The sequence below is a fragment of the Musca autumnalis genome, unplaced genomic scaffold, assembly GCF_047663935.1.
Source record: "Musca autumnalis isolate F117 unplaced genomic scaffold, ASM4766393v1 scaffold_1, whole genome shotgun sequence".
In the NCBI taxonomy this organism is placed as follows: Eukaryota; Metazoa; Arthropoda; class Insecta; order Diptera; family Muscidae; genus Musca; species Musca autumnalis.
The window spans coordinates 327295378-327418594 of record NW_027411644.1 but is presented as its reverse complement, the minus strand read 5'-3'; the positions used below and the strand labels follow the sequence as shown (position 1 = coordinate 327418594).

Genomic DNA, 123217 nt, shown 5'->3' with positions numbered 1-123217 from the left:
AACAATAGACCGTTTTATTTTATATTTTCTTTTACTTTTATGTCAAAATTTCAGTGAAATTGCTGTTAGTGTGGACCGAGGCTAAAAAGTATTCTCTTTAGAAACCTTTAACACGAAAAATTTGTGCAACATGTTTGCCGGCTTCTGATTGGTTGACACGCCGACTTTGGCATTTGTTCCAGTTTTCTTGACGTTTCTGTCATTTTCCGTTCCTGAACTAAAGCTGGCAAAAAATCGATGGCAGTATCGATAATATCGATTATTATTTAAAAATTCAATATCAATAGATAGTTTTGCCTATCGATATTATCGGAATAAAAACCCCTAAACTGGAATCCATTGAAATAAATAGAAATTTCGCTGCTTTTCGGTTATGTGTGTGTTAGAAGTAAAGGCCTCGACACATAAGCGGCTGGCTTTCTGGCTGAAGACATTTCTGAAAAAAGACTAAAGACCAATGTCCAATTAACATTAGCAACTTTTTCGTCATTTAGAGCTGTTTCGTCATTTATTTGCTAAATTTTGCGTCATTTACCATACAAAATTAAATGACGATAGCTGCGTCATTTATTCTAAACAACGCACGAAAACACCATACTATTATACGCAACACTGCTTTTTCGTCATAAACTACCAAAAAAATGCAACTGTTTTATGATGTCTTTGTTTGTTTGTGTGTGTTGTAAAGGGTGTTTTTTTAAGCCCGATAGAACTTGAAATTGTAAAAAATAACACAAAAAATTAAATTGTAATCAAAATTTTTTTTTATTCGAAAGATCAATGCGTGACATTAACATTTGAAAATGATTTCGGGCATATGGGCACCGCGGCTGTTCTTGACGAAGTGCATTCTGGACGTCCAATTTTTGGCCACTTTTTCGAGCACTGCTGGCCGTATGTCACGAATAACACGAACAATGCTAGCCTCCAAGGCATCAATTGTTGCTGGTTTATCAGCATAAACCAGTGACTTCACGTAGCCCCACAGGAAACAATCGAGAGGTGTCAAATCGCACGACCTTGGAGGCCAATTGACAGGTCCACTTCTCGAAATCAACTTATCGCCAAATTTTGATTTCAATAAGTCGATGGTTGCGTTCGCCGTATGGCACGTAGCGCCATCCTGTTGAAACCACATCTCCTCCGGATCAATGTCATCCATATTTTTAACGATCTCCATTGACCGTAACGCGAGCTCCGGTCTCATTTTTGAAGAAATAAGGTCCGATGATGCCACCAGCGTGAAAACCGCACCATACGGTGCATTTTTCTGGATGTAATGGAGTCTATAGGGTCTCTTGTGGATTGGTCTCACTCCATATGCGGCAATTTTGCTTATTAACAAACGATTATGTACGCCATGGATGGACGATTATGTACGCCATACAAATGACGAAGTCGTCTATAAGTTGCGCGAATCGACGACTGATTTTCAAAGTAAATTTGGATAATTTCGTAGCGTTGTTCAAGCGTGAGTCTATTCATGATGATTTGTCAGAGTATACTGAAACAAATAAAAAAAAGTTTCATCAAAATTTAATTTTTTGTGTTACTTTTTACAATTTAAAGTTCTATCCAGCTTAAAAAAAAACACCCTTTAGAAAAACAAAAATACTCAAACGATGACAAAAGTGTAAATAAATTTTTAAAAAACTTGAAAAATTACATTTTTTCAATTTTGAATTAAGTCAAGTTATTTGGTAAACATTAGTGTTGTGAAATTTTTTATTTTTCGGAATTAAAATTATTGTTTGCGTGTGTATGTGTTATTGTATCCATGTGTATGTGCGATTGTGTGCGTAAGCAAATGACGCAAAAACACAGATGTAAATACACTTCATTTGTTTCTAGGATTTCGTAAAACGAAATTATTTAATGTGCATATGTAAATTGGACTCAAGTTCGAACTAATTCAAATGTGTTTTGGTACATGAATAGTACATTTTTGTTCACAAAGTACGTTTGTTACAAAAATACTGTTATACCGCGGTTACACTTAACCAGATTAACCCAGTCGGTTTGGATTTAAAATGTCAATTCCATAGGGCAAACGTCAAATAAATCCTCTCGAAGTGGGTTAACCCGGCAAATAACTCTAGTGTAACCGTACTATTAAACATAAGAAAAACAATTAAAACGGAATTGTATAATTGCATCAACTGTTGCGTATGTTTGAACCATGAGTATCTCGTTAATTGTGATACGAAAAAGTGTTGCAACTTTTGGTACCTTTTTAGGCAAAAACAGGGTTGTATATCATTAGTACTGTGATTTCGATGTTGATTTCGCTGAAATCACGAAATGAGATGATTACGTTTTTGTATGCGAAATCGTGATAAATTTTGCTTGATTCTGGGCGAAACCACGAAACGCCTCCGAAATCAGGAAACGATGCCATATGGATGGTTTATACTTGTGCTCCGAAATCCACTGGATTTTACGAAATCCTGAAATACACCCCGTAGTTTACACTTATTTTTTGTTGATTTCAAACACATCACAATAATAAAGGTTATTCATCTACACATCACAATAATCAAGGTTATTCATCATGCAAAACAAGTTTTAGCAAATTTAAATTGTCGTTAAAAATATATGACAATATATAAATTTACTGCTTTATTTTGAAAATCATGGTAAAATTGTGTATATGTACATATGTCATAATTACTGTGTATAATACTAATGCTAGGTTTACATTTGCGAAATCCACTCGATTTCAACTGTCAATTCCATTGCTCAAACGTCAAACGAAATCTCATCTGAAATCCATTGGATTTTATTTGACATTTAACCAATGGAATTGATAGTTGAAATCGAGTGGATTTCGTAAATGTAAACCACGCATAACACATGTAGAAATAAAAAGTATTTAATCGTTGAATTAGAATCATAATTAGAAATTTTGATTGATAAAGATGTTTTCCAGAACCTCCAAAATTGTACTACTGTCACTATTTTTCCCCGTTTTGTTCTAGAAATGCGTTCCCGTACTAATCTCGCACTTTTCTTTTAACAAAAATGGAGCAGAATAACATGTTCTGCTATACAAATTTGGCCGAGTAGAAACTAGCTGCTTGTTTGCTAGCATCTGATTGCCTGATACATTGATTTTGACATTTCTACTGGAGTTTTTGCAATTTCTGCCATATTTACGTAACCGCACTGTTTGAACAAAAAAAAATCGTTGCAGCAATTCGCCATCTATCTTGTTTATTGTGATACGTGAAAAGTGTTGCAACTTTTGGTACTTTTTTAGACAAAACCACGGTTGCATATCATGAGTACAGTCATGGTAGAATAAACTGAAGGTAGGCCACAGCTAACAGCTGATTACAATTTTTTTTTTTATGGCCTAATCTGTCAAAAGCAGGGTTGACATTTTGTACTGTTTTTGACATTATGCAATCATAAAGGTAGATGTATCGCTGAATTGTTCCAACGAAAAACTTCTGCTGTAACACTATATCTTAAAATTGAAAACAAAAAAATAAAATTGTTGATGTTTTTAGCAAAACTTAAGCTGGGTACACATTGTCAGTTTTGAGTGACAGCTTTGTTGTTGCTTGCTAGTGTGGCCGTTCATTTTTGTCATTCATCATGGAAGGAAGGAAGGTTTGACAGTTATCGATAATTGCGAAATATCTTAATATAATTAATATATATAATTGCGAAATAATAATATATCTTAATAACATTAATTTAATATTATAGGGGGTATCTATTTTTTATTTGAAATGAACGATTTATCAAATATTATTGATATTAATTTAAATTTGTTCCAAAAGTACGGGAATGTAAAAATTTTTGTAAAAATTCTGCTGACATTCATCTGCAAATCGGATGCCAGCAATCACAATGTCAGATTAGCCAAACTTGTCAATTAGAAAATAAGTGAATGCCATTTTTTTACTGTCATAAGTTTGGGAAGAACTTTTGCTATTTTTGGAACACTTTTCCAACAAGAATATTCTGGAGACTAGCTAAAGAAATGTTTTTACACTATACGGCACTTTTAACATGTAAAAAGTGATGCTCTAAGTTCCATATGTTTTTGTAATACGGGATAGCTATGAAAGTACATCTACCATTATTATTGTGCCATGCCATTTGACGTTTTAAGCCATGGCTGCAGGGTGGCATTCTCAGTGATTTTCATACCTGGCCTACCTCCACTTTATTGTACCATGAGTACAGTGATTTCGATGTTGATTTCGCTGAAATTACGAACTGATTGATTTCATTTTTGTATGCGAAATCATGGTAAATTTTGTCTGATTTCACGCGAAATCACGAAACGCCTACGAAATCATGAAACTATGCCGAATGTAAACTAAGCAATTGGTTTACATTTACGAAACCCACTCGATTTCAACTGTAAATTCCATTGCTTAAACGTCAAATGAAATCCAATGGATTTCGGATGAGTTCTTATTTGACGTATACGCAAAGGAATTGACAGTTGAAATCGAGTGGATTTCGTAAATGTAAACCAAAGATAACATTTATGATTAAACTTTTATCGCATATTTAAAAGCTCTGTTCCAGAACTAAAAAGGTTTTACAATTTTACCACTTCTACACATTTTCCGTTCCCGTACACAAAAGTCGTTTTCCTTTACGTGCCTGAGGTTACCAGTTTTTACCACTTTTTACCCGCAAAGTGTTCCCTTACTTTCAAAAGCATAGAATTTATATGATAGCAGTTCACCACTTTTACCATTTCTTGCCACTGTTACCACTTTTAAAAGTAAAGGAACAGACCAAAAATTTATATGAAAATCGTTTACGACTTTTACCACTTTATAAAGTACGGTAACAGGCCAAAAGTTTTCATCAAAAGTAGAAAATTACAAAAAGTCGTTTATTTGAATAGCTTGGGTTTTAGGTCAAATGAAGCTCTATAAGCGTGAAATGACAGATAACAGACAATACTACAACAAAATGCAAAAAACCGCACAAAAATGTGCGAAAATAGGTCTGTTCGATAACTCAAAAGTTTGCACAAATTTGTACAAAATTTTACAAAATGCTGTTGATAACAAACTGGTTCAGTAAATGACTAATGAGAAGTAGTTGCAAGTACTTGCAAATACTTTTTACTTGCGAAGTCATCGAACAGACCCTCCCATCAAAAATTTTGGAACTTGTGCATGTGGAGTTATGATTTTACTACATCCTTCGATTCAGTCCACACGGAGTTATGAAAAATGCACTACGTTGGATACATTTTATAGCACTTGCTTAAATATCCCTACAAACAAACCAGTTTGTTAATCCCTACCCGCCGCTGACAAAACAAAAAAGACTGTATAAATTTGTAATAGCCCGTTTCCACAGTACGCCGTTCGTTCTCTATTCGTTGTTCGACCCTGAAATACGAATAAATTACTTGATTCCCAATACAAAATTCTGAGAACGAACGACAATTTTTCAACGTTGTTCAAGTGGAAATACTCTCCGAACAACGATAAAATATGTCCCATCTCTAACAAAATTTAAAAATGTAGGGTTTTTTTCATGGTAGAATTATTAAAGGTAGTCGCATCTGTCAAATGTATGCAAAAGCAACTCTGTATGCCCGTACTTCAACGTGTCAAATACAGAACAACAATAATACGGCATGACATTTCATAACAAAACAATATTTGCACATTTCTTTATGATTAGGTTTTGTGTGTTGTGAAAAAAGAAATATAGAATATTTCAACTAATACTCTGACTGGTAAGACTTCCTTATAAAAACCACTTCCAGACAACATCTAGTCTCAACAATCCCACACTTATAGATGATGATGAACAACGATATTTCGAACATCTACCACAACAACAATAGGACCTACAGACAAGAGCTTCGAATGTATTCACAACAAATGCGTCCCTTTGCTGAAGTCATTGATGGTGGAAGCAGAATTAACTTTTGAACAGCAGCAGCAGCCTGTGATCAACAACAGTCATAGTTTTAAAGCAAATACCTACACAAACATTCAAGGCCCCTTTCACAATGGGCAAGTCAAATGTATCCCAAGCTGCTGGATCTTGTATCTCAACCAAGCCACGTAGTTCCTGGCGAAGTTTATAGATTTGCTCTAACCGAAGTCACAAATGTATAGATTTGATGAAAATAATACGTCACATCAAGTTTTGTTTTGTTTTGTGATACACCAATTGAAAAGTATTCCCAAAACAGACAATTCCCAACATCATTAGCTTTGTTATAGATAAAAAGATATTGTTAATTTGTTGTGATTTATTAATAACTACTTAGAACATAATCTGTTATATATACGGTTTAGTATATTTTTGACAATAACATCATCAACTCAACCTCATTAAAGAACACACTATTAAAACACATCTTATCCGCTTTCTTAACGTCATCCAAACTTGGGATTCTTCGTCGAAATTCTCTATGACAACAGCACAAACGAAACGTTCACCAGATTTGATTTTATGAACCAACTTGGATTTAAAGTCTTTCTTGTTGCAGATGGCTGTAACGAGCATCTTGTAGTTAGGTTCGTCAATATTTCAGCAAGACCACCCAAAACAGTTATGTTTCTCCGAATCTTTCCATAAATGCTGGGTAAATACCTGACCATCAGCAATAGGGGATTTCTTCAAGATAACTGCACATACCGCGGGAACAGTAGAGTTCACATTAACCATTTTTAATTTGTTTATGGTTTGAACTTTTTATTAACAGCAAAATCTAATTTTTAAACAAGAATTTTTTGTTTTGTTTTTGCTTCAATTTCAAAAGTCAAATGAATATTTTATTTGTACACGCACACACATGTACATTCTGTGTCAAATTCAGTTTGACAATGAATGTACTTCAAATTCAAAATTTAAAAAAAATTGAAATCAGTTGTTAGCATGAAACTACCTTTCTTGTTGTATCATGGGTTTTTTTTATAAAAACCATGGTTTAATAATAAAGGTTAGCTAAAGCTTCCTGTCAATTTAATTTTTTTTCTTTCGACTGTTCCTAAAACATCAAAACAATATACACAATCTTTGTATGTGTGTGTGATGTTTGCCAACAATTTTAAAAACAATCGAATTCAATGATTTTCAAAATTGTTTTTAGAACATTTGTATAGAAGAAATCCTTCAGCTTATTATGGAAACAAAAATTTTATCATATCCACAACTCGATTATGTGGAGAAACCTTGACCCTTCATTCATTTTTCGCGTTTTTTATAAAATGCTCAAAATTGGTATTTTGTAGACAAACCCACTTGTGGCCTTTTGCCTTTTTGTTTACTGATTTTGAAGCTTTATGAATTCAGGAAAAACAAGGGTTCTATAGATTTGTTTTCATTTAAATCTACCTCTTTACTTATACCATGATAAAAACTGCAAAACATGCATGAAAAGTAAACGGGTCAACGATTAGTATACATTCAAAGCATAGCAAATTTTCATTGCAGTTACATTTTTTGCCCACTATTTCAAATTCGCGTACAAATCTAGAAACAAAAGTCAAATACCTGCCTGAAAGTCTGTATACACAAATATTGTTTTGACATGTCTCTCTCTCATTAATTTTAAAAATAGAAACATATAAAAATGTACAGAAAATACCAAAATTTTCAGAAATAACGGAAAATATGAATGAAATTGCGCAATTAAATGTAAAATATACATTCTACTGCTCATTTAAAATATGTTACACGTGTTATGTGTTCAAATTCGCATGAAAACGATGAAGCGAGGAAGTTTGTAACAGTACACAACATAAACAAATTGTGTATTTTGTTTTGAATCAGCCTGCCCGACAGCATTTATTAGTATGTGTAAATTTTTGAAAATTTGAGAATATGTGTGTTCGTTTACTCAAAATTTGTACAAACTGTTACTGGATGTTGTTCGTTTACTCTGCAGTACAATGCAAAAGTCCTTAGTCGATTACAAGAAGTTACTGGACTTGTACAAATTTGTACAAATTGTTAAGTAAACGAACACACCTAATGTATGTGTGAGTTTTTCAAGACTGATGAAAATCAAAATAGTTTTGATTTCAAAATGAACCCCCATCAGTCTGGGTGAATTGTGTTTATTTTCAAATTGTCAATATACAATTTTCTAAAACAAATAATAATGTTTGTAAAAATAATACACAGACGAATATACCCATTATGCTAGATGCATATGGGTAACACACAATTTGGATTCAGAGAAGGCATGGGTACCCGAGAAGCATTGCTTGGAGTTCACGTTCTAGTACAAAAATGCCGCGAAGTTCAAAAGGACGTCTTTCTTTGTTTTGTGGACTACGAGAAGGCGTTTGATACCGTAAAACACGATAAGTTGATGGATATTTTAACCGATATTGGACTAGAAGAATGTGATAAAAGATGTATTCAAAATCTATACTGGAAACAAGTATCAAATATTAAAGTGGATGGTGAATTATCTGACAATATCCCAATTTCGAAAGGTGTACGGCAAGGATGTATTTTGTCACCTCTTCTCTTTAATATATATTCTGAAAAAAATTTTCAAGAATCAATAGCTTCCAAAAACATTGGCATTAGCATAAATAACATCCTCATCAATAACATTCGTTACGCTGATGACACCACATTACTGGCAAGCAGCTTAGCAGGGCTACAAAGACTAATAGATGCACTCATGGAGACCAGTGAAAAATATGGATTATCAATAAACATAAGAAAAACTAAATATATGATTGTCAGCAGAAAACAGGTGGAAAATAATGTACCTATGATAATTAATAACATAGAAATAGAACGTGTAAGAACATATACATATCTAGGAGTCCAGATAAATGACCGTTGGGATATGTCAAGTGAAATTAAGTGCCGAATCGAAATGGCAATAAATTCATTTTCCAAATATAAGAAAACGCTAACCAGCCATGACATAAGCCTTTCAACGAAAATACGTTTTGTCAGATGCTAAATATGGTCAGTATTATTATACTCTGCAGAAACTTGGACGATAAAATTAACCGACGAAAAACGACTAAATTCTTTTGAAATGTGGATTTATCGTCGTATTCTAAAAATTCGCTGGACTGACCACGTTTCAAATGAAGAAGTACTACGACGGATGAAAGTGGAACGACAAATAACACGCGATGTAAAAAGCCGAAAAACATCTTATCTGGGTCATATAATGCGCAATGAAAAATATAAGCTCCTCCAAGCCATTATCCAAACCACAATAGATGGAAGAAGACCAAGAGGCAGAAAAGAAACATCATGGATAAGAAATATTCAAGAATGGACGGGACTGCAAGACGAAAGAAACCTACTGAATGCTGCCAAGAATCGAAACCTATCTATAATGGAATAAAAAATATAATTAAATTGTTAACAATGTAAAACATAATTGTATGATCGCTAACACCCGAATACGGGTTGGCAAATAAAGAAGAAGAAGAAGGAACTAAGAAAAATTTAAAATTTTATTTTAAAAAATCAATACATAGAAAGCTTCCTAGCATGGTACAACAAGAAAGGTAGTTTCATGCTAACAGCTGTTTAAAATTTTTTTCAAATTTTAAATTTGAAGTACGTTCATTGTCAAAAAGAAATTGACACTGAATGCTTATATGTATGTGTGTTTATTTACATTTGTATGTATGTAAAAATGTCAGTTTAAATATAATTTCCATTTTTAAATTAAAACGAAAAATGTTTGTTTAAAAATTAAATTTTCTCCGGTCGCCAAAAACAATCGACAAATACATACATTAAAAAGTACTGTTGACCATTGGTGGCGCTATGGATATTTATCAAGATCTGCAAGAAATCTTAAAGAAAAAAGTCCTATTGAGCAATGCCGATTCCCACAACAAATTTGGTGAATGTTTGCTTGTTGAAAATCGGCAAGGAAGGAAAGCACCTTAAGGGCTACGGCTGTTAAAATCGATCATTATTGCGAAGAAATCTAAGCGTTGAAATCAAACCAGAGTAGTTTTGGCTCTACTGCGCTCGGTATGGTCCAGCCGTCTGAATTCCTATATTGCATGGATCGATGACACCGCGCAAAACGTATGCTCAAATGACTAGTAGATTCCATCGAAACAGCCACATTCCTTGAACTGGAGATTGACCCAGAGCCAGATTATGCAGGATAGGAACTTACAAACATATAATAACATTGTTACAACAACAACAGACTTTGGATTCTTTCAGGGAACACCACATATAAAACGGTTAAACTGTTCATGATCAAATCCACCAACAACGACCGGACTACAATTATATATTCTGATTTATTATAACAGATTTAATCAAGCGAAACTACATGTATGTTATATTTTAAGGCGTTTTTATTAATAAAATGTTGCATAACTTTAAATCAATACAAATGTCGGGAATTATTTGCCACTACCATAGGGAAAGAAACAGCTACATAGAATATTTATCAGCTGTCAGAAATTACGTGGCCTGGTTGTAATACTAGAACCTTGGAATATTGTAGATTTGCCTCGCCAATTGTTGGAATGACCGTGAATATTGTCCTTGTATACATATAAGTTTTTTGTTACAGGTACGATTGTAGTACGATTCTTACGAATCTGACTGATTCCATGCAATATTAATCACGGATAATTGTTGCTGTTGTTGTAGTAGAGATGTTGGTTGCGACCTAATTTTCATATATTGAGAACTCTGTTTTCACTGATGATTATTGCTGCTTCTGAAGAAATAAAATCCTCACTCAATCCCGTGTGTTTCAATGGCGCAACATTTGTTGTTCCTGGGGTTGATCCTTTGATCCAGGAACGCATTTGTTGTAATTTCTTTGTTCCATTAGATTTTGTTGTTATTGTGGTGTATGTTTCAAGAATCGTTGTTCCATAGCATCTATAATGTGGGATTGTTTAAATTCGGTGCTGTCAAAAGTGTTTTTTAGCGCCTTACCAGTCAGAGTACGAATATTTGTTGAAATGTCCAATGTTTTTTTTTCGAAACACAAAAAGTAATGGTAAACAAATATACATACATATGTATTTTATTTATATTATGAAATGTCATGTACTATTGTGTTTTGTATTTGACACGCTCCCGTACGGACATACAGGGCTGTATTTTCCTAAATTTGACAGATGCGACTACCTTTTATCATTCTACCATGGCTTCCTAGCCAATTGGTATTGTATTGCATGGTACAATAATACAGGTAGCATTATCATGCCAGCTGATGGTAACATAATGTGTCAACTGCATTGAATTGATGTCAAATTTTGACACCTTATGTTACCAACAATTGCCGATGCGGCTACCTGTGTATTTGTACCATGTTGTATTGTATCATGGTACAATAATACAGGTAGCATTATCATGCCAGCTGATGGTAACATAATGTGTCAAGTGCATTGAATTGATGTCAAATTTTGACACCTTATGTTACCAACAATTGCCGATGCGGCTACCTGTGTATTTGTACCATGTATTGTATGTATTGGAGATTACAATAAAAAAGCTAACACTATGGTAGTAACAATTATAATTCAAAAGTTAATAATAATATTTATAGATAATTGCATAGATAAAACGATAAACGGCTCCCCAGCCATATGAATACTGCATGTTACTAATGTATAAAGATAAAAAACATAGTTATATTTTTTTTTATGGTCCCATAGAACAGATGTCTTTTTTATTATTCTCTTTATTTACAATCTATCCTCATGGAAAATAAGCAAATGATATGGTTATATTACAAGTGACAGAAATTATATACATCCAGTGACATACATAATCAAAATTATAAAATATTGTTACGGAATTAGATTTAACTAATCTCCGTGTAGACGTTGTTTTATTCCCCGATACGATTTGTACCAAATAAAACAGGGTTCGTTTTAGATTACGTTTCTACAATGCTTTATTTACTTTATTACACTTATTCGGAACCGACTTTAATTACTAGCACACAGCTTGTATCTAGTTAGCACGCAGCACTTCTTTTACCGATCTGTTCAGTTCAACGCTTAAAACACAACTCAACTCAATGTTGCCATTCGTAGCTCTATTTATACCCAAAATCTCCTTGGTCTAGAAATATCTAGAAATATGGCAACAACTCGAATCTGTGCAGCGAACACACAGACTCACATTCGCACTAAGCGAACAACCATACTCACATACATACAAGTAGACAAGCACAGTAATGACGTAATTACAACAACAAACAACTACACGAAATACAAGAAGTAGGAACTAAACGATAATTACATTATTATGGCAAAACAAACAAAAGAACATTAACAAAAGGTAATGTAACGACTAGAATGATGAAGAGAGTTCTACATGGTAGTTGTTGTTGCTTAAATAAAGTAACTGCGTAATACAAACTTTACGTTATAATTCAAATTTTTAAATTAACGGAAATAAAACTAAACTAACTTAAACCTATCAGTTACATTCGTAACATTGCCTCCCGCTTAAGCCTGTTCGTCCCGAATAGGCACAGTTCCCTCTCTGTGGTATGGGCATTGGTAACACTGCCTCCCGCTTAAGCCTGTTCCTCTTGACTAGACGCAGTTCTCGTTCCGTAGTGGTGGCAACTGATTTAGATGTACCCTCTACTGCGTCAGCTTTGGACTCTTGCTCTTCTGGACGACGTTGCTTTCTCTCCAGGAATCGCGATGCTATACCTTCTCTCTTCGTGGTCACCTTCCTAAGTGCCACCTGGTCTTCCTCGGACTTGCCCTTCCTTGTTGTACGGCCGCTTTTCGATAGACCTTTCCTCGACGTACATCTTCTCTTTTTCCTCCTCGTCTCGAGATTTTTCCACTTTCCTACGGGCCAATTGTCAGCGGCTTCCACCTTCAGCGTACGGACATCTACAGCGATCTCGTCGGATTCTGCACTTTGGCGATGCTTGCTTTTCTCGTTGTAGCCCACATTTATCGGTATTTCCACATTGGACCAAGTCATCACACGGCGCTTTATGTCCAGGTTGATGTCGAAGGCAATCATAAAGTCCACGCCAAGTATAACTTCGTCCACAATATCGGCCACTATAAAATCGAAATTTACCGATTTCCTACCCATACTTAGCCTTTGGTAGGCCTTTCCATGCACCGGGGTCTTCTCGCCTGTGGCCGTCCGCAATTTGACTCCATTTAACGGCAATACCTTCCCTTTTACCAAATCCGGTCTAATAATGGACTTTGTTGCACCGGTGTCCAATGTCAAGGTACGCAATACACCATTGACGAAGCCTTTAACCGTTAAGTTGTGATTCTTCTGCTGGACTATGGCTATAGAAATTGTGGGACCATCGTTTTCATCCTCTGCCAGCGGCGCCTCGTGATTGACGGAATTCACTTTATTTGATTCACCTGATGTCTCCCTTTGCAGAGTCTTGGCCACCGGTTGGTCGTTGCTTTTTGAAGGCGGTGAGGTGGATCTGAGCCTTGGTCGTTGCAATATGCATTCTCGTGCAATGTGTCCAGCTTTACGACAGTTGTAGCAAGTCTTTCTCGTTTTACCAGCCCCTCGTTTCACACGCATTAGTGCATCCTTTAGCGGATCGACAACGGTCTGGGAATTGTTGTCCTCAACTTGCAGCCTCCTCACGTTGTAGGCTTTAGGTTTCACCAGCATCCTCGCGGTTTCTTGGGCCAGGGCAAATGACACGGTTTCTGCAAATGTTCCTATCGGTGCCGCATACGTCGCAAATTTTATCTCTGGATCACGAATACCACTTGCAAATGTCTCAATCTTTATGCGGTCCACCAATGGATGTGTCTCTCCTGGATATGCCAACTGCGCCAACCGCTCTATATCAGCCGCAAAGTCTTGTAAGGTCTCATTTGGCTTCTGGACTCTTCCCCTCAGTTCCATTCGGTAGATCTCTTGCTTGTGTTCACTACCGTACTTACGTTCAAGAGCAGCCATTATATCTCCATAGTTGTTCCTAGAAGCGGCGGGAATACTCTGTAATACGTCAGCAGCATCACCCTTCAATGCCATAAGGAGTGATACCGCCTTGTCGTTGTCGTTCCAAGAATCTCTAGCAGCCAATGTCTCGAACTGTAATTTGAACACATTTAAAGAGGTTGAGCCGTCGAACACTGGAGGCTTGATTTTTAACGTGTTATGAATAGCTCTCACTGGGCCACCTTTGATTTCCAGTTCCGACATTTTCTTCTCTATGCCCAGAATCTTCTCATCTTGAGCCAGAAATTTCTCGTCAACAGACAAAATCTTTTTATCCAACTCTTTAATTTGTACCTCCACGTTTTCTACTCTCTTTTCAATCACCATCGTGATGTTCTCGAGTTTCTCGTTAATTGTTCTAGAATTTATCTCTAGTTTCTCTTCCATGCCCTTAGCGATTTTTCTAGAGTTCTCTTCTAACTTTTCCGCTAAGTTGTCGTCGAATTTGGCAAATCTTTCCTCCAATTTTCTGGAATATTCTTCACTCTTTCTAGAATTTTCTTCGCTCATTCGACAATTTTCTGCTTTCATTTCCATCATAAGTCTGGAAGTTTCTTCGCTCTTTCTGGAATTTTCTTCCATTTTAGCATCTAATTTCTCCATCATCATAGCATTGATTTCAAATCGTCACCCCTGGCAGCTACCGACGAAACTTCCTCAACGCTGGATTCGCCCTTTGCCGATAACTCGACTTCCTCCTTCTCAAACTCATATTCATCGATGTTCATTCCACGGCGCTCGAACTCTTCCAACAAGCGTTTTTGTAGTTCGGCCTTGTTGCCAGTAGAACACAACTCCAACTTACTTAGCTCCTTCTTCAAGTCTTCCACTCGTAGATCCTTAAACTTCATTGTAGGATGATCGTAATCTCACTGCTGACACCAATTGTTACGGAATTAGATTTAACTAATCTCCGTGTAGACGTTGTTTTATTCCCCAGTACGATTTGTACCAAATAAAACAGGGTTCGTTTTAGATTACGTTTCTACAATGCTTTATTTACTTTATTACACTTATTCGGAACCGACTTTAATTACTAAGCACACAGCAAGTCTCTAGTTAGCACGCAGCTCTTATTTAACCGATCTGTTCAGTTCAACGCTTAAAACACAACTCAACTCGTCATTGCCAGTTCCCCTGTATTTATACCCCAAAGTCTCCTTGGTCTAGAATTATCCAGAAAGTCTGGCAACACCTCGAATCTGTGCAACGAACACACAGACGCACATTCGCACTAAGCGAACAACCATACTCACATACATACATGGGGGAATACAGGCGGACGACAAGCACAGTAATGACGTAATTACAACAACAAACAAATGCAAGAAAAGAAGTAACAAACTAAACGATAATTACATGATTTTGGCAAAACAAACAAAAGAACATTAACAAAAGGTAATGTAACGACTAGAATAATGAAGAGAGTTCTACATGGTAGTTGTTGTTGCTTAAATAAAGTAACTGCGTAATAAAAACTTTACGTTACAATTCAAATTTTTAAATTAACGGAAATTAAACTAAATTAACTTAAACCTATCAGTTACATTCGTAACAATATGTTACACGTGTTATATGTTCAAATTCGCATGAAAACGAGGAAGCGAGGAAGTTTGTAACAGTACACAACATAAACAAATTGTGTATTTTGTTTTGAATCAGCCTGCCCGACAGCATTTATTAGTATGTGTAAATTTTTGAAAATTTGAGAATATGTGTGTTCGTTTACTCAAAATTTGTACAAACTGTTACTGGATGTTCGTTTACTCTGCAGTACAATGCAAAAGACCTTAGTCGATTACAAGAAGTTACTGGACTTGTACAAATTTGTACAAATTGTTGAGTAAACGAACACACCTAATGTATGTGTGAGTTTTTCAAGACTGATGAAAATCAAAATAGTTTTGATTTCAAAATGAACCCCCATCAGTCTGGGTGAATTGTGTTTATTTTCAAATTGTCAATATACAATTTTCTAAAACAAATAATAATGTTTGTAAAGGAGCAAAGAAAAATTTAAAATTTTATTTTAAAAAAATCAATACATAGAAAGCTTCAATATACAATTTTCTAAAACAAATAATAATGTTTGTAAAGGAACTAAGAAAAATTTAAAATTTTATTTTAAAAAATCAATACATAGAAAGCTTCCTAGCCAATTGGTATTGTATTGTATGTATTGGAGATTACAATAAAAAAGCTAATACTATGGTAGTAACAATTATAATTCAAAAGTTAATAATAATATTTATAGATAATTGCATAGATAAAACGATAAACGGCTCCCCAGCCATATGAATACTGCATGTTACTAAATGTATAAAGATAAAAAACATAGTTATATTTTCTTTTATGGTCCCATAGAACAGATGTCTTTTTGAAATAACAAAAAAATATTAAGATTTTTTTTATTATTCTCTTTATTTACCATCTATCCTCATGGAAAATAATCAAATGATATGGTTATATTACAAGTGACAGAAATTAGCTCTGTTCCTTTACGTGCAAGAATCTTCAAGTTTTACCACTTTTTACTCGAAAAGCGTTCCTTTACTTCTGACACCATACAATTCATATGGGAGCAGTTTACAACTTTTACTACTTTTGCCGGTTTTACCATTTTCAAAAGTAAAGAAACAGACCAATTATATACATCCAGTGACATACATAATTAAAATTATAAAATATGCATATATGTACATATATCGGTTAATGGTTATTTACAAATGGTTACAAATCTATTAATTAATGCAGTATTATGTATTTTACAAATGTTTTGACTTATTTAATAGCTATTTACAAAAAAAAATAATTTTAATTTTTTAGTAATTAATAGTACTTTATTTTAAGTTTTTTTCTCTTCATTATGTTACTATTGTATTTATTTTGGACGTTTGTCCTTTTGTTGGAGTAGTGAGTCACTGGTTTAAGCATTTTGTATTTCATTAAGGGTTGTTTACACCATCTATCAATGTCGTATGAGATGCCAAATTTTCTACCTGCGAATGTTGTACACATAGTGTAACCACTATGAAAATTTTCATCTATCAAAATGATTTGGTAACTCATATGTAAATTTTTCATTTAGGGAGCGTTCTATTTGATACGGCATTCTCGTATGTAAACATACATTTATCAGCTGTTTTCTGACATTCTCGAACAAAAAATGAAAAACAAAATCTTTTAAGAAAGAAAATGGAAAGGTATGTATATTTAAATATTCAGTAAAGTAAATAAATGGCGTTTATAATGTTATTTTCAGATCGATTGGTCGAAAGAAGCAGTCTTTGAAATGATTGTTTGGTGGCAAAAACATGAATGCCTCTATAACTCCAAACACCAATTCTACCAATTCAGTTTCCTTCAACCAAAATTAAAATTTGCGCAAAATTTCTACTCAACTATAAATGTAAATAATGACAAAAACAGCTGTTTTTATAATTTTAGGTTATGTCATACGAAAATAACACTTCAGGTATGAACGCACAAATTGAAAGTTGTATGGATGACGTCAATTTTGACAAACATAGAGAATGTCGAATGGGTGAAAGAAATAGCAGCTCATATGACATTGATAGATGGTGTAAACAGCCCTTTAATTGGCCTGTTGGCTTTGTTATACATGTTAAATTGAATAAATAAATAAATAAGTAAATAAATAAATAAAATCTATGAACGGAATGGGAGATCCAATACGTGATACCTTTTAAGTCTTCGAGTTTCATCCGATGTATCGAGTAAAGATATTGCTAAAATATGAACATAATGGCTAATGCTATGTTTACATTTACGAAATCCACTCAATTTCATCTGTCAAATCCATAGGTTAAACGTCAAATGAAATCCAATGGATTTCAGATGAGATTTCATTTGATGTTTGAGCTATGGAATTGACAGATGAAATCGAGTGGATTTCGTAAATGGAAACTTAGCATAAGTCGTTGAACATATTTTTCGCTTTAATTTTTTATTTCCTCTCGAACCTTTAAAATTGATAAATCTCTCCGAATGGAATCATTTCTGATATGCCCCATGGAGAGGAAATACAAAATTATAGCGAAAAATATGTTCAACGACTTAGCCATCATGTTAATATTTTAGCAATATCTTTACTCGATACATCGGATGAAACACAAAGACTTAAAAGGTATCACGTATTGGATCTCCCATTCCGTTCATAGATTTTAAATCATCCACATTTTTTTGTAAATAGCCATTAAATAAGTAAGTCGAAGTAATTAGACGAAGTGTCTTTGACTGGTATCTTTCAAGAATTGCTACGTTTGAATTACTTGCAGTGCCCCACAATTGGATACCGTAAGTCCAGATAGGCTTTAGAATACATTTATATAATCTAAGTTTGTTTTCAAGGTTAAGTTTTGGTGATGGACCAATGAGCCAATTTACTTTACGCGTTTTGATTTTAAGTTGATTGGACTTATTCTTTATGTGGTCTTTCCAAGTTAGTCGCCTATCTAATACCCTTCCAAGGTTACCTCCTATAGAAACGGGAGCACAGTTACCATGTCTCAAGGCAAATGTTACCTGTTTTGATTTGAAGATTTTTGTTGAGAAATGAAAAATACTATCAGCAGGGGTGAGCAAGCCTGTGTGCTAGCACACAGACAAATTGTGAAAACGTACTATTAGTTTTTTGTGAACCATAAACAATTTAAAGTTTATGCAATTTTTTATTTATATTTTTTAATAATTTGCATTGTATACGATTTTAGACAACATTAATGTATAAAAAATTCTGAAATAAGTAGTGAAACATCAAGAAAGATTAAATATTAATTCTCTCTTACATTTTCCTCTCTCACGATTCTGCTCAGCTCTGCTATTAGCTTCCTCTTAAATGTGATGTTAGAATATGAGAACATTTTCAAGGGACTCGGTAAATAATTCCAAACTCTATAAACCCGAACCTAAAACGAATGCTCAATTTCAGAATTTCTCACCAAAGGAACTTCAATTTGCATGTTTCGTGTTGAGTGTATAAACGAAAACTGATTTACCAATAATTCAGGCTGTTGATATTTAATAATTTTATAAAAATGTGCGATATTCCTTGTTTTAATATAGACCTTAAAGCTGCAACCAAGAAGTACTTCCAATAACTCGAACTTTCAATTTTATCCAGATTAATTAATTTTTGGAAGAAAATTTAAGATTTCGAGAATTGACTGAAGACTTTGCCACACACTTGTCATGCACATGCATATAAAAAAGTGTTCATCGGCTCGACACCACGACTGATATGTGAATGGAGGAATATACATTTCTAGTTCTACTATGATGTAAACGTACTATTAGCGAAGACAACTACTGAAAATGATCGGTTCGTGTGAAATCCCTTAATTTTTATTGGGTACCCGTTAACCACTAATAAATCATAGGTAGGTAGAAGCGAAAGAGAAGAATAAAAATAAAAATGGCGTGTCAAAATAATAGCGTCTGTATTGTATTTTTGTGAAATTATTTGTGATAACTTCTTAATAAAACGTTAAAAAACAATTCAAGTCAATAGTCATATGCAAAAACTAATCAATTGTCAAATCAATGTGTGTTTCAAGTAGTGCATTAAACAAATAACCTGGAAAGACGGCATAACCTCTAATTTTTGTGACATAAATATTGGTAATATGAAAGAAAGTAAAAAATTGCCGCCTAAAATGATGGGTGGTGTTGGCGGCAGTGCATCGACAACAACAATGATCCAGTGTTCACCAACGATTTCATCGACCTCGTCCAGAGGAGCATCTGCGACACAATCCAGTCCGGTTTCCTCGTCTACGCCAAGCAAGCAACCCAGTGACGAAATACTTTCCTCATTGTTGAGGATGAATAATTTTGACTCAATATCAAGCATTAAAGACGAGTCTTTGGACATCGACTTGTCAGCATGTGTAACTATAAGTGCCGATCCATCTGGCATGATAGGAGGCAATAGTCTATCATCTTCGGATTTTTGGAAAGCCCTAGATGAAAGTGCCCAGACATCGCAGTTAGATGTGAGTGGTAGCGGCAGTGGCAATACGAGCGGAGGCGGTGTCGTTGGCTGTAGTAGATCGCCACCATCTCCATCGCCATCAAGTAACAACAGCATTTTGAACTCCAGCGAGAAGAATGATCTGGGGATTGTATTGAAGAAGGAACAAACTGACTTTAGTGGCACCTTCCTGAAACCCTCTTGTGGTATTTCATTTTCACCACTAAAGCGTTGTAGCAAACCTTTGGGCTCCGATCAGCTACATTTGCTGAAGGATAAATCGCCGACTAGATTTACGAAGTTGGAGACACAAACTAACTGTGGTCCACCATCATTATCACCGATAATACGTATAAATCAGTTTCCCAAGCCACCAGTAGACTTGCCCAGATTGAATGGAACTTCAATATCTAACACGACAACGTCTGCTGGGACGGCAGTAACTATTAAAAAGGAATCTATAACAACAAATGAACATTTGTCAGCTCAGCCTCCGCCATTGGCAGCTTTGGATTGCACCGTAAATAAAAATGAAACAGCTCCACCTAAAATCATATTGGAACCCATGTACAAATGTTTGGATTGTGATGTTATATTTCAGGGCAGTCAAGATTTGGCAAATCATAACAATCATCGTATGATATATAAATGTATGGAATGCGATCGTGAATTCGATGCAGAACCATCGTTGAAGAAGCACTTGAAAACCCATCGACCAATTGATGCACGTAAAGATGCTTGGAAAAAGTGTCCAGACTGTGGAAAGTGGTATGTTGAGCTAGAATTCTAATTATTTTATCTTATGTACAACCACTAGAGATCTATCAGATTTGCAAAAGATAAATAGGATAGATTGGATCATTAGTTATTGAAGAATATAGGTGGCCTTCGGAGAGCAAGTTGAATGTAGTGGTTGGATTTGAAATTTTTTCCGCAGAAAGTTTTCAAAAATTAAACTTTTGTCGAAAATAGCCTGCCTTCGGTCTGGATTTAAGAATTTCACCTACAGACAGATGCTAAACAGGGCTAACGCGATCATCGTAATCAGGATTCCAAGATCTACCTCTGGACAAAATTTCAAAATTTTCTGAGTCCAGCCACTACATTCATCTTGACCCAACACATGAACATACGAATTTGCTTATTTAATTGAATTTATTTCCATAAATGAGAAGCTAGTCCATAGGGACAAACCATAAATTAATTATACATTTTTTGTAGGTATTATGAAGTTGTGTCTGTAGTGTTCTTGCAGCAAAATAGATTTTTTCGATTTAAGACTCTTATATGCTTAATGTTTATATGATTAGACCGTATATTATGGGAAGAGTACTTTGTTTATAATTCTCCAAAACAGAACAGTCTCAAATTACCCGTAAAGGTAATCACTGGTCCCAAGGATTTGTAAATACATAGGTATAAATTGGTTTAGTAACAACGACCATAACGTATATATTTTAGTTGCAACAAAAAGATACCGTAAGTAGAATGTGATGTTCCGGTGACGGAATTATGTGTCCTTTAAGACTTGGTTACCAAGTATCAAATAAAATAAATTTAAAAAAAACGGAAAGACTATACCCAGCAAAAAATTTGTAGCCAATGGAGTAGATGAATCATGAGTGCCAGTGATTCGGACTACAGTTTTTATGTGAAAGAAGTCATGATTTTTGCAAGGGCATGGTGCAGCGGGGATGCTGTCCACTTGGCTTCCACAGGAAACGTCTAGGATGCACTCCATTTTCGATCAACGGAACATCTTTTGATTTAGTGCTTTGGATTGAATTTAGATACATTCTTAGGAATGTGTTTTAATCATTTTAAATATGCAATAAAAATGCTAGCCATTGATAATATCCCAGAAAAAATAAAATCAATTTATTATTTGTGTAAAAAGAGTATTAAGAACTGTTTTATAATAACACAAATAAAAAAAGTGTTTACTTCCTCTGCTCTGCGTCATCATGTTCCCCCATCCAAAATATTTTATATAATATTGTCTTCTTATCACCAGTTTAGCTTTCGGCAAGGACTCCAAATCCACTCCATTCATTCTTCATTCAGAAATGAAGAAATAAAAATAAAGTCGTTATTTGTAGGGTTCGAAAAACTGGTAGGGATCTCTATGTAATTGCTTCTAAAATCTAATAAATGGAGCGATTTCCACGACTAGGCAAGGATTGCTTCAAAAAAAAAAAAAAAAAAAAAAAAAAAAGAGGTGCAATCACTATTTCACATATAGCAACTTCAAATAAATTCATCTGGGTATATATATGTAACTATGGTTCTACTACTGATATACTTGATATACTATACATATCTGCCTGTGGCAGGATTGGTAACGATGACCACACTTTCTCAGGCAAAACGAATTATTATTCAATTCTTGATTTTTGTCTGCTTTTATATTATTAGTTTAAAGTTCACATACAGGTGACTATCTTTAAGAAATTCCCTTAAAATGTATGTTTAACTTTTTGATGAAAATTTTATTTTTAATATTTCACTTTTTCTTCTATTATAGCCTTAAACTGGGTAGCATGTGGATGCATCGAAAAATACACACAGAAAATAAAAAATACGGCTGTGAAATATGTGGTCAGAAATTTGTGCAGAAAATCAATTTAACACACCATCAACGTATCCATACCTCAGAGAAACCATACGAATGTTCCGAGTGTCAGAAACGTTTTCAAGAACGTAGCCACCTGCAACGCCATCAGAAATACCATGCCCAGACCCGGTCCTATCGTTGTGAGAAATGTGGTAAAATGTATAAAACCGAACGATGTCTCAAAGTCCACAATTTGGTACATTTGGAGCAACGACCATTCGCTTGTACCGTGTGCGACAAATCATTTATATCGAATTCAAAACTAAAGCAGCACTCTAATATACACACCGGAGAACGGCCGTTCAAATGCAATTATTGCCCTCGTGATTTTACAAATTTCCCTAATTGGTTGAAACATACTAGGCGCCGTCACAAGGTCGACCACAAGACGGGCGAAATGTTAGAAAACATTCCTTCATATTGTTCCAAGAAATCGACACGTACACCAAAGGAAAAGAAACCCACAGGAACAGACATTAAAAATCCCCCAAATGCAACATCAGCAACACTACAAAACTCGGCAACTGCGACCAATCAAAATAATGGCATTGATCTCAATAAAATGGACACATCATGTGATTCCGGTACCAATACGGCAACTTCATTAGTTGCATCTGTTGTTCCTTTAGGTACTACAGCTGTTACAGTAACCTCAACGACATCTGGCAGTACTATCATGGCTAATGCCGGTGTTGTTAATAACGTAGGTCCACCGCCACTGGCAAAAGTTCCAGCAAAGCGTAAGAAGAAAATTCAACCTGTTGCAATCAATGCAGCAATAAAAACCGAGAAGGATATAGTAGTGACAACAGCAAACTACATTGTCACAGCTACTCAGAACTCGCATATTGTGAATATGACAACGTCAAATGGAATTGGTCCACCACCGCTGGCATTGGTCTTTAGTACAAAGGCCATGAATGTTTCAAGCATCTCGTCGTCTAATACAAATGCGACAGCCTCTTCCACCTCCATCAATAATTCGCCTCTTATGCAGCCGAACATTAAAGTTGAGAAAGTTAAAAGAGAGCGCAAGCAGTCGATGCCAAAGCAAGTACAACAAGTCCCTCCTCCAATAATCATCAAGAAGGAGTTTATCGAACCCAAAGCTGAAATGCATGCAGTGCACAATGAGCCACAGCAAACACAACAGCAACACGAGACACAACAGACCAAAGCACCATTTCCCGATCTTCACTGTCTCAGTATAACATCTGCCGAGGAGTTAATTATGGAACAGGCATTGGAAATGGAGGAATGTGGTCTATATAAACCCACCTCAGCAGCAGCCACCACAGTTATGCCAACTTTTGCCGAAACTGATAATGCCATATCCTCTGAATCTGTGGCGAATATGCATTTTAAGATAAAAGAAGAGCATCATGATATGGATTTGAAAAGCGATGACTATGGTAAGTTTTCTTTTTTGTCTTACCATCATTTTTCTTTATGTTTATAACACATACCCCCATTATCATAAGTCTTCTTTTGTTTTAAACCCATTTTGCATTTAACATGTTTTCTAAAACATGCAAAATTTAAGATGTCAATTCCATACAATATCTGTCAAATAAATGACATAAACTCCCAAAACACTTGTTTTAAGTGCAAAAATTAAATTTCAAGTAGGACTTTCTTGGCATATACTTTTAATGTGAAAAGTATCCTTTTGATGCCTCCAAATTTGTTTATTTTGCTTTCAAAACTCCATCCAATAGTAAAAGAAAACATGCAATAATGGCCCATAAAGTTTGCATCACTATTTAATCAATGTTAGAATTATTTTTAATTTAATTTATTCACCTTAGAAGAAAAGAATCGCATTGGTTTCATTCATATACTGAAATGACAACTATGATTTAATCCTATGATCATAGATATACAGCAATTTGATTTCCTACGTCACTGTTGTGTTCTCGCCATCATTTCAATGCTCTATTGACAAAAATTAATAATGTTTTTTATTTGGTTTTTCAGATTCCCTTAAGAAAAGTATATCATCTTTGGAATCATCGCCATTTTCATCACCAGCTTCCATGGAATTTGCCCCTTCATCAACAGTTGTTACAGATTTTAATCCAACAAATACATTTTACTTGCCCCAATTCACAATTACCAATAATCAAATAATCACTACTAACTCTCCAACAATTGTTGGTTCCATGAAAGTCGAAGATTCTCATAGTACAACAACAGGAACGCGACAAGTGCGACAACTGGTGGCAACAAACATTAACGGTGTTCCCGAACTCATACAAATAACAAATAGCGGTGGCAATTCAAGATTTGTAAAGGCCAATATGACGACCACAAATGGTAACAGCACGACTGGCAACAACAACATTGACAACACATCATCCTTTATCAATCAGTTGTATTTACCGCTCACTGTAAATGCCGGACCAGTGTTGATGAAGTCTCATCAAGCTCTACCTTCGGTCGATACGCTTCTGTTCTCACACTCTAAGCTCGCGTTATTTAACAACCGTAATTTACCAAAACAAGCAACGACAGCTCAACACAATTTGTCCTAATCCAAAGTTGAAAGAACTTTTCCATAGTTGTAAATCCACAGCATAACTGTTTGATATAGGGGTTTAGTTGTAATTTTGTTTAATCTTGAAACACATTCACTTTTACTATGTTGGGTTTTGTCCCATTTCTACTTAAGTCTACAATTAAACGGTAGCCGATTATTTGTCAACAAAATAAATCATCGGATAATCGTCGTTTAAAATTTAGCGTCTAACAATTACAAGTAAATATGTATATTTTAAGGCTCCTTATTTCATAATATCACGAAAATTTCCTTTCTTTCCAAAACTAAATATGTGGTAGTCTTGTTTTAATTAGATTGTAGTAAAACGTAAGCGAACGAATCGAATGTTATATATAAATATATATTGCAAACCAATGTCCTTTAAACATAAGATAACTTTTTTTAGTCTTTGGTAGTTTGTACAAACAATTTTGTAAGAAAAATAAAACAATACATAAATAAAAATATGTTTTTCTCAAATTCATTAAATCATCGTTAGTTTTTCTGATGACTTCTTCTAATAATATACACAAATAAGCGATTTTTATATAATAATTGTGGGTTTGAAGATCACTTAAATCAAGATCACTGAAGTAAAGATGTTGAAATAAATTCTTCCTAAGTTCTATCGAACATTTTATACACCATAAATTATAAGGGTGATTATGGATGTAAACTCCCCCCGAGTTTTGTCTTTCTGCCGTTGCAACTTAAAGGAGAAAGTGATAAAACTCAGTAAATTTGCAGTAGTAACTACTTACAAATTGACGGTAAAAGCCAATATTTTTACATGGTGATGTCATAGGAGGGAAGTACTTCCTTAAATATGTTTTTAAGTACATACCTATTTAACCGAGACATATTTAATCGAAAGTACCATACCTATATACGTCCGTATACCCAGGGCGTGTGTGGTGAAAAAAGTAAACACATGTATTCTTATGAGAACTACCGAAATACGTGGAGCGTATACTTTTTGTAAGTTGAACAAATTCAACTATGACAGAACGTTTTGTATGCATGTATGTGTGTGTTTTGTATTTTGAAAACAAAAGCCCAACAAAACCTGGGGCCTAATTATGTGAGTCGATTCGATCGAGAAATTACTCGTGAATTTGTTTTCGACACGATAAAGAAACGGCATTATAAGTCTCGATCGAAAACGTTTAAGCATTGTTATCGATTTTTTCGATAGTAACCGGTAATCGAACTATGAAAACCGGTAATCGAACTGTGAAAGCCTAAATTTTCTTTAAGGAACATAATTATAGGTAGATGCCGAAAAAGTATTTATTTTAAAACAAAAACGAAAAAAGCATTATTATGAATGAAAAAATGTAAATTTTTGTGAAATTTTTTGAAAAATACTTTGAATAATAATTTCGGAATAAAGTTGTGGTAAGAAAATAAGAACATTATTAATGTTTGGAAATCCTTTTTTAAATTGTTTTGACATATTGATAATGCATCTACCTTAATAAACGTACGGTTGTTTTGGCAGAATTATTAGAAACATTCTTGATTGGCGCAATTTTTATAAGAAATGAACATAAAATAATAAAATGGATCCATCTGTGTTATTCTTGTTATCTTCCTCTGACGAAGAAGATGACGACATTAATTTAATTCGTAAACAAATTCGTTCACACAGTGAACCTTTATCTTTACCGGAAGCTGCGTATGTGTTTTAAAGTATAAATCATAAATTGATCAATTTAAAATGTATATTATATTTCTTCGCAGATTTCTACAGAGATTCAGGCTGACAAAAGAGGCTTTCCGTTATGTACTTTCTTGTTTGGAATTTTCGTGCCAAAGTTCAAAATCTGTCCCCCCAATTTGCAGTTGGCAGCAACGTTGTCCCTTTTGGGAAGTGGCGGTTTCCAATATACTATAGGGAATGATTTAATTTTAGGTCTGTGTCAGAGTGTTACATCAAAAATTGTTAAACATGTTGTAAATGAACTGGAGCGAAAACTATGCCCACAACATATACGATTTTCTCCAGAGCAATCTACTATATGTAAGGAATCATTTTATACCAAATATGGAATTCCTGGAGGTTCGTATATAATATTTAATATATCATGCAATAATTAACAAAATTATATTAGTAATTGGATGTGTTGGCGGAACCCATTTTGGCCTACAAAAACCAACGGAAAATGAGCATATGTTCTTTAACAGAAAAGGCTATCACAACCTTAACTCTATGATAGTAAGTTTTGTTTATAGAAAATGTTATTTTCATCAAATTTTATTTACATGACTATAGATTTGCGATCATTAATATACAATTTTGGCTATATGTTCCAAATATGGCGGTGCGGCGCACGACTTATTATTATTCTTACTTTGTTCAGAAATCTTCACATTTATTAACTAATTTATCTGTATTTTGCATAAACGAAAGCAAGATTCAATTTGCACATTACTTTTCTTGCATTTTCTTTCATTTTTCTTGTTTACGATTGGTAATGTAGCAACGAGAAATGTCTCGCAGAAAATTGATCGATAACTCGATAATTTTACTCGATACCGAATGTTATCATACCAACTTTGGGTACTCGGTTCGAAAAAACTCGATATCGACTCACATAATTAGGCCCCTGAAATCCAATTTATGGCAAAGGAAAATTATTTATTTTACGAATGAAAACATTTAAATAAGTTTTGGTAGCGGATTTGGTGTTTTAAGTGTGATTTTGTACTCAACGTATTTGGGTAATACGGTGAATAATTTTTTTTACGTAGCGCTGAGAGTTAGGTATAGCTGTTTAGAACAATTGAAATAACATAATTTAACTTTTTTGGGACAGCGCGTGTCACAAAGTATCACTCAACGGACTGTATGTGCTGAGGCCTTTACTATTAAAAAATTCAACAATTTGATTTTACCATGCGAATAAAATGTGGGCATTCCTTCAATCCATATTCCAAAAATGATAAATTTTGCTCCAAAACGGACTTTTAGTTACAGTTTTTAAAATTTTTTAATTTCGTCACAAATAATATTTGTAATTTTCAAAAACTGTTTCTTGATTACTTCGAAAATAAACAAAATTCATCGGACTGAAAGAGTTTCATTTCCAAAATCAATAAAAATATAAACATTGACCTGAAGCTCAATTATCTTGGTTTTTATTAAAATCAAAATTGTTTTGATTTCTATCCTGCATAAAATACTCACACATACATTGACGAAACCCAATAGAAAATCGAGTCTTCGATGACATTTTCGTCGACGATTCGTTGACGAATGTTCCGAACATGATACAATAAGAAGGTAGCAGCAACTGCCGTTTTTGGTAACATAAGATGTCAAAATTTGACATAAATTCAATGCAATTGACACATTAGGTGTGTCTTTTTACGTGATAATTTGTAATAATTATTACGAAATGTTACTAAATGCTGTCTTTTTACACAAAAGTTCAGTAAAAGAGAGCGAAGTGAGAGAACAATTTTGACAGTTGTTTGCTGAGAAATTGCTAAAAGTTGCTAAAAGAATTTTTCCCAGCAACATTTAGCAAGTTCGATCAGCTGTTTTTTAATCATCTGCTAATGGTCAGCTGCTCAATGTTTATCTTATTTTTGTGGAAAATATTATAAATATTACGATTCAGCTATATTTATTGATTGTTTTATTAATATATTAATTATTTTTTATTTATTTTGCTTAAAATTGAAGAACTTTTTCATTGATTTGGACTTAGTTTTTCTTTCATGCATTTGCGCCAATGTTTTTGTTTTTGGTTATTAACTGTTATCTTGCTAAAGTTTACTAAATGCTGTCTTTTTACTTTTTTCTCTACTTTCGTATCAAAGAGTAAAATCTCTCTTACTCTCTGAAAAGAAGTTACTGAATAATTATTACTGAAAAAGTAAAAAGACACAACTATTATGTTACCATCAGCTGGGCTGATAATGCTACCTTCTTATTGTATCATGGTTCCGAAATTGTCATGTGCCTTGGCAACAAACCGAAAAATGCTCTAATGTGTGCTTTGAAACAATTGTATACATATTGTTACGGAATTAGGTTTAATTAATCTCCGTGTAGACGTCGTTTTATTCCCCGATACGATTTGTACCAAATAAAACAGGGTTCGTTTTAGATTGCGCTTGTACAATGCTTTATTCACTCATTACACTTATTCGGAACTGACTGTTATAGCTAAGTACACAGTTTTACTTTACTTCTTTAGTCGATGTTTACACTTCGCGATAAAATTCATAACTGATCACTGTTTGCTCGTCATCTGATATTTATATGCCCACAGGTATCGTTTGGAAGTATCTAGAGCATGCATCTGGCAACCTCGAGAAACCAACTAACAACAAACACACAGACGCACACTCGCACCAAACGAACAACAACAACAACACATATATACGGGATACAAACACAGAAGATAGACATGACGTAATGGACTATTATACAAGAAAGTACAACAAAAACAAATACTGGGCGATAATTGAATGATTATGGCAAAACAAATGGAAACAAAGGCACATCAGTAATGGGTACTTTACACGATATGTTTTTTACATATGAGTTGTCACTTTGCATATACATTTTGTATGGGAGAAGTGACAACTCATATGCAAAATACATATCGTGTAAAGTACCCATAACATGTAAGGTACAACTAGAATGACGAAGATGATTCTACATGGTTGTTGCTTAAATAAAGTAACTGCGTAATAAAACTGTACGTTACAATTCAAATTTTTAAATAAACGGAAATTAAACTAAATTAACTTAAACCTATCAGTTACATTCGTAACATTGCCTCCCGCTTAAGCCTGTTCGTCCCGAATAGGCACAGTTCCCTCTCTGTGGTATGGGCATTGGTAACACTGCCTCCCGCTTAAGCCTGTTCCTCATGACCTGGCACAGTTCTCGTTCCATAGCGGATCTAGGGCTGTCGCTCTTCTGTATGCGATACACGACGTCATTTATTTTCGTGACTACCTTGTAGGGGCCTTCCCAGTAACTTGGGGCATAGTCCTTTCTTCCGTTGTGGGTTGACCAATAGTACTAGTTGCCCTTCTTGGAACCCGTCAGTATTTGCCGCTCGATCGTACCTCGCGGTTGCTGACCATTATTATCCCATGTCGTACTGCATCGTGGACTTCACTGAAAGAGTTTTGACTGTTTTCATCGTTATCAATTTCAAGTCACCAGGCAGCTTCAATTCATTCCCGAACAAAATTCTGGCTGGGGTTCGAGATGTGGAGTCATGAATGGCCGACTTATAGGCTGGTAGGAATTTTGGAATATGCTCATCCCAGTCTCTTTGGCCGCTATTTACCACCTTTCACACATATCTCACACATATCTCATATAAATTCATAACTGATCACTGTTTACCCGTCATCTGATATTTATATGCCCACAGGTATCGTTTGGAAGTATCTAGAGCATGCATCTGGCAACCTCGGGAAGCCAACTAACAACAAACACACAGACGCACACTCGCACCAAACGAACAACAACAATACACATATACGGCAATGGAAAGCATTCCCGCTTGCGACGAAAATTCCAATTGTCGCAATTTAAGTAGTCCAGAACTAGTTCTAATCAATACTAGTACAAATATTGGCCAATTGTCACCTTTTTATCCCCAAGTAAACGACGAGGCGTCAGTTGCGACTTAATTAAATTAACTTAAACGACAAGTTGTATAATACCCTAGACATACGGCAGAGCTAATTTGCATTAAAAATGTCCTAATTTGAATTAATTTTTCACCCTGCACAGACGATAGTATCTGCATTTATGAAACAGCTGTTTGTGTTGTTTGTTTGTACCCAGCAGACCATTTCATAAAGATTTACAAAAGTTCGCGAAAATATGCGAAACAAATACACTTTCTACCTTTGATATTTTCACCACGATGAAGCAACAATAAATTTAATTTATTCGCGATATTTTTGAGTCTCTTTAATATTATAAAAATATTGCAAAACGTTAAAAAACATTTGAGGAAGATATAACTTTCGATAGAATTGGTATGGTGGGTATGAAATTTTTTGTGAAAATAAAAATTTGAAAAAGAGATTTGTTAGAAGGCTTGAAAAACGATTAGCTGCTATTCTATTCGCGAAAGACCACTACTTATTTTGAAGAAACGCGAAATTGCTGATTTGCTTTCCCTTTTTATTTTCTTAAAAATGGAAATTTGACAAAAGACAATTGATTTTTAACAGCATTGCCATATTGAAATTGCTAAATTCATTTTAAATTTCCTTTTATTTTGTGCATTAAGAATGTGGATAATGCACGAATTAATTTGAATTAAGGCAGTTAATGCAAATTAACGCTGCCGTCTGTCTAGGGTATAAATAATTCACATTTACATTTTCTTCATAACTTTAATATAAATGAAGCATCCAATAACAGAAGCTAGTGTTGATGGAGTGAATATCTTCGTACATATTATTAATATTGTTCTGGTATAAAAAGGAATACGAAGGAAATATGCAAATCGCCATTTTCTTCCCTCTACCCGCTAGCAATTCCAATTGTCGCAATTTAAATAGTCCTAAACTAGAGGTAAGTGGTACTAGTTCACAATTGACCCATAGGTAATGCGAAGGGAACCAATTGACACCTATATATCCCCAAGTAAACCACGAAGCGTCAGTTGTGACTATTTCCCACCACTTTTTTTATAAATAAACTGGTATATGACTGTAAACCTGGAACTAGTACAATACCACCTACAGGTAATGCATAGAGTGTCAATTGGTTACCTCCTATGACATCCCCATGTTAAAGTTTACAGTTGATTGCACTGTGAGGGGTCAGAAGTGGAACTAGTTACTGTAACGCTGAGAATCGACGAGTTTCCGATGCCGAACTAGACCATCGCGCAAGCGATATATAGGTGTCAATTGGTTCCCTTCGCATTACATATGGGTCTATTGTGAACTAGTACCACTTACCTCTAGTTTAGGACTATTTAAATTTCGACAATTGGAATTACTAGCGGGTAGAGAGAAGAAAAGGGCGATTTGCATATTTCCTTCGTATTCCTTTTTTATACCAGAACAATATTGTTACGAATGTAACTGATAGGTTTAAGTTAATTTAGTTTAATTTCCGTTAATTTAAAAATATGAATTGTAACGTAAAGTTTTTATTACGCAGTTACTTTATTTAAGCAACAACAACTACCATGTAGAACTCTCTTCATTATTCTAGATGTTACTTTACCTTTCATTAATGTGTTTTTATTTTGTTTTGCCATAGTCATGTAATTATTGTTTAGTTTGTTACTTCTTTTCTTGCATTTATTTGTTGTTGTAATTACGTCATTGATCATCCCCCATGTATGTGAGTCTGGTTGTTCGATTAGTGCGAATGTGCGTCTGTGTGTTCGTTGTACATATTCGAGGAGTTGCCAGACATTTTCTAGAGGACTCTCGAACAGGGAGACTTTGGGATATAAATACAGGGGAACTGGCAATGACGGGTGAGTTGTGTTTTAAGCGTTGAACTGAACAGATCGGTTAAATAAGAGCTGCGTGCTAACTAGAGACTTGCTGTGTGCTTTGTAATTAAAGTCGGTTCTGAATAAGTGTAATAAAGTAAATAAAGCATTGTAGAAACGTAATCTGTTTTATTTGGTACAAATCGTACTGGGGAATAAAACAACGTCTACACGGAGATTAGTTAAATCTAATTCCGTAACAATATTAATAATATGTACGAAGATATTCACTCCATCAACACTAGCTTCTGTTATTGGATGCTTCATTTATATTAAAGTTATGAAGAAAATGTAAATGTGAATTATTTATACCCTAGACAGACGGCGGAGTTAATTTGCATTAACTGCCTTAATTCAAATTAATTCGTGCATTATCCACATTCTTAATGCACAAAATCAAAGGAAATTTAAAATGAATTTAGCAATTTCAATACGTCAATGCTGTTAGAAATCAATTGTCTTTTGTCAAATTTCCATTTTTAAGAAAATAAAAAGGGAAAGCAAATCAGCAATTTTCGCGTTTCTTCAAAATAAGTAGTGGTCTTTCGCGAATAGAATAGCAGCTAATCGTTTTTCAAGCCTTCTAACAAATCTCTTTTTCAAATTTTTATTTTCACAAAAAATTTCATTACCCACCATACCAATTCTATCGAAAATTATATCTTCCTCAAATGTTTTTTAAAGTTTTGCAATATTTTTATAATATTAAAAAGACTCAAAAATATCGCGAATAAATTAAATTTATTTTTGTTTCATCGTGGTGAAAAGATCAAAGGTAGAAAGTGTATTTGTTTCGCATATTTTCGTGAACTTTTGTAAAGCTTTATGAAATGGTCTGCTGGGTACAAACAAACAACACAAACAGCTGTTTCATAAATGCAGATACTATCGTCTGGCAGGGTGAAAAATTAATTCAAATTAGGACATTTTTAATGCAAATTAGCTCTGCCGTATGTCTAGGGTATTATACAACTTGTCGTTTAAGTTAATTTAATTAAGTCGCAACTGACGCCTCGTCGTTTACTTGGGGATAAAAAGGTTACAATTGGCCAATATTTGTACTAGTACTGATTAGAACTAGTTCTGGACTACTTAAATTGCGACAATTGGAATTTTCGTCGCAAGCGGGACGTTGTGAACAACAACAAATTTACGCTCATTGAGAGAACAAGGGAGACCCAAAAATGTTCTCTGCCTTCCTCTGATATACGGGATACAAACACAGAAGACAGACATGACGTAATGGACTATTATACAAGAAAGTGCAACAAAAACAAATACTGGGCGATAATTGAATGATTATGGCAAAACAAATGCACATTAATGAAAGGTAAAGAACTAGAATGATGAAGATAATTCAACATGGTAGTTGTTGTTTCTTAAATAAAGTAACTGCGTAATAAAACTTTACGTTACAATTCAAATTTTTAAATTAACGGAAATTAAACTAAATTAACTTAAACCTATCAGTTACATTCGTAACAATATTATAGCCTTTTGCAGGGTTATGCACTCGATTTCAACTGTCAATTCCTTTGCGTATACGTCAAATGAAAAGTCGTCTGAAATCGACTGGATTTCATTTGACGTTTAAGCAAAGGAGTTAACAGTTGAAATCGAGTGGTTTGATTTGACGTATACGCAAAGGCATTGACATTTGAAATCGAGTGCATAACCCTGCAAAAGGCTATAATATTGTTACGAATGTAACTGATAGGTTTAAGTTAATTTAGTTTAATTTCCGGTAATTTAAAAATTTGAATTGTAACGTAAAGTTTTATTACGCAGTTACTTTATTTAAGCAACAACAACAACTACCATGTAGAAAACTCTTCATCATTCTAGTTATTTACCTTTCATTAATGTGCTTTTGTTTTGTCATAATCATGTAATTATCGTTTATGGACACTTTACACGATATGTTTTTTACATATGAGTTGTCACTTCTCCCGTACAAAATTTATATGCAAAGTGACAACTCATATGTAAAAAACATATCGTGTAAAGTACCCATTAGTTTGTTACTCCTTTATTTCGTGCATTTGTTTGTTGTTGTAATTACGTCATATGGTTGTTCGCTTAGTATCTTCTTTTTACACAACGGATTTCTAGTGATCCTTCTTCCTTTTAAAGGGGTGAATAATATCTTTAGAACAAGTTATTATTATTTAAATCGGTTAACAAATGGCTAAGTTATACTGGTTTAAGTCTGAAAACCCCCTCAAAAAAACTATAACTGAATTTCTCATAATTTTCAAAAATATAATGTTTTTTGTCTTGTTCAATAATTATTTTCAAAATTATGAGAAGTTCCAACATCAGCAACTTCAATATGAAGCAAGCTCTCCAACATTGCGTCGTCTGTAAAACTACCGCAAAAGAGAGCGCCGAAATACTTAAGTAAATGAGGACGACCTTCAAACATTATTAAATAAACGGATTCAAGACACTCCGGAAGATTTCGCACCAGAATATGACATCAACGACACCCTCAGTCAAATCGACTGTTTTCATCAGAAACAGCGAATAGCGCGGGAAGATATAGAAAGGCAATTAAATGAAAAACTGAAGTCGAAACCATTGCGTAGTCTTAACAAAGAAAAGTTAATAGATGCAATGACTTATTGCATAACAAGAGGCGCAACAATTACCAAAGCTGCTATTATGCTAAGTTTACATTTACGAAATCCACTCGATTTCAACTGTCAATTCCATAGCTCAAACGTCAAATGAAATCTCATCTGGATTTCTTTTGACGTTTAACCTATGGATTTGACAGTTGAAATCGAGTGGATTTCGTAAATGTAAACCAAGCATTAAGTTTAATATGAAGGTACGAAATTTGAGTAATGTCAATTCCTGACGTTTAATCAACGAGTGGATTTCGTAAATGTAAACGAAGCATAAGCACCTCAATGAAACGCCTGCCTATTTAGAAATTAAAAAGGTCCGCAAAGAAAACAGAGGGCTGAGTATATAAGCTGCCTCGCCTACTTAGGGGTAGTTTACACTATCTATCAATGTCATATGACACGAAAAAAAAACATTCCATATCTACCCACGGAGGCTATGTGGAGACGTAGTTTTTTTTTACATTTTCGCTGGTGTGGGCCCACAGAGTAAATGGCGTAAGGAAAATCTCCAATATTGCACATATTAGCGAATATATAACGATGGAAAATTTTATGTTATATGACATTTACATATAGTGTAAACTGCCCCTTACCTTGCTTGCTTCCGATAAAAGAAGAAAGGGGTGAGTACACAAGCTGCCTGGCCTGCTTACCTTGCTTGCTTCTGATAAAAGAATAAAAAGAAAAGGGCAACATAGTTCGAAATTGGCTCGGCCTTCTTTATTCTTTTATTTTTGATATGTCAGAAATGAAGCAGGAAAGCAAGGTAAGCAGGCGAGGCAGCTTATATGCCCAGGCCTTTAGCTGTGGCCTACCTGTAATTATTCTACCGCCTGGGTAGATAAGCTGCCTCGCTTGGTTGCATTGCTTAGCTGCTTCATTTCTGACATAATAAAAATAAAGGAATAAAGAAGGCCGAGCAAATTTCGAACTGAGTTGCCCGTTTCTTTTTTATTCTTTTATCTGAAGGATGCAAGGCAAGTAGGCAAGGCAGCTTATGTACCTAGGCCTTAATGTTGTGAATATCGATTGTTTGCCAGATCTACAATGTATACTAGAGCTGGCAAACCATCGATATTCCCAACATTAAGCGCCCCATACACTATCAAATTTTGATGTTAACATTTGTAGTAGTATATGCACATTTTTCAAAATATGAGAATGTGTGTGTGTATTTTACGGATTGAGGAAAATCAAACTAGGTTTGATTTTCAAAATGAAACCCAATTAATCCGATGAATATGGTTTATTTTCAAAATTGTCAAAAAGAAATTTGGAAAAAAGAAAACATTGTGTTTGGAAAGAAATAAAAAAAATAAGTTCATTCGTTTTTTAGAGGAAAATTTGAAGATTTTGGTTGCAGATTGAATGCTTTGCTACACACTTATCAAGCACACACCTACAGAAGGAGTTCATCGGATGGACAAGCCAATTTGATAGTGTATGGTAGAGCTGGCAAACCATCGATATTCCCAACATTAGATATTTTCGATATAATGTTTTCAAATATCGATTGCTATCGATATTATCGTTAAGTTGTCATCGCCAATATGCTAGAGCTGGCAAACCATCGATATTAGATATTTTCGATACAATGTTTTAAAATATCGATTGCTATCGATATTATCGTTAAGTTGTCATCGCCATTAGTTTGGGGATGAAAATGGCGGAAATGTCAATGATTTTCTTGAAGTTATGCAAAAGTAGTTCACAGAAATGTAAAGGAGAATAAACAACTGCTTTTATTTTATAAAAAATTTAAAAAATACATTTTTGCTCTGTTCCAGAACCTGCAAGAAGCTACTATTTTTTACTACGAAAAAATTTTTCTTTTATATTATCGGAAAAAAATAGTAAAAATTAGTAGATTCTTACAGTACTGGAATAGACTATTTATTTTACCGAAAAATGTCATGGTAGAACAAATACAAGGTAAAGTTAATACTACAACAAATACAACTCGAACAACAACCACAAAGGAATTTGTTTTTGTTTGTAAACCTTAGTGTCAACGTAAATGTAAACAAAACAAGGAAATGTCTATAAATTATTGGAATTTAAAAAACTAATAATTTTTCACATTTGATTGAATATTTTGGAAAACATGAATGAAAACTCGTTAGATTTTCAATTTGAATGTTTCCATATCATTCCACTAAATGCATAATTTCTCGCAGAAAGTAGAATACTTGCAAAAATGTTTCGGGTCGCTGGTAATTCATTGAAAAAAGAGAAGCTGTTTCAATCATTTGCTTTTAAAAACAAAAAAGCACATATTTATTAGGGCTTTATTCTTTTCAAGTTTAACAAAATACCACACATATTAACAAATATTGTACCGCCTCTATAAGCGGTGTTTTAGTGTGCGGCATGTCGTTCGGACCTGGAGGAGGTTACATGTCAATGATATGAAGCCGTCTTTATGGGAAATAGTTTTTTTTTCTGATGAATAAATTTGTTCTTCAAAAATATATATCCCTAATATACATCGAACATAGAAATAAATACATAAAATGTCGAATGGAATTTGACACTAACACTACAACCCAGTTCAGTCAGCTGGGTATTGCTGCTACCTTTTCTTGTTCTACCATGGAAAAATGTGTACGTGTGACTACGGACTTACTTTCTTACACACACATAACTAGGCGTTTACACCAGACAGTTTGTCTTCAAATACAACTCTGATTTACTAACACATACATACATTTGTCGTTTGTCTCCCAGCTGTCCATCATTTTTTCCCAGACAGTAAGGAAGACAAATTTTTTGCATTTTTGTAAAAATAAGTGAGATAATGATTGAAATGTGTTAAAAACAAAAGAACATGAACAAAAACAAAATATGTGAATGGAAAACAAAAAGAAGTCGATGATTTTCATTAAAAATTTTACAACTGTTTTTGCAGTTGTCGGGACGCCTACGTCACACAGGCAAGTTGTGGGATTTTGACAATCAATACATGAAGTCAACTGTCCTGTCATTTGTAAACGCAGGGTAACCGAAAAGCAGCGAAATTTCTATTTATATCAATGTATTTCAGGTTAGTGGTTTTTATTCCGATAATATCGATAGGCAAAACTATCAATCGATATTGAATTTTTAAATAATAATCGATATTATCGATAGTGCCATCGATTTTTTGCTAGCTCTAGTGTATGGCCCGCTTTATTAGAGCTGGCAAACCATCGATATTCCCAACATTAGATATTTTCGATATAATATTTTAAAATATCGGTTGCTATCGATATTATCGTTAAGTTGTCAACGCCATTAATTTGGAGATGTAAATGGCGGAAATGTCAATCCTTTTCTGGACATTTCGCACAAGTAGTTCACAGAAATGTAAAGGAGAATAAACAATTGCTTTTATTTTATAAAAATATTAAAAAATGTATTTTACTTTTCCGAAAAATGTGTACGTATGACTACAGACTTACTTTCTCACACACACAAAACCGAAAAGCAGCGAAATTTCTATTTATTTCAATGAATTTTAGGTTGCGGATTTTTGTTCCGATAAAATCGATAGGCAAAACTATCTATCGATATTTAATTTTTAAAAAATAATCGATTTTATCGATAGTGCCATCGATTTTTTGCCAGCTCTACGCTTTATAGAGCTGGTAAACCATCGATATTCCCAACATTAGATATTTTCGATATAATGTTTTAAAATATTGATTGCTATCGATATTATCGTTAAGTTGTCATCGCCATTAGTTTGGGGATGAAAATGGCGGAAATGTCAATGATTTTCTTGAAATTATGCAAAAGTAGTTCACAGAAATGTAAAGGAGAATAAACAAGTACTTTTGTTTTATAAAAAATGTAAAAAAATACATTTTATTTTACCGAAAAGTGTGTACGTGTGTACACACATAACCGAAAAGCAGCGAAATTTCTATTTATTGCAATGGATTTCAGGTTAGGGGTTTTTATTCCGATAATATCGATAGGCAAAACTATCTATCGATATTGAATTTTTAAATAACAATCGATAGTATCGATAGTGCCATCGATTTTTTGCCAGCTCTAGTGTATACCCAGCTGAAATTTTTTTTGCAAGATTTCGATATTTTTTGTAATATCGGATTACAAAAATTATCGATACTATCGATAAAATTACCGATTGTTTGCCAGTTCCCTACTCGAATTATTACAAAATAAATTTTGGGTGAACAATTATTTATTGCGTACAATTTAAAACGTGGATATTCCAAAGGAAAATTTACAATCATGATGATAACAATTAAAGAAAATTATTTGTGAATAAGCTGGACAAAAGTTACACAAAAGTAATAGTGATAAAATCGAAGCCAGCACACAAGGAAAAAGCAAAGAAAATGAAAAATATTGGATGTGGCTTTTGATAGTCTTGCAAAGAAGAAGAGAAGTGTGTGGGGCAAAAAATACGCTACGCTAATACAACAAACAACGAGAAGAAGTTAAGTCGTATCGGTCGGTCGGGTCGGGGACACACAAACTCACTCGCATGCATTGGATTTCGAAGCGAGCAAATGTTTTAATGTGTTTCAGTTGAAAAACGCTTGCTCTCGTGAATCATTTCGTCCAGCAATTTTTTCCGTTTCGTTTAATTTCATTGAAATCACAGTTTCTTGTGGGCCTGTGAGACATATTGGAAGAAGAAAAATTGAAAATATTAACTGGTGGTTTTTTCGTGGTGAAAATTGCGCAAATTAACACAAAGAAAGCAGGTTGTTGAGCAAAATAAAAAACAAAAACGGATTTCAAGTTGTTACGGACGACACAAGTCGATCTCAAGGTTTTGTTACAATTTTTCGTGAGTTCTCAATGCTATTGTGCTGCTATTGTGTGTAAATGCATTTGTTGTGATGTGATTGCGAGCAGTGGGTGGCATCAGAGGAGGTATCGGGTGTGTTTTCCTCGTTGTTTTTCTGGTGAATTGGGCGACACACGGAAAGAAAGAAGTGTAAAATTAAGCCACTTCTTTTTCATCATCCATCTTCTGTAACCTCATTGCCTCTATTTGTTGGTGTAGTACAGAGCACACACCACGAGACGACGAGTGTTTGCAATTCCAACTTTCAATACAATATAATGGATACAATACTTAAATGGTTAAACAAGCCGAAGGTAAGGTTGTTGTTAAGACAAGTCAAACTCAAGACTTTATTAAAAAAATAAAAAAAAACATTTTGTGGCTATTTTTTGTTTCATTTTGTTTTTGCCTTTGTGTTGGGGCTTTGTAAATAAGTGTGGATGTATGTATGTGTGTTGGTAGTATCTGTGTGTTATTAACTCGAACGACGATGGCTGGCAATATCAACAAAAAAAAACAATAACAACAACGCAATGGTTGAACAAAACAGTAATCATCATGTTTTTTATACGTGTTTCATATTATTTTTCTATATTTTTCTTTGGATTTCTTCGTGATTTTACTCATTACGGCGTTTATTGGAGATTTGCTTTGTCTCTTTGTTTGCACTTTTGAATAATTTCCCGTTTCTGTCTGAAACAAGTACAACAAAACGCCAAAACATCATCACAACAAAATACGAGATTCAGAGAGACAACAATCAACAATCTCCATTAACATTACAAAACGTCATAATGAGTAAAAACACAAGGTAACAAAGACAGTAATGCAACAACAACAATACAACGACAATAAGCATTGTAATCAAACCATATGCTGCGCTGGCGATGTCGTTTTACTTAATGCAAAGCAAAAGCAAGCAAAAAAAAAAACAGTGTCGGACGTATCTCCTCCACTTGAAAAATTGCGTTGTCGCGTCATTTGGTTACTATTGTTGTTGTTTTTTTTCTATCCGCCTGTCTTTGAGCGAAGTTTGTAGCCATTTAAGTCAGTCGTATTTAGGTGGTAACGCAATTAAAAAAGAGGGCAAGTTGATGTTTGTTTTATTTTCCATATTGTTGTGCATAAATTCATTGTAATTGTTGTTAAGTACGACTTCAAAACATTGTTGTATTTTTATTCAATTTCCTTATTTCTTGAGGCCTAAAACAACAGGTTTTCGTCTATTTTTTACGTTAAAACCATCTCTAATTGAAGCAGAAAAAAATGTAATGCGTATTGGGCTTTAACAGAAATGGGGTCATTGTTTGGCAATTGTTTGTTTAGCCTTCAGTACATACTTACACACTTACATATGTATGCATTATGACTAAAATACGAGTCAAATCACTTTGTCAAATGTAATCGTTTTTCATTTCAGTTTGTTTAAAACGTATTCAATTGAACTGAATTGCACTTATCGTTGCGGGGGTTAGTGGGTGTTAATAGGTGATAGCAGCGGTAGGCCCTGTGAATGACGATTCATCCAGAAGTAGTGGTGACTCATGTCAATATTAATCAGATGTTTTGTTATTAAATAGGGGACTGCTGAATTTTACTTCGTTTTAATTTGTACTGTTTAAGCAGAACAGATTTGTTTGGTTGGGACATTACAACAGACAGTTTTGTAAGTCTACGTCATCAGAGAAATTATATTTAGTCATCCATTTAATCTCTCTCATTCAAACATTCCAGATATTTGGAGAATATTAATGAAACACGAAATTGTGGCGAAATTTGGCAGGGACACTTGTTTTATCATCTGCTGGATTTGTCAAATGTCAAACTTTTATAATGAGAAAACTCTAATTGTTGACTTCAATATAACAAAGTCGAGGTCTCATTGCGTCCGACCTTTTGTCTAACTGACCTTACTGTGAAGAGATCACTGGAATGTGATTAGGTGCAAAAGTAAAAGTCGACGTCGAAAATCGTCACCAAATTTGTCACCAAAATAAAGCTCTGGCTAAATCTTTTGACAAATTTTGTGGAGTTTACTGGATTCCGTCCTACACAGGTGTATTTTTAGGGCTGAGCATGAACTATGCAGTTCAATATCGGTTACAAGAGTAAACGGATCGGAATACTACATATTGTCATTTTTATTCCATAAGCCTTTAGGCTAACGAGGTTTTTCTACAGACAATTTGGAGTAGATTTAGGTATAAGCATCCGTTTGTCTGGCTAAAGTGCGCGATAACTCTCGAATGAATCAATTTGGTCTTTGTATTATTTTGTATAAACTTGGATGCAGTTCGAAGATAGACTATATCAGTCCACTCTTACCCGTACCTTCCCCACAAAAGTTCAAACATTTTCGTTAAACTAGTTCGGACGATAAACTTCCAACGAATGTGGTATAAAATTTGTTCCTCGTAATATTTCTTCCAGACATATGCGAACCTTATATAGACCTGCCAGAATCTTCTTCATGAGGAGGCCGCTGTATCAACACAACAGGATGTTGTCGATGTAGTACCTGTTTGGGTATTATCGCAGTGAGCATGCCTGTCGCGATTTAATCGACAGGCGTCCTCAACCCAGGTTGTATGAAGTGGTTGACATAATTTCGGAACGAAATGTCAAAGCGAAATCGGTTCAATTTCGGTCAGAATTCGGAACGAAATCGGAAGAAAATAGAAAGGTGAATTTTTCCTTCAGAATTTTCGTAAAGATTTCTGAACGATTTCGGAATGTCGTATGAAAATCGAAGGTTCCTTCCGTATCTTCGTAAAGATTTCTGGACGGTTTTGGAATAATGTCGTATGAATATCGAAGGAAACAATTTTGCTATGACGCCTCTTTTTATTGATCAATTTTTCTTTGTTATGTTTTTTATTGGAAGATTGTAATTTCAAACGTTTCTAACGATTTTTACTGTTTTGTAGTTATAGTAGAACAATTGGTCTGTTCCAGAACTGCAAGAATCTACTAGTTGCTACATACTATTTTTTCCGATAACATAAAGGAAAAAATGTTATCGTAGTAAACAATAGTAGCTTCTTGTAGGTTCTAAAACAGAGCATAAGTACACTTTGTGTATGTTGAGTCTATCAGCACTAAGTCCATATTTACATTAAGCAATTTTCCTTGTTGCAATTGCCAGTTTGTAGGTGAGAAAGGGTGTTGAGAGGCAGAGGGTTCCCATATACCTCACCTCCCTCTACATTGAACTGACAATTGACGCAAGGAAAATATGGACTAACTTGAATTTTTATATGTTGCATTTATATTTAAAATATTTAAAAATTGTATTTGCGAATTTTATAACCAACCATTTGGTTTGCTGGGGAGATACAGTGTGAATGCCGTACTTGGCCACTACCCACACCCATCGCAGCAGAAGAACGCCAGCTGCCAATGCAAACACGAGCCGTTTTAACCCAGTTAAGATCCGGACGATCCAGTCCGCTTCAATTCCTGTCGGCCCCGAATTAATGCCACAAGCACGGCGCATTTGTTTAGCTGCCGAGCTAACCCCACTCTCCTGTCTCCGGATTCTTTATGAACGCAACCAGTCCAAGTTACAGAATTTGTGAGTATGGACAGAGAGGAACCAGAACCTTGTAACGGAAATAATACACGATCAAATATATTTGCGTTGCCACAACAAAAGCATCATCTCTTGAGCACTATTACTTACAAATTGAGGATCCAATTTGGCCGGAACATTGCACATTATAAAATTATTTCTAAATGAGTATAAAGTTCCAAGAAGGCCTCATACGAAAACAACCCGTAAAAGTTCTAAACTTTGCGCATGTGCATTGTAAGGGTAGTCCATGTATTTATCAAAAAATTGGCCAACAAACTGACTGTTTGGCATGTTAAGTGTCAAAAGCAATGAATTTCAAAATTAGATCACGTTCCAAGACTGTCTATGGAGTGTGGAAATTTTAATAGCGTTTTGTTACTGTAATCATATCCGTAACATTAAAATTTTGCTAAAATGTTTATAAATAGCATAGATGGATTTGCCCCACCATATTGTTGTTGTTCAAAAGCAAAGCTCTACGTCCTATTTATGTATCAAAAGAATGCATATTACACATTTTGATGATTTCAAAAATATACCAACTTTTTATTAAGAATATCCATATTCTATTTTTTAGTTAGTGGACAGTTATTGTGTAAACATATTACCAATCCCTGACAATAGTTTGTTGTCAGTGCATTTGCTTTTTCCCCACACAGAGGAACCTGACTTATAGTCGTATATCGGTCCGATGACCAACAATTCTTGGAAATCTAAGTGCAAAGAACAACGTTCTATTTGATTTTCAATATCAAATCAATTCTATCAAAAGACACAATTACTTACTCATCTATTTAGTGATATGTCGAGTATCTAGCAGATAATTATTGTGTTTACTTTTTGTGTCTTCGTATTTGAGAGATATGATAAGAATACCAATAAAAGCAATAACAAACATTAAAAGCAATGAAAATTGTATATAGTACATTTATACAAACAAACATACATACATACGAACATGTGTATATTTGTTATCCGATAATTGAATATTTATATTTTTTATTGTTGATGGCACATATCAAGCGTTTGTTCGATTTTCGGACAGTAGAATTAGTGTCTGTTTGTGTGTGTGTTGACAAACAATTCTCATAATGCGTGTATTTTAAAAATAATGTACATTTGTGTTTAATAGGAAGGAGAATACTAAAAACACATCCTTCTTCTAATATGTGCTTGTATGTAGCTATGTGTGTGTTGATGTATCGAAGGTTATTGTCGTATACGTACGCGTTTATAGGGGGTGTTGCTTTTATTAAAATTTTTCAAGTTTATTTATAATCCTTACGACTATGACGTCAGCATTTGTCATTTATACTTTATGATGATGACCTCAAAACAGAAAAAAATGTAGATTCCTGCGTTAAAACGAGAAGAACATTCGCAATGAATATTAATACGTAGTAGGTACACACTTTTACATATTACATATTACAATGTAATAGAATCAGATCAATCTGTCTTTTGTCAAAAATTGCAGTTTTAATGTAACATTAAAGCTGAACTTAAATGATATTAATAATTTCAATTGGATTTTCAAATCTAAACAAATCAATAGAAAAAATTATTCTCGTTTTTGCACTTGCCACATTAAAGTGTTTTATCTACTTATTTCAAACGTGTAACCAAGCCTATAAAGCCGTCATTGTTACAAAAGCAAATTTATCCTAAACTACACCTATGTCTCAAAATAAATCCTTAAAACTCCTTATTTTAGAAATAAAACTATTTGAGCTTTAGGTCAATGTGTTCTTTTTTCCACCCCTTTTTGACAAATTGCTATTGGCGGTAAACAATGTTGAACTAAATTAAAGTTGTTTTAATAAAATATTAAAACAATGACTATGGCATTAAGCCTGACTTTTTGAAAAGCAAAATAGAAGTAGTAAGCCCAAATAAAAACGCCAACACTCCTAAGCAATACAAACAAATTAGTTATGTGTTTTTCGTTGAGACTCAACGAACGCATAGCAGTGGGAAGGATTTGGTTTTGTTTGCAAGTGAAATTGTTCGGGTTTAGGTAGTGCCAAATCAGAGTGTTTCTTTGGACACGTATCTATTTGAGCGAACAATTGACACTTGGGTACAATGGAAGTGTGGCGAGATCCGAAACTATAGTTTTCCCTGCCTTACCCCTTGGTAAACATCGCCAATTTTTCCACAAATAAATTAAAGTTGTTTTAATAATATATTTAATATTTTGAAAAGCATAGTTTTTACAATTTTAACCTCTCACTTTTGCACATTTTCCCTAAAACGCCTTCCCGTACACCAAAATGTTGCAAATTGTTCACTTCTCTTTGGACAAAAATGCCGTTGAATAGCTTTCTCTTTCGCCTGCTTTTGATTGGCTAGCATACCGACTTTGACATCTGTTCCAGTGTTTTTGACGTTTCTGCCATTTTTCCGTTCCCGTACATTTTGATAAATATGTGTGTGGGGAACTCATTTTCGACAGTTTGCTCTTTTGACTACAAAAAAAAAAAAATAATAATTTAAATTGTTGTAAACTAAGCAATGAGTAAAATAAAATGTTCTGTTACAGAACCTGCAAAAATCTACTTTTTGAAATTTTTGACAAGTTTATTAGGAAAAAAATGTCAAAATCTTGAAAATAGTATATTCTTGCTTTTGCCATTTCACAAAGTGCGGCAACAGTCCATGTGTCATGGTTGGGGAGGTACCCTTAGGGAGGGCCGACATGGACCATTTTAGAAGTTAAACTAAAGAGATCCAAAGTTTGGACCAAATTGAATGCACCATTCAGTCATATCGTCCTAACATTTTAGTGACATTTTTTAAATATTGGGGAGAAGTACCGGAAGTTGGGGACCGGTATTGCCCCACGAAACTAAGTTTGGACAAAATATGACGAAGACCAAATGTTGCACCAAATCGGTAGAACAGTTCGAGAGCCACATATGGTGACATAGGGCTTTTTACACCTTTCGGGATGTTTTCCCAAGAAATATGGACCCGCTCCTAAAAAAAATGTTACCGTCGCACAGTGTCACGAACGTGGACAAAAATGGTAAAAACTAAATACTTCGTTGAACAAATTTATTGATGGAGAGTGATAGAAAACATATTAATTAAGAAGAATCTGAATATTTGGTACTGATATGTGAAGTAGTTTTTGTTATATGAGGATTTAAATCCGACAATTTTAGTTAATACCTATTTTTGTGTGTTTTTTTCTAAAATTAATAAATTATATTATGCGTTAATATTTAAAAGTAGCGGTCACTGCAAAAATGGTTCCTAAGTTCTCTTGGGATGTAATAAACTTGGCTACACCTTTGTTTGCATGTAAATATTAATCATATGGTGTTTACATTTACCCAAACGTGTATTACTAAGTTTATTAATTTTCTGTAGCAAATTTTAAATTGAGTGGAGTGGGAAAAAAATTGTATAAAAGTGTATATCGATATTTTTTGATGTATGAGTAGTAAAAAGTGAGTACTTCAAATATATAAAGGTCCCAGCTGCAGAGGTTTGCAGACGAATGTGTCACTTCTCTTTTTCAGCGACCACCTCACTGAGAGGATACCCTTTTTTGTAACAAATCGTTTTGCGGTGTTGGCTATAGCCCGAAAACGAATGAACCGATCATCATATATTTTTGTGGGCTTATTAAGTACCTAATAGTCTTGCTTTAAAACGAGAGAATTTTTAAAAATATAAATTTTTAAAAAAATTGTGAACAGCGAAAATCAAAATTCGATTTTTTACAAAAAATTGACCGTTTTTTGACCACTAATCGGTCAAAAATTTTTTTAAAGGAAATTTCTCATATATAAAGACAAGAGTTTGATATATTCAATATGCTCCCAAACAATATGAAGACTAAACACCAAATTTCAGTCATATCGGGTGGATATTGAGGCCACAACACTCAAAACACCGAAAATGAGGACGCACGGTTCTATGGGGGCTATAGGAACACGAGGACCTACACCGACATATTTCTGGTGGAAGGTTATAAGTCCCCCAACGGAGACTTAATACCAATTTTTAGCCCTTTCGGTGTGATAATCAGGCTAAAACCTCCAAAATACCGAAAATCGGTAGGTACCGTCCTGTGGGGGCTATATGAAGGCGTGGACCTATGCAGACAAATTTCATGGTGAAGGTATAATGCCCCCTGCGAAGACTAAATACCAAATTTCAGCAATTTCGGTGTAATAATGAGGCTAAAATCTTCAAAATACCGATAATCGGGAGGTACCGTTATATGGGAGCTATATCAAAACGTGGACCTAAGCCCACAATTCTCTGTTGGAATGTTTGATACCTCTGCCGAAGACTAACCACAAAATTTGAATACTTTCGGTTGGTCATTGTGTCTTAAACACTCAAAATACCGAAAATCGGGAGGTACGGTTCTATGGGGGCTATATCAAAACGTGGACCGACCAACCCAAATTTTTGTCCTGAAGATTGTAAGTCAATAATAGGTACGTGTACCAAAATTGATGCACCTACGACAACTTCTTATATGTTTGGCCACAGTTAATATGAACTCGCGACGTAGTGCGTCGTAATGGAGGTAGCGAATGCAAATCACTTCAACAAAAATCAAAGTGATTCGAGGGCATGTCTTAAAGTGAACTTATCCGAAATTTTGTGTGGGAGGTACAAATATAGTCCATATTCGAACCTGATCTATATCTGGTAGATATGGTAGATATCAGTCACTCCCTTCAAGAGTTATCGTGCGCATATTTTTTCCGAAGATTTTTGAATTTTTGTGAGGGAGGTACCTGAAGGAGTGGACCGACATGGTTTATCTTCAAACTTAAACAATGTTTGGACAAAATATTAAGAAGGTCAAATTTTGAACCGAATTGGCAGATCCGTTCGATATTTATCTTGCGCTCCAACCACTACACACCACGGTGTCATATGGGTTTTTTTTCGCACCTTTCGGGCTATTTTCTCAGGAAGTATGGACGTGTCCTTTATGAAACTTGTACCGTCGTATGGGGGACAGCGAATACAAGTTGCTACAACAAAAATCAAAGCGATTCAAGAGCAGGTCATAAACTGAACTTTCCCGAAATTTTGTGTGGGAGGTACCCGAAGCAGTGGACCGATTGGGTCCATATTTAAACTTCATCTAAGACTGCTAGAACTTTCACGATGTACAAAGTGTGGGTCAAATCGGTTACTCTCATCAAGAGTTATCGTTCCCACAAATTTTCCGAACATTTTCGAACTTCTGTTGTGGAGGTACCGGAAGGAGTGGACCGATATAACCCATCTTCGAACTTAAACTAAGTTTGGACAAAATATTACGAAAGCCAAATTTTTAACCGAATCGGTTGCTCCGTTCGAGAGTTATCGTGCGCACCAGCCAGCCAGACAGATGGACGGACATGGCTAAATCAACTCCAAATTGTCTGAAACACATTTCGTCCAAACATACTTGGGGTCTAAAACCATTATTTCGATGAGGCACATTTTGCCCGTATGAAAGTGTATATGGTAAATTTCAAATTTCCTTTACAATTACATAGAAAAAAAATTAAAAACTTTTTTGGCGAGCACATCCGCCATTTTTGGTACATGGGTTACGAAAAAAATCGTGCTTTCAAATCTGTTCGCGTTCACAAAATTGGATGCTGCACTGGAAAGTTATATGCGGTTTTACTCTCTTGTAAAGAAAAAGTATTTAAAAATTCCTATTGTGTTGTAATAAGAACATGTTATCATGTTAGAACATGAATCGTTAGCAGCATTTGATATCTATCCGTAGATGCTAAAATAGTTGCTAAATTTATTTTTATTTTCGCGGAAAATCAAAAATATTGAAGAAATCTTGGAAAAAATTTTATTTATTCTAAATTAGAGTCCAAAATATCTCTAAAAAAATAATTTAAAAATACGTACAGAATCTAGACAACGCGTAGAAAAATGTGAGACCAAAATTATAAAGATGTTGTTGCATATTACAGCAACAACAAAGAACGGAAACTTATTGTTGGAAATTATTTCAAAAATATATTTTTGGTTAAACACGAAAAATTTGAAAAATAAATGTTGGGAGTTATTCTACTATTTCGCTAATTTTCCATACAAAACCTGAAGTATTTTGCTAAAACTATTACAAGGAAAATAATTTGTCATCGTGAAAGTATATTAGCTTTTTGCGATAAGCAATAGAAATAAGTAGTAGAGCGTAATAATGAAATTACAACCAAAGAAAAAACACAAAAATTAAAAAGCGTGTAATTCGCGAATCCGTTTAGATCAGTTGAGGTCCATGTGCTTTTCGGATACAGGGAGTCCATGTCTATCAATATGCATGGATTTTCCTATGTTTCATTCAGCGGCCAAAGTGTGCCATCAGTTGCATCTTACTATTCAAAAAAACCTTCAAGTGGGTAAAAATTACGCGATGTGCATATGATTATAAGGTGCATCCGATTTCAATGGCCGCCTATTAAAAATACGTCAATATAAATTATTTTAGACAGATTCGTCAAGAACTGCGGATGTGCCACCACATTCTATTTTGGGATAAATAGGGATATTACTCCCGAATCTTTATAATTTGTGACACACCTTTTTGGCAAATATAATAATCGCGTATAAAGGATTACATTTATGTAAAAATAATCAAAGAAAATCGCGGTTCAATTCGCGGAATTGTCAAAATATATTTTTGCAGATTTTCCTACTTTCTATATATTATGTCACATTTTTGTTAATACTATTTATTGGCCTTGGAGGCTTTAGTATTAAAAATGAATTGAATAAATAAATATATTATGTCTGATGAGCTCCTGAACCAGTGGAGCTGCCGGAACTTTACTAGGGGAGTTATTCTGAAGGAAAATTCCCCGCGAATTTTTGTCTTTCCGCCGTTTCAACTTAAGGGAGAAAGTGAAAAAACTCACGGGGATTTTTCGTACAGAATAAACCCATATATCTCTTTTGAATAAAAAATCATAGATAATTAATTTTTTGACCATTTTGGTGATACATTTTATTGCATTCTATTGCAATAGAAGACAAAAATTCATCAAGGACAAAATAAATAAAAATAAAAACTGAATAAAACTAAGAATATTTATAAAAACTGAATATATAAAAACTTAGCAAATTACTAGCATATAGTTATCTTTTAACACGCTACTGTATATAAGGGAGTTTGGTATTCATAGGTTACAGTTACATTCCTCTTATGACCATGAAATGTTGCAAATTTATAAATTTTCAACCAAAAAAAGAAAAACACAATTTTTTGGGTTGCCTAGGGTTTCTATAGTAATGAAAATATTTATCCATCAAGTTTCTAATCCAGACAATGTCAAACGAAAGTTAATGCTAAAATTAAATGAAAGCATTTGTTCGACCTTAAACACACTGCTCAAGTACATAACATAATGTTTTTCACCTTTTTTTGTTACCACAGAAAAGTAATTACTTTTGAAATTTGCCACACTTCTTCTAATGAAAAGATTATTATTAAGTAAAAGTGAAATAAATCTAAGTAAAGCGCACAGACAGGTTAAGGTTTTATCGTCATTGTTAGTACAAAGAGAAAATTCAACAACAAACAAAAAACAAACAACAAACGCTTTTTTTTTGTTTTTGTATTTTTGGTTGAGTGGCTTTTACAAAGGAAACCTTAATATAATAAAACCAAACTCCACGGGTTCATTAACTTTAATATTTTTTGGCAATGCGGATTTCGTTGTTGTTGTTGTTGTGTACATTGTTGGGGCAATGATTGCAATGAATTGCTAATTACCTTTTATTCCGTCTTTAAATTAATGAATTACATTACATTTTTTTTTGCAAATACAAAACTAAACCAAGTAAATACGAACAATAAATACATTGAGAACAAAGCAAACACATACTTTCGCACAATAACAATTAATTCCAATAATAGATTTATAATACCTACCAGTTCTTAGAATATATTTACATTTCTAAATGTCTTTTGTTTATTTTCCATAATATAACAGCACTAAAATGATTCGAACGTTTTTATTGTCAAGATAAAACACATATGACATTTTTTATCTTTGTGAAATAGAACGCATATGTATTCCTTTTTTGTTTTAAAACAAAAACATTGACGAACTATTTACAACATATTTGGCTACGAGAGTTTTTAAGAATTCACCGTTCAAAAGAATTCACCAAATTACAAATACTTAGTTAGGTAATTTGGTAGAAAGTCAAATGAAATGGATGTCGTCTTAGAGAAACGGGGCATTATTCTCCAGCTCGTATCGATAAACAATTGGATAAGATTTCTTTTGTGTCTAAACAAAAAAATTAAGAACACCGATCAGGATATGTAACGATAACGTTTTCTCTGCCTTTTACGAAAGCAAATTAATTTAAACAACCTTTCAAAAGAACGTTTTTAATATTTGGCAAAACATACAGAACTTTCTGTTTCACCTGATTGTCCCCAATTAACTAAAATTAGATCCTGGGTTATTTGTATATTAATTCTTTAATTATTTGTGTATACAACGCTCCAAAAGTCTTATATCGTATCAAAAAATGAAAGCTGTGTTCCTCCACTTCGTCCATCTGTCTGTAATAGATTTAAATTCTTAAATTGTCGTATTCTCATAACATATCAAGTGAACAAAACAGCTACATTACATACATATATACATATCCAGTTCTTTTCCTCTGCCTAAACTTGCTTTATATTGTTTTATAAACAAACTTAATTTACAAACTAATTATTGTCACGAACCATTTAATTATCACATTTCCCTTTTCTACCTTATAGGCAGATGATAAGTCGTTATTGGCTCGATTTTTTCACGCTGATCGTGCTCTTGCAGCAGTGGCCAGTGAACTTGATAGCTTCGACGGTAGAGCTGAACCAGATCGATGTTCCCGTTTGGTTTCCAGGCTACGACAAGGTCAAGTACGTATTAACATACCATTTATCTTTATTAGTTTTCTCTAACTTTCACTCTTTTCTCTTTTGTTTCAAGGATAAAGTTTTGGCCATTACAAACTTAATCATTGAGGAATTATTGGGCGATGAACGTGATCAACGGTCATTTCGAGCCAAATTTCCCGAAGAAGTTTTACAAGAAAATTTAGCCGGCCAATTATGGTTTGGTGCCGAATGTCTTGCCGCCGGTTCATCAATTATGAATCGCGAACAAGAAAGCAAGGAAATGCGTCCTTTGGCCGAGGCTGTTACTCGCAGCCTGAACAATGTACGTTACTTGTTGCGTGACCAATGTCTGCGCAACAATGTTCCAAATAGTGAACGTTTAAATTTGGATAAAAATGATGCTGCCACCGAACAATTGTACGAAAGTTTAAAACGTTTCGATCGTCTATTTGCCGAGTTCGAATGGCGTTATGTTAGCGCCATGGTCCAGGTGAAATCGAAGGAGGAATATGAAATGCAAGAATTGATATGTGTTCTATGCTCGGAAACCCTACAGAGAGCTTTAAAATTGGGTCTTTTGGAACAGGATCAAGTCGATGCATTTGATCCGGCATTAATGTTTTCTATACCACGTTTGGCAATTGTTGCCGGTTTGGTGATATATCCTGATGGTCCTCTGAATATGGATATGCCAGCTGAGGAGTTGTCGGAAATGTTTCGACCATTTCGTAGCTTATTGATCAAAGTTCGAGAGTATTTAAGAAATCTCAATGAAACTGAGCTCTTCTATTTGGAACGTTTGCTTTGTACCAATGAAGAGATAAGTTTGAAGGTAATATCTGTTCTGTACTTATGTTATGTACCGGGTTAATTGTAGTGTTATTTTCTAGGAAACATTAAAAGCAAAACAAACAACATTAGTAGACAATAACAATGATACCAAAAGTAGCAGCAACTACGGTGGAGTAGCAAGTGGCGAACGAGCTGACAAAGACGAAACAACATCTTTACAACATAACAATACTACCTCCAAAGCTCAACAGCAACAACAACAAAAGTCATGTAAAACATTTAAGACAAAAAATCGCAGTACCACCAGCAGAAGGGCAGACAGTCCTTCACCAGCACCGTCCACAAGTAGTTCATCGGATGATTGTTCTCCATACACAACTCCCATTTCATCCACACCTTCATCGCCAAGGTCTACACATTCGATGGCGTCCACCACCACCGCCGAGGAAACAAACGGTGGTACCACATCGCCAGATAGTTGGATAGCTGATGAAGATATTGCTCTCCAAGAAAACATTGAAGTCGATGAAGACGAGGACGACGATGATGATGATATAGATGCACACTATGCAGATGATGATGATTCGGATCTAAATTGCGATGACGATGATTGTGATGATGACGATGAGGAACATGGCGACGACAATGACCACCTGTATGATTTAAACAATGTGGTGGAGCAAATAATAAATTTAGAAATTGCTTCAGCTGATTGTGCCACTGGCTATTTAATATCCAATACCACATTGGGTAATCTTTTACAACCCCAAGAGGTGCCTTTAACGGATAATTTTGTAGTTAGCGATTCGGATTTGCCTAATCAAGACGATGACGATGATAACCAGGATGTTGAAATGCCCACAACAAGTGCCAAGGCTTTTCCACCCTCACAACAGACTGAACGACAAGAACAACACCATGTTAACATTGAACAAGCTAATGAAGACAACAACAATTCAATTGCCGCCGTCAATAGCACTAGTTTAAGTTTACAGGATTCGGAAATCTCCTTATCTCTACAAAGTTCGCTAGATCCATCCAATTCGTCGGCAGCCCAACAGCTACGCCGCAGACGTTATAGTGATTTACCACAGACTTGTAGCAAAGATAATAATCAACAACGACACAATCATCGTCACCACCACCACCATCATCATATGCACCATCATCACCAGCATCGTCATCATCAGCATAATAATTCAACAACGACATCATCGGCAACCCAAATATCATCAACAAATAACACTCGTAAACATCACTCAAACCAAAGTCATCAACAGCAGCAACATCATTCATCGACGACGACATCAGTATCTTCGTCTACTCACTGTCGTCGTCACACTCATCACTCGCATCACCAGCGTCGTTCACACCGACATGGTGGCGACAAACATGAGCAGCAAACTGCCGGCCCACTACAATGCGAAGAATGTTCGAGCAATAGCAGCAGTAGTAAACCCAAAGATGATATTACTATGTCGAATAGTAAAGCTGCAAATTCTTTGGGTTTGGATATTGAGACACCGTCTTCATCATCCTCACTGCTGGATGACAATAAAACTGTAATACGAAATGGAGGACGTATAAAATTTAAGTAAGTGTTTTTATTCCTATAGTAAATAATTCTTTAAGACGGATTGTTTTATAAATCAAAATTGTGATTTTTCACACAAACGAGTGGCTACTGAACAACGTTTCTCTTAACCTTATTAATTTTTCCCCATCAAAAAAACATAAGTTTAATTGTAATTCGAACGAAGTAAAAAGATATTTACCTTCCACTAAAGACTTAAAACAATTAAAAATAGATTTGTGATATTTGCAACCTTTATTGATGATTTCGTAACAAAATCGATAGTAGTTCCAGGAATAGTCGACTTTTAGGCTTTGTCCTTAATTAAAAATTAACCTCCACTTTTAAACCTTTTCATACGACCAAAATGTGCTTCATCGAAATAATGGTTTTAGACCTCAAGTATTCTTGGATGAAATCTGTTTCAGACAAATTGAAGTCGATTTAGCCATGTCACTCCGTCTGTGTGGCTGGAGCGCACCATAACTCTTGAACGGATCAACCGATTGGGTCTAAAATAACATTCGCAATATTTTGCCCAAACTTAGATCAAGTTCAAAAATGGCAAATATCGGTCCACTTCCTAGGGTACCGCACCCACAAAAGTTCAAAAATTGTTGCTATAAAGGTGCGTATGATAACTCTACTAGAGAGTAACCGATTTGATCCTTATTTTGCACATCTTGATATAACTACCAGACAAAAGTGTAGTTTAATAACTCCCCTCGAATCGTTTTGATTTTTTTGCATCAGGTTGTATTCCGAGGCCCCTATTACGATGGTAAAAGTTTATTGAGGGGCAAATCCATACTTCCTGAGAAAATGACCCGAAAGCTGTAAAAAAACCCCTACGGCCACCAGAGCTAGTGGCTGGTGCGCACAACACCTATATAACCGTTCGAAAATGGTACGCGCGATATCTCTTAAAGGGAGCAACCGATTTAGTCTCAACTTTGGATGTCCAAACGAGCCATATTGGTTCACTGCTTAGGGTACCTCCCTCACAAAAGTTCAACATCTTTCTTTATCTGCAGTTTAATGTATTTTCGATTATCCTTTGCAAATTTTCACCGAAGGTACATCTTGTGGTCCTGTTTATAGCGATGTTATGTTTTTCGCGGGCAAGTCCATGTTTCCTGATATAATAATCCAAAAGCTGCAAATTATAAGGCGACCGACTGTAATGACTGGTTGTTGTTATTGTAACAGTGTTTTTTATTATGTTTGTATGTTCGTTCCTCTGTTTAATCTGGGTCTATCTCTGGGTCTGTCTCCACTTCCAGAAAAATGGCTGCTTCGATGGGATGTAGCCACAGATCCACTGGAGTTAGATGGGTAAGTTTGGCGGGGCAGTTGAAAAGGTGTTCTGTGTCGTGCGGGCCCATGCCGCATACTGGGCAGATGTCTTGCACGGCGCGATCGATTTCCGCCCAATAAGAATTTAGGCGACTGCAATATCCCGAGCGTAGTTGAGCCAAAACTACTCTGGTTTTTCGTGGCAGCTGAGGAGCTCAGCTGCGATAGAGGGAAATGTACTCCGAGTACTTTATTCACACTATAATTGCTTAAGACCGTGGCAACTGCGTCCGTGTGAATGCTATTCAAACCTACTTGATATGCTGTTGATCTAGGGGTGCTCTCCTGTATCTCCCTCTAGAGCATGGATATCCTTCCTGATCTGCCTGAATGTGTCGGGCCTAACCACAAGATGGTGATTGGGATGGCTCACTCGGTAACATCCAAGTAGGTACTGCAACGAAAGCATCTCATTGTGTTGCTTTACTGGAAGAATCTTTGCCTCCTCATGTAGATGGTCCACTAAAGATTTGAGGAGGCACCCTGTTGCTGTTCTCAGGGCGGAATTCTGGCAAGTTTGAATCTTTTTCCAATTCGTATCACATAATCTCGGGGATCAGACTGGACCCGCATAGCTTACCACAGACCGTCCTATCGCGTTATATGTGGTCAACAAGGTTTCTTTATCTGCACCCCAAGTGCTGCCGACTAGGGACTTGAGGACCTTGTTCCTACTTTTCAGCTTGTCGCAGATAGCTGTGGCGTGTGCGCACGACGTGAATGTAGTTTTGAATGTGACCCCAAAAATGTTAGGGCAGTTTGTGGTCGGAATTTTGCTACCGTCTACCACGACATTCAACTCACGTCCAAACTGCGCTGTCCATGTGGTGAACAGAGTTGCTGTAGATTTTGTGGCGGAAATCTGCATATTCCTCGAATGGAAAAGGGTGGTAATATCGGTTAAATAGTTGTTCAGTCTCTCACAGATGTCATCAGGATATATACCCGACGCCAGGATCGTGCAATCATCCGTATACGTTACGATCTCGATGCCGTCTGGAGGGGGCTGAATACAGTAGAGGTAGAGGTTAAACAGTTCCGGATATATCACCCCACCTTGGGAGACTCCCTGTTTCACTCTACGGACTTCTTATTCCTGAATTCCACGTACGACTGGCGTCCACACTTATAGTTGACTATTCAACGTTTCAAGCTTTTCCGGAGGGTTGTCTGCTCAATGTTTTCAAACAGCGTGGAGTGCCTGACTGTATCAAAGGCTTTTGATAAATCAAGCGCCACCATCACTGTTCTATCGCACGGTCGTCTCTGGTTGAGTCGTTGACAGATATATGTGGTAATGGCGTGAAGCGTTGTAAGCCCTCAAGTGTCTTTGCTACGGGCGACAAAAGAGAAATCGGCCTGTACGATTCACTTTTGCTGGCTTCCGTAGTGGGACCACCCTGCCCATTTTCCAGACTTCGGGAACAACGAGGTGGCTAGCGACAAGTTGAGAACTTTAGTGAGATACTCCACTCCCGGCTCATCCAGCTGCTTCAGCATTACCATGGAGATTCCATCAGGGCCCAACGCTTTGGATGATTTAGCGTTTATGATGCATTGGCAACATCACCCATTGTAAATTGTGGTGGTTCATCCTCGGCAGGAAGACATCTGATGTGACGTAATACTCTTCTCTTCGCCCTGTTTGTTGCGTAATGACTGGTGGTCGCGTTATCTATCGAAAAGAATGACTCCCTAAATAAGATCCTCCTCTAATATAGACAATCTGTTTCATTCCCTCAGGTACGACCTTCGCAACACTTTTGTGTTTTAATCCAAATCCATATTTTTGTTGCCAAGTTCATATGTCCAGCAGACTGTATTTTAAGAGGAACCGATATAAAATAATCTTTAATATGCTGAAATTGGAATAAAATCAAATCAATTCTAAAAAGTACGAAGACTTTTGTGGGATCAATAAGGGCGCATTATTTCACAGTATTTCGTTAATAACTTTTGCACGTATCCCCAAAAAGTCGCCAGTTCTTTTTAATAAGATAGAAGAAATGTATAAGAAGGACAACTACAGTGAAATATGTTGTAAAACTATTTTTCAAACTTCTGATTATCTCTATCCTACAAGGAGTACAAAGATATTTGTGGTACACTGAATCTAGCACGGATTACTGAAACTATGAGTTTGGTTCCGATCAGAACCAAATAAATTAGATTTTGAAAATCTGAAAATATTTCAATTAATACGACAAAAACCTTTAGGTTTTCTTTTTCCAAGCGGTAATTTTTTTTTTTATTTGTTTGTATTTCTTATTACAGTCTACAATAAACATTAATGAGATAACATTTATTGGCCAAAATTATACCAATCCCCAAATGCTAATGTTTATTAATTCATTCCTCAATACTAAATGCCAATACTAGTATTAACAATATATGTATACCATATTCCCATAGCTACAATAATATTGAAGGCCATGATAGTTATTAATATATAATTTTTTTTTCTATATTTTCAGGAATACTGAAAACTTATTGCACCGTTTGTTTGTGTCGATTGCCGGCGTTGCTGATCAATTACAAACTAATTTTGCATTTGATTTACGCCAAATATTGCGTAGTGTATTCCTAATCAATATGTCACCGGCACAAGAAGAACTTGACATACCAGAGAAACCGAAAGAAAATGAGCTATTCGAATTTCGGGCTTCAGAAAATGATGTGATACAGGAGAGTGCTGGCTCCAGTCAGAGTATTTACTCAGCGGAAGAGGTTAATCCCGAGGGGGATAATCACAGTCAGAATAGTAACAGTAGTAGCAGTAGTAGCGGCAACAGCAGTAGTGGCGGTGACAACAATCGAGTGTACCGACATTCGACAGGAAGTACTGTTGTTTCACCTCCACAGCTCAACGCTTCTGCATCAGCAGAAAATGCTGCACTGCAACGTCAGCAAATCGAACGTAGTCGAAGTTTAGATAATCAGGAGACACAACCGACCACACATCATATTCAAAGCATAGTTGCACCGCCACCACAACATTCACGCAACAGTAATCAGTTATTTAGAAATCGTCATAACTCCACGGGTAGCACAACAACACCATCATCATCGGAAAATAATTCACCTGTTTGTGAACGGTCCACAACGACCGCAAATGGTGGTGGCGGCGGCGGCACTCGTCGTGTATCCGAATCAAATGCAAGTACATCACCACCGACGTCAAGGTCGGTTCATTTGTCACCACCTGCTTGGATACCGGATCAAAAGGCGCCACGTTGTATGTCTTGTAACACTCCATTTACTGCATTTAGACGTCGTCATCACTGCCGTAATTGTGGTGGGGTATTTTGTGGGGTTTGTTCAAATACATCGGCCCCATTGCCCAAATATGGTCTAACCAAGGCAGTGCGTGTGTGCCGTGCCTGTTATGTCCATGAATTGGGTCCCAATTCAAATGGTAATCCCCAAAACCAATCGCCACAACACAATCACCACCACAACCAACACCATCATCATCAGTCACACCAACCCCACCATCAGTTAGTTAGTCAAACAACAACAGCAACCAACAACGAACCTTCCCGTTTGCGTCGTCCTGTTACAACTACTCGAGCTTTTGATTAGTAGAGAATTTTATTTGTTTTATGTTATTAATTATGTACTGAAGTATTGTTTTATTTTGTTTTTTTTGTTAGTTAATTTGCTTATAATGTTGTAAAGGAAGTGTTAATGTCAAAGGAACAACAAAGAAGAACATGAAGTTGGTTTAAATTATGAATGGAATAAATTATTATTTATATTGTATTAATAATGCAACTTTATTTCACTTAATATTTGGCATTACCAGCATATGCTTTTATGAGCTTTACCAATCCAATGTGGTGACTGTATGCTTTATATCTTAAAGAAACGATGAACATGCAGACATTTCTCATATTTGAAAAAAATATTTGTCATATTGTCTTTCCTTCCACTTTTACCATTTTTTAAGTGAGAAATGTTTTTGAATATTGGACTTATATGGAACTATTTATACACAACTTCCTCATCTAATTGTTTAAATTAGGATATAATTTATTTGGAGATGTATCAGTCGGCATATTTATGTTTTTTTTTTATATCTCTCTTGGAAACATTGTGAAGAAATATGTTTGAGTTTATGTTTATACTGCTGTATGTTATATGTTTGAATTCAAAAATAATATTCTTAATTTTGTATTGTATATAATATATTGATTTATTTCTCTCGTTCCTTTGGCAGAGTACAACACTTTCTGAACTGTAAAAAAGCAACAAAAAGAAAAAAAAAACATATTTTTGGGTTTGGGATTAAATAACTATTTTGTTTAGCTTTACTCTATTATGTGTTATAACTTCTTCAATATTAAAATTATGTTTGTGTTATCATTGTGAAATCCATTACTCAACGTAATCTACCATGCGAACTCGCTGATATGTGCGCATATCTTCATCCATGTTTGTCGTCTGCACATTTTTGATTTTTGGTAGACTTTACCAATGCCCAAACTATCTATGATCTGTTTCAGTTTTTCCATAACCCCCGTTTTTTTCAAGCAACAAATGTAGAAATTCGTTTTTGTTCTCGTTTTTTTTATTATACATATTTACAAATATATATTTTTTATTTAATTATAGGACATACACAATATGATAATGTGTAGTAAAATGTTTAGTGTATATTAATAGATTCAAATGAGTATATAATCATAATTCAATGTGAATAAATTTACTTTTTTTACATAAGACAATTAGACAATAACAAATTTCAATTTGTTGTAAAACGTATTCAATAATAAAAACTTAAAAAAGTACTAAAATGGTTTGTTTTTTTTTATTGTTAGTTACTTTATAAGATGTGAAATATAAAGTTTTTCTAAAGGAGAAATCGACTTGAAATTGTAGCAAGTGTCGATTGGGTAGGCGTATATAAACAGTAATTTTAATAAAACCCCAAACCCAAACGGCAGAGAGACAAAAATGACGGGAAATTTACGTTCATAATAAGGCTGAGAGAAGTTGTGATGCAAGGATGGGGACATTCATACACTGTGTTACAATTCAGAGTGTGAGGAAATCGAAGTGGACCTTCAGAATGCCAGTGTTTCTATATTTATGTTATATGTATGCTATATAAAAAATATAACACACCCGGTAAGGTCGTTAACAATCTTTGGCGAGTATATAGGAAAACCTTGTTGATCTCTTGTAAGTTGTTGCTGTTGTAGCAACGCAAATATGTTCGTATATTATTTCAGTTATTAAATGGAATTGTAATGGAAATTTGTTTTTTTACCACATCGTGTGGTACCAGTCCACATGCGTGCCATATGTTGGGTACCGTGGCATCAATTCGCGCCCAATACGAATGGAGGTGGCTGCGATGGATGGGGGCGGTCTCCGAGAACGGCATTCACACTGTATCTCTGTAATGCCTGCGCGACTGCATCAGTGTGAATGCTACCCAAGACTGCCTGTAGGCTCGTTGCTCTATATATTCTCGTTTATACCTTTGGACCTCTCTCTAGATTATGAAGATCTCTCCTAACGTGCCTAGGTGGGGTAAGCCTGTCCATTATATCGTGACAGGAATGTTCAATGCGGTAAAAACCAACATCAACTGTACCGACAACATCCTGTTGTGCTGATTCACCGGTAAAATCTTCGCCTCCTAATGAAGTGGGCCACAGGTGTCATGAGGAGGCATCCTGCTGCAGTCCTTAAATATGAATATTCTTCCACTGTGTAGCGCTAACTTGCATACAACACTGGCGCCGCATAGTTTACCACAGCCAGGCCTATTGCTTTGTAAGAGGTCAACAAGATGACAAACATGTCAGCACCCCAGGTGCTGCCGGACAGCGACTTGAGGACCTTGGTCCTACTTCTGATCATATCGGAAATAGCTTGCGCGGACGACTTAAACATGCTATCGAAGGTTACACATAATCAGGGCGATTATCAATGTCAACTCCCCGTGAGTTTTGCCTTTCTGTCGTTTCAATTTAAAGGAGCAAGTGAGAAAACTCACGGGGAGTTGACATTCATAATTGGGCTGAATATTTTGGGGTAGTTAGTAGTCGGAATCACTACATCATCGACGAATATGTTCAGTTGTAGTAGCCCCATTTCTGCCGTTCAAGTGGTGATTAGCTGCAGTGGATTTAGCGGCGGATATTTTCATATTCCTCAGATGGAAGAAATGCAATAAGAAAGCTATACAGAGTTAAACAGTTCCGGAGATATGACCCTGCCTTGGGGAACTCCCTGTTTCACTCTACGGATTTTGGACTTCTTGTTTCTGAATTCCACGTATCGAAAGCTTTCGATAGGTCAAGAGCCACCATGACTGTTCGGTCGCACGACCTGTTCTGGTTCAGTACTCGACTGATATGTGTTAATGTTGGGCGATTGGAGAACATCTTCTCATCGTGGGGATGAGTAGTGCCTCTAGAATCTTTGGTACTGACGACAGGGAGATGGCTTCAGTAGCGGGACCTTCCGACCAACGTTCTAGTTTCCAATATGGGTTACAAATAATAGCTTGAGGACACTTGTTAAATACTCTACTCCGGCTTAAGCATTACCATTGATATTCCATGTGGGCCCAACGCTTTGGATGATTTCGCGTTTCGTAAACTGTGGTGGTCCTCGGCTGGGAGGGCTCTTCTTATACGGCGTAGCACACTGCTATTATAAAATGCCGGTTAAAATAACATGCGGATCGCATGTTACTTTAACCGTTATTTTGGTTCAGTTACTATCACGCCGTGCAAAGTAACAGCTGTTCTATCATTCTTCTTTCTCGGATTCGAGGGTGATTTAACCGTTGAGCACAATTTAGTTAGCCCTGTACCAATGTTGTACATCCAGAAGCCTATGAGGCAGGAATGACTTACACAGATGCATAAACAATTATCGCGTCAATGTCGTTCGGAGTAGAACAAATCGACACTGCATAATTTCACTGCCAAGCTAAACCTATTCAACTAATCCGGAACTATACCCCGGAAATGGATATAGAACCAAAGTTGGACTAAATAGGAAAACGAATACATGATTATTGCTCTGTTCCACAACCTGCAAGGAGCTACTACTTTTTACTACGATAACATTTTTTCCTTTATGTTATCGGAGAAAATAGTAAATAGTAGTTCGGAAACGGACCATATATCTCAATTTTTTTTCTTAGTGTATTTCTTTATTTGAATATAACTTTTTATTACAATTTATTTTTATTTTAATTCATAACAAAGGAAGAAATTGCCTCCAATTGAAATGCCACCAAAAGTAAAACTTCCCCTTGCTAAAGCTGGAGCTGGTGGTGGCGATGGCAAAAAAGGAAAGAAAGGTAAAAAGAAACAAAAGATTGAACCGGAACCAGAACCAGTCTTGCAAGATTCGGATACTTCGTTCTTGGAAAGGGATGTGGATTTGATAACGGATCTCAATGATGATTTCTTCAATCGGGCCAATAAGGTATTGAGTACGGTGGTCGATAATGTTGCATTTTATGTGATGTGATTATTCTTTTGTAGACCATACAAATGCTAATGGAAAAAGGTCGTACCTTTGAAGCATCCAGAATTAAAAAGTACACCGATATAATTTACAATTTACATCGACGCTATGTGGAGCAGCTTAAGGAAAATGATGAGTTAAGGCCTCAGGTTATTAGGGCGGAACATAAATTTCGCCTAGCCTTGGAATTGACAGCTACATCGGAGGAATCAATGCTGTATCTAAAAGAAGCATTGGGTAAATATAAGGAATTGGCTTATTGTCTTCGGATTATGTTTCACATAAAAGGGATGATCAAACGGAGGACTCCGTTGTGAATTGATTTTAATGTTAAATGCAAATTTTCAATGCATCCAAAAGATATCTTATAATAATGGTCCATTGTATTCGTTTTGGTATTTTCCTTATATGTGAATTATGCAATTTTACTTGAGCCAATTCTCGTTGTTTAAGTGAGAGATTTTAATTCTCGTCACCTCTCACGCCTACCAAATGTTTATTGGTGCATTTTTTAAAACACATCTTACTAAACAAATTTAAACATTTATTAATTTCAATTCACGTTTACTTTTTTGCTAATTTTCTCACCTGAATCTCATTAATAGCTTCATCTATTTTATATAATTTTTCCCACACTTATACTATGTTTACATTTACGAAATCCACTCGATTTCATCTGTCAAGTCCTTTGTGTATACGTCAAATGAAAACTCATCTGAAATCGATTGGATTTCATTTGACGTTTGAGCAATGGAATTGACAGTTGAAATCGAGTGGATTTCGTAAATGTAAACATAGTATTAGCGAATTTTCACATTATGATTCAGAATAAGCCAAATGAGAGAGATTTAAAAAAAATCACAATAAATTTTTATTTGAAACAGATCAAATAATTTAATAAGATTGATTAAGAGAAGCCCGAGTAAATTTGTTCTAATATATTTTCTCTATAAGGCAACGCATGGAAGGAATCCGATGCATCTCTGACACGAGAACAAGAAATTCAAGAAAAATTTCAAGAAATTCTTATGAAGTGTGAAAATTTTGAAAGCAAGCAAACGGAGAAACAAGATGACAGCGCTGAGTATTTACTACTATGAATTTGAGCTATTTGAGGATTCTGAAACAAAATATTGTCTCTCCTTTCCTTTTTAGATTTGGTCACTTATCAAAATATAAGAACATAATTTTACGCGAACGTGATCGCATCAATGGTGAAGTAATCGATTTGGAGAAACGTTTACAAGTTCAACGTTACTACTCGGAATCATTGGAATATATAATACACACTCATGAGGATACACTGAACAAAATGGGTGTACGCATGAAAGTCTTAGCTTCGGAGAAACAAAATATGGATACGAAAATACGAACGCTAATGAATAATTTGGAAGATCAAAAGGATATAAATCACAAGACATTGGATAAGTTAAATGCCACCACAAAGGAGGTAATATTTTGCGTTACTTATCATGTATGTAGGTGTTTAAAGAGTTTTCAAGCGCGTCAATCTTTAAGCTGTTTTTTATACACTGCACCATACGGAGGGTATGTTATGTTTATCATTCCGTTTGTAAGTCTTCGTAGTGTATATCCCGTAGTAGTATATTTTTGATCAGCTCGAAATTCTACATCTATAAAACAATGTACGTCCGCCTGTGAAAATCACACTAGCGCTCGAACGAAATATATTGTAGGTCCGTAGAAAATGGCATTGAAAATGGGCTATATCGGTCCATATACAGGTATAAAACCTTTATAACACATCGGGTCCCTTTAAGGAATATTGATTTTATTAGTCCTATTTGCCCGCCGAATTGATTGTAATTTGGGATTTTGTGTGTTTCAGAGGTTAAAAACATTTCCCTCCTTACATAAATCAAAAATGTTCGCTAAGTCTTAGGACATGTCTGAGATTGTTGTGAACTTGTTTGCAGCAGGATGTTCTAACAAGTCCACACTTCCTGAGAACATTACCGAAACTCACTTTAAAATCTTGCTGGTACCAACTGAAATGACTGATGAATACGATTACTTACGAATTGAGTATACGATTTGACTGAAATTTTGCACATAATAACATTTCTTCTAAACGTATGTCAAGTTCCAACACCAGTTTAAGGTTTGTTCGTTGTGCAAAGATATGTGTTTCACGGCAAGCCCATCCTTCATGACATAATGACCCAAAAGCTCAAAAATCCTACGATGTCCATCTAAAAATTACTGTTTGACACGAAAGGAATGACTCGCAAAATTAGATCCAGTTAGGTAAACTATGGCAGGTGCGTGTACTCGTTGTAAACGTGACTGAACGTTATATATATTTTTTGCTAGGGAAAGACAATACTTCTTCAGATATGGGATCCGAAATGACCCAATATCCTGCAAGCATCTCTCACACCAATATTTTTATTAGTCTTTGTTATATATAATTCTTCCCACAGACATCCCAAAATAGAGAATGGATGCCACCTATTAGCTTAAGGATATGAGATCTACTTCTTATCACAATGGTTTGAATGTTGAAGAGAGCCGAGTCTTTACACCGTTCCGCTTCATTGTTTCGCCTGTTCATGTGATTCGTATCTATCCAATTTATCTCTACTGGGCAATTCACTGTCCACAATCTGTGGACTCATCTGGTAACACCGATAGCCCTCACTCACTAATGTATCTTCGAAGACCAGAAGCCTAGGAAGTTCCTTCTAGTGCCGAATCATCAGAACATCAAAGATATTTGCCTAATTTGGCACCTATTTAGCCCTTAAGAATCCCCTTCTTCGTGAACCTAAGAATTTTATTGCGCTTCTAAAAGATAGATCTTGTCTAACCATTTCATGAAGGTGTTTTCTACATGGGCGTTGTTGTTGTAGCAAAAATATTCGTTCGCATTTTTATTCATTTTTCTGGATCCGGTTCCTCTGTGTCCAGATTAAAAATGTGTGCAACTTGGACTGGCTGCGTCTAAAAAGAATCATTAGACAGGTGCTGCGATGGATGCGAGTAGGGCATTCAAGCTGTATCCTTGTACTACCTGGTTCTCTTTCATACCTTTGGACTTCTCTCTCTAGATCATGATGATCTCTCCTGACGTCCACGTCCGCCTATCCACTAGATCGTGGCAGGGATGCTCACGTCAGTACACCCAAGCAGGTACTATATCGACAACATATTGTGTTAATGTACTGGACAGGGTCTTGCAGCTACCAGGGCGGTATTCTGGCAAGTTTGAATATACATTCACTGCGTAGCACCAAAATACCACACTGCATAGCTTACCTCCGACAAGGTCGCATAATCATACGCATACATTACGTGTGGATTGTGTGGAATATTAGACAGGTAGTTGATAAACAGTTCCCGAGATAATACCCCGCTTTGGGGAATTTATAGCTTCAAATTTTGCATAGCGAACGAAGACCCTGCAACGAGGATAAGTTTCAGAGAGTTCACCAATCACCGCTTCAGAGAATTGCCCAATCCTTCTGATATTCGGGTAGCGGAAAGGACGTTCCGAGACATTATCACTGCTGCAGCCGCTCACCATATCCCTGCTGGTTGAATACCCGAAGTAATACCGAACTTTCCAGCAGAGGCGACGGGATTAGCAAATGAGCGTCGTGCCAATCCCAATGACCCCAGAGTCACACTGGAAGTTAACAGGCTGGTCGGCGAGCATAAGCGGAACCAATGGTTAAATCATCTGAAGAGCTGCAATATTGGAGCCTGTATAGGTGAATTGTGGGCAACGGTTAAGTCACTCTCGAACCCTGGAAGAAAGGAAGATAGGACCTCAGTCACGTTTGGCGACGTTACGTTGACTGACCCGAAGAGGTGCGCAAGTAATTTCAATCGACAGTTTGTCGAGCACCCCTAGAATAACAGGGCGAAGAGAAGAGTATTACGTCGCATCAGATCTCTTCCTGCCGTAGATGATGTTGCCAATTCCATCAGAAACGCTAAATCATCCAAAGCGTTGGGCCCTGATGGAATCTCCATGGTAATGCTGAAGCAGCTTGTCAACTTGTCTCTAGCCACGTTGGATAATCAACTATATGTGTGGTCGCCAGTCATATGTGGAATTCAGGAACAGGAAATCCAAGTCCCGTAGAGTGAATGAGGGAGTTCCACAAGGAGGGGTGATATCTCCGGAACTGTTTAACTTCTACCTTTCCTGTATTCCGGCCACACCAGACGTCATTGAGATCGTAACGTATGCGGATGATTGTACGATCCTGGCGTCAGGTACCTACACTGTTGTCACCTGTGAGAGACTGAACTCCTATTTAACCGATCTTACTACCTTTTTCCACGCGAGGAATATGCAGATATCCGCCACTAAATCGACGGTCACTCTGTTCACCACATGGACGGCGCAGTATAGAAGAGAGTTGAATATCAGGGTCGATGGTAGCAGAATTCTGACCACAAACTGCCCCAAAATTCTAGGGGTCACATTCGACACCACTTTCACGTCGTCCTCGCATGCCACAGCTATCTGCGATAAACTGAAATGTAGGAACAAGGTCCTCAAGTCCCTAGCCGGCAGCACTTGGGGTGAAGATAAAGAAACCTTGTTGACCACGTATAAAGCGATAGGGTGGTCTGTGGTAAGCCGTCATCTGTCCAGTATTCGGCATGGGCCCGCACGATACTAAGCACCTATTCAACTGCCCCGCCAAACCTACTCATCTAACACCAGAGGATCTGTGGTTACATCCCATCAAAGTAGCCACTTTCCTGGAACTGGAGATAGATTGAACAGGCAGATTGAACAGGAGAACGAACATAATAATAAAACACTGTTACAACAACAACGAAACAAAGCGGTTCTATCCATCGCGGTACGGTCCAAAAGAGCTCTGAGCAGGACCCCCGGGATATATTGGCGCTCCCATGGTGAAACAAATATTCGAACGCAAATACATAGTTGTTGAGGATTGTCGTTGACTGAGGTTTTTCAATCATTATTTAGCATCAGCGACGCCCAAATAATTCCATCAATACCAACACATGCGTGTAAGTATCATTTGTATTTCATCAAATGCAAAAAAGAACTTATTGGGTGCCCGCTGCAATGTGGGTCCCACCTTAGCGAACACCGATGATGAAACTGGACTAACTTCGACTTTTGTTCTATAGACTCTCTGGACATAGCGGCGTATAATAATTGTACATTGCTTTATATTTATATTACTCATACGCAAACCAGAAAAAATGCAATTACCATCCTGTGTTATTGTTTCCCATCTCAAGCTCAATGATACAATTGCTGCTCTGAACAAAAAATCCGGAGAATATGATCGTCTGAAAATCGCTTCTGATAAATTGAAGAATGACAACGCCCTACAAGCGAAGCAGTTGACAAAGTATGAAGATGAAATTGCCGAATTACATCGGGAACAAAAGGAGGCAGACGACACGATAAGGGCGCTACGCCTGGAGGATAAAGTCAAAGGACATACCATAAATCAATTGACAAACAAATACAAAAAGGCCGTGCAAGATCATAGCTCAGTGTCATCAAAGTTATATAAAATAAATCGAATCAACAATGGCCTAAATGAGGATATCATAAGGATGAAGTAAGTTGATAATGGGGAAGTGATGGTTTTTGAATATCGTCTGCATGTTCGTTTTTATCATTTTAGAAATCAAGCAAACTCCCTGGAAAAAGATCTTTTAAATTCCGCTCAAAAATACGATGAGTTACGCCGTTTGAAGGACAACATCCAAAGAGAACGTGACAATCTGAGAAGTGATGTTACCAAGTTGAATAACCAAATTGCCGATCTGCGGCATACCATAATGATGCAAAGTAATACCATTGACAGCTTGCGTTTGGACATCAATAAGCTAAACATTAAAGTGGATGAGGCAAAGATCAACATAGCCAAGGCAGAAAAGGAACGTGATGAAATGGCCCAAGAAGTTGAAATGTTGCATGAAAAAATCGAATACTATCAAGGTGGGTTAGGACTTGAAACCTATTCCAAGTTTAATTTTTTGCACATCTAATGAAAAAATTGGCCTTTATTTGGAAACTAAGGCATTTTTTATTTATTGCGATGATTTTTTTATTACTTCTCTCTCTCTTTATCTCTGCAATAGAACAAATACAACTGAAAACTGCCCAGATAACTGATCTTAGTGAAAAACTCCAACAAAAGCAACGCGATTTGATCAATTTGAAGAAACAATTGGAGTCGGTGCATTCGGAGAAAATGATGCTGCAAAGATCTCTGGAGACCTGTACACAAGAAAGAGACAATTTCAGACTTTTACAAACGGTATGAGGGAATGTTGTTTCAAAACTGGTTTTTAATATGTTTAATTTTGATTCCAGAAAACGTCTCACCAAATCACCCAATTGACGAACGAAATTGCAGCTAATCAAAATAAAATCAACTCCCTCAATTTACGCATCGAACATTTGAATACGGACAAGAAGGAGTTACAGTCTGAAGTGAGAAACAAAGAAAATCTCTTGAGCGGTGTTCGCAAAGATTTGAAGGAGATGAAATTGAAAAATGAACATCTAATGAAAATCATATCAGATGATGAATTGAAATTTATGAAAATATCGCAGGAATTGGAGGAGACGCGTAAAGAGAAGAATCTTATTGGACTTCAGATGGTTAGACGAAATGATGAGATTGTACTGTTAAAGGAGAAATTGTGTATAACACAAACGGCATTGGATCAAGGTAAGGATTGTCACACTTTTTAGTAGGTGATAAGGCACAGAAGCAACGCTTTCTACCGAAAAATCTGAAAATTCTAATAGAATGATTCCTTATCTGACTTCATTAAAGCTACATTAGGGTGTCCAAAAAACTGTTTATACCCTATACCACAATGTGGAAAAGGGTATAATAAGTTTGTTTTCCCAAAAATTCATGTAACGCCGCGAAATATTCGTCGTAGACCCCTCATGTGGTATACCAAACTTCATATCTCGACGAGATAAAGCGATTTAGCGATGTGTGTCCGTCCGTCCGTCCGTCCGTCTGTCCGTCCATTAAAAATTGTAATCAAGCTAGAGGCCGCAATTATGGACCGATTGTCACGAAATTTAGTATGGAGGTCGGGTTTGGACCAGAATAGAACTGATTAGTTTTTGGCGATGATCGTGAAATGTTAAAGGGATGAAATGGACCAAAAACAAAATTTTTGCTCGATTTTGTAGCCGCTCTGTAGGTCGCAATAATAGTCCGATCGGCGCGAAATTTTAAACGTAGTTTTGGTTTGAGATGAAGAAGTAGCGTGCAAGTCAACGGTATGATCGGATAATATTTAGCGGGTTAAATTGATCAAAACTTTTGTGTGAAAATTGGTAAAATTTCTAATGCACATCTTATAACAGCTAGCCCGGAAAGCTAGTGCACAGGGATAGTGGTATAGGGTATCACATGGTCGGCCCCGTCCGACTATAGTCTGTTCTTACTTGTTTTTATTCTGTTTTAATATTTTATAACAACCAATTTATTAGTGTTCGCCAAGGGATAAGGCAGAGAAGATCCGTTTGATTGAAAATATTTCCTAATTGTCCTTTATTTTATAATTTTCTAGGACAGACTCAATACAATCAACGTGTCGAAGATATTCGTCTGCTGAAAATGGAAATAACGAATTTGCAAACCGAACGGGAATGTCTGTCACGAGCTATTAAAAGTACAGCCGATATGCGTGAAGAAATTATTCGTTTACAACGCTCTCTAAATCAGGAACGAATACGTGTTCGGGCCTTAACCGAGGATGCTAAAACACCAACCGGTGTACATCGTTGGCGTATTCTCAAGGGTGAAGATCCTGCGAAATTCCAATTACTTACAAAGGTGCAAATGCTGCAAAGGTTTGTTGATGGAATTTCTTCCTGCTACTCTATCTGAGAATTAGACAACAGTTGAGGATTGTACAACAGTTCTAAACAAAACAAACAGTTTTAGAGGACTAAAAGTTGTTTTCAATAAATCAGGGAAAAAGAGGTTACTGTTAAAAACCAGGAATATTGAATGTAAATGAACACACTATGTATCCAAAAAGCGATTTGTATAAAATCCTTCTTCCTTCATTATACTTACATCACCTTTATCCTGGAAAATAACTTCCGAACCATAGTATATGTAATTGGATCCACAAGATCTAAGAGCGGTTAAATAGTTCGAAATGATCTAAGACATTTTTAAGCATAAGACCACATTTTAGGCGGGAAGTGTCAGGAAGAGTTGATCTAATTGTTCCACAGACATATTGGAAAAACAAAATTTTACTTATTTCGCCCATTATCCATGGAAGTCTGAACTTCCCCAAAAACAAAAATATATCATTGTAATATGGAGCACAAGGACTACATGTGACATAAAATTCGAAACTATCCGAGACTTTGCCTATAACTACAACAATTTTGACCTTTTGTGCGCTAGGTATCAGAGGGAATGTCCCTAAATATTCGATTAACTTATCAAATGCGAATAAAATCCTTATATAAAACACGCAATATTCAGGGCCCATATCAAGAGAAAACTTTTTTCTCCTAAGCGTCTTAAAAAACGCGTTTTCCTTATCAGCACAGTTTTCCCACATGGTACTGGGGTGGTGTTTTTTTGTTTATATCCTAATGGACACGTTCACATATGTAGTTGTAATCAGGACCACGAGAACTACATTCGGAAATTTTTTCAAAACTTATCGAATTTCAAACTATACAAACACGCATGTTTTAGTACTGATCGAGTTATTTTGGCGCCCCTGAGACAAACAATGAGTGAACAATCTCAGTCAACGACAATCCATCATTAATCGCACGGCTGCCGATTCTATGCACCGGAATGACTCGGAGGAATCTTCGACCAGGAGCCGTCGCCTCAACAATTATGTGAATGTGTGTGAATACTTTTTTACCATAGTAGCGGAAATATATCCGGGAATGCCTGCTCCGAGCTCTGTTAGTCCTTGCCGGGACACAGATGGATCCAATCCGTTTACTACATCCGCATCCATCATATCCCAGATTGCGTCCAATTTTGAATACTAGACACCCCGCAGACTCCTCAACAATAACAAACGCACCCCAAGTTGTGGTTCAGGGCCCCGTAAATGCATAATTTTTGCAATTCAATTGTAACGGTATCAGCAACAAAGTCAGTGAAATCGTAGACTTTATGAGTCGGAGGAACATCATGGAGGTCGCGATCCAGGAAACAAAGCTCATCACCACCTGCGGCTTGCAACGTTGCAATGTCTACAATGTTTTGCGAAAGGATCGTACAAGAATGGCAATAACTGTCTGGTGCTATGGAACTTCAATGCCATTCATGAGCTTTGGCATTTCGTTCTAGGTAATGACCAGATGGGTAACACGCTGGCGGAGCAAATTGTTTGCTACACGTTTTGCACGGCGAATGTAGACGCTCCTACGAGGTTAAGAGGAGATTGCCACAGCTGGCAACCCGTAATTTCTCTTGGCTCAGACTATTTGGTACATATTGGTACAGGATTAAGTCAACTGTAGGGAACGGTTTACCCTCGAATACGGGAAAGAGCGATGACAGAATGGTTGTTGTTGTAACAGTGTTTTATTATTATGTTTGTATGTTCGTTCTCCAGTTCAATCTGGCTCTGGGTCTATCTCCAGTTCCAGGAAGTTGGCTACTTCGATGGGATGTAACCACAGATCCACTGGAGTCAGATGAGTAGGCTTGGCGGGGCAGTTGAATAGGTGCTTAGTATCGTGAGGGCCCATGCCACATACTGGGCAGATGTCTTGCACGGTGCGATCGATTCCCGCCCAATAGGAATTTAGGCGACTGCAATATCACGTGCGTAATTGAGCCAAAACTACTCTGGTTTGTCGTGGCAGCTGACGCTCTTCAGCTGCGATAGATGGGGGATGTGCTCCGATGACTGCATTCACACAATAATTGCTTATGGTCTTGGCAACTGTGTCCGTGTTAATGCTGCTCAAACCAGCCTGATATGCCTGTTGATCTAGAGGTTCTCTCCTATATTGCTGGACCTCCGTCTCTAGAGCATGAATATCCTTCCTGATATGTCTGGGTGTATCGGTGGCCAGCAGATTGTGATTGGAATGGCTCTCACGGTAACACCCGAGCAAGTACTGCAACGATAGCATCTCATTATGTTGTCGTACTGGAAGAATCTTTGCCTCTTCATGTAGATGGTATACTGTAGATTTGATGAGGCTGTTCTCAGGGCGGCGTTCTAACAAATTTGAATCTTATCCCACTGCGTGTCACATAAATTCGGGGACCAAACTGGCGCCGCATAGCTTACCACAGACCGACCTATCGCTTCATACGTGGTCGTGGGACTTGAGGACATTGTTTCTACATTTCAGTTTATCGCAGACAGCTGTGGCATGCGCGGACGACGTGAAAGTGGTGTCGAATGTGACCCCTAGAATTTTGGGGCAGTTTGTGGTCGGAATTCTGCTACCATCGACCCCCCTGATATTCAACTCTCTTCTATATACGTCCATGTGGTGAACAGAGTGGCCGTCGATTTAGTGGCGGATATCTGCATATTCCTCGCGTAGAAAAAGTTGGTAAGATCGGTTAAATAGGAGTTCAGTCTCTCACTGACGTCATCAGGGTAGGTACCTGACGCTAGGATCGTACAATCATCCGCATACGTTACGATCACAATGCCGTCTGGAGCGGGAGGAATACAGGAAAGGTAGAGGTTAAACAGTTCCGGAGATATCACCCTTCCTTGGGGAACTCCCTGTTTCACTCCACGGGGCTTGGATTTCTTGTTCCTGAACTCCACATACGACTGGCGACCACACATATAGTTGATTATCCAACGTTTCAGACTTGGCCGGAGGGTTGTCTGCTCGATGTCCTCGAACAGAGTGCTTGACAGTATCAAAGGCTCATCACGCTCATTTGCTAATCCCGTCGCCTCTGCTGGGAAGTTTGGTCTTACTTCGGGTATTCGACCAGCAGGGATATGGCGAACGGCTGCAGCAGTGATGATATCTCGGAACGTCCTTTCCGCTACCCGAACATCAGAAGGATTGGGCAGTTCTCTGAAGCGGTGATTGGTGAACTCTCTGAAACCCGGCCAATCAGCTTTCTTATGATTGACGAATGTGCGGCGTTCAGAGGTAATGAAATCGGGTGGTCTGCTAATGGAGACAATTATGGGGAGATGGTCTGATCCAAGGGAAATGACGGGTTGCCGGGTAAAGTCATTTGTCAGACCAGGTGACACGATGGTTATGTCTGGCGAGCTGTGACACTCTTCTCTAATTCTGGTAGGGGCGTCCTCATTGACCGTGCAAAACGTAGAGCTGTCAATCTGCTCAGCCAGCGCTGTACCTTTCTGGTCGTTTTCGAGGGCCGAATGCCACATCTCATGATGCGCATTAAAGTCCCCCAGTACCCGACGATTATGACCTTCCAAAAGCGGGCTAATGTTAGGCACGTAATCTGAGATACAGCTATTTCTCGGCGGGATGTATACGTTCAGCAACTGTATCTCGGCAGTTCCACACCTGACTGCTACCCCCATACTTTCAATGTACGGGTCATTACAGACAGGATCAAGCGGGATAGGTCGGTATTGGACAGACTGGTGCAATAGGAAAGCTAATCCCCCACCTCCACTTCTGGTGCGATCCTTCCTTATTACGTTGTAACTATCACAAAGTATTGACATGTGGTCGTTCAGCATGGTTTCCTGCATCGCCGCGACCTTGGTGTTCTTCCGACTCATGAAATCCACTATTTCCTCGATCTTACCTCGGAGTCCATTGCAATTAAATTGCAAAAAGGATGCATTCTCTGGGATTGGGATAACAACGGCTGGTGTTAAAGGCTGCGTGTGGGGTTGTTGTCGAGGGGACTGCGGGGGAGTTTCGTAGTCAGACGACGAGGGAGTTTCGTAATCCGACGACGACTTACTGGGGACTGTGTTCACACAGCATGCAGCAACATAGTCCATGTCGTAGTCCCTCACGTGGACAAGTCCAGAGTAACCCCTTAGATGCACCCACTCCTGACATCTATTGCATCTCACCGAAGGTTGGATGTGGGTGAAGATGCGGATGTGACAAACTGAGCACAGATAAATTGATCCTGGGGTTTCCTCCGTCCCGGCACTGACCAAAAGAATTCGGAGCAGGCATTCCGGGATATGCTGCTCCCAACACAGAATAACGAAAGAAATACAACATATGTACACTGAGGTGGCAGCCGCTGGCCGGAACGATGATTTTGTGTTGTTCCGGTTCAATCCGGTACGAAAGAATCCGCTGCCGTGGGAATGTATTACTCGTTATTTAGATGTCGGCAAAGCCGACTGATTCTTTTCTACTTTTTTTAATCCAAGTTGTTATTGTTTTTATGTGTGAACGCGGCACATGTTAGCTCACTACCTTTACCTTTTACCTCCTCTTTACCTCCCCTACTAATTTTCTTAATAACGCTGTTTAAACATTTTTCCAGACGCATTTTAAAACAAGAAACTGAGAAATCGAACCTACAAAAGCAATTACAGGAATCTCAAAAAGTCAGCGAGTCGCTGAAACGAATTTTGGAGAATTTGCCGACAACAAAAGTAAAACAGAAGTTAGTGGAGACACAGGTAAGCTTGTGAATTTCCTTCTTAACAAATGTTAAAAGTTCCATTTCTTGCTCTAAAGCGCATCAACACAAAACAGTTGAAGAAATTAAAAGCACTTAGTGCTGAATTGGCCATCGATGCCATTGAGCTGAAGGCCCGCGAATGTATTATTGATGAATTCAAAGCAACCTTAAAACTAACCAAAGCTCAGTTGTGCGCCACCGAGGATAACCTTAATTCCCTTTCAAGTTTATTGGAACCAACCGAATACTCAAGTCAAGAGAATTATGTTGATTGTGTGTTCACAACTACGGATCCGTCAGTGCAAAATAGCGATTCAAATGAAAAATCAAATGACAAATTTTAGTAGATTTTAAATGGATTTTCCGGATAACTTTTTTATTTTGTAAGAATTTCCTTAAATTTACAATGAGTTATTTTATATGAAGAAAAATTTGAAGCAGCTTCGAAGACACAAAAAATAATTGAAGTTTTGCAAAATACCCTGAGTAAGTCCTTTATGCTGCCCGCCTATATGCCGTTTGGGTGCTTAAGCGAGGGTGTAAAACTTGTCTGTAGATGTGGCGGTGCCGACATACACTGCATCTGCATTTGCATTATTGTTTGTCTTTCTTGTAACAGCTTTTCTTTGGTTTTCCTTTCGTTTAGTAGTTGATTTTTTACCTTTGTCAAATCGCTTTTCAATTCTTCCAATTCAACAATGTGCGATTTTTCTTCGATGTTTTTAACTGAAATTTCTGCTTTCAAAGCTTTTAGTTTTCGAGTTTTAAGTGACAAAGCAGACTAAGCGGGGGTGGGAGGAGAAACATCACACATTATTAAGTGCCATATGAAAGGTGTTTACGAACTTACCTTAACTTCGTTAAGTTCTTCTTTGATTTTAATACTCGGCAGCTTCACAATGAACTCCTTTAGGGTGGTGTATAGCCGTTGGGATTCTTTTAAAGCTCGTTCTTGTTCTAAATTTGTGACATTATAGTGTAAAAGTTGCCTGGGAAGAGGAGGGGGAAAGAAAATATGTAGATTTTTCAAAAAGTATACTATTTGATGCAATATATTGTTGCGGAATTAGATTTAACTTAATCCAGTGTAGACGTTATTTTATTCCTCTACGTGATTTGTACAAAATGAAACTAGGGTTTATTTAGGTTGCGATTCTACAATACTTCAATGACTTTACTTTAAATATTCGCCACTGACTTAAATTACTAAGCACACAGCTTTCCTTTACTTCTTTTCTAACTGACGTTTTCATTTCGCGGTCTGAATTACAACTGACTGACAGCATCACAATTCCCCAGTATTAATGCCCAATCGCATCTCGCTCCCGACGGAAGATCTGCCAGCATATCTAAGCGAAAAATCACACATACATGAGCGAAAGGGTGACAAATACAAGAGAATTGAAAGAACAACAATGACGTCACTGAATGATGAATTAATTACAACAAAAACAATAGCAAACAAACAGGGGGAAATGAGACTAGTTATAACATGACGGTGACAAAACGAATATCAAAGTAAACATGCAAAGAAAGACTGGAAGGATTGAGAACAATCTATACAGTATTTGTTGTTGTAAAACTAATTTAAATAAAGTAACTACTTAATAAAAATCTACGCTACAATTCAAATTTTTAAGTTAACGGAAATTCATCTAAACTTTCGTGACAATATAACGAATCATTAATGATGAGTAAGACCTTAGTAATTCACCATTCATCATATCTTCGCATCCACACATACATATGCTCCCAAAAAAATTTCCGAAGGAACATTACGTAAAATATTTGAGAAGTCCCAAGATAAGCAGATTAATCCTTACTACTTTCGAACTCCACAAACGGCAACATAGAGGACTGAACCAGAACAGGCCGTGGGACTACAGCTATGGTGGCACTTGACCTATCGAAGGCTTTCGATACCGTCAATAATGCCAAACTGTTCGAGGATATAGAGAAGACTACTCTCCAACCGTGTTTGAAACGTTGGATAATCAACTATATGTGTGGACGTCCGTCGTTTGTAGAATTTAGAAACAAGAAGTCCAAAACCCGTAGAGTGAAACAGGGAGTTCCCTTAAACGGTGAAATTCCACAGCCTTCGCCCACCCAAGCACATCAGGAGAGATCTTCACGATCTTCATGAGAGAGGTCCAAAGGTATAAACGAGAACCTCTAGACCAACGAGCCTATCAGGCAGGATTGGATTGTATTCAAACTGATGCAGCCGCGCAGGCAGTACATAGATACAGTGTGAATGCCATAATTGAGGAACACCCCTTCAGAGCAGAAGAACGCCACCTGCCCAGGGAAACACGAGTGGTTTTAGATTAGTTAAGATCCGGATGCTACGTTACCCAACACATGCCATACGAAAAGCTGTATTTTGTTAATAAAGCAAAGTTCTTTAATATTTAAGCCTATGCCACTGCCGAAGAGCGAATAACAAGGATATTCTACGAACGCCTAGAGAGAGCATATGACCGCAGTCCTGGCCATGATTTTAAGATAGTTCTAGAAGATTTTAATGAATAATACCTTTGTCCCCACGGTCGGCAAGTTCAGCCTTATGGGGTAACATCCGACAATGGAATAAGGCTGATCGATTTTGCAGCGACAAAAACATGGTAGTGGGCAGCACCAGGCTTCAACGCCTCCACCTACACAAGGCCAAGTGGATGTCCCCAAATGGCATAACCAGAAACTAGATCAATCATGTTGCGATAGACGGTAGACACTCTTCCAGTATTCCGATCGATTCGAGGAGGGAACATTTCCATTTCATTGTAGCAGCGAACGTACGAACTGGTCTTAAAAAATGCGATGTAACGCAGGACGGAAACTGGATGTCGTGAAGATAGCCCAATTTACCCTCATGCTGCAGGACGGCACTGCTTGCCTCGATAACGTGGAAGTGCAGTAGCAAAGAATAGCCAACTCTCTTCAAACTGGAGAAGAGGAGAGAGGAGATCCGTATTTTCAGAAGAAAGAAGATAAAGCGGTTCGTCCCGCGGTTCGTCCTGTGAGCGTGAGAAACTCGAAATGTTTAGGAGTCAGAATGAAGTCCGAAAATTTTACCTGAGTGTAAAACACCAGCCTCAAGGGTATGGTGCAGGTACATTCTCATGCAAAGGGAATAATGAAGGGAACCTGGTAGGTGATACAGATAGCATACTGAGGATCTGGAAGTCCAGGGCCAAACTAAGAGCAATTTCACTGAAATTTTGACATGAAAGTAAAAGAAAATGTAAAATAAAACGGTATGTTTGTTTCATACGAATATTGCAACAAAGCAAAATTGCAGAACAAATGAAACCGAAAAATGCAAAGTTTCATGTCGAAATTTCATAGAAATTACTCCACACAAAATTTCGGAAAAGTTCAGTATTGCTCTCGAATCGTTTTGATTTTTTATTGTAACAACTTGTATTCGCTTCCCCCATTATGACGGTACACGCTTTATCATGGGCAAGTCCGTATTTCCTGAGAAAATAGCCCGAAAGGTGTAAAAATCACCTATGGCACTACGGTAGTGGTTGGAGCGCACGATAACTCTCGAACGGATAACGATTTGGTCCAAAAATTTGGCATTCGTAATATTGGGTCCAAACTTAGTTTAAGTCCGAAGATGAGCCATATCGGTCCATTTCTTTAGGTACCTCCTCTATAAAGTTTCAAAATATTGCGCAAGATAACTATCGAAGGTAGTAACCGATTTGGTCCATACTTTGACCATCGCAATATTTCTATGAGTGTCAACTCCTTCAGTTACTTCCCACACAAAGTCTGGGAAAAATGCAGTTTTAGATCTGCTTTTTAATCGCTTTGATCTTTGTTGCAACAACTTGTATTCGCTGCCCCCATTACGACGGTACAATTTTTTCAGGGACAGGTGTAACGTGACCGTTTCATATGTGTATTTCTACATGCATTCATTACCATCAACCACCACTACACAGTCAGCATAGTGGACAAATATAACTTCGGTGTAATTAACGATAATCACTGCTGCACAATAATTCTCATTCTCTTCGTATTACCACCCGAATGTATATTTCAGTTTTATTCACCGAAGTCGTCGATCACCAGCCGAACAAAGTACGAATAGACGTGTGGCTCGTCCGCAGTCTACCGTACTAGTTGGCCACGATTCGATCCAGCTCATAGCAAGCTCTCAGCTCTTAGCAAGCTCCCAGCTCATAGCAAGCTCTCAGCTCATAGCAAGCTCTCAGCGCTTAGCACGCTCTCAGCTCTTAGCAAGCTCCTAGCTCATAGCAAGCTCTCAGCTCATAGCAAGCTCTCAGCGCTTAGCACGCTCCCAGCTCTTAGCAAGCTCTCAGCTCTTAGCAAACTCCCAGCTCTTAGCAAGCTCCCAGCTCTTAGCAAGCTCACAGCTCTTAGCAAGCTCCCAGCTCATAGCACGCCCCCAGCTCATAGCAAGCTCTCAGCTCTTAGAAAACTCCCAGCTCACAGTCAGCTCAGGTCGACCCTGGCAGCGACTGAGCTTACCTCAGCCCTAGAGAAAACCACTCGTTATACAAATTCATCACCCTTAACAAATTCATCACAAGTCCATACTCCCTGAGAAAATAGTCCGAAAGCTGTAAAAACCCCTATAGCCCCATGTGTAGTGGATGGAGTGAACGATAACTCTCGAACGGATCAGCAGATTCTATCCAACATTAGGTTTTCGTAATATTTTGTCCAAACTTAGTTTAAGTTTGAAGATTGGCACTGTAGGTGCGCACCTTCTGAAGAAAACGTCCAAACTTTGGATCTCCTAATATTTTACCCAAATGTCGTTTTACTTCAGAAATGGTCCATATCGGTCCTCTTTTTAGGGTACTTAGGGTAGGGTAAAGTTCAACGTGTTTGTTTAAGTGCACTTTAGCATATGTTCGAAGATCCTTTGGAAAATTATACCAATGCTACTCTTTTTGGTGCTGTTTAAGCGATATTATGTTGTTCGTGGACAAGTCCATTCTTCCTGGCATAGTGGTCCAAAACCTCTAAGTTATACGGTGGCCAACTGAAATGACTGGTGGACACAATATCTATCGAAAGGAATGACTGACTCCCAAAATAAGATCCACTTCCAAAATGGACTAAGTCGGTCTATTCCTTTAAGTGCAACATCGCAACACTTTTGAGCCTCAAACCAAATATATATTATTGCCATACTTCCAAAAAGGGCCACTAAATCTACGTATTAGATTCGATATTGTCAATAGACGAAACTTTCAATTCACACATGCTGAGGGTATATTTCTGTCTGATACTTTTTTACTTGTTTTCATTCTCAAAATTGAAATAGAGAAAACAAAACAATAACACTTACTTACCTCCTCAGAAATTGTATCTTCTGTATCAAATCACACTTGTGCGGATCTTTGCCCTTCAAATTACGCCAACGATGAACATTCATGGGTGTCATCATTTCTTCTTGTAGGGCGCGGGCCTTTACTCGCTGCTGATTGAGAACACGATGCATTTGCAGTAATTCATGCCTCAGATTTGCAGCACTTTCACGGTCTTTACGCAAAACATTACGTTCGGTGAGTAAATTCTTAATTTCCACACGCATCAGTTTCATGTCATCGCAATTTTTCGAAAATTCCGTTTGTAACAAATCATGGCTACGTTGAAGATTTTCCAGTTCCGTTTTCAAATTGTTGAATTCTTCTTCCTTACGTGTTAGCGCAGCACAAATTGAATTCTTTTCATCAATCATATTGTCCAAATCTCTTTGAAGACGTGTTAATTTCTTTATTTCTTCCTGTTGGGATTTTAAAAATTTATCATTCTCCTTTTTCTTTTCATACAGTTCGGCTCGGGTGTGTTGATGATTAAGTTGTGAGGTACGCAAGTCATTTTTAAGCATACGACGTTCCTTTTCCATTTTATCAATTTGCAATTGTAGTTTACCAATTTCACCATCCCGATACGCGACTTTGCCCTTTAAGGTTTCAATGGTGTTTTGTAAATTTTCAATATTGCCGCGTAATTTCGTTTTCTCATCGTTTAGATTTTGTATTGTCCGCAAATTGGAATTGTTGTCATTGACCAGAACATCATATTGGGTTTTCATGCGAGAATATTGCGTTTCAGCATCACTGACGGTTCTTTTCAATTCGAGTTCATAGGATTCCTTTAAGTGGATTTTATCTAAAAAAAGAGTTATTAAGATTTTAAGAAGTTTTAAGAATTTTATTTGTATTTTACTTACTTTGCAATGCATCCATTTTATCTAAAAGGCTTTGGATCTCATCCGTCTTCTTGGATTTCTCATTATTCAAGAGAACAATCTCTTCATTGAGTTTTTTATTTTTTCTTTCTTGTAAAAGTAGAGAGTCTTTCAGTGCCCGAATTTCGTGTTGAGTCTCTTGCACAGTTTGTTGAGCTTCTTCGGCAGTTTTTTGTTCCGCCAATAGATCTCTTTTCAGAGTATCTCTTTCCTTCGTAAGATTGTTGTTATTCCGTTCGAATTGTTGCACAAGCCGTCGCAGGGCTTCGAATTCTTTGTCTTGGGTATTGAATTGGGTTCTTCAAAAAAGGGTATTAAAAAATTATTAGGCTTTCTGCAAAAGTATTATTCTACCTACTTCAGCCTTAGATTTTCATCTTCTATTTCCTTGCGAGACTCCTCCAGAGTGCAATACTTCCGCGAAGCATTATCTTGAAGTTTGGCCAATTTTGCATTCTCTTGCTTCCATTTGATTATTTCATCCTCTCTTATCTAGAAGACAAGAAGAAATTAAATTAGCTCTCAATGCAAGTATGATGTGCTTCACTTCTCACCTTCAATAGGTTTGTCTTTTGGGCCAGATCCCGTTTATTCTTATCCCTTTCCTGTATGGCATATTCCAAATCTACAGTAATTTTAGCCAATTTGTTACATGCCACATTGTGTTGGGTATTCAAATGTTCCAAATTGGTTTTCAACGACAGTATCTGAAGATTTTGACGCACCTTCATTTTTGTAAGTTTCTCCAGTTGTAGCTTTGACGCGGCAATTTGTTCGGTATATTTCAGTTCGTCGCTTTTCATTTGACTCAGATCTTTAGTGAGGGCATCAATGCGTTTTTTACTATTAAAAGCTTCCGTTGATGTTTCCTGTTTTTGTGAATAATAGTACGAGCACAGTTAGTAAATATTGTATTAAAGTATCAGTCGGCTTTGCCGCCAGAGTTATACCATCTGCCTGTTATATAATGAAAAGAAATGATAATTTCGGTAAAAACGTCTAAACAGCCCTTTTAACTGCAGTTAAGTGAGCATTTTGAACTTTTGTGAGGAAAGTAGCCGAAGAAGTTTTCCAATTTAGACCTTCTTAAATCCTGATGTACGTTTTAAAGAAATTTTACGATTTGGAAATGTTTAGCCGAATCGCACCCAGCAAAAAAAAAAATATTACCAAATGATGGGTTTTAAGAGTATTTTTGGTAGTCGTAACTACTTACAAAATTTCTACTAACCCATTATTTTAAAAAGGTCATGTTGCACTGATTAATTAATTATTCTATAACAACTAGAATGACTAGTTATTCTATGTCCACTAGAAGTTGAAAATCCATTTTTAGAACACCAGTAATTCATCCCAATCTTGTCAAATTGTGGTAGCCTATCTCATTTTCCCATTTACTTACATCTAAAACTTTAATCAAATTCTTGTTCTTCTCCTCCAGTGTGTGATTTAATGCCTCCAATTCGGTGGTGTAATTTCGTTGCATTTGCAGACGTTTGTTCAGATCTTTTATTTCACTTTTTAGGTTTTCCTTTTCCTTATTATCATCGCGACGACTGCAAAGAAACTCATTTTAGAATACAGGATCATTATGGAGGAAATAATAATTCACTTACTGTTTTAAATTGGCTCTACTGTCACTTAGATTTTTTATTGTCTCCGCCTGATCATCGACGATTTCTTTCAACTTCGTCAATTCATCTTGGGCGGTTTGTTCACGCAGTATGGCTGCATCCTTTTGACGCCAGGCACTTTCTAGAACACAAACAAACACATGCGAATTCCTTAAGTGTTGCTGTAAAACAACAATATCAAATTCTCTTACCAATAACTTCTCTCAATTGAGCTATGGTCTCTTGATCCAATTCTGACATTTTACGTGCATCATCCAACTGGCCATTGAGCCGCTTGACCTCCTCATCTAAATCTTGGCATTTTGTCTGCTCCAAAAACCAATTGCATTTGTAGCGATTGCTGCAAATCATAAGGCGTTGTACATTATCCGCATTGTCCTGGGTATCCTTTTGACGTAAAGCCTTGGTGGCCTTAAATGGAAAAAAGAAATTTTTAAAGTTTCGTTTTGCTTAATAAATTCACAAAAAATATTCCTAAATACCTCTGGGATTTTACTTAGTAAATCCTTGTAGAATTGATCATCAAATTCATCGGGCACCAATGGTTCTTCTGAACCGGAGCCTTTTTCACTAGCCATATTTTTCACAACAAATTTTTATCCCTTTTATTAAAATTTTAACTTATAAATATGCCACCATCGAAGTAATGCTCCACAAGTCTCAAGGAAATGTTTTACTTTCTTCGGTTGGTTGTTATCAAACAAAGTTGTTGTCACCTCACACATAATTTACCAAAGCAACCAACGAACCAACAGACCAGCCTGCCAACCGACCCAACCAACCAAACAATTCAAACACAAAGACTGCAAAAGAGTCATTAAGGAAATATTAGTATTTGTATTTTAAGTGAAAAGAGTACTATAGATAGTGAGAACATTTTGTGGAAATTACGAGAGAAATTGAGAAAAATATGAGAAGTGAATGATTTATGGACTTGACTGTTGCTGTACATAGGTGGCAACATAATCCCCAGTATGGTGATTTGTACAGCAACAGTCAAGTCCATATATCAACACCTAAAGTGTTGCACTATTTGTACCGGAATATGTAAATATTTTAGGGACAGACAATTCACCCGAGGGTGATTACTAGACATCGGATTTTGCATATTTGTATATTTTTTAATAATAAAGATACGAAGGTTCTGATTGGACCAACATTCGTTTCAAAGAAATCTAAATTCAATGGCAGGATCATATTTTGTATTTATTTTGCATATTTTGCATATGCACAAAATATGCAAAATATGCAAAATATGCAGAATATGCAAAATATGCAAACAGCTTTTGACCAAAAATCGTCATAAAACTCGTAAAATTGGCAATTAAAGTTGGAAAAAATCATCAAAACAACTTCAAAGTGTCCTAAATTAGGATTGTTGGCCGTTTAACGTTGCTTTTTTAGCAGATTATTTTGCTATTGAGACCCCTTACCACAGTGTGGATATAAAAATATTGTTATATGTATATTGTAATACCATTTTTTTATTATTAACCTATTAAAAAAATATAAAATTTGTTAAATTGTCAAATATTTTATGTAAAATTCAATATTTTCTTTGTCTTAATTTGTTGCATTAGTCTGGTTCTAACTCAAAGGGAAAATATCGATGTCGGATTTTTTATGCGGCACTCCCCTAAAGTTGTTAGTTTGGTTAGATTTTAAGATTGTTAATGTTTGAGCACCATTGGAATATATTAACACATGCCACATGCCTCGTAATTATCAAAATCTTGATTTTTTGGCTATTTGACGACTTCAGCGACTCATATCTATGAAACGGTTAAAGCTATTTGCCCGTGTTATGCATTAAATTAAATGCAATACTTTTCTTGATATTTCTTGTCGAACAACAAAATACCTACGTAGTACTGAATTCAAGATAGTAAAGTCAATGTCCCGAACACGCCTTAGGGTGAAAATGGAGTCTATTGTGAAAAATAACCCTTTTTACAGTATTTTATTTAACTTGTCTGTTTAGTTCAAATCTAGTAACTTATTTTCCACACAGTTGTAGTTGACCAATCGAACTAAAACTTTGCACACTTCTCAGACTTGGATGACAATACATGAATATGAAACCAAAACCAATATGGATCCATTTGTTCTTAGAGCCCCCCATATAGCGGTACCAACCTATTTAAAGTATTTTAAGGATTCTGCTTTAATTTTTAGGCCGAATTGGCTATAGCTTGGCAATTGGGGTTCCCAATGGTACAGAGACTTCCTCACCAAAAATGTTGGACTCAGGCCAAAGTTTTGCTATAGCCCCTATGTAACGGTACAACACGATTTCAAGTATTTTAAAGTTTTTATCTACATTGCGGCCTAAATTGTCCATAAATTTGTTATGAGGTTCTCAGTGGTCAAAAAAATTAAATGCTGAAAAGTTGAAAATAAAAAATTGTTAACAAAATAAGTTACAGTGTTTTATTTAAAACTAGAATCTATCATTAAAAATAATTTTTTAGTTTTAAGTGCTTTTATAAATAAAACATTGTAACTTATTTTTTTATTTCTTCCCATATTATCAATTTTTTGGAATGAAAACAAATGCCTTTTACATTTTGTTCATATTTAAATTTATTTAAGGGACTGGCATAATGTGATTTTGGAGCCATCTGGGTAAAGATAACTACTTGGTGATGAATTCGACTCTTTGCTCTGCTATGTCGTTCACAAGTTGTTTACCATCCTTCCTGGTAATTGATGTTCTGTGGTCAAGTTGCAGGGTCTTTTTCAAGAAATTCGGAGTTAATGCATAATCTCTTGAACAACAAGTAAGTACGAGTATACCCTGTAAATACGTCTGGAAGACTTTTTCTGGGAATTTCGGCAGTTGTTCTTTTGTTAGTTTGGTTTTTTCCATTTTCTTCTGCTTGATTTGTTAAGATATTTGTCGCATTTGGCTCTTTACGGTGGTTTGAACTATCAGATCAAACAATGCCAGACCAACAAGTTCAGGACTAAGATACCACAGATGATTTATCATTTTGTTATTTCTTTTATCTGATACTTGTTTCGTATATCAATAAATCTTCAATGCGGTTTAGGTCTTACTTTGGACCTAAAAAATATTTCTGAATTTCGTTTTCACTATTTTTTGTATTAAACTAAATATATTGCCTCTAATCCTTTTCAAACTATTGATTATGTTTACCCAATACATCCTATATTATATCTATATAAACATTATCTTGTTAATTATACGTTTTGTAAAATCAATAACCCACACTCTCATTTATAACACTCAGTAGTTGTCGTTTAATACAAAATAAATAAACAAAATAAAAAACCTTCTGGGCGCATTAAACCAGGCTCGAAAGATGAAAACACAAAGTGCTTCTACGACCTCTTGTTCTTGGGAAGTCAGCTGGGAAGTAGTTTTAAAACATTCTCTTCTACATCGAACTTGGATTTGTCAATCGCAAACTATTTTTTTTATAGAAATCGCGTTAATTTATTTGGTTGATGTTCGGATGTGCTGCCAAACTTGCAGTCAAAAATCCCTCTCAACAATACTTCTAATAAGTCTAACGCAGGTACAGAAGCTCTCGACCTAACATCTGCTCAAGCTGGTAAGACCCCATTATTCTAGGCATTCGTACACTGCTAAGTCTTGTTTCTCCCCTGAGCTACTGTCAGTTTCAGGAACGCCCAGGAGTTGTTCTTTGCCCCCATACCAGATGATACCAGAACAGCAACACGTTCTTTCTGCACTGTTTTGGGAATACCTGGTAATAGTTTTCCATACCAGATCACGCAAATAGCATTGTTTTTGTGTATCTTAACCCTTCCTTGATGCTGTTGCGAGTATTTTTCACTGTTTATTCTCTGAAATAAACGGATAAAGCTTTTAAAGATCTTATATATGTTGGGGTCCTCTCCGAGAGCTTCTACTGTAGATAAAATGATACGACTAACGTTCCTATAGGACACTTTGCAGGGGTCCAGCAGCAGTGACAATTTCATGGTTAAGAGTTTTTGTTGAAGCCGCGCTTGATTATTTTCGGCACAGGTGGTCCTTCAGATTCAACGAAGCGTTTAGCATCAAAAAAAGACCTAGACCTCATTGAAAATCTATTGAAATACGAAAACATAGACAGAAAAAGAAATAACAAAATAATAAATCACTTGTGGCATCTTAGTCCTGAACTTGTTGGCTTGGCATTGGCTGATCCGACAGTGCGAAATACCGTAAAGAGTCAAATGGCGACAAAAATCTTGACAACGTGAAGATGGAAACTTCTCCGGAAATATTCGACCCAAACTTACAAGAGAACAACTGTTCGAAATTCATAAAAAAAGTCACATTAACTCCGAGTCGAGCTCACCACAGATTACAACCAAGTAGTTCGCTGTACCAAGTAGTCGGCTGTACCCAGATAGTCTCCATTTTCGCCCTAAGGCGTACGTAGTCACGTTAATCGGGACACTGGCTTTCTATGTCGAATTCAGTAATACTTACGAATTTTGTTTTTGAACATTAAATGAACAGAATGGCCTTTAAGTTAATGCATAATACAGGCAAATAGCTTTAACTGTTCCACAGATATGGGCTCCCGAGAGAGACGAGATGTTCATAACTTCGAGGCCCCAGTAGCACGTGTTAACTTATTCCAATGGTACTCAATTGCCAATCTTATTCTTTAATCTATCTAAAATCTAATCTAAGTAAACAGTTCAGACGGCAACCCCCGCCTAAAAAATCCGACATCGATTTCTTCCCTTTGAGTTGAAACCAGCCTAAAGCTACAAATTAAGACAAAGAAAATATTGAATTTACATAAAATTACATAAAATGATTGATGTTTTATCAAATTTTTTATTTTTGCATAGTTTAACCATAAAAATAGTATTAAAATATCATATACCCTACATCACACTGTCGTAAGAGGTATCAATAACATAATAATCTGCTAAAAATCGACGTTAAATGGCCAACAGTCTTAATTTAGGACACTTAAAAGTTTTTTTTTTGATGATTTTTCCAACTTTAATTGTAAATTTTACGACTTTTATGGCGATTTTCGCCCAAAAACTGTTTGCATATTTTGCATATTTTCTGCATATTCTGCATATTTTTTGCATATTTTGCATATTTTTTTGCATATTTTTGCATATTTTTTGCATATTTTTTGGCATATTTTTTGCATATTTTTGATATGACCCCAAATACCGAAAAATTTATCCTTAAAACGCCTAGATCCAAAATTTGAGTCCAATCGGATAAGAAATAAAAAAAACATGCAAAAATCCGATGTCTAGTGATTACCAACTACGAATAGATTTCAAACAGTCGAATTTTGTATTTTTGTACCCTAAGTCTTCAGACTAACGCTCACCAAATATGTTTTGACGAAATCCATTTCAGACAATTTGGAGTCGATTTAAACGTTTCCGTCAGTCTGTCTGGCTGGAGCGCACGATAATTCTCGAACGCATCAACCACTTGGGTCCATAATTTGGCCTTCATAATATTTTCATGTTTGAAGGTGGGTTATAACGGTCCACTCCTTCGAGTACCTCTCTAGCAAAAGTTAAATACTTTACGATTAAAAAAATATTCGAGTTTGTTCATACTTTGCACATCGTAGTGTTTTATCAGACATATGTAGATGGGATTCCAATTTGGACTCTATCGGTTCACTTCTTCGAATACCTTCCACACAAAGTTTCAGAAAAGTTCAGTTTAATACCTGCTCTCCAATCGCTTTGAGTTTTTGTGCAGCCACTTGTATTCGCTGCCCCCATTAGGACGGTAAATGTTTTTTCGGAAACAAGTCCATACTTCCTGCGAAAATGACGTGAAAGCTGTAAAACGTTAAATTACAGGTACTCGGTCAAACAATGTAGCTAAAATCCTCAAAATACTGAAAATCGGTAGGTACCGTTATTTGGGGGCTATGCCAAAACATGGACCTATATTGACAAGTTTTGGTGATGTAGCTTTGTAAACACTGGGAACCTCAAATGTCAAATTACAGATGGTTCGGTCAATAAATGTAGCTAAAATCCTGAAAAAGGCTAAAATCGTAAGGTATGGGGGCTATACCAAAACATGGACCTATGTTGACAAATTTTTGTGGAGATGTTTTGTGACCACTGGGACCTCAAATGTTAAATGACAAATAATGTAGCTAAAATCCTCCAAATAGGGGAGAGGTGTTGTAATTCGGTCAAAAAGTAGCTAAAATTAAAATACCTAAAATCGGGAGGTACCGTTATATTCCCAAACACGAACCTATATTGACAAATATCAGCGGAGAGCTTCCTGATACTTTCTTAATTGTTTGTGTTTGTTAGCCAAACGTCATTTGAAGTAGTTGTGCAGGGTATGACATGGTCGACCTCGTCCTGATTATAGCGTTTTCGACCTCAAGGAGCCTCAAATGGCTAATTACGGCTAGTGCGGTTAAAAATTGTGTCTAAAATCCTCAAAATAACTAAAATCGGGAGGTATCGTTGACGATTTTTGGTCGAGATGTTTTGTGACTACTGGGAACCTCAAATGCAGGTTGTTCTGTCCAAAAATGTAGCTAAATTCCTCAAAATACCGAAAATCGAGAGGTACCGTTATATGGGGGCTATACCAAAAAATGGATCTACGTTGACAATTTTTGTTGGAGATTTTTTGTGACAACTGGGAACCTCAAATGCAGGTAGTTCTGTCCAAAAAATGTAACTAACATCCTCAAAATACAGAAAATCGAGAGGTGCCGTTTTATGGGGGACTATACCTAAAAATGGACCTATGTCGACAACTTTCAGTGGAGATTTTTGTGGCCACTGGGAAATTGCAAGTAGTTCGGTCCAAAAATGTAGCTAAAATCCGCAAAATACCGAAAATCGTAGGCCCGATATAACCCATCTTCGATCGCAGGTTATGGAAAAATATACTCGGGTGCAAAAATATAGCGTTCTAGCTCAATTATTGCGGACGCTATAGTGATTACAACAGATGGACGTGGTTATATAAACTCAGAAATTCATCCTGATGAAGAATATATAAACTTTATAGGGTCGCAAATGATTATTTCAATGCGTTACAAACGGAAAAACAAATTTACTATAAAGGAGTATAAACAAGTAAAAAAGTATCAGTCAGCTTTGCCGACAGAGATATTCCCTCAGACTATGTGAATTGAAACTTTGGACAAAATATTACGAAGGTCAAATTTTGGACCAAATCGGTTGATCCGTTCGAGAGTTATCTTGAGCTCCAACCACTACACACGGTGTCGTAGAGTTTTTTTGCATCTTTCATCCTATTTTCTCAGGAAGTATGGACCTGCCTCTAGTAAGACATGTACCGTCGTAAGCGGGGCAGTGATTTCAAGTTGCTACAACAAAAATCAAAGAGATTCGAGAACAGGTCCTAAACTGAACTTTTCCGAAATTTTCTGTGGGAGGTACCCGATGGAGGGGAGTGATTGAATCCATATTAAAACCTCATATAAGTCTGGTAGAAATTTGTCGATGTGTAAAGTATGGACCAAACCAAGAGTTATAGTGAGCACAAATTTTCCGAACATTTCTGAACTTTTGTGGGGGAGGTACCGGAAGGAATTATCTCTGCCCCAAAATTTCGGTTCACAGTGTAATCGACGACTACCAAAATGGCTGAAATTTGGTACGTAGTCTTCTTTAGGGGTATAAAACATTCCCCAGAATTTTGTGGGTACCGGTCCACGCCTTCATATAGCCCCCATATAACGGTACCTCCCGATTTTCGGTATTTTGAAGGTTTTGGTTTCATTATCACACCAAAATGGCTGAAATTTGGTACTTAGTCTGCGTTGGTGGTATAAAACTTTCCCCCAGAACTTTGTTTTTAAAACTTGCAGGATGGTTGGTATTGAAAATGGGATATATCGGTCCACGTTTTGATATAGCCCCCCAGAACGGTACCTCCCGACTTCGTTGGGGGTACACAAACTCCCCCCAGAACTTTGTCGGTATAGGTCCACGCCTTCATACAGCCCCCATGGAAAGGTACCTCCCGATTTTGCCGTTCGTACTTGTTTTTCTTCTGAAAATGCACTTCTCCTCTACTTCCGATATTTTTCCTTGGTGGGTTGTTGGCTCTGGTATCAACCTCATTTGGAAGGGATGGAGTGTTCTATTCTTTGTCATAGCGCTTCACTTCACCTTGAATCATTTTAATTTTCCTTTGATTTTTGCTGTGAAGTATGGTATGTAACCCGTCACCATTGCCGAACGTAGAGTTTGTCGAATAACAAAATACATAACATCTAATGTGGTGGATACGTTCCAGTGCATTTTCAATGTAATGTTCGGTTTTTGGTTGGAGCCAAATGCAATGCACATTTCTCTGTTTTACATTCTCTCACTTTTTGTTCGCTCCAACCAACTTCGTCGAATGGTGGTAATGTACTCTGACAATTTGTTGGTAATAGCTACCCGTGTTGTTGCTATTGTTGTTGTTATTATGTATTATGCAGAGTCCGTGTTGTTATTGCATTTTCCCCAAAATACAAACAAATTTATTTCTCCTTCTTTCTTTTGTGCCGGTTTTCTTTCTCGGTGGATTTGGATGTTGGATATAGTGTGTGACACGACTCTTGCATGCTCGAATTGTTGTTATTCAAGTATGTGGGGGGAAGTGGGAGGTAGGTAGAGTTTGCAAGTGTTATCTACGAGCGCGCACACTCAGAGTCGGAACAACTGTTGCGTCTGTTGCTGTTGTTGTTGCATTTCGAGTAACAGTTTCCATTTCACTTGGCCATTTCATTCGTCGAATGTTTGGCTTAAGACCATTTTTATGACGATCAACACTTTCAGTTTCATTTTCTATTTCATGGTTTGTCGTTTGTTGTTCAATTTGAGTGTTCGGTTGTTCCTTCGTTCATTGTTCAGGCGGGTTAAGTGTCTCGATTTGTTGTAATAATTTCTTTTTCGTTTCTTTAATTTACATTAAAATTGTAAATTGTGATATACCCTAAGATTTTTACCACAAAAAATCAACAAATTTTGGCTATTTAAACCACAACAACAAAGTGAAGTGTTATTTTCATTTGACCGGTTTATGTCCATGGCACGACAATAAGTTGTCGATAATTCGCTAGAAAGATTGAGTGATCTACTACTGGGTTTTGCCTGTGTTTGTTCAATTACTCAGCACAATTTGAGAAAATATCTCAAAATTTGTGAAAAGAAAACAACAGAAATAATATTTAAAAATTGTGTTCCACATCCGATTTCAATGAAAACAACTGCCGAGGAAATTATGGCTCCCTTGAAAATTGCCATAGCCTCAGCTATCCATCTACCATCTTCGGCCACACTGTCCTTGTCTGGCTCAACAACGTCGTCATCATCAACATTGGCTCGACCCCAACAAACAGTTTTGGATATTGAGAAAATTAAACGCCATTTTAGCTGGTCTGCTTGTGAGACAATGTAAGTTGATTGAACTTTTTTCTTTTGCTACTCCATACTATTATTACGACTAATAAGCTCCCATGTGCACATTCACATCAACAAGTATATCCATAGTGGGTTATAACAGTGGTGTGCAAAATATTATACAAATTAATTAATTTATGGATTTTTTTCAATAAAACATACAAATTTAAAGATTTATCTTAAATATATATAAAATATATATTGTTGTATCAACCATATATTGTGTGTCATAGTGTATGACACAAAAAATATGGTTGCTCTAACAGTATACATTTCAAAAATATTCCTTCTCTATGTGTATATAGTAGGAACAGAAAGAAACTTAACTCGTTTCCTCCTCCATCTCAAGTAGTCACTGACCATTAAAGGTAGTGTGCTAAAATGTGCCAACACAGATATACCCTCAGTCTGGGTAGATTGAAAGTTTCGTCTGTGGGCAGATTGAATACCGACTACACAACTAAAATCCTTTCCCTAAACATTATGTACTTAGAGGATTTGAAGTTTTGATTTTTTAGAATTTTGTGGACGTATGAACTTGCCGACAAATATATGTATTTTTTGGATTTAAGCTCAAACGTATTGAAGAGAAGGCACTGAAGGAACATATCAATTTGAAACAGGATATTATTTTGGGACTCATGCCTTTCGATAGATGTTTCGCCCACCTGTCATTTCAGTCAATCACCGTTTAATTTGTGCGAGGGAGGAAGGTACCCTATGCCCCATTTTTGAACTAAAACTAATTTTGGACAAAGTATTACTAGATTCAAAGTTCGGACCATTATACCGAAAACTTTGAACTTTTCTACCAACTTTGATCTTTATCTGATATTCGGAAAAATATTATGATATACAAAACTAGGACCAACGCATTGTCAGGTTCGACCGTAGGGGTTTTACAGCTTTCGAAACAGTTTCACAGGAAGAATGGACCTTCCTCTGATAAAATGTTACCATAGTAATATGGGGGAGGTACCCGAAGGAGTGGATCAATATGGTACATCTTCGAACTTCGTCTAAGTTTGGTCAAACAAGTAAGAAAGTATCAGTCAGATGTGCCGACAGAGATATATTTTTCTGAGTTCTCAGGAAGTATGGACTTGCCTACGAAACAAATTGTACCGTCGTGACTAGGACCGCATACACAAGATGTTGCCGTAAATTTTAAAACGATCCAAACGTGTCCTTAGGCTACACTCTTTCCAAACTTTATGTGAGAGTCTGTATGAAATAATACGATGTACAACGTTTGGAACAAATCGGTTTCTCCCCTTGAGGGTTATATTTCATACTACCCAGTTTAGCTAGTGCTGGCAGGCTTTATTGGAGGTTTTGGGTCATTATCCCGTGTGGGGTTTGCTAGATCCTCAATCGGGCCCTCCCATTGGCGAATGGCGGAACGTTCCTCATAGTTCTCTATGGCGGACATCGGGGAAATAAAGTACCCGAGGGTGACCAAAACCTAGCCTAAGGGACGGCAGCTGGTCTCTTAGTACAAATGGCAAGCAGAGGCTTAGAAAGTTGGAATGGTTGCGTTTGAAAAACAGTTGGCGTTGTGGGATCCACATCTACGGCTTCTGTACAGCGGAAAGCGGATGTCTGCTTGGAGCAAGCGATATACAAACGTGCTCGCTAGAACAGGCGGGACGGCACCTGCAAGTTGGCAACATCGTCATAGGGTACAGAGGGCCAATCACTCTCTTACCCGAAACTTCATCGATTACTGAAACTTCAAATAATACAGAAAACAACACCAAAATAACGATGACGACCTTAAGCACACGGAAATGGATAAGAATCGGGAACCATCAAGGCTAGCGCAATTAGAAGCTCAAATTGCTAAGTTCAAACTGGATATCATATCAGATTCGCAAGATTACGAAGGAATATCAAAAAAAGTGTCTCCATCATACAATGTTACGCTCCGACAGAGGATGCTGACTCCTCAATAAAAGACGAGTTCTACAACCAACTGATCGCAACACTGCGAAACATCCCTAACCGCGACATCATTTTGCTCATCGGAGACTTTAATGCAGAAATCGGAACCGAAAATAAGGGTATTACGCACGTAATAGGAAAACACGTCTAATAGATCTCTGCCAAACCTTCGACGTCATAATAGGTGGGTCTATATTTCCCCACAAAAACATACACAAATACACGTGGACATCCCCAAATAATCAAACCCGTAATCAAATCGATCATTTATGCATTAGTCGTAAATGGGGAGGCTCGTTACAGGACGTGCGCACAAAGCGAGGAGCAGATATGGACACAGACCACGAACTTTTAGTTGGCACTATTAAAATAAAGCTTCGTCGAAATTATAAAGGAAAATCGGAATCGAAAAAGGTACTCAACAACAATATTCAGAAGAGAGAGACGGTCAGTGAACTCTTGGAAACATGTCTACCCACCAACAACAAACCATGGGAGGAAACAATGAACGTGCTCAAAACAATTGCGGAAAAGGAAATAGGATACAGACAAAAAGAAGCAGGAAAGATCTGGATATCTGACAACACCTAGAAATTAGTACAGGAAAGGAATAACTTAAAGGAAAAACTACTCGGAGACGCCAATACCAACCAGGAATACAAAACAAAAGCAAAGGCAGTAAAAAAACAGCCAGAACCGATAAAAGAAAATATCTTGAAAACATAGCCATAGAAGCTGAGGCTACAGCAGGAGCGAACGATGCCAGGAAAGTTCACCAGGTAATAGGCCGACTATGCAACAACAACTTACGAGCTAGTCGAGGTCTAAAAGATCTCAACGGCGAAATAATCACCAATCCGAAGGATCAAATCCATCTATGGAAACAACACTTCGAACGTATAAGCAATATTGAGCAAGACAACAATCATAATTCCTATATTCATTTGAATACGAATACCCCCATTAACGAGTCGATAACTGTACATATACCTACCGTAGAAGAGATAAGAGACGCCATATTAAAACTGAAGCGCAATAAATCACCAGGAGAAGACGGCATACCGCCCGAACTATTCCAAACAAATCCCACCGCATCAGCAAAAATCTTAGAACCGTATATGAACGAAGTATGGATAAACGAAGTATGGATGAACGAAGTATGGCTCCTTTTGACCATGTAGTTGGCCATCATAAAAATGCCAAAGAAAAATGATTAAACTATATGCGACAACTGGAGAGGCACCACTAAATTAAACACTATTTACAAAATAATGTCCATTCTTCTAAATGATAGATTGCTAAGCAATACATACGAACAAGCAGGGTTTCGACCAAACCGAAGCTGCTTAGATCAAACTAACACACTAACAAATAATAATAGAGCAATCTATAGAATGGAAAACGCCAGTATATCTCATATTTATTGATTTCAAAAAAGCTTTCGGCTCATTAAACCGTGAAGCTATATGGGCAACCCTAGCAGCCTTTCGCTGCTCGCCGGGTGCCACAAAAAATAATCAATATAATCAAGGTAATGTACGAGAGCACCACCCTCACTGTTCGTCACTGCGGCCTCACAAGTGAACACTTCTATACGAACGCGGGAGTTAAACAAGGTTGCCCCCTTTCCCCCTCCTATTTGCAGCAGTTTTGGATGAGATTATGGTAAATGTATGTTCCAAAAAAAGAGGTATTAACTGGACCTTTGACCGACACTTGGAAGATCTTGATTATGCCGACGATATATGCTTACTATCACACAACTTTAATCTAATGCAGAGCAAATTAGACAAAAAACTGCAAAAACTGTGGGTCTAGAAATAAACGCAGCAAAAACATACGCGATGCGAATAAATAATACCAACACAAACAGCTTCATGATTGACAACAATCCTATAAAATACGAAAAAAACTTCTGCTACCTCGGTAGCATCATGTCTGCACACGGTGGAGTAAGCGACGATGTTGAAAATCGAATAAAGAAAGCAAGAGCAGCATTCGGTCGCATGAGAAGAACGTGGAAATCAGCACACATTTCAAAGAACACGAAACTTCGGCTTTTTAACAGTTGTGTAAAATCAACATTACTGTATGGCAGCGAGACTGGGCTAATGACCAAAAGCGTGGCACTCTAATTACAAACATTTGTAAACAAATGTTTGCGCATTATATTAAAAGTGTTTTGGCCAAACACCATATCAAACGACGAACTCTTAAGACAGACAAAGAAAGATCCAATACTGCAACAAATTACAAGACGAAAGTGGTAATGGATTGGCCATACATTGCAGAAACCAATTAATACCATCACCAGAACAGCCTTGGAGTGGAACTCACAGGGAAACCGTCGACCCGGACGTCCAAAAAATACTTGGAGAAGAACCATAAAGACTGAATTAAACAAGATAAATCTTTCGATGAAATAAAATTAATATGTCAAGATAGATTAGGATGGGAATGTATTATAGAAGCCCTATGTTCCCAAGTGGAATAATAAAGGAAAACAATCTCAGGAAAAAATGCTTCGTCGGGCCAGGAAAAATTTTCAAAACTAATCGAGACGACCCGGACGTCCAAAAAATACTTGGAGAGAACCATAAAGACTGAATTAAACAAGATAAATCTTTCGATGAAATAAAATTAATATGTCAAGATAGATTAGGATGCGAATGTATTATAGAAGCCCTATGTTCCCAAGTGGAATAATAAAGGAAAAAAACCCCAGGAAAAAATGCTTCGTCGGGCCAGGAAAAATTTCCAAAACTAATCGAGACGAGCTGTTAAACTGGACTTCTTCCAAATTTTGTGTGGGCGGTACACGAATAAATAATCCGGTTTAGTCTATATACAAACCTAATTAATGCCTGGGAGTAATATTACCATATATGTACAATGTTATGACCAATTCGAAAGAAATAGGAAATTGGTATTTTATAAAATCAACTTAATAATAATTCCACATTGTCACTGTAATATTTAGTGTATACATTATGCCTCACCATTTGTAAATCTCAACCGGTTTAAAACGTCATTAAAAACATTGTGAAAACTACGTCACATTGCAAGCATCCGCCAATGTGTAATAATACTTATTTCTAATGAAACGTTTGAAGTCACAGATGAACGGATGGAATATTTTCTATAAACATTAAAATTGTTGTCTGGTGGGTTTATTTGTAATTGTATCCATCGCATGTATTTCTTGTGAATACGGATTTGGCTTAGTTTATTGAATTATGTCAATATAATAATGTATTAAGACAAATTGATAGCCAGTTAATTGTTTTGTTAAACATATGTACATTTATATGAGCAAATACTCCAGCCAGCAAACTCAGTCTAAGTAGAAAAGCAAATTCTGCGCAAAAAAGGACATGGATGGGACACATCCTGTGAAGACTTCAAGATGATATAGGGAGATTGGCTCTAGAATGAAACCAGCAGGGCCAAAGAAGACCAGTCCGGCCTAGAACAACATGGTACAGAAGTATACAAAGCGAATTTCGAAAACTGAATATTTCGTGGAACGAAGTTAAAGCAATTGCAGAAAAGCGAAGCGGATGGAAGCAACTAGTAGACGCGAACTATTTTATTTTGGTATATAGCAAATTCTCAATGTTGATGAATTAAATACAGGAAAACAACATTCGAGTGATTACTTTTTTCTCATAATGAGGTTTTGCATATCAATAACTTAAATAACGTTTACTCCATTTAAATAGTGGAAAAGTTCCCGCACAGACCACTTTCAAGTATTATTTTTTATTTTTTTAAATAGTTTTGTATGTGAGATTTGTAATCGGCTCACCTTATATGTTAGATTTTATCTAATTTTTATCGATCTTGGTTGACCACGTCCACTTCTTCAATTTTCAATTTTTATCTTTTCTACAAAAACTACTGAACCGATTTTTCTGAAATTGTCAGGAATGGCCCCATTTATAAGTGGGCTACAAATTTTGTAGAATTTCGGAGGGGCGGGTACTTCCCCTATCATATATTTTTTTAAAAATGCTATATTTGCAATAATTACGAATGTATCGGTTTGGAAATTAATTTGCGAGACAATTATGGTTGTGTATCCGTCCCTTTTTAAGACACAAAGACTTGACCACGCCCACATTTTAATATATGTTACATCTAAAAATCTACTGAACCGTTTTTTTGAAATTTTCAGAAAATGTACAGGAATAGCATCCGGTGAAAATAGGATGTATATTTTCTTGAATTTCGAAGGGGGCGGGGTACTTCCCTTTGCCCCCGAAAACAGTCTACATATTTTATTGAATTCCAGAGGGGCGGGGTACCTCCCCTATGTAATATTTTTATAAAACGTTATGTTTGCAAAAATTACGCATGTATCGGTTTAAAAAATTAAGGATTAATCTACAATCTAGGTATTTCTTTGGGGCCTAAAGACCCGACCACGCCTGTTTTTATACTCTGCACCACTATGTGGGGAGGGCATTATAAGTTGGTTTTGACCAAAAAGTTTGTGTAACGCATCGAAATAATGGTCGTAGACCCATACATTTATATACCAAAATGAATGTCTCGACGAGCTGAGTCGATCTGGCTAGCTGAGTCGAAGCCTATTAATTTTGGTGATGGTCGGATAATATTCACGGGTCGGAATGGGCAAAAAACTTATTTGGAGAAAAAGTCAACATTTTATTTCATAGCTAATGAAAGTAGAAAATATCACCTTTGCAACGATGTAAAGTAGGTTGTCGTAGGTGGTCAAACAACGAAGATATCGCAATAGCCGCTAACAGAACCCAAACTTTTAATTTTTGCGATTTGAATAATAATGTCGAATATCACAGTTTTGGGTAGGGACCTTCCAAAAACAAAGCCTGACTATGAAAGTAGAAAATCCCATCTTTACAATGATGTAAAGTAGGTTGGCGTAGGTGGCCAAATATTCCATTTTTTAAATTGTTTTTGTAATCACGCTACACGTCGCAGTTTTGATTGGATCGTCACGAAATTTTGGGAGGAAAAAACCTATTGATTTTGGTAATGGTCGGATATTATTCAGGGGTCGGAATGTGAAAAAAAATTATTTGGAAAAAAAGGCCAACGTTTGTTTTCAAAGCGAATATCTCTCTTCTCTAAGAGTTGTATCGAAAGCAAAACCTGGGAAGGAATTTGGAAAATATCACCTTTACAACGATGTGAAGTAGGTTGTCATAGGTGGTCAAAAACAGAGATATCGCAATAGTCGGTAATGCATCCTTTTTCCATTTTTTGTGGAATCACACTACAGGTCGGAATTTTGATCGGATACTCACGCAATTTTCGGGGTTGGTGGGGGTCTCACAGAGAACATCCCTCTTTTCCATTTTTTAATTTGAGTTGTACTGACGATGTATTTAAATTCGTTTCAACAAAATTGTTTTTTTATGAAGATATTCCGAGCAAAGGCGCTAAGCTACCCCAATTTTAATATTTTGTGTTTTACGAGTCCACAGGGGTAGTCTCCTTGATATATTTTCTTTTATCCAAAAATAACGAAATTATGGGTAAAACTCGTAAAAACGATTTTGAGCTATATCTCAGGAACAAGAGCTGATGGAGAAAAATCGCGACCGGATTTGAAAATTACTCGCCGATTTCAGGTAGAAAAAAAAATCGGTTGAAACAAAAGTCGTTTTGATCAGTGTAATCATTTCAAAGTGGATTGTTCGGATTTTTTTGTTTAATCACCAAGAGTTTATCTAATCTTAAATAAAAAAAATCATCCCAATATGATACAGGGATACGAGGTTGTAAAGTCACCGCCCTCCATAGGTTCAGAGAACAACGTTTGATTTAATTTTTAGCTCAATGTTTTATATATCGTCACCATAAATGCCCGAAGAGGTAACCCACAAATCCAAAACTTTACAGGAGAAGCAAGAAACCTTATCAAATGAATATCAATAGAATATCAATCTTATAAGGGCGAATACTTGGGGTATCCAAACCGCTGAAGCGCTTGATTTTGGGATCCTCCATTACAACAAAATCTACAATGTTGTCCCATTTTCCGAAATGCCATTTCTTGAATAGGATCGTTATTTTTGAACGTAGAAGCTTGAAATTTCAGCTTTTTTTTTATCGGATTTCATCAAAAAACGAATTTCGATTTTCATGTTGGTTACGTCTTCGGGCAATATCGTGATATTTGCAAAATGAACTCCCAACTTTAGAAAGATACCCATGACTTTACAAAGTTTAAGATTGGCGGTACTAAACAACTAACACCTATAGATAAATAAGAAATGTTGAGTATAAATCTGAGGGTGGGGATAAAGAAGAATGTTGCCCAAACTATCGTTCATCCTAACAGCCACGTAAAAGCAATAGACTTAACTATCCGCCAAACTCTGACCCCTTGAACATGATTTGCCGTCAGCAAGATGCTGCTGACGTGTAGGGTGGAAATCAAGAAGGTGAACTTAATACTCATATAGTAAATTATATTTATGTTTAAGTAAAACACAAATCTGTTTCTTTTAGTATTACATTAAAGAATACAAATAAATAATATTTTTTCAAAGAAATAGATTTCTTTATTTTAAAATTAAACCGGACTGCAACAATTGTGCGTATCCTGAAAAATAAGTATAAAGGGTCTTAGTGACGAAACTTATTAACTTAAAATGTTTTGTGTATACAGAAACAACAAAATTCAAAAAAATCAGATAAATCGGTCACTAGGATAGGCTATAGGTCGGAAAGGGTTATGGTGACGATATTCATATTGGAGTCTTAATAGAGTGCTGATGACAGTACGTCACAATTCTTTAGATAATTATACATACAAACGTACATATAATTCATTGACTGTTTATTAGGTTTAATTATTTTTTCCACGGAGGTTTGCCAAAGTTCAATGGATGAAATCGTTGTGCAAAGATTAGCGTCTTGCACATTGCAAGCTATTTCCTGCCATGGCTAAAGACCTCTAAGCAAAATTAAGATCACATTCTCTGAGTTTTTTTGGTTATGCGCGTCACACCGTTCAGACATAAAACATAATTGGGTTGCACACATGTTTGTGGGAAGTAACATGTTTATTTCTAATGCCGTTATGAAATTCTATTTCAAAACTTTTTATATTAATTTGACATAATGGAAATTTGCAAATTCATCAGAGACGTGGGAGTATTTGTTTACCGATGAACAATTATTACCAATATGGCTGAAATAAATTGTTATTTGTTTTTTAATCGAATATTGATGAACCATATAGGGTCGGTTTGAAATTTTGTTATTTTGAAATATTTTAAATGATAAAAACAACTGAAATAAAATACGTACAAGTATAAACAATTGTGTTGTTGTGTATAAATCGACCAGCAATGAATATTGATCCATGGATAATACAGGGAAGTACTCACGTTATATACGAAATTTTTTCCTGTTATGTCCCCTAGTAAAGATAGTCGTTGTAACTCACTACGCATGACCATGTAGAAGTTGGTCTATAGGTGTCACAGATCGTAGTTCTTACAAGGCCGAAATTCGTATATGTTTCGAATAAGTTAAAAAAGTATCAGGTTTTGCCAACATAACAATACTCTTAGATATCCATAACATTCACCATCGAAACTTGACCCTACCCACCTAGCATTTGGAAGATTGTTTTTTCAAAAATCACATTGTGGAGTCTTTTTAGAGTCCTTTTGGTGATCAAAAACTGATTAAGTCGTTTGTATGATCAGAAAGGGACTCGAAAGTGACACCCTGTAATGATTAAAAAGAGTTCAATTTAAAATACAACAACAAATGTGTAGCAATCACAAATAAATCATTGAGGCGTTTAAAATGTGACTATTTTTCGTTATTTATTGTCACATTTTGATCATCTGAAGATTCAAAAAATGGTTAATCAAAAAAGGGTCATGCAGGTGTTTGAAAAGTGATTATAATTATGTATCTTCTGATAATATTTTGAACAGAAAGGGGATTAAACACTGATTTTCTTGTTTTTTTTTTTTCAAACATAACGTTTTGGTTGTATATAATTCTCATATACAATTTCTACAAAACTTTGATATAAATACTTACTTACTTACTTACTTAGCTGGCCCATTACAGAACATTTGTTCTATAGGCCGAACTAAGAAAAGATCTCCAATTCTCTCTATTTGTTGCTTCGCTTTCTGGAATACCGCGCCTTTTCATATCATCATCCACTTGTTTGCGCCATCTATTCCTTGGCCTGCCAATTCTGCGTGCACCGCCAAGCGGTCCGTGTTTGTACACCTTTTTAGCGGGGTCATCATCGCATATTCTTATGATATGGCCTAGCCTACGCAATCGCTGCATCTCGATACGTTTAACAATATTGATGTCGTTGTACAGCAGATACAGCTCGTGGTTCATACGACGTCGATATTCACCGTCAACGCAGATTGGTCCGTAGATCTTTCGAAGAATTTTTCTCTCAAACACACCAAGCACTGCCATGTCTGCTTGCGCAAGTACCCAGGCTTCGGAGCCATACATCAGCACGGGTAATATCAGTGTTTTGTAGAGCGTTATTTTTGTTTGACGAGATGTGGCTTTGTTTTTAAACTGCTTACTTAAACCAAAGTAGCATCTGTTGGCCAATACAATTCTTCTTTTTATTTCACAACTGATGTCGTTTGTTGTGTTTACGGAGGTGCCGAGGTTGACGAAGTCTTTTACTACCTCAATATTATAGGAACCAACTTCCACAGTCGGCTCGAGCTCAATGGACGCATTGCGCGTCGACACCATCAACTTGGTCTTCTCACCGTTTACCGCCAGACCCACTTTAGCAGATTCTCCTTCGACCTTCATAAAGGTATCAGTTACTTCTTTTACTGATCGGCCTATGATGTCTATATCATCAGCATAAGCAAGTGACATGTGACTATTGGTGTAGATTGTGCCACTTCTTTTGACGTTTGCCTCTCGTATAACCTTTTCCAGCAGGATGTTAAAGAGATCACACGAAAGGCTGTCTCCTTGTCTGAAACCTCTTTTGGTACCAAACTCTTCGGAGAGGTTCTTTCCTATTTTAACTGAGGACCTCGTGTCAGTTAAAGTCATTTTGCAAAGACGGATGAGCTTTGCGGGGATACCAAATTCAGACATGGCTTGGAATACCTTTGAACGCAGCGGGCTGTCGAAGGCTGCTTTATAATCGACAAAAAGGTGGTAGGTGTCGATCTGCATCTCTTGGGTCTTCTCCAGGATTTGCCGCAGGGTAAATATCTGGTCAATGGTGGACTTGCCAGGTCTAAAGCCGCATTGGTATGGTCCAATTATCTCGTTGACCATTGGCTTTAGTCGTTCGCATAATATCCCTGACACGATCTTGTAGGCAATAGAGAGTAGACTTATGCCCCTACAGTTAGAGCATACAGTCTTATCTCCCTTCTTGTGGACGGGGCACAGGATACTCAGGTCCCAATCGTCGGGTACTCGTTCTTCCTGCCAGATGGTGCTAACTAGCTGATGAATACACCTTGTCAGCGTGTAGCCTCCGGTTTTGAACAGCTCAGCTGGTAAGCCATCGGCTCCTGCTGCCTTATTATTCTTCAGCCGATTTATTGCTGTCTTTACCTCATCTTGGCTGGGCGGTATACATTCAATACCATCTTCTGGGATTGGGACTGTGGTATCTTCGTCGACTTCGCTACTATTGGATACCAACAGTTTGGAAAAGTGCTCTTTCCATATCCTTAGCACACTATCTGTATCAGTTACCAGATTACCTTGCTGGTCTCTACAGGAGGATGTGCCAGTTCCAAAGCCATCAGTTTGATGTTTCACTCTTTTATAGAATTTTCGAACTTCATTCTGTCTCCTGTACATCTCGATTTGTTCACACTCCCGCTTTTCCATCTCTCTCTCTTTTTCCTGCGGAAAGACGTTTCTCATCTCCCCTTTTCTCCCGATACCTCTCTCGTGCGCTACGCGTTGTTACTGGTTGTAAAGTAGCCCTATATGCCGCATTTTTCTCTTCAGTAGCAGCACGACACTCCTGGTCATACCATGAATTCCTTTGTGGAGGTCTCTGGAATCCAAGTATGGATTTTGCAGCTGTTTGCATGGAGTGGGCAATATTTTGCCATTGTGTTGTTATGTTATCGGGACAAGGAGTGCTCGCATTAAGCAATTGGGCTAGTTGAGTGGAATATGCTGTGGCTATCTGTTGTGTTTGCAGCCTATCGATGTCCAACTTCCGCGCTGTGTCTGTTCGTGCTTTATTTGCAACGTTTAGGCGGATTCGTACCTTTGCTGCAACAAGGTAGTGGTCCGAATCAATGTTTGCGCCTCGGAACGATCGTACATCCAACACGCTCGATGAATGTCTTCCATCTGTCACAATATGATCAATTTGATTACTTGTTCTTTGATCTGGAGACAGCCAGGTGCCCTTATGAATATCGAGATGATTAAATCTGGTACTGCTAACTACCATGTTTTTTGCAGCTACAAAGTCTATGAGACTCATACCATTGTTAGATGTTTCACTGTGGAGACTAAATTTCCCGACTGTTGGGCCAAAGATAAAGATATTCAACGGTCATATGTTTCTTCTAAGCGCTCGTATAATATATCTTTGGTCTGTTCGTCCTTTTCTTCAGTGGGAACATGAGCGCAAATAAAGCTGATGTTGAAGAATTTAGCTTTTATTCGAATTGCAGCAAGTCTTTCATTCACTGGGGTGAAGCTGGATACCAGATGTTTTAGTCCCCGACTAACTACGAATCCACAACCAAACTCATGCTTTACGTCATGGCAGCTATAATACAGTGCGTCACCATTAGGTGTTGTTGTGACGCCTTTCCCAATCCATCGTATTTCCTGTATGGCAGTAATGTCGGTCTTGCACTTTTCAAGTACGTATGCCAATGCGAAGACTGCATCTTCTCTATAAAGAGTGCGAACATTCCAGGTGCAGTTTCGCAGATCATGGTCCTTTGCGGGGTTCGTCAACTTTAGAGGGGTTTGTTTTCCTTTTTTTCGTTTTTTCATAGTAGGCTGTTTTCTAAGGGAGGGTTACTAACCCGACGCCCAAACACAAGTTTTTAACGTTCTCATGGGTGAACGGCACATGCGAGCTCACTACCTTTAACGGGTGTTAAAGGCAGCTCCCCAGGCGACACCACGGGTAGGTCAGTGTTCACTTGAGATGAAAGAGGGACCAAGATAAATCCTGTGCTTTGCCATGTTAAAACCGGTCAGGACCGTTCCTTGGTATCTTCCATCCCCTACGCCACCCATTTACTACTTAAATATCGGAATCAATTTTTGTAAAAAAAATCTGAGACGTTAGAGGGTTAACATATTCCACAAAAATGTTCCGCAGAGCATTCTCAGTAATATTACCAAAGACACTATGTACCTAAAATACCGGGACTACGAGAAATCTTGCTCTGAAAATTTCCAAAACAGTTCACAAAGCGAAATATTGGACCCCCTATTTAAGTTAGCTCCCGACGTAAACTATTAAAATCCCGATACACGTGTCTTTTATTTTTCGGTCCTCTTTCATAATCTGCACGGGGTTTCTTGTAATTTAAAAAAAAGTTAAATTTTGTTGTACAGTGTTATCACAAGTCAGCGTACTCGTGGTGACCCAAACGATGTCGGTGTATAACTGGTACGGGTCATGGTTCATTTGAAGCCAATATTACTGTCTCGTTTGCATATTGAACCTTCAATCTTCGTGGGATTTTTCTCTCGAACACGCCAAAATGGACACTGCTAGATTAACCTGAAATGCTCAATGATTGTATAAATTTTTGAAAATGTTTGATATATTAGCACAAATGATATGCAATTTCCTTATACGAAATGCGTTTGGGTAATGCTCATGAACATGATTGCGTATGTTTTAAGAAACCCAATAACAATGAAAGCATAACAAGTTTTGCGGAAATACGAGCATTGCATCTTTCCAGACAAACCTACAACCATTCATCTGTAAATGTTGGATATATTCCATATAAGACAATTGAATTCCGGTCGGTTGTTGGTGTTGTTTTAGTTAAAGAGATGCTATTGCCAAATGTCAAACTCTTTTTTAGGCCAAATATTGTCACACAACCAACACACAAATACTCCATTTGTTCAACAAAGACCACAGCTAAAGAGTTTAGTAAACCAAACAATTTGTGGATGGATGGATGGGGATATGTAAATCGCATCACTAAGTCAGGCAATGCGACGCTCTTTCCTCTTGTATTTGTTTGGTTTATTGGCTAGGCCATAACTAGACAAACGACTGTGACAACACCAGTAAAGTAATATTTATTAGAATTGTTGTTGCCGCATTAGCTAAACTTAGCAGCAGCAGAAGCTAAGCTGCTGTTGCGACAGCGTCAACAAGCCAAACCATTCATCCAAGCAATTCCCAAATTTAATTTGTTTGATTTTTTTCTTTATTTTATTTTTTTTGTTTGGATTGACCAGATGTAAACGCATCAACATCGCAAAAGAAACCATTAAATCTCAATCTAAGCGAAAAAAATAAAAATAAAGTTGGACTTTTTGTTGAAAACTGAAAAAAAACCAAAACAAAAAATTTCAAATTTCATGTTTTCAAGGTCAGTCTTGAGCTTTGTATGGTTTTTACTATTTTTAGATAGTCAGTCGGCTGCCGCAACTCGTACACACATTCATATGCGAAGAGTTGCTTTGATTTTAGACGCTGGTCGGGTAAAACACGGCGGCGACCGATGTGATTTTGAGTAGGGACTATGTTTGGGTGTGTACTTCCTATACAACACATGTCTGGAAATGAAACATGATTAGATTTTGTTTAGCATATTTATTTCATTCTTCTGAAGTGGACAGAAAAATCAACAACAATTATAATAATTAAATTACAACATTAAAACAAGATCGATTTTTATGGTACAAATTATATTTGATTTTTAATAGATGTTTTTTGTGTATGGACGAGATGGAGGAATGATTGGAACCTACGCATTCTATGCCAACAACATAAACAAGATGATAAAATACAAGTTAGAAGGTATCAATCAGCTGTGCTGATAGAGATATACCCTCTGCATCTGACCAAAAAGAAGCAGGCATAAAAATAATGCCGTATATAAAATATATTGATTTTTATACCCTCAGCATTTATACACTTTCATACGGGCAAAATGTGCCTAATCGAAATAATAGTTTTAGACCCCAAGTATGTTTGGACGAAATGTGTTTCAGACAATTTGGAGTTGATTTAGCCATGTCCATCCGTCTGTCTGGCTGGCTGGAGCGCACGATAACTCTCGAATGAATCTGTCGATTCGGTCCAAAATTTGGCCTTCGTAATATTTTGTCCAAACTTAGTATAAGTTCGAAGATAAGGCATATCGGTCCATTCCTTCAGGTACCTCCCCCACAAAAGTTCAAAAATGTTCAAGTGAGTGACCAATTTGGTCCATACTTTACACATCCTAATATATCTACCAGATATATATGAAGTTCGAATATGGACTTATTTGTCCACTCCTTCGGTTATCTACCACACAAAATATTGAATAAGCTCACTTTAAGCCCTGCTCTCGAATCTCTTTAATTTTTGTTGAAGTAACTTGCATTCGCTGCCTCAATTACAACGGTTAACGTTTTGTCAGGGGCAAGTCCATACTTCTTGAGAATACAGCCCGGAAGGTGTAAAAAAACCCTATGGCACCATATGCAGTGGCTGGAGAGCACGATAACTCTCGAAGTGAGGCTTTTGCCATATTTTGTCCAAACTTGGTTTCAGTTCGAAGATGGGCAATTCAGGTCCACAACTTCATGTACTTACCCCAATATTTAACAAATTTCACTAAAATAATATATAATTGTTCCATAAACATCGCAGGCGGGACAAGGTAGACTTTTCTCATATCAATGAGTGCACCCCGATTCATATTAGTTCAATGATACGGGGCCTACTTTTTATCGCCGAGTCCGAACGCCTTGTCTTTAAACACCACTTGTAGAGCAAGTAAATGTCGCCAGCATTACTGAGGGGTATTTTGCCACCGTTGAAAATGTTGATGTTGCCTGGCAGGGGAATCGAACCCACGACCTTCAGTATGCAAGGCGGGTGTGCATACCATTGCACCGCTGTCACTAAAATGGTATGCACAATATTTCTTGAACGGAGCAACCAATTTGGTCCAAACTTTGGACCTCCTAATATTTTGTCCAAATTTAGTTTAGCTTCTAAAATGGCCCATATCGGTATTCTCCTTAGGCTATCTCCCTCACAAACTTTCAAGATTTGTGTCTAAGTGCAGTTTAGGGTCTGTTAGAAGATCCTTTGGAAATGAATACCGATGCTGTTCATTGTGGTCCTGTTCTCAGCGATATTATGTTTTCTGTGGACAAGGTCATACTTGTCCAAATGTCAAAAAAGGGCCACAAAATTCTAAAAATACCCTAAATATATTCGATATATCCGTAGATAAAAGTTTGAATTCACATAGGCTGAGGGTATATCTCTGTCGACTTTGCCGACTGATACTTTTTTACTTGTTTCCATCGCGTTTCACTTATAATCGCGGACCAAACTGGAGCCGAATAGCTTACCACAGACCGCCCTCAAGTGCTGCCGGCTAGGGACTTGAGGATCTTGTTCCTACATCTCTGCTTGTCGTAGATAGCTGTGGCATGTCCGGATGACATGAACATCCCTAGAATTTTGGGGTAGTTTGTGGTCGGAATTCTGCTACCATCGACCATGACATTCAACTCTGTTCTCACCTCTGCCGTCCATGTGGTGAACCGAGTGGCCGTAAATTTAGTGGCGGATATTTGGTAAGATCAGTCAAATAGGAGTTTAGCCTTTCTCAAATGACATCAGGGAAGGTACCTGACGCCAAGAACGTACAATCAACCACATACGTTACGATCTTGATGCCTTCTGGAGGGGGCGGAATACAGGAGAGCTAGTGGTTAAACAGTTACGGAGATGTCTACTTTTTGTTACTGAATTCCACGTACGACTGGCGTCCACACATATAATTTATTATCCAACGTATCAAACTTGGCCGGAGGGTAGTCTGCTCGATGTCCTCAAACAGCGTGGAGTGCTTGAGGTATCAAAGTCGTTTGGTAAGTCAAGAGAGCAAGTAGAGCTGTTGTCGTGCTGTGTTGCTTACGGAACCCATGCTGATGATCGGCAACTGTATAGCTATTTCTGGCGCTGGGGAGGACTAAAGAACCAAGGGTCTTTACTACGGGCGACAAAAGCGAAATCGGTCTGTACGATTCACCTTTGTTGGCATCCTTGCCTATCTTCAGTAGTGGAACCACCCTGCCCATTTTCCAGACTTCGTGAACGATTTGGGTGGCTGGCGATAGGTTTAGAAATTAGGCATTACCATGGATATTCCATCAGGGCCCAAAGCTTTGATAACATTCGCAACATTCATTTTAAATTATGGTGTTTCATACAGGAAGAAATTAATGTGATCTTCGCCCTGTCATTCCCGGGGTGCTCAACAAACTGTCGATTGAAATAACTTGCCAAACATGACTGAGGTCCTAATTCCTTCTTTCCAGGGTTCGAGAGTGACTTAACCGTTGCCCACAATTCACTTATTCCGTCTCTAATGTTGCAGCTTTTCAGATGATTTAACCATTTGTCCCGCTTATGCTTACCAACCAACTTGTAAACTTCTAGTGTCAGCTGTCAGTCTTTGAAAACATTGGGACGATGAAGCGAATCATGCTCATAAGTTAATTCCGTCGCCTCTGCTGGGAAGTTTGGTCTTACTTCGGGTATTCGACCAGCAGGTACATATATAGCGAGCGAATACCGAACATCAGAAGGGATGGGCAGAACTCTGAACCGGTGATTAGTGAACACTCTGAAACTCGGGTTGCCAGCTTAAGTCATTTGTCAGACCAGGTGACACCATGGGTATGTTTGGCAAACTGTTACACTCTACGCTAATTCTGGTATTTCTCTGACTATTACCTCAATAAATTCCATGCCGGGACCTAGCTCCCACGGACATACAGTGTCGGCCAAAACTAAAGCACCCCCTCAGTACATTTTTTTAAAATGATAATTTTCTTAAGGAAAAAAAGTTATAAATTTATTTCTTTATTTTTCTTTTTATTTATTTATATCTTTATTGTTCAATAAATAAAATTTAAAATTTAAAAAAAAAACATTTTTGGTCGCAAATATAAGCGGACAAAACTAAAGCACCCCCCAATTTGAGGTACAACAAAAAGTATTGAAATCAATATTTCGTTGCGTATCCTCTATTCTGGATGACACAAGCACACTTTTAGGCGTACAGGATACTAAATTACTAATTATTGCAGGAGAAATAATGGATTTTCGAAAATTTTAGCTTAAATCCTCCCCAGGTCCACAAATTTTGGTGGAAATGTTTTGTGACCACTAGGAACCCTAAGTAGCAAATTACAGTTAATTTAGTAGGAAAATGTGACTTAAATACTCAAAATACCGAAGATCGGAAGCTGCCGCTATAAGGGGGGTATACCAAAACATTAGCCGATATTGTTCATATTCATCCAAAAATTATGCTACAGCATCTTCTTGTCAAATAGAAAATCGCATAGATTAAAAAATTAGCAAGAGAACGATTTACAGGAAAACGGTAGACGACGGCTTATTCAGTCGCTGACCAGCAAAAAAAACCTTTTATATCAATAAAGGAGCCAGACTGGAATTCGCCAAGACCCATCTGAACTGATGTATCAAAACATGGAGGACTGTGCTGTTTTCTGATGAATCTAAGTTAATTTTAAAGTATTCGGATCGCATAAGCCATAGATCAAATGGGCAACGGTTAAATCCTAAATATTGTAATGGCACTGTATAACATGGAGGTGGAACACAATGGTCTGGGATTTTTTCGGGGCAAGGGATTGGACCAATTCATAAAATTAATGGAGTTATGAATCTTTTCAAGTATCGTATCGTATTAAAAGGCGTAATGTTGCCTTAAGCTGAAGAAGATATGCCACTTTGATGGACATTCTAGGAAGATATCGAGCCAAAAATGTATCGAAAGTAATAAAAGAGTGATTCCAACACAATTAGACAGAAACTCTCCATTAGCCCACTAAATACCCTGATCTAAGCTCTCGATTGGGGCTTGTGGGAGATCGTTAACTCAAAAATCAACTGAAAAAATTGCAAAACCACAGAAAATTTATTTGAAGCCGCAAAAATAGTTTGGGAAGCGATATCGCCTGTAATAATTAATAATTTAATATCCTCTATGCCTAAGCGATGTGATTGCGTCATCCAGAATAAAGGATACGCAACGAAATATTGATTTCAATAGCTTTTGTTGTACCTCGAATTGGGGTGCTTTAGTTTTGTCCGCTTGCGATCTAAAATGTTTTTTGAATTTTAACTTTTGTTTATTGAATATTGAAGTCCTTATTTTTTTGTTTTTCAACAATACATATATACAAATAAATAAAAAGAAAAATAAAAAATAAATTTATAACTTTGCTTTCTTAAAAAATTATCATTTAAAAAAATGTACTGAAGGGGGTACTTTAGTTTTGACCGACACTGTAACTCCCAAAATGATTTTGGGTGTTATATCCCTTTGCTTTGCGGACATAACTCTGCCTTATTAACATATGTTCAAATAAAAACGCCTTACTTAAAATAAATCTGCTAAATATTGTAATAATGTACTGTCGATAAGAATTAACGACTACTTTTTTTGGTTGTTAACTTAACAATAACATTCGGTAATTAACGACATAATTTACCGACAAAAATCGTTCAAAGTGATATACAGAATAACACTTACCGAAAATTTCGTTAACTACCGACCAATGAAACCAGGTAACGTAATTTGGTGACTATGTGGGTTCGAGTCCTTGGCTTTCCTTTTTCACTTGCAAATAATTTCAGATCATCAAGCTTAACTCTAAACGAGAAAATTAACAAAAATCATTAAAAAATGATCTTCGCCATAAAAGGCAAAATTTCAAAAAAAAAAAAAAGACATTGGTTGTTGTTGTTGTAGCAGCATGTAACCTACGTAGAAAGATAGGTTTGATGCTGGGTTGGCAGCCGCTGCCCGAAACACTATGGTTTAGGGTCAATCCGGTACGTAAGAACCCACTGCCGTGGGATTGACATTCGTCGTTAATTCTGTCGATAAGGAGTTACAGAATCGCACTACTGATTTCATAAAATTATTTAAAAACAAAATTATGGCTGAAATTGTGTCAATAGCAGTTCGGAGAAGTTTTACCAGACTACGGTATTCGACGAAGACATTTCGTATACATATTAATTATTTAAATTTCTCAATATATACATGTAAATGTAATGTTTTTCTTAATTTGGAGTAACAAAAAATCGTTTTCTTAATCGAGCGATTTTTGAATTATATGCAGATTTTTACAAAAATTTTGTACTTCCTTTAATAGGAATAATATTTTTAAGGATATCGCACGATTTTTTTTCAAAAATATTTTCGCCTGCGACGCATTTCGCTTTTCCGAAAGCATATGCATATTTTTACAAAACCAAATTATTTTCTTACATAGTGAAAATATTTTTGTAAAAAATCGCGCGATTTTTTCAAAAATATGTTCATATTTTAACATCATGATGGATCCCTATAATATAATGTAGTACTCCGCATTCATGGGATTTACTCCCAAAGAGGTGATTTGTGCGCATTTAATCTTTGAGTTTATTTTTTGTTGTTTGGTCATATTTAACTCATTGACAATTAGTCGTACTTTAGACTTTGCTATTTGATAGCGATTTCTTAGTGTTCCTTAAAAACAAATAATTATATTTTTTGTAAATAATTTAGTTGATGAAATTAAAAAATAAAACATTTAAATTTGTTTTTATTTCTTTAGAAGTCTATATTTTTTTATATCCACACATCGGTCATGCCTTCCATAAAAATGTTAATCTTTCGCCCTCTATTCGTATCAGTGTTTGGTATGAACTCTCAGCCTGAGAGTCAAATCTGTTAATGGTATCATTGTAAAATGAATCATAAAATCATGTAAGTTTTTTTCTGCGAGGGCAAAATCCAACAACAACAACTACCACAAATATTATATAATAATTGTTTATTATTTTGGCCCAACAACAACAACCACAAAAATACTGCTCGGTCAATGTTGTGGATTCTACGACAGCGCGTGTTAATGTGCATGCGCACAGACGTGTAAATATGTACGAACATAGGTTCGTGAACGTTAAAGAAGCTGAGTGAAGAAAAGGGTGACTCGTTATGGAATGGTTATAGAATGTTGGGTCCATGATGAAATTTAGTTTTTAAGAATATATGGATACAAAATTTTGGTATATATTACTACAGACCAGACGACCTGCTTTGTTGCAACCGTTAAATGTAGCACAGAGGAACATAGGAAACATAAACACTTGTGCTGAGGAATCGGATAAGTAACAATAGAATAACTGCAAACGTCTTTAGGACCATGGTTTTTACAGGTAATTTAAAAACTATGTGAATGTATTTGGAAAATGCAAGCCTTTTATTAGCCTTGTAAATTCCATCACCTAAAGAGGAAGCACTGAAACTAGACTTGTGATTAACTCAATTATAACCAAAGGATATGACATATCACCTACTACTTTTCTGGCTAAATAACCGCTAAATTGGCGAGGATTAGCGCACTTAAAAAAAAATGTTTAACTTATGTGAGAGAGGCACCCAAAGGAGTGAACCGATATAGCCCATTATCGAACTTAAACTAAATTTGAAGAAAATATTACAAAATCCAAAGTTTTGGCCAAATCGGGTTATCCGGAAGGAGTGGACCGATAAGCATCATCCTCGAACCTTATCTAAGATTCTCAAAAATATTACGATATGCAATGTTTAAGTTGTCACCCGCACCAGTCACTACATTACACATCTGGTAGGGATTTTTATTAAAAAAAATTTACCGTCATAATAGGGGCTTCGAGTGCAGCCTGTTGCAAGAAAAAACGATTCGAGGACTTAAACTGTACTTTTCCGAAATGTTGTGTGGGAGCACGAATTAATTATCCGATTTGTACGAAATTTGACACATCGTAAAATATCTTCCAAACGAGCATCAAGTTTTAACACCATCGTGTACCTATCTCACAAAATTTCCTGACACAATGGTCTAAAGTGTCTAAAAAAATCCTACGGTGATCAACTCAAGTGACTGGTTAGCACGATGACTATCGATGGAAGTGACTGAGAATGTTCTTACCTTTGCACATTGTCAAATTTATCTCAAACTTAAGTCAAGTTCGAAGATGGACTCACAAGTGTACCTCCCACACAACTGTTTAGAATTTTCACTTAAGTGTAATTCAAGTATTCTGGTGTAATAACTTTAAAGTTTCAAGTTCTGCGGTGTCACTGCATCCCTTCAGATCCCTCCTTCCCAAAAGTTGAACATTTTTGGGCTGCTATCCTGTTTAAGACCACTCCTGGGGTTGAGTTAAAATTATTTTTATTTTGCTAGGGGAAGCCAATAATTCCCTAGGTATGGGTCCCGAAATGTATCAATATTAAAATTAGGCATCTGTTCATAGAATATGTTACTGTTTTTGTACTGTCATAGGCTGAGGGTATTAAGCTGACTGTAGATCAGTTGATTTCCTTTCATATGTTCTTTTTTCTTAACTCAGTTTAGGGGAATAACAAAGAAATGCTCATGTAAGACGTTTCTCAGATCATAGTTATGTTAGGGTAGAAAGTTGGAAAAATCGGATTTGAATTTCTACAGTTATAATTGTAATAGTCTTCCTGTCCGGAAATTTGACATTTGTGTAGAACGTTCAAGTGATATTTTTGAATATTATTTATTTCTTCGTTTATCATTGTTTCATTATTTCCTCCATTTTGTAAGTTTTTCAAGATAATAAAACCTCTCTTGCTTATGAACCACACCCTTTCATTGAAGTACATTTTACACGAACTTAAACGTACGATATACTTGCTACGTAGTACGTACGTGTACCCACATCTGACATACCACCATAAATCCGATGAGCCTTGATCTATTTGATATTTATTCAAGTTCACGTCAAACCAGAAACAACAAAACGATCAAGAAAATATCAAACATCAAACCTTTAAGCAAAACGTATCACAAAATAAGCTGCACCTTGTCATCAGCGTCATTATCATTGTTCACTTGTCATCTGAAGTTTTATTTCAGAATCAAAACAAAGTTCAAGTTTTCGAGTTAATAACAAAAAGTGATCTTAAAATGTCTAGCTGTCTTTGAAACAGTCATTTAATATGAATTCTTAATAACTGGCGAGAGCAAATGTTAGTAAACTTTGCTCTCATATGTATACTCGTATGTATGTATGTTGAGTTGGTAATTGAGTATATGGAGTGACGTATTTTGCCTCAATTGAATTTGTTTTGCAAACTCGATAATTGAACATTAGAACAGTAGCTTCTAATGGCGTGATTTCATAGTAATTGGCAAACAAATTAACCTCTGCTGGACTAAAGGTGGTTAAAAGAAATTTGAATTTCATTTGCTTGTGAGGGTTCATTAATTCTAAAAATAGAAGTAAGTGTAAATAGCATAGAGAAAGAAAGCGTGCTTTCCAAAAAAAAAGGTACTTCGATAGACCCTTTCTAAAAGAAAGGGTGCTTCGATAGACCCTTTCTAAAAGAAAGGGTGCTTCGATAGACCCTTTCTAAAAGAAAGGGTGCTTCGATAGACCCTTTCTAAAAGAAAGGGTGCTTCGATAGACCCTTTCTAAAAGAAAGGGTGTTTCGATAGACCTTTCTAAAATAAAGGGTGCTTCGATAGACCCTTTATAAAAGAAAGGGTGCTTCGATAGAACCTTTCTAGAAGAAAGGTTGCTTCGATAGACCCTTTCTAAAAGAAAGGGTGCTTCGAAAGACCCTTTCTAAAAGAAAGGGTACTTCGATAGACCCTTTCTAAAAGAAAGGGTGCTTCGATAGACCCTTTCTAAAAGAAAGGATGCTTCGATAGACCTTTTCTAAAATAAAGTGTGCTTCGATAGACCCTTTCTAAAAGAAAGGGTGCTTCGATAGACCCTTTCTAAAAGAAAGGATGCTTCGATAGACCTTTTCTAAAATAAAGTGTGCTTCGATAGACCCTTTCTAAAAGAAAGGGTGCTTCGATAGACCCTTTCTAAAAGAAAGGGTGCTTCGATAGACCCTTTGTAAAAAAAAGGGTGCTTCGATAGACCCTTTCTAAAGGAAAGGTTGCTTCGATAGACCCTTTCTAAAAGAAAGGGTGCTTCGATAGACCTTTTCTAAAAGAAAGGGTGCTTCGATAGACCTTTTCTAAAAGAAAGGGTGCTTCGATAGACCTTTTCTAAAAGAAAGGGTGCTTCGATAGACCATTTCTAAAAGAAAGGGTGCTTCGATAGACCCTTTCTAAAAGAAAGGGTGCTTCGATAGACCCTTTCTAAAAGAAAGGGTGCTTCGATAGACCCTTTCTAAAAGAAAGGGTACTTCGATGGACCCTTTCTCAAAGAAAGGGTACTTCGATGGACCCTTTTTAAAAGAAAGGGTGCTTCGATGAACCCTTTCTAAAAGAAAGGTTGCTTCGATAGACCCTTTCTAAAAGAAAGGTTGCTTCGACAGACCCTTTCTAAAAGAAAAGGTACTTCGATAGACCCTTTCTAAAAGAAAGGGTGCTTCGATAGACCCTTTGTAAAAGAAAGGGTGCTTCGATAGACCCTTTGTAAAAGAAAGGGTGCTTCGATAGACCCTTTCTAAAAGAAATGGTGCTTCGATAAACCCTTACTAAAAGAAAGGGTGCTTCGATAGACCCTTTCTAAAAGAAATGGTGCTTCGATAAACCCTTACTAAAAGAAAGGGTGCTTCGATAAACCCTTACTAAAAGAAAGGGTGCTTCGATAGACCCTTTCTAAAAAAAGTGCGCTTCGATAGACTCTTTCTAAAAGAAAGGGAGCTTCGATAGACCCTTTCTAAAAGAAATGGTGCTTCTGAGTGAAGGGGTGCTTCGATGGGCCCTTTCTGAATGCAAGGGTGCTTCGATAGACTCTTTCCGAATGGAGGGGTGCTTCGATAGACCCGTTCTAAAAGATATGGTGCTTCTGAATGAAGGGGTACTTCGATAGACCCTTTCTGAATGAAGGGGTGTTTCGATAGACCCTTTCTGAATGAAGGGGTGATTGTGAAAGAAAGGGTGCTTCGATAGACCCTTTCTAAAAGAAAAGGTGCTTCATACACCCTTTCTCAAAGAAAGGGTGCTTCGATAGACCCTTTCTCAAAGAAAGGGTGCTTTGATAGACCCTTTCTCAAAGAAAGGGTGCTTCGATAGACCCTTTCTCAAAGAAAGGGTGCTTCGATAGACCCTTTCTCAAAGAAAGGGTGCTTCGATAGGCCCTTTCTCAAAGAAAGGGTGCTTCGATAGACCTTTTCTTAAAGAAAGGGCGCTTCGATGGACCCTTTCTCAAAGAAAGGGTGCTTCGATAGACCCCGTCTCAAAAAAAGGGTGCTTCGATAGACACTTTCTCAAAGAAAGGGTGCTTCGATAGACCCTTTCTCAAAGAAAGGGTGCTTCGATAGACCCTTTCTCAAAGAAAGGGCGCTTCGATAGACCCCTTTCTCAAGAAAGGGTGCTTCGATGGACCCTTTCTAAAAGAAAGGGTGCTTCGATAGACCCTTTCTAAAAGAAAGGGTGCTTCGATAGACCCTTTCTAAAAGAAAGGGTGCTTCGATAGACCCTTTCTAAAAGAAAGGGTGCTTCGATAGACCCTTTCTAAAAGAAAGGGTGCTTCGGTAGACCCTTTCTAAAAGAAAGGGTGCTTCGATAGACCCTTTCTAAAAGAAATGGTGCTTCGATAGACCCTTTCTAAAAGAAAGGGTGCTTCGATAGACCCTTTCTAAAAGAAAGGGTTCTTCGATAGACCCTTTCTAAAAGAAAGGGTGCTTCGATAGACCCTTTCTAAAAGAAATGGTGCTTCGATAGACCCTTTCTAAAAGAAAGGGTGCTTCGATAGACCCTTTCTAAAAGAAAGGGTTCTTCGATAGACCCTTTCTAAAAGAAAGGGTGCTTCGATAGACCCTTTCTAAAAGAAAGGGTGCTTCGATAGACCCTTTCTAAAAGAAAGGGTGCTTCGATAGACCCTTTCTAAAAGAAAGGGTGCTTCGATAGACCCTTTCTAAAAGAAAGGGTGCTTCGATAGACCCTTTCTAAAAGAAAGGGTGCTTCGATAGACCCTTTCTAAAAGAAAGGGTGCTTCGATAGACCCTTTCTAAAAGAAAGGGTGCTTCGATAGACCCTTTCTAAAAGAAAGGGTGCTTCGATAGACCCTTTCCAAAAGAAAGGGTGCTTCGATAGACCCTTTCTAAAAGAAAGGGTGCTTCGATAGACCCTTTCTAAAAGAAAGGGTGCTTCGATAGACCCTTTCTAAAAGAAAGGGTGCTTCGATAGACCCTTTCTAAAAGAAAGGGTGCTTCGATAGACCCTTTCTAAAAGAAAGGGTGCTTCGATAGACCCTTTATAAAAGAAAGGGTGCTTCGATAGACCCTTTCTGAAGGAAACTAGCGAACTACTCACCTAGGGACGCAACCAGTCCAAGTTGCAGAATTTTTCAGTCTGAATACAGAGGAACCAGAACAGAATACACGATCGAACATATTTGCGGTGCTACAACAACAACAAGTGAAGTAATCAAAACATATGAATAACCAAAAATGTTATGCCCTACCAAAAATACCATTGAAGGAATGTTTAAAATCGAAGTAGGTCAGAGTCAATGCATTCGAACTGTTTTTACACCTTTCTCATAACCCTGAAAACAGTCAATAAATTACACACATACAAAATAAATAGCCCACACCACACCCCGCCATGCAAAAGAAATACATTTGACTTGTCTCCAGTAGACAATTCGAATTATTTATTGGCCTTAATGACGAATTGGTAAATGGGTGTGGGGTGTTGGTGCTGGTCATTTCTCTAAACCCCAAAATAAATTCACACCGTATTTTGTCGATAGTTCACATGTTCCAATGAATGAAAGAAACACAAAGCCGGCCTAAAGCTTCAACTTCATCTATTACAAGTGACCACTAAACAAATTAACAGCCACAAAAGAGGCCTTTTGATGAAAATCAAAAAAGGGCCATAATAAAAAATATTGAATGGTTTTCTAATGTGTTGGGCTTATTAAATGACAATCTCTACCCATCAAAATACCCAGCAATCGATACCGCATTAATTGACCAAAGAAGAAAAGTAGGAGAAGTAGAAAAAAACTGCACTCACCTCTCGAGTAGGTGAATTAGTTTCTGCCTGCCTGTAATCTATGCCAACGGCCTATTTGCCTAAATTGATGGTAAATGAACTTGAAATTTTATTTTCAATGTCTTCCAGAGACTCTGATGAAATCTTACATGACAGGCAATGACCACCGATCGAACTAAAGAAAGAATCAAAGTAACAAAAAGTCACGAAATCCAAAAGCACCAAAAACAGCACCTCAACGCCTTTTGGCCATGGCTGTAAGTTGGCTTTTGTTGTTAGTGATGTGCGTAAATTGAATTGTAACGTTGAATTGGCTGACTGATGGCAGTACGAGCGACGTACAGGGTCTCTCTTAAAAAATTATTATAAGCATGTGTTGAGTTAGAGTAGATATGTATGTGCATTATTATAAGCGATTATCGATCTGATATTCATATGTGTGTGCATTAAACTATCAGCATGTAGTTATTATAATGTGCGCCTAAATGTTTTGTTTATATTGTGTGGATGCACAGTAGGGTCCAAGTTGGGGAAAAATATAAGTATTGAATAATTGAGCATACACGTGATAAATTAACCATTGACCGACAAAATTCTGTAAAATTAAAATGTACATAATTTCAAAATAAAGTGATACCAATACCAACTTTTAGCATAATGAGGGCATATAGACATTGGGGTGACCAAAAACAAAATTTCTTTCTTGGATTTCCTACCCCCTAAATTTTTGATCCAAAAACCTTATATATGAAATTTTATGCCGATCGGTTAACGTTAACCCGTGTCAACCTAGCGATCTTTGTTTCCATAGTAATTTGTATGAGGCCAAAGTTACATTTTCACCAAAATTCTCTAAATGCCACAATTATGGCCAATTATGCCTCAGAAGCTCTAAATAACTCTTACTAACACAAACTCAAATGACTGATGAGTACGAAAACTTATGACTTAAGTATCTGATTTGGTCGAAACTTTGCACGTCATAATATGTCTTCCAAGCATACATCAACTTCCAAGAAGGACTATATTGGAAAACATCATCGGGTACCTCCTACAAAATGTTTGCTTAAGGGTTGTTTGAGGATCGTTTGCAAATTTTTACTGAATTTACTTCTTGTGGTCCTGTTTGCAGCGATATAATTTTCATGGTTAAGTTCATGCTTCCTGACATAATGGTACAAGGGCTATAAAAAAATCCACGGTAAAAACCAAAGCACCTTGTGGGCATGGTAAGTATCGAAAGAAATGATTGACATTGGTCTAACTTTAGCGCATTGTAATATTTTTTTCACATTTATATTATGTTCGAATATGGACTATATTGGTCCAAACCTTCGGGTTCCCCCCTCACTAAATTTCTAAGTTTTTCGTAAATGTTCAGCAGATAGTCCTCGTGGCTTGTATTACGACATTATAATTTCTATCGGGGCTAAGTCCATAATGACTAAAATAATTAACCTAGGGTTGTAAAAATCGTACTGCTGTAAAAACCCTAAGGTCACCAACTATGGCTTTTAGAGGCAGTTCTCGATTTGAATTTTCGTCCAATAATTCTTCACAATTTCCGACGTGGATTATCACGATACGAGTTCACCGATCCAATTAAATCTTTGTATGTCGATAAAGGACCATCCTATAGCACTATGAGCAACTGCTTTAATGAATTTAATCGTGGCCGACACTTGTAAAAAAACGAAGGTCTTTAGGGTCGCTCAAAATCGGCCGTTGTTCCAGAAAAAATTAAGCCGTGTGTGAATTGATAATGCAAGATCGCCGTGTTATATACCGTGAGATAGAGGCATCCTTGGGCATTTCTTCCACCAACTACGATTTGATATTGCATGAACACCTGGCGGCAAAAATGGATTTTTCTAGTTAGATCCAGCAAAATTGGTTAGTCGCTTAAAAAAACTCTTGTGGTTTGTGATTTGTGCAAAAAAGTTATTATTTCTAAGATCGTCATAGACGACGAATCTTGGATCTATGCTTAGGAGCCCGAAACAAAACAAGAATCAACGGTTTGGGTCTTCAAAAGCGAGCCAAATCCAACGAAATTTGTTCATGGAAGAAGACCTTCGAAGCAAATGATCGCCTGATTCTTCGGCAAAACTGGCCGTGTGGCACTACAATTTGTTTGTCTGCAGTCTCCGGAGGGATTCGAAAAACGAACAAGAGAAGACGAATCGTTCTGCATCATGATAATACGAGCTCTCACACATCGATTGACCGGACAAAATGTGGAATTGATGGATCATGCGCCGTATACAGCCCTAGCTGAGGACCCAACGGTTCATTTGATTTCAGCACATCAACCAAAAAAAGGGGCGTGTTCAAAGATTTTCGTCGCCAGAATATGCTGTAAAATCGTTCGAAAACCATGTTTTGGAGGTGCCTCAATCAAGCCGCTGAAAAGAACCCAACACA

At 36.8% G+C, this 123217-nt stretch overlaps 4 protein-coding genes and 1 long non-coding RNA gene across 7 annotated transcripts; 4 read left to right on the top strand and 1 right to left on the bottom strand.

The window, feature by feature from the left end:
• The first annotated feature begins 19312 nt into the window (after positions 1 to 19312).
• On the top strand, positions 19313 to 25569 carry wdn (wings down). Its single transcript, XM_073962769.1, has 3 exons — positions 19313 to 20695; positions 22452 to 23953; positions 24519 to 25569. The coding sequence occupies exons 1-3, from the start codon at positions 19581 to 19583 to the stop codon at positions 25073 to 25075; spliced, it is 3174 nt and encodes a 1057-aa protein (XP_073818870.1). The 5' UTR covers positions 19313 to 19580; the 3' UTR covers positions 25076 to 25569.
• A 987-nt stretch (positions 25570 to 26556) lies between these two features.
• Positions 26557 to 27691, top strand: LOC141391520 (uncharacterized). Of its 2 annotated transcripts, XR_012409671.1 has the most exons (4): positions 26587 to 26758; positions 26824 to 27142; positions 27195 to 27298; positions 27564 to 27691. It is a non-coding gene; the product is annotated as an uncharacterized lncRNA (long non-coding RNA). The 2 variants fall into 2 exon arrangements; XR_012409670.1 differs by lacking the exon at positions 27564 to 27691 and having other exon boundaries at positions 26557 to 26758; positions 27195 to 27397.
• Positions 27692 to 39226: 11535 nt separating this feature from the next.
• LOC141390129 (lateral signaling target protein 2 homolog) lies at positions 39227 to 61000 on the top strand. The gene is made up of 5 exons (XM_073962768.1): positions 39227 to 40336; positions 52364 to 52504; positions 52575 to 53315; positions 53374 to 54869; positions 58679 to 61000. Exons 1-5 carry the CDS (start codon positions 40301 to 40303, stop codon positions 59784 to 59786), a joined length of 3522 nt encoding a protein of 1173 aa, XP_073818869.1. The 5' UTR covers positions 39227 to 40300; the 3' UTR covers positions 59787 to 61000.
• A 2322-nt stretch (positions 61001 to 63322) lies between these two features.
• LOC141390140 (uncharacterized) lies at positions 63323 to 76793 on the top strand. Its single transcript, XM_073962791.1, has 11 exons — positions 63323 to 63659; positions 63719 to 63938; positions 64656 to 64785; positions 64857 to 65151; positions 68958 to 69286; positions 69353 to 69669; positions 69813 to 69991; positions 70048 to 70408; positions 71274 to 71556; positions 76175 to 76313; positions 76372 to 76793. The coding sequence occupies exons 1-11, from the start codon at positions 63459 to 63461 to the stop codon at positions 76657 to 76659; spliced, it is 2742 nt and encodes a 913-aa protein (XP_073818892.1). The 5' UTR covers positions 63323 to 63458; the 3' UTR covers positions 76660 to 76793.
• LOC141390141 (cilia- and flagella-associated protein 58) lies at positions 76662 to 120970 on the bottom strand. Of its 2 annotated transcripts, none has more exons than XM_073962793.1 (11): positions 120815 to 120970; positions 84676 to 84996; positions 84385 to 84604; positions 84176 to 84314; positions 83962 to 84115; positions 83114 to 83428; positions 82918 to 83051; positions 82542 to 82858; positions 81658 to 82480; positions 77166 to 77304; positions 76662 to 77096 (listed from the first exon to the last, which is right to left on the bottom strand). In XM_073962793.1, the coding sequence occupies exons 2-11, from the start codon at positions 84769 to 84771 to the stop codon at positions 76824 to 76826; spliced, it is 2610 nt and encodes an 869-aa protein (XP_073818894.1). In that variant the 5' UTR covers positions 84772 to 84996; positions 120815 to 120970; the 3' UTR covers positions 76662 to 76823. The 2 variants fall into 2 exon arrangements, with proteins under 2 accessions (XP_073818894.1, XP_073818893.1); XM_073962792.1 differs by lacking the exon at positions 120815 to 120970 and adding an exon at positions 113353 to 113472.
• Between the last annotated feature and the right edge of the window lie 2247 nt (positions 120971 to 123217).

Excerpts from the sequence above, each read along its gene's own strand:
- LOC141390129 (XM_073962768.1), top strand. The coding sequence starts at position 40,301 with ATGGATACAATACTTAAATGGTTAAACAAGCCGAAG. Across the intron at positions 40,337-52,363 it reads AATGGTTAAACAAGCCGAAG|GCAGATGATAAGTCGTTATT; the intron begins GTAAGGTTGTTG and ends TCTACCTTATAG. Across the intron at positions 52,505-52,574 it reads CCAGGCTACGACAAGGTCAA|GATAAAGTTTTGGCCATTAC; the intron begins GTACGTATTAAC and ends TTTTGTTTCAAG.
- wdn (XM_073962769.1), top strand. The coding sequence starts at position 19,581 with ATGAAAGAAAGTAAAAAATTGCCGCCTAAAATGATGGGTGGTGTTGGC. Across the intron at positions 20,696-22,451 it reads TGTCCAGACTGTGGAAAGTG|CCTTAAACTGGGTAGCATGT; the intron begins GTATGTTGAGCT and ends CTTCTATTATAG. Across the intron at positions 23,954-24,518 it reads TTTGAAAAGCGATGACTATG|ATTCCCTTAAGAAAAGTATA; the intron begins GTAAGTTTTCTT and ends TTGGTTTTTCAG.
- LOC141390141 (XM_073962793.1), bottom strand. The coding sequence starts at position 84,771 with ATGGCTAGTGAAAAAGGCTCCGGTTCAGAAGAACCATTGGTGCCCGAT. Across the intron at positions 84,116-84,175 it reads AGTAGAGCCAATTTAAAACA|TCGTCGCGATGATAATAAGG; the intron begins GTAAGTGAATTA and ends GTTTCTTTGCAG. Across the intron at positions 77,097-77,165 it reads AAGAACTTAACGAAGTTAAG|TCTGCTTTGTCACTTAAAAC; the intron begins GTAAGTTCGTAA and ends ACCCCCGCTTAG.
- LOC141390140 (XM_073962791.1), top strand. The coding sequence starts at position 63,459 with ATGCCACCAAAAGTAAAACTTCCCCTTGCTAAAGCTGGAGCTGGTGGT. Across the intron at positions 65,152-68,957 it reads TAAATGCCACCACAAAGGAG|CTCAATGATACAATTGCTGC; the intron begins GTAATATTTTGC and ends TCCCATCTCAAG. Across the intron at positions 70,409-71,273 it reads ACAAACGGCATTGGATCAAG|GACAGACTCAATACAATCAA; the intron begins GTAAGGATTGTC and ends ATAATTTTCTAG.